General features: G+C 45.0%; 7 protein-coding genes across 10 annotated transcripts; 5 read left to right on the forward strand and 2 right to left on the reverse strand.

The window, feature by feature from the left end:
- Window positions 1–6,755: 6,755 nt before the first annotated feature.
- Window positions 6,756–14,479, reverse strand: ccne1 (cyclin E1). The gene is given in 13 exon segments (XM_030724188.1): window positions 6,756–7,440; window positions 7,443–7,551; window positions 7,914–8,071; window positions 8,159–8,270; window positions 8,481–8,615; window positions 9,578–9,673; window positions 9,762–9,908; window positions 11,121–11,256; window positions 11,479–11,645; window positions 11,789–11,851; window positions 13,343–13,430; window positions 13,610–13,659; window positions 14,098–14,479. Coding segments are annotated over 12 exon segments (1,308 nt in total). The 5' UTR covers window positions 13,624–13,659; window positions 14,098–14,479; the 3' UTR covers window positions 6,756–7,357.
- Window positions 14,237–28,050, forward strand: LOC115776473 (uncharacterized protein F13E9.13, mitochondrial). Of its 2 annotated transcripts, none has more exons than XM_030724191.1 (7): window positions 14,237–14,471; window positions 17,128–17,292; window positions 23,010–23,092; window positions 23,182–23,362; window positions 23,499–23,649; window positions 27,294–27,421; window positions 27,697–28,050. In XM_030724191.1, the coding sequence occupies exons 2-7, from the start codon at window positions 17,220–17,222 to the stop codon at window positions 27,801–27,803; spliced, it is 723 nt and encodes a 240-aa protein (XP_030580051.1). In that variant the 5' UTR covers window positions 14,237–14,471; window positions 17,128–17,219; the 3' UTR covers window positions 27,804–28,050. The 2 variants fall into 2 exon arrangements, with proteins under 2 accessions (XP_030580051.1, XP_030580050.1); XM_030724190.1 differs by having other exon boundaries at window positions 14,238–14,656.
- A 10,903-nt stretch (window positions 28,051–38,953) lies between these two features.
- On the forward strand, window positions 38,954–42,010 carry LOC115776462 (protein C19orf12 homolog). 2 transcript variants are annotated; one of them, XM_030724176.1, is made up of 3 exons: window positions 38,954–39,201; window positions 40,385–40,588; window positions 41,450–42,004. In XM_030724176.1, the coding sequence occupies exons 2-3, from the start codon at window positions 40,429–40,431 to the stop codon at window positions 41,713–41,715; spliced, it is 426 nt and encodes a 141-aa protein (XP_030580036.1). In that variant the 5' UTR covers window positions 38,954–39,201; window positions 40,385–40,428; the 3' UTR covers window positions 41,716–42,004. The 2 variants fall into 2 exon arrangements, with proteins under 2 accessions (XP_030580036.1, XP_030580037.1); XM_030724177.1 differs by lacking the exon at window positions 38,954–39,201 and having other exon boundaries at window positions 40,402–40,588; window positions 41,450–42,010.
- A 3,382-nt stretch (window positions 42,011–45,392) lies between these two features.
- Window positions 45,393–46,514, forward strand: LOC115776418 (protein C19orf12 homolog). The gene is made up of 2 exons (XM_030724084.1): window positions 45,393–45,558; window positions 46,282–46,514. Exons 1-2 carry the CDS (start codon window positions 45,393–45,395, stop codon window positions 46,512–46,514), a joined length of 399 nt encoding a protein of 132 aa, XP_030579944.1.
- A 645-nt stretch (window positions 46,515–47,159) lies between these two features.
- Window positions 47,160–66,847, reverse strand: LOC115776489 (AP-2 complex subunit alpha-2). Of its 2 annotated transcripts, XM_030724212.1 has the most exons (23): window positions 66,583–66,847; window positions 64,469–64,537; window positions 63,563–63,705; window positions 62,708–62,901; window positions 61,692–61,821; window positions 61,201–61,302; window positions 61,011–61,119; window positions 60,720–60,870; window positions 59,879–60,047; window positions 59,276–59,413; window positions 59,010–59,192; window positions 57,969–58,066; window positions 57,116–57,347; window positions 56,843–57,007; window positions 56,552–56,632; window positions 55,622–55,758; window positions 53,392–53,474; window positions 53,117–53,206; window positions 51,267–51,390; window positions 51,028–51,144; window positions 50,665–50,734; window positions 49,902–50,036; window positions 47,160–49,821 (listed from the first exon to the last, which is right to left on the reverse strand). In XM_030724212.1, the coding sequence occupies exons 1-23, from the start codon at window positions 66,647–66,649 to the stop codon at window positions 49,744–49,746; spliced, it is 2,865 nt and encodes a 954-aa protein (XP_030580072.1). In that variant the 5' UTR covers window positions 66,650–66,847; the 3' UTR covers window positions 47,160–49,743. The 2 variants fall into 2 exon arrangements, with proteins under 2 accessions (XP_030580072.1, XP_030580073.1); XM_030724213.1 differs by lacking the exon at window positions 56,552–56,632.
- Window positions 66,848–70,636: 3,789 nt separating this feature from the next.
- LOC115776491 (tryptophan 5-hydroxylase 1-like) lies at window positions 70,637–77,363 on the forward strand. The gene is made up of 11 exons (XM_030724214.1): window positions 70,637–70,652; window positions 71,716–71,877; window positions 72,019–72,202; window positions 72,311–72,411; window positions 72,502–72,569; window positions 72,706–72,902; window positions 74,161–74,296; window positions 74,477–74,603; window positions 75,554–75,649; window positions 76,340–76,473; window positions 77,107–77,363. The coding sequence occupies exons 2-11, from the start codon at window positions 71,722–71,724 to the stop codon at window positions 77,282–77,284; spliced, it is 1,377 nt and encodes a 458-aa protein (XP_030580074.1). The 5' UTR covers window positions 70,637–70,652; window positions 71,716–71,721; the 3' UTR covers window positions 77,285–77,363.
- Window positions 77,364–80,890: 3,527 nt separating this feature from the next.
- Window positions 80,891–121,544, forward strand: LOC115776437 (CD81 antigen-like). The gene is made up of 8 exons (XM_030724138.1): window positions 80,891–81,069; window positions 98,028–98,142; window positions 110,282–110,379; window positions 112,029–112,103; window positions 114,081–114,200; window positions 115,166–115,264; window positions 118,113–118,196; window positions 119,372–121,544. The coding sequence occupies exons 1-8, from the start codon at window positions 81,004–81,006 to the stop codon at window positions 119,432–119,434; spliced, it is 720 nt and encodes a 239-aa protein (XP_030579998.1). The 5' UTR covers window positions 80,891–81,003; the 3' UTR covers window positions 119,435–121,544.
- The last annotated feature ends 352 nt before the right edge of the window (window positions 121,545–121,896 follow it).

Genomic DNA, 121,896 nt, shown 5'->3' on the forward strand with positions numbered 1-121,896 from the left:
ATAATTATTGTATGTGGGTGTTCTGATTTGTAAATGTTTGTATATGCTCAGATATTCATGCAATTGTTTTTGGAAGCATAACACTTAAAATTATATTCAGTGATAGTTATAAAGTGATGCAAACTCTCAGCAGTTTCACTCATATGTCCCTGAATGTTTGCAGCGCCACCTTATGGCAGTCTGCTGTCTGAAACTGGGTCCACATGCACAAAGTCACTGTTTCAGTGAAGAAAACATCTTTAAAAAGTACTTTCTACCATTGAAAGCTGCTTTTTTACCCCCTTATCTTTGTCACCGTGTGACTCTTCATCAGCTGTTTATAAGCACTGGGAGACTGATAGAAACTGTGCAAACAGCACTTTTTTCAGCAAAGCAATCAAACTTTCATAACTGGTAGCGAAACTGATCATCCTACGCATGCGGGGGTCCCAACATGAGATTTCCCGGTCGGGAAATGGTTAAAAATTCTTGCTGCCACAGTGGCGAATTCACGGGTACCTACCTAAACAATAGAAAACTGACGGTCCAAAAAGTGAAAACACTGGGTCATAAACCAAGGACCACAACATTAAGATCCAAGCAAAATGCATATTAACTAGAAACACATTATTGTCAACATAAGGTTATATGTATGTGTATATGGTAAACTTATGTACATGTGGAAATGCAAATATGGATATGGATACACTATTGGGTGTATATAAAGAGATGCTGTTTGAGCCTGGGGGCCCCCTGGTGGTCGCATAGATCGCCTCTGGTCGGCTCCGCCCTCAGAACAACACTTTTGGGAGCAAACCAAGATGGTGGCACGTTGGTAAGTGACATCAGTCACAGAAAGAGGAAGCTGTTCGGTTTGTGTGCGGTGGGTGAGGTTGTCTGACCCTGTAGAAAAATGTGGACCAAAGGAGGCATTTGGATCAGATTTCAGCCCAAACAGGCACAAAATCCGCATTTGTTCACCTTTCGTAGGCCCTCCCTCAGCCCGTGGCTTAAAGTCAAAGAATTATTCAGTTACTATGTATTTTTTTTAAATTCCAGGCTAAAGTAATGCAGCATCATTTGCACCCACAATGCTCGCAGCCTCCCCTGCAGTCCCGGACATTTCCAGACACTCAGCAGTGGCCCAGGCCGTCCCTCTGTCCCAGTCCTGTACCCAACTGATGTGATTTCTAATTTCAGCTGAAAACAGCCTAATCCTGCTATGAGTGAACAGGACCCTCAGTGCTGTAAAATGCATGAGGAGAGGCAGCAGCCAGGCTTTCACAGGATACATCAGTGAGGGAGGGAGAGTGCTGACCTCAGTCAAACACTGCTGCAACAACTTTCTGGAGACCAACGTTTTTCTGTAACCTGTAGTTACATGAATGCTGACTGCTGCTGCATTATTACTGTAAACAAATGTGTTATTTACAACAGTGTTTGTATGATTTTAGCAAGAACATGGCCTCTGACTCACTCTCCACCCTGCTGATGATGCCTCTCCATAGTTATTGCTGAGTTGTGAAAGATTAACATGAAGGTATCTCTGCTGTTTGCCAGCAGCGAGTTATGTTCTTCTTAATATTATAAAATAATTCAACATATACCTGCATTCCATTCATTGCTTTATTTCAGAACATCTGCAGTTTCCCTTGGACAGACAGAAAATCTCCAACACGCTTTGAAAATGAGTACAGTGATTCTCTGGGTATGCTTTAGGCCAGGGGTGGGCAACTCCAGGCCTCGAGGGCCGGTGTCCTGCAGGTTTTAGATGTGTCTCTGCTTCAACACACCTGAGTCCAATATAGAAGTCATTAGCAGGACTCTGGAGAACTTGACTGCATACTGAGGAGGTAATTCAGCCATTTGATTCAGGTGTGTTGGATCAGGGACACGTCTAAAACCTGCAGGACACCGGACCTCGAGGCCTGGAATTGCCCACCCCTGCTTTAGGCTCTGAAAATTTGGACTCATGAAAATAGGCTTCAGAAGAGACACACAAGTCCACTGAGAAAAAATGGCCTCATAGAAAAAAAATGTTAGCGCTACCACTGCAGCCCTAACTATAAGCTTGATCATAAAGGAAAGTTTTAAGCCTAATCTTAAAAATAGAGAGGGTGTCTGTCTCCTGAATCCAAGCTGGGAGCTGGTTCCACAGAAGAGGGGCCTGAAAGCTGAAGGCTCTGCCTCCCATTCTACTCTGAAGTATCCGAGGAACCACAAGTAAGCCAGCAGTCTGAGAGAGAAGTGCTCTGTTGGGGTGATGTGGTACTATGAGCAGTGTTAATTCTGACAGCAAATTTTGATTTAGTTTTAGTCATAATTTAGTCATCTGAATAGTTTTAGTTTTAGTCGACGTATTATGGTAAGAATATATCGACTACAGCTACAGACGATTCAGTCGACTAAAATATAAAGGGTGTAAAATGTAAATGCTTTTTCTTCAGTTCCCTTGAATTAGTCATTATACAAACTTACACAAAATTAAACATTTATTAAAAGTTATGGAATATTGTTAATACTTGAAAGACCAATACACACACAAACATATTGAACAAACAACATCTTTATTTACCTGACCTTGTTTATTGAGCATAACAATAAAATACTGATGAGTAGGCCTGCTCTGCCTGAAAAATTCACAGGCTAGTTTGGCCTTCATGGGTTTAGACCAAATTTGTGCAACTGTGCGTTTGATTGGATGTTTTCCTAACTTGTCCCGCCCTGTCACAAAATTAAATCAGTTCTGATTGGTTGTCGTCCCCGCCAAGCATTTTCGTCTCTTTTTCATTTGTTGACGAAAGTGTCGATTAATTTCATCATCTTTTTTATCCTTTTAGGTAGTTTTTATCTAGTTATTGTCTTGTTTTCCTTATGAAAAAAAGGGTTGTTGAAGAAAACTATGACCAAAATAGTTTGTCAACAAAAATAACACTGACTATGAGGTCTTTGAGATAAGATGGGGCCTGATTATTCAAGACCTTGTATGTGAGGAGAAGGATTTTAAATTCTATTCTAGATTTAACAGGGAGCCAATGAAGAGAAGCCAATATGGGAGAAATCTGCTCTCTCTTTCTAGTCCCTGTCAGTACTCTAGCTGCAGCATTTTGGATCAGCTGAAGGCTTTTCAGGGAGCTTTTAGGACAGCCTGATAATAATGAATTACAATAGTCCAGCCTAGAAGTAATAAATGCATGAATGAGCTTTTCAGCATCACTCTGAGAAAGGATGTTTGAGACACTTGGCCTCAGTCCAGTCACTGAAAGGTTGCTGTGATTAAAACTGAGCTTAACTGAGTTCCAAAGTGATTTCTGTGGGCTGAATAACATTAGCATATTACAGTGCTTTTCCTACATGCAAAAAAAAATTCAGAGGAGAACCTCCAGAACTGTAATAACATTTCTGAGTCTTTGCTGAGTAACCCCCTCACTGCTCTTCCTCTACTTCCTGCTGCTCCCTTTAGGAGGCACCACAGTGGATCATCTGCCTCCAGCTCACCCTATCCCAGCACCCTACTCTGTCACACAGGGTCTCTCACACGGTCTGCTGGGGGGGCAGACTGGACGGGTAGGTGGTTCGGCATGTGGTCACAGCCCCCGTATGTGCTATAAAATGTGCTGCGATTTTATGTCATTGCGGTTGTACTGCGTGAATCTATGTCTAAATGTTTTTATCATAGTCTGATATTTGGGCCTTTTTTCCTTCATTCACACTGATCAGAGGACGGACTGAAGATTTTGCTGGCTTTGCCTCAAAACCAAGGACGTAGGAATGAGTTTACTATTGGGGGGGACACATATCGGAAACCTGACAGATCCATAAATACTCTGACCAAAGTATAAAAAAATGCTATATTGATCACGTGTCTATTGCAATACGTATTGCTATTGATTTATTGCCCAGCCCTAAGATGTATACATTACATCTCATACGCTGTCAACTCTGCTAACATCATCACCTGACCCTTACAGTAAAAGTCTTCATTTATTTTAAAACCTGACCTCGAGCCCTGCACCACCCTCTCTTTTGTGCTGCATTGCTGCTCCTAAACATACAAAATGGTTTCAGAGATGAGGCTCAGCTCCTGAACCTAAAGGTGGCTCATTTTAAACTAAACGAGAATAAAAATCCACTTATTGGTCACCATGGAGCAGCATTTCACCAACTCTAGTGGGGTACTGCACCTGGCAACCTAAACATAAACTAACCCATACTCTTATAAGTACTGTGGAAATAATGATTATTGAAAATTTATCATGGAAAAAAAAAATCAACCTGACATCAGTCCTCACCTGTTCTTTCTGGATCTACTATAATTAATATGGTTTTTAAAGCTGACCTCACACCTGAAGCTCCACCTGGCTCTCCTCTCTGAACCAGTTCTTCTCATGATCAAATTGTTTAGTTTTATATTTAAAAGTAATAACAGGCTAATACATATTTCACTAAACTAATTTAAGACCTCTTCTGAGCTTCTTCAGCCTCTCCACCTTTCATTGCCTCAGCCGAGTCATTACTCTCTGTACTACCATTCTCCTGATATCATTACACATATCTAATATACTGTCGTACATGTTGATAAACTATGCCGTGGTGTTAGGTGACTGTTACTCACACTGACATTACTCTTTTTAAAAAAACAAAGTAAGTCCTGCTGCTGTTTCAGCCTTTTCATTGGTGGTGGCATTGTGCTGAACAGTGTTAATTTTGACAGCAAATTTTGATTTAGTTTTAGTCATAATTTAGTCATCTGAATAATTTTAGTTTTAGTCAACAAAATTATCATAAGAATATAGTCGACTAAATCTACAGTCGATTTAGTCACTAAATTATAAAGGGTGTAAAATGTAAATGCTTTTTCTTCAGTTCCCTTGAATTAGTCATTATACACACTTACACAAAATTTAAAATTTATTCAAAGTTATGGAATATTATTAATAATATTAACATTAGCATTTCACCTGCTTCCCACACACCTGATCATTAACACCACCTTACTGAGATAATCCGAGCGTTTTACAGCAGGACGCTCTGAAAGGTACAGGGCAGTGTTCAGGACTAAGATTATAAAGGCTAATCCACCGCGGTGTGGAGATTTTCTCTAAACACAAACTGGGAAAAACACTTTACCCTGCATGACATTAAAATGCTGACCTTTGCATGGAGATCTGGGTGACTGGTTTGCAGATGTTTAAGATTTGTCGTGTTTTTACCCGAGATAGTCGCCCCACATGGTTTACACATCGTTTTGTTTGTCACAACGTCAAAGGACAAATGTGTCCACACATCGGCTCTTCTCTTTCTCCCTGCTGACATTGTTTACATCACTTAGTTCTATCGGAAGTAACGACCAATCACAGGCTAGTTTGGTCTTCCCGGGTTTAGAGCAAATTTGTGCAACTGTGCGTTTGATTGGATGTTTTCCTAACTTGTCCCGCCCTGTCACAAAATTAAATCATTTCTGATTGGATTTCGTCCCCGCCAAACATTTTCGTCTCGTTTTCATTTGTTGACAAAAGTGTCAGTTAATTTTATTATCGTTTTTATCATTTTAGGTAGTTTTTATTTAGTTATCGTCTCGTTATCGTCATGAAAAAAACGGTTCGTCGACGAAAAAAGGATTAAGATGACTGAATAAGATTTGGTTTCTATATGAAAGTAAACTGACAACAAGGCGTTATAAATGAGCCATATTCACGGCAACGACTCCTGCCACTGTCTCCGCCTCCCAAATACTCCCAAACACACTGTTCAGAGGGGGGGCGGGGGAGCGCAGTGACATGACGATATGTTGTGTATGTTGTGTATTTTTTTTACTCCGTAGTGTAATTTTTGGGTAGGACAGATGCGCCTGTCTCCAATATTGGGGGGGGGGGGGGGGGGGGGCATGCCCCCCCTGCCCCCCCCCCCGGTTCCTACGCCTATGCTCAAAACAAAATATTATTTATTAAAAAGTAGGTAAATTACTATATTTAGAGTTTTGGAAAAAAAGGCACCTCATTATTGCCTGTAAAATGAAATGACTAAAATTTACCATAAGATCCAGATAAATAAAAAAGCTCTTTTAAGTGTGTCCAGGCACATTTAGAGGGGTTTGCATCTGAACTCTTCATACTTCCATATTATTAAAAAAAAAAAACAACAAAAACTTCTGATTGTGCAGAGATAAACTCGTTGCTCTCATATAACATGTTATTGTTTCCTGTGATCATCATATCTATAATGAGAACTGCGCACAGCTCTCCATAACAACCATCAACAGAGAACATTAAGTGCAGGACTTGCACATCCCATCATTAAAAATAGTATCAATTTGAAAGGAAATTTGATATATCAAATGATAATATATTACTTAGGATACAGTATTAATTCTATATTACTTTACGGGAGGGTCTGGCCCTCACACTGTCAGCAGAGAAAAATTCTGGCCCTTGGACAGACGTAGTTGATGAGCCCCGATCTCCACCTGTGTCCATGCAGACACTGAGCTGATATATGCAGTCCTGTGAAATATACTCAACTTCGAGAATTCATCGTTTTGCTTTCAGCTTCAGGATGTTGGTTTTATTAAACGCTGAGCTCCACATCCTTCCGTTTGACAGCATCACAGTGCCACCTAGTGGCTCCCCGAGGTCAACCATCAGGCTGCTCAGAGTCATTAATGAGGACACGAATTAAAAGAGCTTTCAAAACCTTTATTGGAAAACACGTAGCAGCATTTCAAAAATATCATGTAGAGAAATTTTTGGGCCATTTGGGATAAAAATTTTATTAGTTAAATACAATCAACATTTAGCTTCTGAAGCCCAGTTGGTTCACCTGTCCATCAAGGTAGCCAAGCTACTGGTCCCCAAGCAGAACACGGCCACACTCAGCCCATTAAAACACACACACACACACACACACACACACACACACACACGCGCGCACACACACGCACACACACGCATGCACACACACACGCACGCACACACACCTTTATAGCAGCACATAGAGCCAAACACGACCCTAAGAATAGTTTTTGGGCACACGAGGCCACTAATAGAGTTAACCACACTCTCAGGTAGAGACTTTAAACATCCTCTCAGTTTGGCCTCTGCATAGAGAATAAAAACCACTAAAAGGCGTGGCTGGAATTAATGCGAGCTTTCAGGTGCACAGCTATTAAAAAGCATTAAAAAGTCTCCTGCTCATCAAACTGGAGCTTAAATGGGCTCCTGTGGCAGTGAAGTGTCTCCTCCCTGGGTTTCACTGCAGTCAGCACTGAGAAGCTCCCTGAAAGCAGAAAATACTGTTTCCCAAAAATGTTTCCCTCCCTCAGAATCAGTGTCAGCTCGTTTCTTGCAGCTGAAACAGAAAAATCGAACTCGCCGAGCTTTCATCCCATCATTTCAGCGCTCTGCTGCTGCGGGGATGGAGAACCCATGCTGGCTCTGATTTTAACCACCGCTGCCTCCCCCGGTCCAGCTCTTCGGTCTTCTCGCTGCTCAGGGGCGGAGTCAGAACCCCCGAGGGGACGGGGCAGCCGCCATGACGCTGCAGCTCCACTTCCTGGTAGGAGTAGGCCTTTTCCTGTAACACAGCAGGAACACTGCTGATCAGTCAGCACGGTGAAGGACAGGTGAAGAGAGAAAAACATTTTCATCCGTTTGGTCTGCTGAGTGTGTGTTTACTGAGTGATTCTCAGTAAACAGTAAACGTCTCAGGAAGGAGGAGTTTTAAAGTTCTGAATGTGTTTATTCCAGAGGTGATCCTCAGTTCTGTCTGTTTGCATTCAGGTTTGGTGATGACCTCCTGTCCTAACGTTTTGTTTTGGCTCTAACATCCATCCTTCTGTCAGAATTTAAAGGTGCTTTATCAATAAAGTTAGAAAACAACTGCAGTTTGCAGGTCAAACTCTGATTTTAGTTTGGAGATTTCATTCTTCTACCTACCAGCCACGTCATGTAGGGGGCGTGGGTCTGGATGTTGTGCATGTCGTCTGCAGGGATTCCCAGGAACGTTTTCATCGGCGAGCTGCCGACCTCTCGCAGCGCCATCGCGAACGGCACCATCCACCTCACGCACTCCTCCAACTCCGCCCTCTTCAGAGCTGCACAGACAGGAGGAGGAGGGACGAAGCGATGAGGCAGGAGTCACACCAGCAGGGACAGACGGGAAACACGAAAACGGATCTTACCCGACACATTTTCCACCAGCTCCAGGGAGGAGAAGTGAAAGAGCGCCGCAGCTGCAAGAACGCCGTTCGAGAACTCGAGGCAGCGCACGTCCAGCATGCACAGGTCCAACAACTGAAACCACACAGACCGTAATCAGAGCTCCTCAGGAGGAGGACAGAGCCACTACACTCAGACAGCAGAATAATGAGAGGAGCTCAGAAGCACCTCAGACTTCTGTGAGGGATGTTCATCCATCAGCAGAAAGAATAAATAAAGTGTTTATTTTGCAGCGCCTGATGGGCCCATCGGTCAGTAACACACAGAGCGAAGCAGACAGCGTACCTCTGCGATTTGTGTGAAGGTGGGCTGAGGGTATCTGGGGATGAGCAGCTGGGCCGTATCTTCCAGGTAGGCCACCTGCATGTACACATTGAGCCAGGAGACGGGAGTCTGCGGGCTGAGACTCCACTTCAGCTCCTGCATTAAAGAGAGGAGAAAAGTGCAACGTTAGAGAGAGCGACACCCCAAATGCAGCCACACGACCCCCCCCAGCACTTCTATTTAAATCTGTAGGCAACATTTCCCCGGCTCTGACTGAGGCACAGGTTGAGGTTTCTGTATCCAAGGATTCACCATCACAAACCATCTGCATGATGGTGACCCTCCAGCTCTGTTTTTATTTGGTTCCTTCTCAACACACAAGTTTGAAGATATTCAGTGACGGATCCATCAGAGCACGGTCAGCACTGACTGAGCAGACCACAGCAAAGCATCAGCAGAGACGAGCGGACGCCTGAGGGATGCGGGGAAACCGTCGGCAGAAGCGATGGAGAAGCTGCTGCTGGTCTGCTTCAGCCCTCAGTCTGAACGCGATGCCAACACGGTGCCGCGACCTCAGCCGGCTCCGAAGCACAGACACAAAGATGTGGGAGGCCCTGAAAGGAGACCGACCGCCCTGGAAATTCATCTTTCACTGTTTCCTCTTCTGGAAGTCAGGGAATTTTTTTTGATTGGAGGTCTCAAATCAGGTCTGCACTTAACCAGTTCAGACATTTTCACATTTTAGTCTCCAACATAAAATACTTCTCTGGGACCCGTAGAAGCATCAGAGAAGACGCTGAACAACAAGCAGCTAAATGAGCCGACAGAGCACCGTTATGGTGATCATGGGAACTCCTGAGTCAGTTTCAGGAACCAGGGCGCTGCCAGCAGTTTTTTGCTGTGGAGCATAAAAAGGCACAGACGCTGCAGATGTGCCTTCACCTGACAAACCAAAGGAGAACTGATGATGGGTCAGAGAGGTCGTTTCTCACAGATGAGAACACAGGTGTGCTGTGAAATTTGAACTCTTTGTTGCTCCTCTAATGACGTCACATGTGATGCTGCTGCCTGAGTTTGTGTACAGGTGAAGGTTAAGGCTGATGCATCATGTTCTTTACCTTCATGATGATGATTTCCATGGTGAGAATCTGGTCTTCTGTGCAGGCTTCATCTGTGACGTAGGCAAACTGGTGGACTTTAGGAGGATACATCTCCTGGGAGAGAAGCATTTGAAGCAACAGATAAAGAACAGTGCAGAACCACTAAGCTGAAGCACTGACTGAAGAGTCCCGGCCTCCTTACCTCAACTTTAGCAGCGATGAACAGGCAGGTGATGCCGATGAGCTGCAGCATGGATTTGAGGACGTTCTTCTGGGTGGCCATGAAGCGATCAAAGTAGTCCTGGGCGAGGTGGTACGTCTCCCTGTGCAGCTTGTAGACCTCGCTCACCTGCAAGACACACACAGAGCATCACTGCACTCACAGCTGGAGGCGAAGAGGACTCGACTCAGGGATCCTACGGCTGCGAGCTGTGTGGTTTTTTTTTTTCCCCCTAAATATGCAACACAAACGCCTCCTCATGAGGATCTGACCTCAGAGGGGTCGACAAGTCCATCTGGTCAGAAACGAGAGCAAACAAAGACGATTTCAGTGTCTGTTCCAGTGCGGTGATTCCCATCGTGCCATCATTGAAGAGAATTTTCACTGTGTTTTTGCTTCCTGTGTCAAGAAGACGACACATGTGACCTCAAAACATGTTAAATAAACTCGTATTTACACGTCTCATCGCACTCAGACACTTCAGTGGGCACGTCAGGGCAGCAACTTCCCCACAGACCCTCAGACATGCAGACCGGAGAAGCCGAGATCGAACACTTTACCACCTGAGACACGGCCGTTTGGTAAATTATTTAAAAATTTAAACTGCACTGGCTGACAAAGTGATTCATGAAATCCTGCCTCGCCTGGTTTCTGACACAGGATCTGCAGGATCCTGACTGTCTGCTGTCGTCTACAGTAAAACCTGCCAGTCTGAAGCTAAACGGTAACTTAATACTAAGATTACAGGAGCGGGTTTAGCCAACAAGCTCACCGACGTCTAACGTAAGGTCACAGAAAGGTCACGGTGACGCCAAATGAGTCGCTAAATCAGTAACAATAAAACAAATCTTAATTCAAACTTATTTTAAACACCTGTTTCATCATCGGCTAAAAAATCCAATCCTGACAACTTTTTCTTAAATGGAAAAATGCCGATCCATCAGCAGCTGCTAACGGAAAGCAGGAGATCCGAATGAAGCACAGTTCTGGTGGTGCAGTGCTCACTGAGAGTCGGTACGGCGTGTTTTAGGAGACTGATCTGTCCTACAGGTTAAGGTGACCCTTTTTATTCATGAGTCAAATATATGTCAGCTGTTATCAGCTGTTCAAAGAGCTGAAAGATAACAAAAATCAAGTACCCCACAGGTGCAGGTTTAAACTGATCATTTGTCTATAAAATATTATAAAATCTGCTCCCAGCCTAAGGAGATCTATTGGGAGAGCTGCTTTTTTCCCAGTTCACCCTCATATAGAACAAGATCATTAAATGCTGACGTATGACGTGACTGAACCAGCAAACATTTGGAGATTTTGGCGCTGAAGGAGAGAATGAGCACAGACCTCCATGAGCCAGTCTAGGAGGATGGCCCTCATCTTGGGCTCCAGATGTGGATGTTTCTCCATCATGCGGATGTCTCTGGTGTAGGTCTTATCCTTCTCCAGCATGTTGTTCCACACCACATCCTTACTGGCCCAGCTGACAGGCAGACACAGAATAAGTATTAGTAATAGTCTCCACAGGGATTCACGCAGCTGCACAGCTGCTCTGCTTACACTTCCTGATTCAAGTGTAATAATAGGTGCAGGTGGGGGACAAATTAAAGGAAAATTCAGGCGCCGCATCTGTGATTTAACCTGGAGGGCGGAGCAGCTTCCCATGATGGAGGACTGTGCTGTCTAACATCACTGAGTCACTCACCAGAGCGTGGGCAGCGGTGCGCAGTGCACCGGCGTCACGCATGTGCTGTTGACGCTGTAGTGCGGGAGGCCGGCGCTGATCAGGGAGACGGGGGGGCACTCCTCCCGCTCAGGTGTGGGGGTCCACCTGTGCGGACTCACGGGTTCAGCATCGGGACTCCAGCCCAGCTTCACAGGAAAACAGGAAGAGCTCGGTTAAGGTCACGGTCAAGACTGAAGGACCGAGTTTACAGAGCACAGAGGAAATCATCTCAGAAGGAAACGCCTGGAAGATCCCTCAGATTTGACTCACTGCTGATAATTAGACCCACCTCACACTCACACTGCTTCTTCTTTGTCATCTCTGCTACCTCCTCATCCAGGTCCTGTAAAAACTGAGGGACAAAGAGAGAAGATCACTTCACACAGCACAGTTTGATGTGAGGAACCTTTAATGTCTGTATTAAACAAATGTGTAGGACTGCTTTCTTCTATCTGATCAAAATCTGAACCCTCCTGTCTCAGAGTGATGCTGAAAACTGGTTCTTATTTAAAGGCTGGAACTCCTTATTTCAGCTATCAGGCCCCACTCTGTGGAACCAGCTGGAGTTCAGGAGACACTCTCTCTACTTTTAAAATTAGACTTGAAACTTTCTGGTTTGATAAAGCTAACAGTTGGGGCTGGATCAGGTCACCTCGTTATGGTGCTGTCCACCTGCTGAACATGGTGGCATGAACCATTTCCTGGTGGAAACTCTGAGAAGAAGAAACGGTCCCAATTCTTTCTTTGGGGATACGATGATGTGCTAGCTGTTGGACAGCTACAGAGCTAGGCTAATGCCAGCACAGGGAGGATGGAGGATGAGGGTGAAACTGCTCTCAGTAAAGCTGAGGGCCCCTGATGGGCGGAGACAAACGCCATCATGTGGCAGGAAGAAGATGCTGAAAACAGACCAAACTTCAGTCTGAGACAGGGGTCCTCACATCCAGGCCTCGAGGGCCCCTGTCCTGCAGGTTTTAGATGTGTCCCTGATCCAACACACCTGAGTCAAATGGCTGAATTACCTCCTCAGTATGCAGTCAGGTTCTCCAGAGTCCTGCTAATGACTTCTATATTTGACTCAGGTGTGTTGGATCAGGGACACATCTAAAACCTGCAGGACAGGGGCCCTCGAGGCCTGGAGTTGCCCACCCCTGGTCTAAGATGATCCATCTACAGCAGGAGGTTAGTCATTAACACGCTGCTGCTGGTTTGGGTGAAAGTCTTGACCCTCAGCTTCGTGTGAACACAGAGGGCCTCCTCTCTGGGGTGTGTGCGGACACCGTGAGCCCGTGGGCTGTAGTTACACTGTGGGCTTTTCAGGACTGAGCTTACAAACGTGTTTCCGATGAAGGGTGCTGATGAAACACTGGCGAACGACCGCGGATTCATAAAAACAGGCACGTTAAAAAGAAGAGCGCTCCTCCAGCGCAGGCCACACTCAGCAGGAAACAGGAGGACAGACTTCCCATGATGCACTGAGCTCGTGTGTGTGTGTGTGTGTGTGTGTGTGTCCTTGTGTGCTCTCCCCTGTGTTTGTGGTTTCTCAGATGGCTTTCCCTCCCTGAGTCTGGTTCTGTGTGAGGACACTTCCTGTTAATAGGGAGTCCCCCCCCCCAGTGTCGCTGTCAAATATTGTGTTACTGTACGAAGCTGGAGACAGCTGCTGCTGTGTAAATACACTGATGTGGAGGATGACCCCTGACCTGATGCTCTTTATAATAAAGGACATTAATAACAGCCCTGCAGCAGCAGCGTTATCGGCTGTGTGTGCGCCTGCAGTGATGGATGGTGGTGTGTGTTTGGCCCAGTTGGAGCCCTTCTGTCAGCCTTTCAGGACACTCACAATAGCGACATCTGCCTTCCTCTTCCTCGGTCGGACTGTGGTGTGTTTGGGGGCCTCAGGAGTAGCAGACTTCGCTTCTGTCTCTTCCCTAAAACAACCAGATTAAACAGCAGCTGTTAGTCGGTCCCTTCAGCCCGAAACATGCCAGATAAACCCGGGTTAACACGATTAACTGTTCACATAAAGTCCAGAGAGCGCAGGCTAGTTAGCCCGTTAGGCTAAAGCGCCTGAGCGCCTGTTTCTTCGGCTCCGGGGGGTCAAACTCACCTTTTTCCCCTCATTATACTCCGAGGGCTGAAGTGTCTGTGCGAGCAAACCTGACGACGAGAAACAAGTTTAAATGAGACTTACAGAGGTTTAAAAACTCAGATTTAAAGCAGTCCCAACCCCCACTCTGCGCCTCCCTCCTTCTGACAAAGCCCGACAGAGCTTGGCGCGGACAGCGGGGCGGCAGGCCGGGTTTAAAGTCCCCAAAAAGCCCCAAACAGCCACAGACAGCCGGCAAACCGCTCCGAGACCAACATCACACCGGGTTGGACCTGTCTGAGCTGCCTACGGGTCATCTCACAGAGGAACCGCGTTATTTCTGCGGACTTTGGGCAGCAGGCTGCGCATAATGGCCGCCTAATGTGCACACGGAGCGAACAAACAGCGAACAATCAGAAACTTCAAACCCGCAGAAAGTCCGGATTAAAGCCTGCAGCAGGCAAACCGCCTCTGCTTACACTTCCAGACCACTCCGAGGCTGGACTCACCTCAAGGTCCTCGCTTGAAGTTCACTCTCCTCCGGTCCAAACAAAGCTTTAAAGCTGCAGACCTGCCGCTCCAGGTGCTCCTCAGCAGCTTCCAGGTGTCCTTGCTGCTCCTGTCCTCTTCAGGTGCTCTCTCTGCCTCGCTGTCCCGGGTTTCTGCGTTTAGGCCGGGCTAACACCTCCGAGCTGGCGCCTTGCAGAGAACAGATGAACTCCACGTCAGGAGGCGTAGGTTTCACTTGGCGCTAAATCTCCACCCTCTGCGCGTCTTTACTCCCGCGCCTCAGCTCCTCTCAGCTCAGCTGCTCACCTGTGGAGGCCACGCGGCAGATATATCCGTGGAAATATGCTGAGATGGTCCTGGGAGTGAAGAAAAGGTGAGCTTTTAGTTTTGCCGGTAAAAATGGGGGCGTGGCTGGCGCGCTGACAGCTGAAGGGGCGGAGCTTCACAGGCAGGAAGTGCTCGGGCACCGCGTGGCCTGTGTGCCAGATGTAAACAAAGGCAGAAGTGCTGCGGAGAGACGCCAAAAAAACGCAAACCGTGCAGAGTAACCTGCAGAAGGTGAGTGTTCAGGGTCAGTGAACGCCGTGTTTAGCCTCCAGTGTCTGTCACCGGGGATCAGCCCGTTATTCAGCGGGAAAAGGAAGCGCGTCAGCCGGCAGAGCTCCCGCGGAGCCGCCGCTTCCCATATGTCCTCTGCGGGCTACCATATCCGCTCCTGTCCCCGTCCACAGCGACCCGAACGGTCCAGAATCACGTGCTGTCTCCTTTCCTCACCTGTGCTCAGCGTGCTGAGGTGGAGGAAGAATGGGAATCCGCATTTGATGTGGGGAAATCTGACTGTGTGACTGCTGGTCACGTGTTAAAACTTCCTCACCCCAGTTCTGACTGCAGGCTGAAGAAAACATGGCTCGTTAACTCAAAGGGAAAAGCAGCCCGTGAGGGAGTGATTATCCCATCAGTTCCTCTTTGAATCAGGCCCACTGTGGCTGACATTCAAAATCTACAACACAGCAATGGGCTGAACACTCAGCTCATTCTGATCATCTTAACAGAACGTGACATCTTTATTTAGAGAGTTTTATATGTAGACTCTTCAGGTTCAGGGTAACCGCAGGAATCCGATTTTACCAGCAGCAGTTTTCTTTCTTTTCACAGCAGCAGGCGCCTCAAGGCTGCTTCAGTGGAAATCACTCAGTTACTGAACACTTCCACGATGATCCGTGTGTCTCTCTGAGCTGTGGGACGGCATTGTCTCCACTCCATCATAAAGTATGCTCCAGTGTCTGCTGAAGGAGGTAATAAGGGAAGCACTGAAGCAGCTTTCCTTGTTATTTAGAGAGTTCAGCCAGCTCTGATTATAGGACGAGAAATGGAGTAGGGGTAATCCTGAATAAGAGTGTGAACAGGTGAAGAGAGGGTCAGACAGGATCATGAGTCTGAAGGGGGGATGCTGAATGTTTTCAGTGTGTATACCCTGCAGGTTGGATGTCAGTAAGCTGGATGAAGTGGTAGAGTATATCAGAGGAGTGGTGATTGTAGCAGACTTCAGTGGACATGTAGATGAAGGGAACAGAGGTGATGAGCGAGGTGGTGGTGGATTTTGTGAAAAGGATGGAAATGGCTGTGGTGAACACATTCTTTAAGAAGAGGGGGAACATAGGGTGGTATAAAAGAATGGAGGAAGGTATGGACTACATCTTATGCAGAAGGTGCAATCTGAAAGAGAGAAGACTTCAAGGTGGAGTCAGGGGAGGATGCAGCTCGGCAGCATCAGATGGTAGTCTGCAGGATGACTTTGGACATCAAGAAGAAGAAGCAGCTGAAGGCAGATGTGAGGATTGAATGGTGGAAGCTGAAGAAGGAAGAATGTTGCTCAGAGTTCAGGGAGGAGCTGAGACCGGCTCTGGGTGGTAGGGAAGAGTCACCAGATGATTGGGAAAGGACAGCTGAAGGGCTGAGGGAACCTGCCAAGAAGGTGTTTGGGGTGTCCTCTGGACAGAGGAAAGAGGACAAGGAGACTTAGTGATGGAACCAAAGAGGTGAAGAAGAGAGTGCAGGCAGGGTGGAATGGGTGGAGGCGAGTGTCAGGGGTGATCTGTGGCAGAAGGAGAAGGAGGTTTACAGGATGGTAGTGAGACGCAAAGACAGGAGGCCGAGCTGGAGGTGGCAGAGCTGAGGTGAGCAGGATGGACATACATCAGAGGGACAGCTCAGGCTGAGCAGTTTGGAAACAAAGTTAGAGAAGCAAGGACGACTTCAGTGGAGCTTCATGATGTAGTGAAGGAGGACGTGCAGAGGGTTATGTGGCAGAGGAGGATGCTGGGACAGGGCGAGATGTAGGCCGGTGATCTGCTGCGGTGACCCCTAAAGGGAGCAGCTGAGAGAAGAAGAAGCCAGCTGCAGGCTGAAGTTACCAACTCTGTAAGAAAAAAGGACTATTAGAGCCAGTGCCCCTCTGTCAGTGGGACCTCGCCACATGATGAGACAGTGTGCCACATTTTTCCTGGCTCTAGTTTACAGGAGGAACGATGCATTTGATTGAGTGACGTCTGTGAGTTTCCTGCAGTCACCACAAAGCTTCAAGGTTTTGGTGCAATATGATGAAAAGGATGGCAGGAAGCTTCCAATAACTGGGTGAAAGTGGTGGAAGGGGAGTTTTCTTCATGTTTTTGTGACTCTCAGTGGAAACCTGGAGCTCCTGTTGATGCATCAGCACTGAAACCAGGATGAATGGCAGACCAACAGCAGCAGAAGCAAAAGGTAGTAAGAGCTTTAATGGGGTAAAAAGGAGAATCCACTAAGCTTTAGTTTCTTTTCATGGTTCGTGTTTGGAGAGCATAAAAGTTTGGTCCTTTATATAAATGTGCGTCTGTGCGCTGGGGTCGGTCTGCTCGCCCGGATCTCCAACCAGGAAACCTTTTTTGGTCATAAACAAACTTGTTTGACAGCTGAATGTGTTTTATTTTAATCTAATCAGAATGAAATTGTGCGTGGTCTAAAAGTGCATTTTTTTTTTGTTTGGTTAACAGAAACAAGTTGACCTTTGGTCAGTCACATGACCTAACTCCTGAGAAAGACACAGCACACGTTTCGTTCTGTGGTGTGTGGCAGAAACGGGAGGATGAAGTTTCTGGAGCTGTTTGGACGTCTAAAATCTGTCGTTATAGGAATGATTCACGTTAAAGCGTTACCAGGTAAAGCCCGTCTGTGTCCTCCAGGTTCAGGTGTAAAATGTTGCAGATGTTAGTTCAGTATAAGAGCACAAATGTTTGCAAAGAATATGTAAAGTGTCAGAAACAGTTTGATGCATGAGGTAAAGTTGTTGTTGTCAGTGCTGTTGGATGTTCTTTATCTCCTCTGGAGGGAGCGTGGGTCATTCTGCTGCTGCGTCTGAATGAAGTTCACCTGCTTCACTGCGACCGTGCAACATATTTCATTAACAACATGCCATATTTTGTAGGGATGGTGGAAAAAATTGATACAGCATAGTATCGCGATATTTTGAATTGTGATATTGTATCGATAGAGGCACACCAAATATTGATGTTTTATTAAATAAATTAAAATTCTCTGGGAATACTTGAGGGCTCGTGTCATGCACCGCCATCCTGAGGTAACGAGCTGAGCAAACATTAAATCGGCTCAACCGTAAAAACAATCCAAACTGTTCACTTAGTTTGATAAAGCTGCCTCCTAATGGCTCAGTAGGACAGCAACCTCCAAAAAAACTATGGTGATTGTATTGAATTTATTCACAGTGTGTGTGTGTGTGTGTGTGTGTGTGTGTGTGTGTTAGGTAGGTGGAGAAAGTGCTTGTATGAATGTGTGTGAATGAGGCGTGCTGTATGAAGAGCTTTGAGTGCTCATGTAAAGCCCGTTTAGCCTTTATGAATGCAGACAGATTGGTGATGTCCTGCCATCAGTCTGAATGAGTCTTTGACTCGACTGTATTCTGGTTATACTCCTATAGGTGCTGAGCACAGATGTAATAATGTGACAGCAGATATGTGATTTTGGACAGTTTAACTCAGTTAATTGCTGTGATATCAGAAACAGATTGCCAGCTTGAACCCATTCAATCACAAACTGATATCAGACTGATAGAAGATTGATAGCAGACTGATATGGTAAATGGACTGGTTCTTATATAGCTGTTTCTACTCTAGCTGAGCACTCAAAGTGCTTATACAACACGTTTGCATTCACACATTCACACACACGCTCTTCCTTCTACAGCTAAGTGTTTTCTATCTGACATTCATACTCCGACAGTTGTATCGGAGACCAACTTGAGGCCCAAGGATACTTTAGCATGCAGACTGGAGCAGCTAGGAATTGAACTGCCAACTTTCTGATTAGTAGATGACCTGCTCTACCTCCTGAGCCACAGCCACCTTGAATATAGCAGACTGACTCTGTCCTACGCTGACATTTATGGCAGGACAGCATTGGTATGCTTGACAGTCTCATTTCTGCAGCAGTAAAATAAGTGAAGTGAGATCACTTTATCTTGGACAGAGTTTAACTTTGAGGACCAAAAAAGCTGATAAATCACAAATATGTTATTGCAGTACTCAGCGTAATGAAAACTGTTAAAAATAATAATAATATCATATTGTGAGTGAAGTATTGTGAGATTATGATATCATGGGGTGTCTGGTGATTCCCACCTTTATCATTCAGCTGCGCGTGCTGCGCTCAGCAAGAAATAATGAAAAACTGTAAAACTGTTACAGCTCACTTCAGTGTTTTTGCCTTCATTGATTTGTTATGAATTTATAAATTTCACAAACGTCTCTGTGAGCAGCAACAAACGGGCTCAAACCAAGATGTGCTGATCTGTGGATGCATCCCATAAATGAGAGCAAACAGAGCTAACTCACCTGGAGAGGCAGGTGGGAAAGCTGGAGTCAGTGACATTCTCTCTGTTTGTCCTTTACATGCTACAAGTCAAAGTTCAGATCACCTCACACACAAAATTAGACTTTGCCTCATATTTAGTTTGCCTGTGTGTGGTCAGCCTATCACAGGACCCTTATTTAACCAGGACAGCGTGACTCCAGGTTAAAGCTCCCTTTTACACAGTGTCCTGGCTGAGACAGACAGCAGTACAGTCAACACATGCAACACAGCAAAAATACACAAAATAAGTATGCCAGTGTATACTTTATACTTTAATGCCACTGAAGCACTGACGTTGATACATTTTACCCATCAGGAAAAGTCACTGTCTTGGGCCAAAAAACAGAGGTAGTAATATTCAGGAGCAGCCAGGCTGTTTAAAATCAGCTGAACTTCATTCAGCGAGAGGTTGAGTCGATTTTCAGCTGATTTCCAGAGGAAGGAGATTCAAATCAAAGCCCTGGTTTTAAATTCAGAGCTTTTGGAAAACAGTCTTGGGACCAAAGACAGTAACTTCCCACACTTTTCTGATGAGTGTATGTCAGTAAGTGAGATGGGAGCAGACCGAGAATAGCCTTATAAAATGGATGAAACAGTGTTTACGACAGGACAGCTCAGGGAGAGCTTTAAGGTTTGTGATGACTCTCAGTGCTCCACGATGAATCCAGTCTAATGATATTTCAATAAGGAGAGATCACTGGGAGAAATTGAACAAGATTTATTGATAATACAAACAGCTGTTTGGCGATTAGACTCTGATGGCCCAGCGAAGCTGAAGGGAACAGGGATTAGGCAGGACCCCCGGAGTCTAGATGGTGGTGGTGGTGGAGACTAAGATGGAGGCTTGTGTGGTGGAGGGGAGGGGGTTGCATGAATGAATCTGGAAGGGAGAGTGAGAGGTAAGCAGTGATATTTAAAGCACACCGAGCGGAGGCTGATTGGCTCAAGGAAAGCAGGCAGAAAGATGATTGGACTGGAAGCAGTGAGGTCATCATTGAGTTTGACAGTGTGGGAAAGTGGAGGCGATGACAGAGAAATGCAAAACACCAGGGAAAGAGAGCGGCTGAGTGATTTCAGAGCTTCCTAACTTACACCTAAGCTTCAAAATAACCTGATGCTAACAGTACTCAGTTTCACTCGATTAAAAATGCTGAGTATTTGTACTCAGATACTGACTCAGAGTCCGGGACTGTAGTGATTCAGTGTTTTGTTATTTTTCAGTACCAGTAGGAAGAAAGTACAGCCTCTGTCATTTCTCAGGTTATCAGGACATAATAGAAACGATCGAGTCCTTAAAATGATTTAAATACAGCCTCAGTTTCCACCATCTGTTTAACAAAACCTGAGCTAAAAAGCAGAAGCAGTGTGTGAAAGCTGAGTCCACCCCGATTCACCTTCCTCACAGTGTAGCTTCAGGTCAGTGAGGTTTGCAGCATTCGTTCATGCACAGCTCTCTGAAGGCCCCCCCACAGCATTCAGTCAGGCTGAGGTCTGGACTCTGAGCTGCAGCACCTTCATTCTTTTCTCCTTCAGCCATTCTGTTGGAGATTTGCTGCTGTGTTTGGATCATCGTCCTGTTGATGACCCAGTTTGGTCCCAGCTTCAGCTGTGGGACAGACGGCCTCACATGTGACTCTGAATACTTTGGTCCACTCAGTGACTGCAAGGAGCCCAGATCTTCAGCCCTCCTCCACCGTGCTGACAGCTGCTCTGAGGTGTTTGTGCTGATGTGCTGCGTTTGGTTTCCTCCTAACGTGCTGCTGTGCATGATGGACAAACATCTGCACTTTGGTCTGTTTGTTGCAGAGGACTCAGAAGTTTTGTGGTTTGTTCAGGTGCAGCTTCACAAACCCGAGTACTGCTGCCATGTTCTTTTAGAGAAGAGTCTTTCTCCTGCAGCCCTTCCAAACAGCCATACTTGTTCAGACTTTTTCTGATTGTACTGTCATGAACTTTGACCTTTAGACAGATACTTTATTGATCCCGAAGGAAATTAGAGCATCCAGCAGATTAATACGCACAATAAATAGATTACAATCAATGGAGGTATAAATTATAAAAACTATACTAAGCTGTACAGAGGATTAGTGCTCTGAAAACAAAACAAAACAAAGGATACAAGGATATGGATGAGTCCAGTAGTGCAATATCCAAAAGTGCAGTAATAATGATGATTGTATGTTATCGTTAAAGAGTCTGATGCTCTTGGAACAAATGATTTCTTGAGTCTGTTGAGCTGTTGTGTGGGAGCAGCCTTCCACTGAACACTCTCCTCTGGTTCATTATACTGGTGTGTAATGGGTGACTGTCATTGTCCATGATAGAGAGCAGTTTGTCCTTCTCTCTGCCACTGTAGTCAGAGAGTCCAGCTCCACTCCGACCTCTGACCCCGCCTGCGTGACCAACTTATCTAGCCTCAGCACGTCTCTCTTCCTGATGCTGCCTCCCCAGCACTCCACCGCATGTCGATTGGTAGAACATCTGCAGTTGTTTAACATGCTAACTGTGGCCTGTAGACTCTGAGATGGAGCTATTGGGTTTTCTGCAGTTCCTCTGAGCCTTGCATGCTCTGAGCTTGGGATGAATCCCACTCCTGGGGAGATTGTCAGCTGTCTTGAGTGTTTTCCACCTGTGAATGATCTTTCTCACTGTGGAATGATGGACTGCAGATTGTTTGGCCTTCCAGCTCTTCCCAGACTGATGGGAGATAACAGTTGGTTCTCCAAGATCATTGCTGATATTTCCTCTTTGACGCTGTGTTAACGCACACCTGAATGCTCCAGACCTGCAGACTGCATTCATTAGCAGCACCTGGCTTCTACGTACCCTCTGAATAGCAATAGTACTTAATATTTTCAGACACTGCTTCTGGATTTTTTGGTTTAGCTTTTGTTAAATAATTACACGTGTAATATGTTGTTGTTCATCTGAGGTTATAATTACCTGATTTTAAAGACCTGCTGAGGACCAGATGATTTTTGTTGTGTCCTGAGATGTAAAATTGACAGTGTGAACTCGTGACTGTAAACCACAGTACTGTATTAATAGCTGCTTACAGCTGACAGAGAGCCTGAGCAGCAGTAGGTGCAGAGCAGTATATCACTATGTCATCAGCAAAGAATGAAAGTTGCACGTGTAATCATGTACATAAAGAATAATTTAACACTCGTGGAGTGCCTGGATAACATGCAGTTAACATCCAGTTCTCCTAAAAGCAATGGCTGAGCAACTGTAAAGTGATGAAGTATTAATACATGAGGTACTGATAAATCTGCTTTTAGTGCTGGGATTATAGCAGCATGAGAAGATGCACTTTTTGCCCCTCAGTCTAAAAAGGCTGATGAGGTGATGTCGTCACGCCGCCGGGCGTGAACGCGATAACTCGAGAACGATGTGACCTCGGATGCATCTACTAAAAATCTCAGGCAGATTAGTTCTTACCATAATAATACAGATCTCAATTCAATTTTATTTATATTTATGTATATATTTATATATATATTTATTTATATAGCACCAAATCACAACAAACAGTCGCGCTTTATGTTGTAGGTAAGACCCTACAGACAGATCGCAGTGACAGTATTCTCAGTGGTTTATATGATTTTAGCATTTCTCATTCCTGGTTCATACTCAGCCATTTGCTTTTGAATTGATGTGGTGAATAAAGGCACTGATGCTCAGATGCACCCATTAAGATCTACTGAGACCTGTAATTATGGTTTCATGTGCTTCAGGGGATTCGTGCCACCTAAAGGAGTTTTTTTTTATTAAACTCTTTATCCAGTTAAAGGTGTTGCTGATTTAAAAAACCTCATTTTTAAGATGGCAGCAGATGTAAAAATTACAAACTCAGATACAGCTTGGACAGAAAGTTTTGATTTAAATGATAAATAATGATCCATATTAATGCCTACATACTTGAATGTTGAGGTTGCTCTGTGCGTTTGGAGCTCTCATTGGTGCTGCTATTTCAGACTTTATGTAACAAGCTCCTCCTCTTCCTCAGGTAGCCCCCTAGGCTGTTTGAAAATGTCTGAAATCAGTGAGGCGGCGTGCCGGGAGGCAGCGATCTACAGAGATGCGGGGGTTGTACGTTTGTGCACATTGTTTAAATTCCTCACACCTCTGTGGTCTGCACAGGCTTGGGCCTAACCATCACCTCTAAACCCGTCTTTCAGGATGGAGTGATCGTTGAAAACATGCACGACGTGCCTTACTCTCTGAGCGTGGGCCCTGAGGTGTGCGCCTGCATGACCGCAGTCTGCACCGCCGTGAGGAGCGTCTGTCCCTCCCTGCCGGTCGGAGTGCAGATACTGACTGCAGCCAACCAGCAGGCTCTGGCTGTGGCTCTGGCCTCAGGTTCAGTCATTCATTCAGTTCATGTTGATGTGTTTGAAAAGATGCAGGAAACCTGCTGCTGAAGCTTTCAGAGCACGAGTGAGTTTGGTCAGCCACGTGTAGCGGTCAGCACTGTGACGTCGCTGTGTGCTTACAGGTCTGGATTTCATCAGGGCCGAAGGTTTCGTCTTTTCTCACGTGGCGGACGAAGGCCTCCTGAACGCCTGCGCCGGGGACTTGCTGAGGTACCGCAAACAGATTGGAGCTGAGCATGTGCAGATCTTCACCGACATCAAGAAGAAGCACAGGTGAGGTCACCAGCTGTACCGTTAGTAAAGAAGGAGCAACCCAGTGATGCAGGCAGATCTGACTCACTTCCTGGTTCATGTAGAGTTAAAATGCTGACATCTCCCAGCTGTTTACTTCAGCTAATGAACACAGAGAGGCTCAAAAGGACTCTGGCAGGCTCAGCGGGCAGCTTTGAATCCAGCAGGAGAGCATCAGCAGAACCAGGAGAGGCTCATAAACCAGAGAAGCTGCTCTGTGGAAACCTCTAATGTAAGGACGGAGGTGCGGACAAAGCTGCTCTCACTTGAGTGAAAGTGATGAAGGTGAAGCTGGTGATGATCCGCTGTGCTGCTGCTCAGTGGGGCAGAGGAAGTCTGTTACGGGGGCACAGGTGCAGCGCAGCGTCTAACCGCGCACACGTGACCGGATCGTATGTTTTGAGGTTTCTTTTTTTACTGCACACATGCTTCAGAAGGCCGCCGTTTCTTCAAAATCATTTAACCTTTAACCTTTGATTAAACAGGAGCCCATCAGCGAGTCCTTCTGTTAAGAACAAGTTCTTTGGCTGCCTGGGATAGACACTATATTCTTATGATTTTCTTCTGCCTTGAATTTGGTTCTTTTTTTCCTTCTCATGTACATTATTAATTTATGTACTTTGAAATGTTCCTGTATTATAAATACGGATTGCCACAAATGGAGTGAACTTTGAACAAATAAAGCACGTGTCTGTGGAGGTGCAGTCATCAGAGGCTTCTTCACTTCCATAAACTGATGGAGAGTCCCAGGTATTTCACCCCTGGGGGAGTGGTCCTGTAATCACGAGTCCTTGAAGGTCACATGAGCCAAATGGTGTATTCAGATAGTTGAAGAAAAATAAAAACCTCCCAGCTCCTTTCCCTAGCCACCTTTCTTTGACCTTGATGGAAAACCTCATGAGGTGAAGGAGAAAGGAGACTCGGGCAAGGAGAAGCACACCGACTGTCTGCCTAACATCATGCTGAATGAATGCCGTTCTAGAGCATCCACTTCAGCTGGAAGCAGCAAAGTCTGGTAGCTCTGATCTTTACTCCAACTTTATTTTTGTTGTATGTTTATCTTTTTGTTGTTTTTGTCAAGTACTGATGTGAGGAGAAGAGTCTACTCGAGCTTTTTGCATTGAAATGGAGCAAATGTGGAAGATCCCGCCCTATTCCACCTGGAGATAAAGAGGTGTCTTTGTGGTTGCTGTGCTGGTGCAAAGGTGAAGGCTTGGAAGTGGAGGAGATATAAGCTTTCTGCCAACAGGCATCATGGGAAATGTCCACTCTCTGCTCAATGACAGTGATGAGCTGGAGATATGAGTATGAGACCACATTACGTACCAGGGGCATTCAGTCATATCATGAAATTACTTGTGTACATCCCAGAAAAGGCAACAGCTGAAGTTCCATGTGAAGTTCTCAGTGAAACTGTAGCTAGGATACAGACTAAACATCCAGAGATACTCTTCGTAATTTCAGGAGACTTCAGTTTGTGTTTCTCTCCTCCCACCTGACTGGATTCACAGGTAGTTGACTGTCCTAGCAGAGAAAATAAAAGCCGTGATCTGCTGTACGCCAGTGTCAAAGAAGCTTCCAGAGCTGCTGACCTACCACCACAGAAGCCATCCTGAACAGCGCTGATCGCCCACTGTGTACATCTTTATGGAACAAAACACACGAGTGCTGGAAGTCTCCTCTCTACAGGAAATCATTCATACCCACAGCCATCGGGCTTTTCAGCTCTCGTGCAAATAACACGTGAGCTACATCAGACTTGAATTTCCCTCTGGCATCAATCGAGTTATCCTTATTCTTTTATTGAAACGACAGTGTCCAGGAGATGGAATACAAAATATGCATCTTACTTCACCCCAGCACGTTCTTACCCTGCTTTATGCAGGTCAAATAAACGAGAACCACCAATGGAAATGATCACGTCATTATAAAGGTTGGAATTTTCAGGAAGGAGGATCACACACAGTCAGCCTGGATGTGCCGAGCCGACGTAACTCTGCTGCTCGATAACGCAGGTTTCACAGAAGCAGGAGAACTGAAGTGAGCTCTCTTCTCAGCAGCGAACAGCTTTTGTTTTCCTTCTTTCTGATATCAGATCTGTCAGAAACCAAGTGTCTATCAAAATGCAGCTATCAGTGAGACTGTGCTGGTGTGTTAGATTATGTCTGAATGGTACAATATGTGACAGCTGAAAAACCCCACAGTGATGCACCCATTTACCCACAGTAATTAATTTCATTTTATTTATATAGCACCAAATCACAACAACAGTCAGCTTTATATTGTAGATAAAGACCCTATAATGATGCAGAGAAAACCAACAATCAGACGACCCCCTATGAGCAGCACTTGGTGACAGTGGGAAGGAAAAACTCCCTTTTAACAGGAAGAACCCCCCAGCAGCCTAGGCCTTTTGCAGCATAACTGAGGGAGGGTTCAGGGTCACCTGATCCAGCCCTAACTATAAGCTTGATCATAAAGGAAAGTTTTAAGCCTAATCTTAAAAATAGAGAGGGTGTCTGTCTCCTGAATCCAAGCTGGGAGCTGGTTCCACAGAAGAGGCGCCTGAAAGCTGAAGGCTCTGCCTCCCACAGACAGGGACGACTCAGGATCTGACAGTAAATCATGCTGATGGTGCAGGTCAGCTGCTCCACACACAGTTCAGTTTGTAATGACTAGAAAATCCTGAGCTCCACCTGAGTCTCAGTCCTCGGGACCTCACACAGTCCCAGCAGTCTGATCCCCTTTCAGCCTCCTCTCATTGATCTGAACTGCTTCGCTGATTTCAGAGAGAAACGTGAGTCAGAGCTCCTCCTGCTCTGCATCACTTTGGTTCGTACATTACTCGCTCCATCATCATGTCTGCTGGTTCTGGAGCTGAACTGTATTGGCTGTGTCTTTGTGTGTAAGTTAGTGCACTGTTGCAGCAGCACAATAATCTGCCCCATAGGCAATAAAATGGAACGCAGCTGATTTCTTCTATGTTCCTGCTGCAGAGATGATCCAGTGTGACTCCTTTCCTCCTCCTTTCTCAGGATTTCTGTGACTGCAGTAAAATTCCCTCCATCCATCACTTATCCCAGCTAATCCAAAGGAAACATGAATCCACGATAATCCTAAAGGCTGCAATCCAACAACAGACATTACTAATGCAACGTGAATAACAGAGAGCCTCAAACACACTCTGATCAGCTAATATAGCTCATAATCTGAACGTCGAGCGTTCCTGGTCCTGGTGCAGAGGGACAGGAAGCAGATGTTCTTCCAGCAGTGTGACGTTCAGAGTCCAGCTGTGAGTTTGTGTTGCTGAAAGTTTAAAAAAAGTCTGCAAGGTATGGCATCGAATGGAAAACATGGAAAATCAAGACCCAGTTACTCAGAAACATCCACACAGATTGCTGCGAGCAGTTTCATACGAGAACCGTTTCCTGTCATCTGAATCACGTCCGTGGTCACATCGAGCAGCTCCTCACACGGACTCACCAAAACTTTCACAAAGCTCAGAGGACGTTTTTTATTTCTAGTGGAAACCATTTGTCTTCTCCTGTGTAACAGTTTGACTCAGTATGCTTGTGTGTGTGTGTGTGTGTGTGTGTGTGTGTGTGTGTGTGTGTGTGTGTGTACAGCTCTCACGCCCTGACGTCAGACGTGAGCGTTGCAGAGACGGCGCGTGCCGCTGAGTTCTTCCTCTCAGACGGCGTCATCATCACAGGAGCAGCTACAGGACTGCAGGCCGACCCAGAGGAGCTGCGAGGTACCGACACACACACACACACACAGCCAGGAAACGGGCTGCCATCAGCCTGACAGTCATCATTCAATAATCAATACAGGCAGCCGCGCTGCAGGTTTCAGCACTAATCTGAGTATAAAGCTCCTTGACAGAACTGTTGAGATTAATGGTACTATATATAAAAACATGCAATGTTTTCAGCTATAAAATGTAAAGGAAGAATTGAGGTTTAAGTGAATAAAGCATTTTTATTTCAAAATGAAAGTTTAAATGTCACAGTACAGTTACTATCTCAGGTCAGGAGACCCCCGTTAGAGCCTGGCTGCAGAACGTCTCAGTGCTGAACTCAGCAGGCAAAGTTCACGACACCAAACGAGTGGGTCCCCCTTTCTCACATCTCTGATCGCACACCCTCAGCTCCCCAACCCCCCTTACTCCCTCCCACCGAAGACACGAGCAGAGACGGCGACAGGCACCAAAGTAAGACGTCCTTCCTCTGTGGCCTCATTCTAAAGTGATCTCAGTTAAATATGATGATTGATACGCATAATAAACTGCTGCTGTATTTTACAGTCTCTGGATCAGGTGACCTTGAACCGCTCCTTATCCCGTTTCTCATCTCTTGTTAAAGAAAAATGGAAAAAGGTTTTTCCTCTGGAGTTTTTTTCCACCAGCGCAGCCCCCTAACGTTTCCTCCTTCAGCAGCTCTGGTTTGGCTTCCTAGAAGCTTCATCTCTCAGAAAAACAACCTCGGAGGAGGCGTCCCCCTCTCTGCAAACTGAAACAGCTGCAGGGGAGCGCAATTGAAGGGATGTACCTGCATGGACTAAAGAGAGGAAACCGTGAAGAGCTGATCGAGGTGTTTGGTCCTGGAGGTCTGAGAGGCTGCAGTGAAACTGAAACATCAGTGGATTTAGTTGCTGTGCTGTGTGGATGGACATTTGCTTCATATTTCACTTTATTCTAAGAAAAGTATTTCAGCTTTACTCAGCAGACCAAAGTTTTAATCTGTGTTTCTGGCACGAGTTTGCCTCCTTACAGAGAAATAATAACTCCACCTCCCCCAGTTTGTCATATTCAGTTGCTTTTGCCCCGTGTGTCCAGCAGAGGTCCCCCTCTCCTCAGCGTCTGTGACTGCCTTCAGTCTGAGCTGGATCATTTTTACTCACTCGTTAAAGGAAAGTGTTTGTTCAGCAGCTCAGGTTAAAGTCTTCATAACTGATGCATGTCCACAGCTGAGGTTCAGGACAGTGAGACAGGAAATGGGGAAAGATACAGGGGAAGACATGCGGGCAAATTGGCGACAGGCCAGGACTCGAACCCGCGCTGCCCGCGCCACAATGCAGCATATATATGTGGTCGCCAGCTTCACCACTAAGCCACCCGGGCGCCCCGTCATGACTGCTTTTCTAATATATGGGGAATTAGCATGGTGGTGATGGCAGAGCCAGAAGTGCTGATGGTGTACGCACATGGAGGCTCAAAGCACTTCGGACATCAAATCATGTTTGAAATCAGGAAAAAAAATGAAAGAAATCACTGAAATATTAAACAGACAAATAATCATCCAAGAAAATATGAAGAATGTAAAAATGCTAAAACTCTGCAGAAGACATGGAGAAAGATGGAGAACGAGACAAACATGGAAATTCTAGAAAGAGAAGAAGTGTGAGTCTGCTGTTTCATACTGAGGCTCATCAGGGAAACAAAGACTTCAGACACGATTACAAAACGTCACTTCGTCTCCCCAGCTGCACACAGAGCTCGAGGGATCTTCGGGAATGGTGACACTATTTTCTGGAGATGTGATTGGTCAGTATGTGCTGACTTCATACCTGCTGATCTCTGATCTGGAACCCAAGCTGCTCCGGAGCAGGCTCGGTTAGCTGCAGTGTAGACGTGAACCACCTCGTAGTACAGAAAACCCGGGGTTACCCTGAGGTTACCCGGATGAGATGAACTCCTGCCTTTTGGAGGTCAGGTGTCTCTGCAGCTGTATGCAGACAGACACCAGCACAGGGCCACAAATCCTGCAGTAATCAGCTCCAAGAAAGCTGTCAATAAAGATTGCAGGGTTTGTATCAGCTCAGGTTACTGAGTCTGAACTCTGCACCGCGTCCTCAGTGCAGCTCCAGGGTCCAGGCTATTCATAGCAGCCGGACACACAGCCCTGTAAACACTGCAGGGTAAAGAGTGTCTGAGTGCCATACATGCTGCTGCTGCACGCACACACACACACACACATGCTCTGTAAGGAGCAGGTGCTGGTCAGACTCATACAGGAGCTCACATGTCTGAGCAGAGGTTCACTGAGTGCAGATTTACAGGTCCTGCCGTGATGAAGGCTGCTGATGTTTATGTTTTTGTAATATTGTAAACATTTTGTCCCCATTCTGATAACTTTTTAATCAAAGAAAGCTGTCTTACAACTACCCTCTGCACACAGCAGGCAAGAACAGACACCCAACACTGAGCTGGTCCATTCAACCAACAGAAACATAGCAGATCACACTTATTTAACAGCACATATACACAGCAGACGCACACACAGGTGAGCGATTCATTATAAACGCTGAAAAGAACCCATCCAGCAGAGCACAGTCAGATACCCTCTCACAGCAAAGGAGCTAGTGTGAAATTCCTGCTCAGTGATAATGTTAAACATAACACACGGAGCTGTGATGTCACAGGAACGGTTCAGAGCCTTCAGCGTCTGTGACAGGGGCTGAGACCCTGTTAAAGGCTTTTAAACAGGCAGCGTGTGCTGCAGTCACTGCACGTCGCAGAGCCACATACTAACACATGGCTGCTGTACTTGCACAAAGATCCAAAACACACCAATAGTCCAAGAATTAAACAGCTGCCAATAAACAAGGCAAAGGTCAGCGGCAGAAATCAACCAAGAGTCCAAACACGGACCCCCGGAATCAGGAAGAAGACCCCGACTAGGAAGTTGTGAAGTCAAGAGTACCGGGATAATCTGTGAGGGAACAGCGTGGCTGTCAGAGTGGGAACAGGTGTGGAGTAACACGGGTGAGATTAATCAGGGTGGGTCAGAGTGGAGGAAGGAAAACCAATATTTTAAACAGCAATCCAAAACTACAACCCCCACCCCCCGTCTGAGCCTCAGCCCCTCCCTGAGCCTCTGCTGGAGCTTTCTTCCTGTTAAGAGGGCGTTCTTCCTTTTCACTGTTGCCAAGTGCTGCTCATTAGGGGATCATCTGGATGTCAGAGTTTAATGTTTTAGGGTCTTTATCTTTAATCACCATGAGACTGATGTGACTGAAGCCTTATAAAGAAAGTTTCAACCAAAGCAAAGGTTAAGCTGGGTGAGGGGCTTTTGGTGCAAAGGAAACAGGAAATAGAAGAATCCCCCTCTGAAGTAAAAGTAGGGGGTCATGGCAGATACTTATGTGCTTATTGTGGAAACACATTTTTTTGTGCATTTACTCCAGCCTGCAGTGTGTCTGTGTATCTGTTATTTTTACTTATGTGATTTTATTTTTTTAGCTTTTATTGTTCTAGATTCCTTTCAAAAATGTGGGATTTTTAAATGAACTATATTAACTATATTTAATTCAAATTTTGAAACCTTGTGGGTCATGGTTGGCCCCTCAGATAAGGCTGGGGTCTGAGATGCATTCATGTGCTGCAGAATGGGTGGGAAATGAGGCTTTTCACTTTCGGTTAACTTCCATGCGTTAAGTGTAATTTCATTAAAGCTCCAGGTTTTCTCTGTTTTCCAGAGGTTCCCGGTCTGTGAGAATCCCGTGCTGATTGCTCAGGAGTGACCTATGAAAACGCTGACACTACCTGGATGCAAGCGCAATGATTGTGGGCTCCCACTTTAAGCTGGGCGGACACTGGGCCAATGAGGTGGACCCGCAGCAGTGAAGAGATTCATGGGGAAAATCCGTGCACTCCGATAGTGAGAGAGACGCCGTGTAGCAGCTTTACAAAATCTCAGAAACTTTATTTACTTTTTTTTTTTTTAAACATTTTATAAATACACACATAGAAAAACATTAAAAATCTCACATTTGTGTAACATGAAAAGTACTAACGCAGCAGGAACGCTGCAAAGGTCAAGAGGTCAACTCATCATACACTTTAACAAGAGCGAAGCCACCTGCTGATTCCAGTCAGGAGCAGAAATAATCCCAGTCTACAGATTCAAACATTTCACACACACAGTGACGGAGTGCGAGCACCTTCAGATTATTTACATCACCAGCATTAATCTGAGGAACACCTGTTCCAGCCGCGAGGAGCGCTGGTTGCCGTTCTGTTGATAATAAAGTCTACAGAAAAAATAAAACACGTCTGTGGTTCTTTCAACTGCTGCTTGATGGATTTACTGCACAGGAAGTGGCGAATGTCACATGTTAACTGATGTGAAGCCTGAGGGACTCTGGGCCACAGCGCCGCGCTGCCCCTGCTTTCATCGCCCTGTTCAGTAGTTGTAGAGAGGACGCTGGCAGGGCTGCTTGAAGTGTCCGTTGCGCCTCTCTCCAGGGCAGAAGTGCATCTTAGTGAGGGTTCTGCCTGTGGAGGGCGCTGTGGCTCAGCTTCCTGCGCTCGGCCCGGCTCCTGGCCCGCTTGCACAGCCGCCAGCTGAACGTTGTATGGCAGCGGGAACCCCCAGGCGGCGAGACGCCAGGGACACGTGTCGCCTCACCGCCACAGGCCTGCAGAGACACAGGAAGTAGATGTTAATGTAACCGCCCACCTGCTGCGGCTGCTTTACCCCACCCACAGAGGGGAATGCAATGTTTTTGGTATGTTTGTTCGTTATCAATATTCGAGCAAAACTATGTCAGACGAATATGCACAAAAGATGGCCGCACACTAGCCAGGTGTGTCAGCAATAACCCCACAGGTGTATCAGCAATACCCCACAGGTGTGTCACCAATAACCCCACAGGTGTGTCAGCAATAACCCCAACAGGTGTTGTCACCAATAACCCCACAGGTGTGTCAGCATAACCCCACAGGTGTGTCACCAATAACTCCAGTTCTCTGATTCACATAACCTTTAAAAGCCTGGTCTGTCTGGAAGGTGACACCAGCTAATGAACTCCTCTGATTGGTCTGCTGTGAGACAGAACGTTACCTGGAGGTATCCTCTTCATCAGAGCCCGGCTCCTCCTCCTCCTCCTCCCTCCTCCTCCTCCTCCCCTGCGTCTCATCTGGTAGACGGACATGCTCGGATGTTCAATCAGCAGGTTCTCGAGGGGGTCCATATCTGGAGCTGACACAGGCCCCTCCTCTGCGTGAGGATCAAACACAACTTCATTAGAACCATCAGAACCACGGTCGGAACACCTGGAGCAGATTTTGTGTCTCACCTGGGAGGTTAACGATGACCCATCCCTCATCCTCTTGCTCCAGGAACTTCTCATAAGTGCTGCCTTCTGACTTCAGGTCCCCGCCAGGGTTCCCGAGCAGCTGAGAAAGAAGCTTTGTGATCATCCTGATGCCTCTGATGGAACCTGTGGATAGAGGGCAGCACACAAGTGAATTCACTGCAGGAAGGAAAGCGTCCCTCCCGAGGCTGACCCATACAGAGACCTCTGAGCGAGCCTCAGAAACCTGAACAGCCTGAACCATCAGTGCGGCGTCTGTGGGAGGGAACACAGTGGAACCGGAGATGATGTGTCACCTCCTCCTGTCCACGGCTTGCAGTTTTTTTATTTAACTTTTATTGTTTCTGTTTAACTGCTCAGCTTTCCTCTGCTCAGATGTTTCTTCTGTCTTTACTTTGCTGACATCTGGCCTCTGATTCCTCTGCTTCATGAGGATTTTATTCACAGCACTGAGGTCCACGTCACACTCATTTTCATCGTTTCTAAAGAGCAGAGGAAGCCAAAGGTGCAGAAACGTGTCCCTGGATCAGAAACGCGGTGAACACACCAACATGTTAGGATGATTCAGAAGGTCTCAGCGACACACGCTGCTGCTGACAGCTGTGCAGCATGAACAGCTGATAGTCAACACAACAACACAAACGTGTGTGTGTGTGTGCGCGCGCGCGCGTCGGGCCTCAGCAGGACACCGTGTTCCTCCTCTGCTGGAACAAACACGCTGCCTCAGCTCAGGTACGGAGCGACCAAAACCCACCGCGGGCAGGTGAGAGGTCACAGGTGAGTATAAATCCGCGTTCAGACTTACCTGCTTCGATGAAACGATGGTTTTCCTGTGACACGTCCTCCTCACACTCTTACTCTGCTTGTTTTCATCCACAGGTTGTTTACCACACACAGGCTCCTCCCCCGAGTCCTGAAACGTCATCAAATTCCACCCAATCAGTCGGAGTGTTCTTACTGCATCACATGTAAACAAACAAAGCCCCGCCCCTGACGTAAGAAGAAGAACTTTATTTTTTCCAGACTCCTCCTCAGACTCCTCCCCTCCTGCTGGACCGATTCATTTCCTCCTTCATAAAGTGGCTGTCAGAGCAGCGAATTCATCTGTTTGTGTTTCTACGATCACTGAAATCCCGGTTAGACGTTAGTTTGTTACTTTTGTAACATGAAGCTTTTACAGTCGTTCACTCGTCAACAGGCTGTAAGGACGGAGACAGCGATGATGTCACGGATTTATAATGAGGCAGCTGTCAGACTGTCAGTCAGTTCCTCTGAAACATTTACTGTAGTTACTGTAGCATCACTGTTACATCACACTGATCTGGATGAAGCTGCTGACACAGAACACACTGATCAGTGATCAATGAGTGTGTTCTGCGTCTAAACTAACAACATCTAACAACTAATATGTATACAGTAAAGTAAAATGATAACACTATAAGAAATAACTGTAGTGTTTTGCACTGAGGACTGTAATTACTGTACGATCTGTTACAGTATTTTATTACAAAAAATTCCGTTGAATTATGGTAAATAAATCAGTGTTTCTCAAAGTGTGGGGCACCAACAAACTGGGAGAAAACAAGTGCTTTCTCACAGGGGGTCGTTTTGGCTGTTAGGATTTCTCTGTAATTATTGCAGGGTCCTTACCTTATAATATAAAGCACCTTGGGGTGACTATTTTTGTGATTCAATGCTATATAAATAACACTGAACTGAACTGAGGTAAAATCCCTGCATATTTTTGGCATATACACAAAACACTCACACCCACCCTGAACACTCCCACTCTAGGTCCAAACACAAGATTGACCTCTAGCAGAGATCCAGTCTGTGTAACTATACATAGGAATGCTACATGAACTCGCACATCCATACATCCACATACATTACACTAAAATAAATAAATAGATAAACAAGAAAAGAGCCTAGTTTTCCTCTGTATCAGGGAGCAGAATGATGGTGCTTACTAAAGACTGGAAGGCCCCCCCAAGTCTTCATAATTTGCTGGTACAACCCTTAGAGAAAATCTTAGTTTTTCCAGCTTGAGGTTATAGAGAACCTCCCTCACCCAGTGGTCATAGGAGGGAGGAATGCATAATTCCCACTTCAGTAAAATAAGTCTGCGGGCCAAAAGGGTGGTGAAAGCTAAAGCGTGTTTCAAAGAGGTCCGGGTCTGGAGGGATGCCAAATATAGCTGACAGAGGATTGGGGAAGATTGTCTGATCATATGCTTGACTAAGTTTTTAAAAATGTTACCCCAAAACCCACTTACTTAGGACAAGCCCAAAAGATATGGGTTTGATTAGCCGGCGACTGTCCACACCTATTACAAGCATCTCTAACAGCTGAATAAATTTTAGCTAACTTTGCGTTTGTGTAATGCACTTTATAGAATATTTTGCACTGAATCAAAGCATGTCGGGCACAGATTGAGGACTTGTGAATTAACTCATGGCCGCATCCCATTGTTCCTCTAACACCTTTGCACCAAGTTCCTCCTCCATGCATTTTAACTAAGTCAGCAAACTTTGAAGTCTTCTTATCAAAGGACTTATATGACAATGAAATACATTTTTTCCGTTGTGGGTCTATTTCTAGTTGAGTACCTAAAAGTGTTTCAGGAGGTCAATTCAGGAAGTATGGAAACACCTTCTTAACATAATCTCTGTCCTGAAAAAAGCCAAACAGATGAGAATTGGGCAATTGGAATTTAAATCAAAGTTCAGCAAAGGATGAAAAGATATTGTTGATATAGAGTTCTTTTACACTCCTGATCCCCTTATTATGCCACAAACTGAAAACTAAATCAGTAACCGAGGGTTTAAAATTGCAATTTTTGGCTATGGGTATTTGTATTGAAGGACCTTGAAGGCCAAGCTGGTTCCTAAATTGGCTCTAAATAGCTAATGTCCCCTTAACTATGGGATTATCTTCTACTAGTGAGAGAGGAAGAGGAAGCTGAGAACAAAGTAGTGAGGACAGAGAATAACGGCTAGATGCTTTTTCAATTTGCACCCAAGCAGGAGAAGCATTGCCATCACACCTCCAGTATAAGAGTTTCTGTATATTAGCTGCCCAGTAGTATTGCCTAAGTTGGGAAGGGCAAGACCACCCTCAGATTTTGGGGACTGTAGCACAGATTTACAAGTCAGGTTTTTTGAGCCATAAGAACTGAGATATCTTTTTGTCCAGTTCATCAAAAAATGTCTTTGTGATCAGTATAGGAATATGTTGGAAAAGGTACAAAAATTTGGGAAAAACAACCATTTTGACCAGATTCACCTGCCCTAATAAAGACAGTGGTAATAAAGACCTGCTGCTATAATTTCAAAAAGAAGCCACAGGTACACATCTGTTTTCTTATTGAAAAAATATCATGTGACTGTTTGTTTAATAAATCAGTTTTCATACTATTCCAGTGTTTGACCGTTCTTCCAGAAGCACATCTGTGAGGTCAAACACTGATGTTGGAGAGAAGGTCTGGCTCACAGTCTCCGCTCTAATCCATCCCAAAGGTGTTCCATCAGGCTGAGGTCAGGACTCTGTGCAGGCCAGTCAAGTTCTTCCACACCAAACTGGCTCATCCATGTCTTTATGGAGCTGCTCTGTGCACTGGTGTGCAGTCATGTTGGAGCAGGAAGGGGCCATCCCCAAACTGTTCCCACACAGTTGGAGCATCAAATTGGCCCAAATGTTTAACAAAACATGTTCATGTGGAACCCAATGCTGCCATCTAGTGGTGTTAAACAGCACGGCAGAAACACAGGTGACAGTCCAACAGGAATAGTCACCTCATCAAATATAAATAACACTATAAAAAAAGCATAATAATATAATTTGCTGTGAATATAATATAATATAATATATAATATAATATAATATAATATAATATAATATAATATAATATAATATAATATAATATAATATAATATAATATCTGTCACTCCGTGTTGGCCCTGCAACAGGCTGGCGACCTGTTCAGGGTGTACCCTGCCTCTCGCCCTATGACAGCTGGGATAGGCTCCAGCCCCCCCGCAACCCTTAACAGGATGTGCGGAAGCGAATGGATGGATGGATGGATAATACTATAATATATATAATATAATATAATATAATATAATATAATATAATATAATATAATATAATATAATATAATATAATATAATATAATATCCATTCTCTTCTGCTTATCCTGTTCAGGGTTGCGGGGGGGGCTGGAGGCAGGGTACACCTGTACAGGTCACCAGCCTGTTGCAGGTCTAATCCATCCATAATGTAGCACATTTAAAACCAAAGTGATTTACATGACAATTAAAAGGAAGGTCTGTTTGTCCTGTACTCTTGTCCTCCTTCTGGCTGTGCACATTTGGTAAATCGGTCTGGTTCAAATTGTCTGATGGCTACTGCTGGTTTCCAGTGGTCATGCTCTTGGAGACGAATGCTCTTGGCCTTGCTGGTAACTTCTCCCAGCATGAACATCTCTGTGACTGGCCACGTTTGGCTCAAGCTGCTGGTGAGTGTTTGAGTGCAGATGATGACTCATGAATGGCTGAGCCGGTGATTTGAAGCTGGCAACAGGAGACATGGTTATGGTTCCCTCTGATTAAAAGCTCCCTGATCAGCTGATCCAAAATGCTGCAGCTAGAGTACTGACAGGGACTAGAAAGAGAGAGCAGATTTCTCCCATATTGGCTTCTCTTCATTGGCTCCCTGTTAAATCTAGAATAGAATTTAAAATCCTTCTCCTCACATACAAGGTCTTGAATAATCAGGCCCCATCTTATCTCAAAGACCTCATAGTACCATATCACCCCAACAGAGCACTTCGCTCTCAGACTGCTGGCTTACTTGTGGTTCCTAGGATACTTAAGAGTAGAATGGGAGGCAGAGCCTTCAGCTTTCAGGCCCCTCTTCTGTGGAACCAGCTCCCAGCTTGGATTCAGGAGACAGACACCCTCTCTATTTCTAAGATTAGGCTTAAAACTTTCCTTTATGATCAAGCTTATAGTTAGGGCTGGATCAGGTGACCCTGAACCCTCCCTCAGTTATGCTGCTATAGGCCTAGTCTGCTGCTGGCAGTCTGCACAGATTGAAGTGCTGGTTATGTGAAATGTAAAAGAATGAAGAGGACAAACACATTTCAGCTGTGACACTGGCACAGGGTAAATGGACTAGTTCTTTTCTACTCGAGCACTCAGAGGGCTTTACACAACATGCCTCATTCACCCATTCACATATTTTTCTAAGTGCTTTCTATCTAACATTCACACTCCAATAAAGGGTGCAGCACACTTTGGCAAACAGGCTGGAGCTGCCAGGGATCGAACCACCAACTTCTTTTGGTCTTCTTGGTTCACCTCCTTTCCTCTCTGTATCCTGCTATTTTTAATTTTACTGCTTTCTTTACTTTCCTTATTTCTCTCTTCAAAATGATCTTGTGCTCATTTTTAATGAGTCTCTTTCACTGACTGACCTCTGACCTTTAACAGTAACTCAGTGAAACAATCTCTGCTGTGGCTGTCAGAGAGCCATCATCTATCAGTGAAGCTGATCTTAGATCAGATTAGAAACAGTTAAACTGGAAACATTAAAGTAGCTATTCTATAAATTCATTACTCATTTTTATCCAGTAATGGCAGAAATGGTGAAATTTTACTTTAAAAATGAATAAAGTGAGGTTTTTATTCCATCAATAAATTAAATTGTTACTGAATAATTATATAATCAATTACATGGTCAAAATTATAAACTGACCTGAGGTCAGCTCCGCCTCTAACACGGAGGTCGGTCAGTAAACTCAGTCTGAGCTGTTTCTCCACATTTCTATCTTCACTTTCTGTCTCCTGCAGTTTGTCCGTCAGGCTGCAGCTGAATAACTATTTTATATATTTTATAACAAACTTTTATTCTGTCGATGATGATGACAGAGTGGGCCAAGCTTAAAATTGAGGCTCTGCTCTTTATTTGCCATCATCATCGTGATCTCAGTAATCTGCGGCACTGGGACCAAATCAGCAGGAAATTCTGAGTTACGATGATTTTTGACCTATGCCTCCGCACACCTGTCGCACGTGGGTGCCACGGTGACGCAGCGATCAGCAGCGACCAATGAGAACCCTCCGTGTTTAACCGGCTAGTTCTCATTGGAGCTTTTAGTTCCGCAACTCCCATCAAGAGAGTCCTGTATAGTGCGCATGTGCCCAGGCAAGGTTTCTGACTTTGTGCGCATGCTCCTGGTCAATGAAAGTAAAACTCGAAATAAAGCAGAAAGTAGAAACATCTTTGGTGTAACTTCTTCCGCCGATGCTCGAACTGTACCGGACGGGCCAATCTCAGGGGGAGCTGAGCGGAAATCATCCCGGAGCCTCTCTCACAGTTGGGGGCAGGAAGTTCTCGGGCTTCGGTCCGCCGGGTCCCAGAGACCGCCTGAAGGTGAGGAAATGGGTCTTAATCAGCGTGTGACCTTTAACCCCCAGCTGAGACACAGACGTAAACAAGTTCGTGAGGAAGCTTCTGAGTCTCGTTTCAATCCCGTCAGATTAGATTTTCTGTTTTTATGAGTCTGTTTTAATCTGAAAGAACTTCAGAGACAGAAAGCAGCTCGTTTAGTTCAGAGATTATAACTTTTACGAGCTGTTTCTCGGTGTTCCGGTGGTGTTGACGTTAAAAGTAAAAGTGAAACCAAACTGTGTCATTTCCACGCTTCTGTGTGCTGGTTTCTGAACATAGATTAGATTATAAAGAAGATTTCAGCCTGCACACTTACAGAAGCTGTAAGTAATCTGAGTACAGACACTCAGCGTCTGTAATCACCGTCTCACAGACACTCCTGTTTTTCCCTCTGAGGTCAGAAAGAGACGGGTTACTTCCACTTTTTTGTCTGTTCTGTTTTTTTGTTGTTGTTATTTATATGTTTGCACCTTCATACTGCACCTACATGTGACAGAGGAGGATGCTGGGATAGGATCGGATGGAAGCAGATGATTTGCTGTGGCGACCCTTAAAGGGAGCGCTTGAAAGAAGAAGAAGAAGAACTCCATACTGCTGCATACTGTCTGTCAGGGAGACGTGAGATCCTGGACCTATTTAAACCTATTACCCACCACTGTACGCTTTACACCCGGGCTGGGTGGTCTGTTTGGTCCGCATATGGACTCAGACGTATATTCTTATTTTAAATGCTGTCTTACCCGCTGACCTCCATCCATCTGAAACGTATGTGAGGTTACTGTCTTCTCTGAAGGTCACATGAATTTAGAATAAAGGTGTTCAAATGTGCAGCTCCTGGACTGGGCTAAAACTCGGGGAGCTGGTCTGATACTTCAGGATGAAAAGTTAACCCTGAACATTACTGCTCCAGTTTGGCCCTATGCAAAGATTTACCTGTAAAACTGACTCTGTAACAGCTCACCTGTCACAGGTGTGGTTTACTGTGAGGTCCTGACTGAGTGAGAGAGTTGTTAAAGCTGCCAGATTCATCACAGATATCAGCTTCATCCTCATCCTCAGCCTGAGCTGCCCTCAGCTGCAGAGAAGATGTTAAACAGGAACTTTCATAAATCCGTCATGTTCTAGTCTGAACTGTAGGACCTGTTTTTTTAAACTTGTTTTTCAGGAAAGGCGCCACTTTAGAGTCCAGCAGGTATCTCAGCAGCAAAGATGCCCGCCCGGATGGATGACGTCATGCGTTTGTGCTGTGAAATATCAGCTCACGAACAGATCAAGGTCGCTGTGAAAAACTCCACCAAAGGGGCGATGGTGGCAGGAGGAACTGCGTTTGTGGGCGGGCTGCTCGGTGGACCTCCGGGGATTGCTGTTGGTAAGTAAAAGAAGAAGAAGACATTAAACCTGCAGCAAAAGAGGCTACAGAGACGTGAGAGTGTGAGACCTGCAGTGTTCAATACCTCAGATGACACTACAGAAACAGTAGAGTCCAGCTTTCTCACTTTAACTATTATAAATCCAAAATGAGGTTCAAATTTTAAGACTAAACAAGTTTTTCTGAGTGAGTTGCTCAGGTGCGTTAAAGGCTCAGCCGACACCTGCTTATTCTCTGCCTCCGGTTTCGATCCTCTCACAGAGGGCAAAGAGTCTCTGAGGGGCACTTTGGTTTCCATGTTAGCTTTAGCTAACTCGTCCTAGCAGACGATGAACTCACTAACATCTCCAAACCGGCCCTTTATTCATTACTACTTACTGATTGGTGGATTAACAATAATGGTAAATGGTTCTTATATAGTGCTTTTCTACTCCAGCTGAGCACTCAAAGAGCTTCATACAACACGTTTGAATTCACTCATTCACACACATTCATACTCTGATGGTTGCATCGGAGAGCAACTTGGGGCCCAAGGATACTTTGGCACGCAGACTGGAGCAGCCAGGAATCAAACCACCAACCTTCCGATTGGTAGGTGGCCTGCTCTACCTCCTGAGCCACAGCCACCCCTGATAATTTAAACCTACCCTCTGAGCACACCAGTTGAAACCACTGATCTTAACTAACAGCAGTGGCCCCAGCATGAACACAGTCACATCTGACTGAAGAAGCTTTTTCTCCTGGAAGTTAAACTTCTTCCTGTGCTGTTGCTGAACTCTCCCAGATTTTATTTCAAGCTTGTTTCAGTCTGTGTGTGGAAAGCTCTGACATTCTTACCTTCATCCTCTGCGTCTCTGCCAGGCGGTGCCGTCGGCGGTCTCCTGGGTAGCTGGTTGACCAGCGGTCAGTTCAGACCTCTGCCTCAGATCCTGATGGAGTTGCCTCCTACGCAGCAGAAGCAGCTCTACGAGTCCATCGTGGCCGTCTTAGGGAACCTGGACTGGACAGACGCGGCCCAGCTCATCTCTCTTGTGATGGGGAACACCACACTCCAGCAGCAGGTCGCTGCCGCCTTAATTAGCTACGTCACAAAGGAGCTCAGAGCTGAGGTGCGGTATCAGGACTGAAGGACGGGTCCACGTGGACTTCACAGCACAACCAGAGACCTTCACAGGCCAACTGAATAATGGACGTTTCACTTCATAACTGATCTGATACAACAACAAAAAATTCTCAATAATGTTTGAACTCAGATAATGTTTGTATAGCACTGATGTGTTGGTCACTTTTTAATCCCATTTGTCATTGTTTCTGGATTAGAAAAGCTCAGGTCCACACTCTGTATCAGGGTGTTTTTATGTACACCTGCTCACAGATTTCAAATAAAAGGAACCGCGAGTTTCACTGATACTTGTTCACCAGCTGTGATGAAGGACAGCTCTTTCACAACCTCAGTCCCAAAAAACTCCTGTTTCTGTGTAAAATGTAAAGAAAAACAATGCAATGATTTGCAAATCTCATAAACCCGTATTTAATCACAACATGTTTAAAGTGAGAAAATGAACCATTTTAAGATCAATCTGAGCTCATGTCGAATTTAAAAAGCTTGTGGAAAGAGTTGAAGCTGCAAACTGTGGGCCTACATCATATTAACTCATATGTGTGTGAAGGCAGATGAGTGAATACTTTTCAATTCAATTCAGTTTTATTTATATAGCACCAAATCACTACAAATAGTCACCTAAAGGCGCTTTATATTGTAGGTAAAGACCCTACAATAATACAGAGAAACCCAACAGTCAGAACGACCCCCTATGAGCAGCACTTGGTGACAGTGGGAAGGAAAAACTCCCTTTAACAGGAAGAAACCTCCATCAGAACCAGGCTCAGGGAGGGGGGGTCATCTGCTGAGGGGGGAGAGACAGAGATTAATAATAACTAATGATTAAATGCAGAGTACGGTAAAAAGAGGTGAATGAAAAGAAACACTCAGTGCATCATAGGACCCTCCCAGCAGCCTAGGCCTATAGCAGCATAACTAAGGGAGGGTTCAGGGTCACCTGATCCAGCCCTAACTATAAGCTTGATCATAAAGGAAAGTTTTAAGCCTAATCTTAAAAATAGAGAGGGTGTCTGTCTCCTGAATCCAAGCTGGGAGCTGGTTCCACAGAAGAGGGGCCTGAAAGCTGAAGGCTCTGCCTCCCATTCTACTCTTAAGTATCCTAGGAACCACAAGTAAGCCAGCAGTCTGAGAGAGAAGTGCTCTGTTGGGGTGATATGGTACTATGAGGTCTTTGAGATAAGATGGGGCCTGATTATTCAAGACCTTGTAGGTGAGGAGAAGGATTTTAAATTCTATTGTAGATTTAACAGGGAGCCAATGAAGAGAAGCCAATATGGGAGAAATCTGCTCTCTCTTTCTAGTCCCTGTCAGTACTCATTTGCATTTTGGATCAGCTGATCAGGGAGCTTTTAGGACAGCCTGATAATAATGAATTACAATAGTCCAGCCTAGAAGTAATAAATGCATGAATGAGCTTTTCAGCATCACTCTGAGAAAGGATGTTTCTAATTTTAGAAATATTGCACAAATGCAAAAAAGCGGTCCTACATATTTGTTTAATATGTGCATTGAAGGACATATCCTGGTCAAAAATGACTCCAAGATTTCTCACAGTGTTACTGGAGGCCAAAGTAATGCCATCCAGAGTAAGTATCTGGTTTGACACCATGTTTCTAAGATTTGTGGGGCCGAGTACAAGAACTTCAGTTTGATCTGAATTTAGAAGCTCGAAACTAGAGGTCATCCAGGCCTTAATGTCTTTAAGACATTCCTGCAGTTTAACTCATTGATGTGTGTCATCTGGCTTCATGGATAGGTAATACAGTTTTGGTATTACAGTTTAGATGGACTGCTCAAAAAACTAAGTAACCCTAAATATCAGAGTTGAGCATCAGTCGGTAAACCTCTGTGATATTGATGAGGTCAGTAAGTATCAGAGGGGGTGTTCACTAGAGGGGCAACAATGAGACACCCCCCAAACAGGAATGTTTCACAGGTGGAGGACGCTCACATTTTTCCCTCCTCATCTTTTCTGACTGCCTTTCTCTAGTTGTGCATTTGGCTAGGGTCAGAGTCACTGCTGGTAGCATGAGGTCATACCTGGACCCTACAGAGGCTGCACAGGTAGTCCAGCTCCTCCAGGATGGCACATCAATACGTGCCATTGGCAGAAGGTTTGCTGTGTCTCCCAGCACAGCTGGACTACATTTCTGCTGGGTTTAGGAGGATTTAAGTCCAGCAGAACACCTCTGGGACGTTTCTGTCCATCCAACACCTCCAGGGGCACCTCAGACGGTCCAGGAGCTCAGTGATGCCCTGCTCCAGATCATTTTTTTCACTTTGAGGTTCAGGGTGTCTTTGAATTCAGCCTCTGTAGGCTAATCATTTTCATTCTCAGTCCATATCAGTGTAGATATCCAGCAGGACTTTTTCCCATTGAGATCTGATGTGTTTTCAAAGTGTTGCTTTAATTTCATACACGGTGGTTGAGAATGACAGAGCTCAGATCCTGTGGGACTTCCAGATACAGACAGACAAAGTGGTGATGGCTAACCAACCGGACATCGTAGTGGAAGTGGAAACAGAGGAAGAAGGCCGTAGTGATGGACGCAGCAGTACCAAACAACAATAACACAAGAAGCTCAATAAATACCAAGGGCTCAGAGGAGAGCTAGAGAGGATGAGGAAGGTAAGGTAACAGTGGTCTCTGTGGTAATCGGAACAGTCTGAACAGTGACCCCCAAACTGGGAGAGTGGCTCCAGCAGATTCCAGGAACGACATCCGAGTGAATTTAAGGTGTGAAAGGTGATTAAATGAACTACGTCCTGAAAGTGTGAACAGAAAGTTAAAGAAGGTGTTGGCTGAAGAAAACAATGATGTTCTCACATTCCTGTTTTTCTGAAGGTGAAAATTCCCAGCATGTTCCAGTTGTTCCAGTTTTCCCATGATGGAGTTAGGGTTGGGGTTAGAGATGACGTGTTTTGCAGGAGTGAGACGGGACAAACCAGTCCAGTAATGCTCTGAAGAAATGAAACCAAGGTGCTAATATTGTAATACTGACTCAAAGATGATCAGGGTGGACCGTCCATTCTGAGGAGTTACACCAAACCTGAAATTAGGCTGTGATAAACAATGTAAAGGTCTGTTTGTCTGCCTGAATATCAGACGTGTTTTGTAGCTTGTCCTGGCACAAATGAACAGCTACAGGAGGACTGAAACCCCACAGTTACAAACAGCTGATGTGAGTGTGTTGGTGTGTAAAATATGTTTTATTTGTACACGTGCAGAGAAGGGATGCCCATTAGAAGCACATTAAATATCTACAGTTTAGTTCAGGAGACGCGCCGAGCAGCTGCAGACGAGCTGCCTCACAGCGGAACCTGCGAGGTCCACCACCCTGACCCCCAACAGCTTCGAGAACCGGAGGAGACATTCCAGGTAATAATGAAACTTGGGAAGAACTGAAAGTGAGAACAGCAAATACCAGCCCCCCCCCCCCCCCCCCCCCACCTGCTGCACCTCTCACACGCACACCTTGGTATAAAGAGGCAGCAGGATGCTCAGGTGAGCGTTGTGGTGTACAGTTATCGGTTCACACAGTCAGGACAGCGAGGTAAGAACTGAGTCTCCGTCACTTTAATCCAATCATTGTTTGTTGTATTATTATTGCTTCAGTTCATATGAAACTCTCTGATCAGTTATCATCATATTTCCTCTCTTACAGAAGCCTCATCAGGAAGATGGAAGCCAAAAAAGACGATGTCACAAAGCTGATCGGTGATTTGTCACCCGATGTAGAGAAGCAGCTGAGGATGACCTGGAAAAACGTCTGCAGAGGAGCACTTGTGACTGGAGGGTTATCAGGTGTATGTGCGCTGCTGGGTGGACCTGTAGGTCTTGCTTTTGGTAAGTCATCTGCATGTAATCTGCATCCCGCAGACGTCACCCGCTGCTGTTAACTCAGCATCTTTGTAATGGATGCTTCGAGTTCTTTGCCCTCTCTTCTTATCACCCAGAGCTGAGCTGCTTTAAAGAGCTTCATGCTTAAGACTTACAAACACATTTGACAGACAGCTGCAGGGGGAAGTGTTAGTTAAGTCCTGTTAACCTGCCCCTGAGGTCAGAGGTCACAGGACTGCTGCTGTTTGCCATCCAGCAGGACACCGCAGGCAGAAGCAGGTTCATAAATCAGATAGACTCAAGCAACTCCCCTGATATCTCCTTGAGCTCGAAGCTGCTTGTTAAGGAGACGGGCAGCTAGTGACATCAGTGAGATGTAAATTATACGCAACTCCCACAGAAGCCCCGCCCTCTGTCCTGAAAGCCACGTTTCTTTCTTTCTTTCATGAGGTCTTCAGCTGCTCCTTTGTGCTCCTCTTGGTTTACATGCTGAGTATCTCGGTTTCTGTTTCTCCTGAACCATCTAGCAGTCTCACGTCTGTGGGAGACTGCACCAGCAGGATCTTGTGCTTCATCTTTCTCCTTTGAGTTTAGGAACTGAAGCGAGTGAGCCTGCAGCTCATTGCGCTTTTTAACATTTAACAACACTTGAGATGTTTTGGAAACAGGATTGTAAACCAAACCTGTCTCTGACTTTCTATCCTTCCATCCATCCTCTGCCTCTCCCAGGTGGGATCATTGGTGGGATCTACAGCTGGATGACCAGTGAAGAGTTCAAGCCTCTGCCTCAGATCCTGATGGAGATGACCCCTGCCCAGAGGGATGAGCTCTTCAAGGGAATCATGGCAGTTTTAGGAGGCCAGGTGTGGGAAACTGCATCCCAGCTCATTTATATAGTGAGAGGAACTCCCTCTTTGAAGAAGGCAGTCATCAATGTGATAATCCAGAAAATGTTTCACTGAGAATCGTTTCTCCTTCATGGTCTGTTGTAACTAGAAAATAATATACATGCTGTAACACACATTTCTCAGCTAGAAAGGTGTCTGTGTGTGTTTGATGATGATGTCTGAACGGTGACCTGAGCACAGATCATGTCAGGATAACACTCAGGAAATTCTCTCATTTCCCCACTCTGAGTGAAATAAAAGAAACTGCTGAAACTTTTTGTGCCCTTACAAATGATTGTGTATTTTAATTTGTTCATGTTTGATAAATCTAAGAAAGCATCCTGAAGCACGCCTACATTGTTACACAGGAAGAGCAAGTTTTAAATTCTTTAAAATGTCCCAAAGTCACAAGAAGGGGAATCAAAAGTAAAACCTCTGACACGGAGCCAGTACATCAACCACAGAGAGACGATTTATAGAAATGTCAAATTTAAAAAGAGGAGCTCAGTAATCGCAGTCTGCATGTGGCTGTTTCACAACCAAAGCTGTCAATCAGATGAAATTATTGTAATAATCTGACATTTTTGCTTTATAAGAGACCGTCTGCGGTCAGCATGGCTCTGTCCGTGGTCCTGTTCTTGTTTGGACTGAGAGCAGATCCACCTTAAATCCACTGTGGGAGGTTTTTCATTTAAAATAAAAACAGCACATCTGAGGTTATTAGCTTGTAAAACATGTTTTATTTGTAAAAACATTTGGATATTGAAATGACATCACAGTTAACATCTGCGGCCGTTTCTTCTGCCTCAGTGCAGCGTGATCCTTTGAGGCACACGAGAGCGAGAAGCACCGAGACACATCGGACACGTACGTTTATCTGAGGAAACCCGGCGTGCAGCCGCTACGCAGGGCCTTAACAGGTCAGCCATACACTGAGGAAATCCAGCTAATGATAATGTGAGAGCATCAAACCAGAGAGCTCAAATTGGGCACAAAGATCTCATTTAAATAAAGTTGGTTTCATCACTGTGAGGTGAAACCATGTTGGAGGAAGAACCCTGAAAGCTTCCTGTCCTCACTTCCTGCTCGGTGCACTAAAGCTGGGTGATTCTTTGGAGTCACTTTCACTAAAAGCTTCATGCCCAAAGCAAGCGCGCAGCCTTCCCATCGCGGTTTCGTCTCCTCCCTAAAAGCTCAAACTCACCGTTTAGTTCAGTCATGATTTATGTGTGAATATGCTGTGTATATGCCACAATCCAGCCTCCAAACCACCACCATGTCCAAAAAGAAAAAAAAAACACTCCAAAATCCACTGAGAGGCGACTTTATGCTGAGGGTGAATCACCGAGATGATCCTGTGAAGGGTTCTGACCCGGCTCACAGGCTGCAGCATGAAATGTTCTCACACACAAAAGTTCAGATTTCCTGATCCAGTGTGTAACTGCAGTGAGGAGAGCAGGAGCAGGAGGCCGAGCCAGGCTGCGTTCATCCTCACCTCCTCAGCCGAGCTGCTGTTTAGGATGTGGGAGGATCATTAATAGTTATGTGCAGCAGTCTCAGGGTCACAGAGGGTCACCCGGTGTCACAGGTGTTTCTACCACGCGACTGCATCGACCACCATCGCCCCCCCGTTTCAGTTTAAAGTTCAGAAACCACCTGCACAAAGTTCAGTGATGTTTTCCAGCGGAGGAGTAATTAGATTCTAACTACTGGTTCCTACCACAGACTCAAACACAGACAGGACTGTTCCTCCAACATTTCCTGTTTGAAGAGAAGCTGGCATGTGGTGACAAACACACTGGAGTTTCTGTCAGCTGAAGTAATCAGAGTAAATGCTCCCTCTCAGCTCCGATCAGGTGTTGAAGGTAACTTCAGGCTGAATCAGCTGCTGTGTTATCGGGGCGTGCTGTGAGGTTAGCAGAGCATTTATCTGATGACAGCTTTAACGGTGACGGCACGGGAGTAAAGGAAAAGAAGACTTAAGAGATGCTACAAAAGCCTCTGCCAGTCTTCACACACACAGCTTTGCTTTCTTTAAATGTGGTTGGAAAATCTGAAACTGAAGGCACTCAGCGGTTTGGCTCAGTTTGTCTCCTGGAGCCAGCTGGGACCCACAGGTGAGGTGTTAACCTGCAGCTCAGGAACAGTGGAAGGCAGCGAGTGCAGCTCAGGGTATGAAGGATAAAAACTGTGTTTCATGTCACGCTGTCACACCCCTGCAAAACGGAAGACTGTTGGGCTCAAACTTCTTTGCAGGAGGTGGAAGATTATTTTTACCTGCGGACAGGCAGTCTGTACTCTACTCATCACGTGTGCCATCAAGGATTAGGATCAGGACACGCCACACAAAGACAGAAGATACAGCAAACATCAGTGAGCAGTCCAGCAGTGCTCTGAACTCATGAAGCTTTAAGGCAAAGGTAGTGTGTATGGCAGTGATTTAGACCACTGAAGGCTAATTTTAAGGCCATTTATGCTCTCAGTTACATAGACACGCCCATCTGGAGGTAAGAAGAAGGTGCAATCACAAAGTCCAGCCCATAGAAATAAAATATAATTGGCCAATCAAAGCTGTCATTTTGATAAGTCCTGTTCTAAGAGCGGAGAGGAAACAGACAGGAAGAGTAACAGGAGGAGCAGCTCCTGGGCATGCTCCTCACCACATGCGCCTCCTTCCAGCGCTGCTAGCTCAGACAGACACAGGGCTGAGGAGAAATCGTGCCAGTGGTCAGAGAGCCTCAGAGAGCGATCACTCAGCACTGAAAGCAGCTCAGAGGCACACAAGAAGAAAAATTATATTTTCATAGGCAGAACTTTATGATCACACTCTTTGGATTTTCTGAACTCCATCACAATAAGAAAATCCCAGCTAGTGTTCTATGACGACTTTTTGCCATTGTGTGTAAAAAACAGAAGCATCCAAAGCATCCCAAGTCTGTTTTTATACCAAAGACACAAAACGTGAAGCTTTTCCTCCTGAGAAAAACAACATTAAAGTCCTCCTGTCGACTTCAGACCAGACCAAAGGCCAAACATGTGACCTAAAATGCTGAGCTCATTGGTGAGATTGTCAGAAAGTGTGAATAAAGACTCGAGCAGCAGAGTTATAAACGTGGAGCTGCAGCAAAGCGTCTGCAACACTAAGTGTTCACAGTGAGAGTACAGGGCACGTTCAAAGCAGTGACGTGTGATTAATAAAGCAGTGTGCAAAAATACATTTCAATTCATTCAGATGGAAAGCATGAAAAATAAAAAAAGACTTTACACTGTACAGGAGCTGAGGTGTAACAGGCGCAGCGAGAGGCTAAAACTGGTCAGAGAGCAGCTCACAGAGTCTCTGAGACACCGAATCCCTGCTGGTCCGCAGCGTGAGGCGGTACATCTGAACAGGAAACACTCAGAGTTACACACACGTAAAGGTTAGACAAAGCCATCTGTGTGTGTGTGTGTGTGTGTGTATACCTGTGCCTGCATGTTGGGCTCCAGTCTCAGCAGGCAGCCCACCTGAGTGGTCTTCGTGTGAATCACTCCCGCTCCGACAAAGTTCGCAGGATTGGGATCGACGCCGTCCAGCAGAGCGACACCAAAGCCTAAAATCTGGAGCAATTTACACAAAAATCCAAATTATTATATTCATGCAGAAAATAAAATAAGGCTTAGGCAGCCACTTTAAATGCAAACAATCGGTATTCCCGTTTGCTCCGACAGCCCTGTGAGTGTCTGCTTGTGTTACAACTCCAGATTTGGCTGCTTGGTCAGGTCAGCATACACCTGAGCCGCAGGTTTGTGCTGCTGTTGTACAAATCTGATATCATATCGCACTCGGAGCAGTTTGATCTTTGTGCAGTAACCTCCAACAATCATCACTCTGAGCCCCACAGGCCTCATGCAGACACCTGAAGAACATGTAACTGTAATCTGATTACTGAGTATAACACAGTGATATTATTGTGTAACATATATATGACTGCACACCATCCAATCGTTCGTGTGGATGTCCATTATGAATCATATTTGCATGTTTTATTATGTATGCTGTGTGCCCTGCTGTGCTGCGGTTTCTCGGCTCAAACACTAGTTGGCGAAGGAGTTTCTATGTGGAAACTGCAGCAGAAGAAGAAATAGCTGCCCTAGCATCAGCTTTTATTCTGTGGGAATGTGGAAACAGGAAGAAGAGTCTGAACTTTCAAACACCTTCACAGCTGAAGTGATTTTATTTTTTTACCTTGGCCTTGGTGACCTCGGTGTCCATCGGGTGTTTGGCTTTGAAGATTTTCTGAACCTCCTGCTGTGGACTGAGGACAAGCAGAAGAAAATAACAGCAATGTGTCACTTCAGGAAACAGGTCATCGATTACTACACGACCCGATTTAACCCTGATCTGCTGGTCATCACACACACCCTAACAGCCCAAAGCTCACACAGTAACACTCACGAGCTCCTGAGGATCTTTCAGCCACAAAACAGACAAAATGTTCGGCGACAATCGCTCGAATTCAGAGGCTGAAACGAACCCGTCTCTGTTTTCAGTCACTGCTGACAGCAGTGATCCATCATCGGTGTATTGATCAGTGAAAGCAGGTCTTACGCTCCGAGCTGCTTCCAGCGCTGGAAGAAGTCCTGCGACATCATCTCTGTGGGCTGAAAAAACTTGTTGAGCATCACGGGGAGTTTCACGGCGATGTTCTGCAAGGTTCCTCCGTACCTGTTCTCACACACAGAGTCAAGGGTGAACACACACACACACACACACACACACACACACACACACACACACACACACACACACACACACACACACACACACACACACACACACACACTGACCTGAACTGGATGTTGAGAACAGGAGCGTCTCTGAAGTCTGACACACATTCAATGTTCAGGATCTGCTGCATCTGAGCTCCGCCTTCTATCATGGGGTCGGCCGCCTTCGAGTGGACATTCAGCTGTGGAGGCGACTGTCAAGGACTCTGCAGAGGCTACAGTAACGAGCTCTGTAACAGTTTAAGAGAGCTGAACGTGGTCCTCTGGAAGCAGACCGGCAGAAACAGGACTCGGCTCGCTCCTCAGTCCACTTCAGCTCTGATGGGACTTAACCAAAAACTCCAGGTTTGCTCTCATGTTTCACTTTTTATAAACCAAATAATCAGTTAAAGGAGAAGATCAGCAGCAGCTGAGTCCTTACTGAAAACAATCATAAAGTGTTCACTCCATCAACTCCAGTTTATCCATGACTGATCCAACCTTATAATGATCTCCGTAAGAGCGGGATGAGTGTTTCTGTGAGTGTTCATTTGGACCACACACACTTGTAACACAAGCAGACTCCATGTGGACTAAGAATAATTGTAACAATCACACCTGCTCATCCCAGGTGTCTGCTGTGCTGCTCGCCAACATGCACCAGTATAACCCTTCCTGACACTCAGGGTTTGGGATAAAACTCACCTTCTTTTACTTGAGTAACATTTTAAATGCAGGATTTTACAGATTAAGGCCCTGATGCAAGAAGTGGTTTCAAACTTTTTGCAGCACACCAAGCGAAAAGCCCACATTTTAAAGCATACCTGCATTCATATCTGCAGACAATAACTACAGAGTCATCAGTTCCTCTTTTGATGGTATTTTAGTATTTTTTCCCTTTTATTTGAATGCCGTCACTCTTCTAGCACAAAACTCGCCACCATAACCTGCTGTTGAAATGCAGTCCGGCCAACAACAGAAGACACTTTCACTTTTGTGGGTCGTCTGCGTGGAGCAAACTGAAACGAAGCACCAGAGCAAAGAGGTCAGGTTGAGCCTTTTTGTTCCTCAGGGACTCGTTTATGTACCGCTCTCCTTTCAGTGCGCAGGCTCCGGTTTGAAAGTGTTGTTTCTGACAGGATTTGAGTACAAACAAAGTACTGCTGTAGTAAATACACTACTTGTTTGTGCAGCTGTATACTGTAGTAATAACATACTCTGGGACAAACATCCTTTCTCAGAGTGATGCTGAAAAGCTAATTCATGCATTTATTACTTCTAGGCTGGACTATTGTAATTCATTATTATCAGGCTGTCCTAAAAGCTCCCTGAAAAGCCTTCAGCTGATCCAAAATGCTGCAGCTAGAGTACTGACAGGGACTAGAAAGAGAGAGCAGATTTCTCCCATATTGGCTTCTCTTCATTGGCTCCCTGTTAAATCTACAATAGAATTTAAAATCCTTCTCCTCACCTACAAGGTCTTGAATAATCAGGCCCCATCTTATCTCAAAGAACTCATAGTACCATATCACCCCAACAGAGCACTTCTCTCTCAGACTGCTGGCTTACTTGTGGTTCCTAGGATACTTAAGAGTAGAATGGGAGGCAGAGCCTTCAGCTTTCAGGCCCCTCTTCTGTGGAACCAGCTCCCAGCTTGGATTCAGGAGACAGACACCCTCTCTATTTTTAAGATTAGGCTTAAAACTTTCCTTTATGATCAAGCTTATAGTTAGGGCTGGATCAGGTGGGGCCTTTACAATATAAAGCACCTTGAGGTGACTGTTGTGATTTGGAGCTATATAAATAAAATTGAATTGAAGGATTTTAATGATAATCACTCAAAGTGCCCTCCGAGTCAGAACAGAAGTGGAAATACTGGGTGCTTCCTCCTGTGTTGAAACTGAATTGTTGGGTTTGCAATGAAAGGATATGAGACTTCAGCATTTCACTGCTGCTCACTGATGAGGAGAAGCTGAGGAACTGGGTGGACGTCTTGTTGCCGTAGAACACGTACATGCGACCTGCGAGTGCAACGATCCAAGTTATTCTGTGTGACTGTAACCCGACTTATTTTCACATTTAACAGATAAGAATAATAACTAGGCTTCAGAGAAAAGACTGAATTCACTTTGAATGTGTCCTTTTTCCTCTAAGTGCATTTAAAACCACACCATAAGTAATCTAAAGGTGTTTCTCAGCTGCTCACCGAGGTTCTGCCGGTACTCGGACTTCAGGCCGATCTGTAGGAGCTGGTTCTCGTAGATGACGCCGTTGTTCTTACAAACAAACCTGGAGGAGAAAAACAAAAACACAAAGACGTCTGAGGAGCAGTCAGGACTGTGAGCTCTGTTTGTGAAGCCGGGACATCATCCTGTGTCTGCGCTGAAGATGCCTCCTGACTGAGCGCAGCGGTAAAGCTCCGCCAACACCTCAGCGCTCGTTTACAGCTTACCGATCGGATCTGATTTGGTCACTGAAATGACCCGCGTGTGCAAACAGTTAGCAACAAAGAGGTCGAACAGGTACGGTGCTGTGCAGAGGTACACGTGGGTCTGCGGACCTCCACAGTGACATTGGTGTTGTCCAAAAACTCTCCACAGCAGCATCGGAGAATAATCTGGATCAGAAACTCTGATTGCTTTGACTGTGGGGCTCTCTCATTGTTGTGCAGTAGGTAACATTAACACATGGCATCATTGATATCCCAGTATAACACTTTTTACATGTATACTGGTATTATCATGGACCATGTGATATGAAAGTCCAGTTCAGAGCTCAGTAGCAGCCGGCGCTGCTGATGAGATGTACTTGATTAACTGATCATCAGCACGTGTGAGACCACCTTTATAAAAGTTTGGGCGGTTTGCCGTTCCAGAGCATTCAGGTGTGTTAACACGATGCCACAATCTTCCCAGGAGTGGACGTCCCAGCAAATTTATCCCACGGTCAGAGCGAGCAACGCTCAGAGAAACTGCAGAAAACCCACGAGCTCCATCTCAGATTCTGCGGGCCTCAGTTAGCATGTTAAAGGTCAAAGTTCATGACAGCACAATCAGAAACCGACTGAACAAATCTGGCTGTTCGGAAATGTTACCAGAAGAAAGCTTCTGCTCTTTTAGAGAGCACTTCTGGATCAATGTCCTCTGAACAAACAGACCAAAGTGCAGATGTTTGTCCATGACGCACAGCAGAGGAAACCAAACGCAGCACATCAGCACAAACACCTCAGAGCAGCACGGTGGAGGAGGGCTGAAGATCCGGGCTCCTTGCAGTCACTGAGTGGACCGTGAACTCCTCTGTGTACCAAATAGGGCTGCAACAATTAGTCGACATCGTCGACAATAAAAATAGTTGATGACGAATTTAATAATCAATAATCGTTTTTTATTACTGATGATTTTTTTTTTTAACAGAGTGAGATGTGTTCCTGTCCGTCCATCTCTGGTGAGCTTCACACGTGCAATCCGGTTGTTAAGTGATGACGCAGAATTCCATTTCCGGGTCCAAACTGTCACGTGATCAATATGCCGCAATGCTGCGTCCCTGGTTGTTTTAACCAATCCGACTCGGGGGGGGGGGGGGGTGAGAGACAGAAGCGGAAATGGCTGCAGTTGATAAAGTACGTTACAATCATCTTTAATAGTGAACAGTCATTGGTTCTGCCATTGCTGTTTATTTAGGAGCATTTGGACCCGGAAATGACGTCAGAATTAAAGACCGGATAGCATTCAGCGGCATGTTTAGTGATGTGGGGGGTGCTCCTGAAACTGTGCCTTCCCTGGAAAACAAAGTTTTCCAGGGAAGAAAAAGTACTATATATTTTTTATGGTTGGACAAACGGACCATTAAATGTCTATCAGCAGCAAACCTGATTAAAATTTTTGAATGAAGTATCCATCTTACACATTTTAAATAACCTTATGCTAAATGTAAAAGCTGATAGCTAAATAAGTGCCATTTCATAATTATGTGATTCATAATCCGATTAGTCAACTAATCGTTTCAATAGTCGATAACTAACTATCAAAATAGTCATTAGTTGCAGCCCTATTGGCAAAGTATTCAGAGTCACATGTGAGCCCGTCTGTCCCACAGCTGAAGCTGGGACCAAACTGGGTCACCAACAGGACGATGATCCAAACACAGCAGCAAATCTCCAACAGAACGGCTGAAGAAGAAAAGGATGAAGGTGCTGCAGCTCAGAGTCCAGACCTCAGCCTGACTGAATGCTGTGGGGGGGCCTTCAGAGTGCTGTGCATGAACGAATGCTGCAAACCTCACTGAGCTGAAGCTACACTGTGAAGAAGCGTGGACCAGAACTCCTCCACAGTGATGTGAGAGACTGATAAAGTCACACAGGAAACCATCACTGAACCTTTCTGCTGCTGGAGGAGGTCCTGCAAGCTGCTCAATCAGTTTTCACAGTATGGGCCCACCTGGGGAAGTTTTCCTCCGATACGTCGATGGCTGCGGGGGGGGCGGAGCTTTCTGAAAACACGTCAATGAGCAGACTGGCTCCTGATGAGGGGGTGGAGTTTAGATTCAGGACATCCGTAAAAGAGTGGGTGGAGCCCTGCGAGACAAATACCAGAAAACATCACGTCAAAATCTGAACAGAGGTCTTTATCTCATGTTTTGGCTTTGCCCAAAACTAACAAGTTTCTGGGCATCGATCTTCAAATTTGTGTCTGACGTATTAACTGTAGAACCTCGTGTTTGGAGTGGCCAGAACTCAATCTCATATGATTTTCCACCCTCTTAGAAAGGAAGCTTATCCTCCTTAAATGGAAAGATCAATCTTATCTCATGCATCGCGTCAAATGATTTTATATTACCTGGCAACCGAAACTGAATCAGGTGAAAGAGATGGCCCCTCTACACATTTGTGACTTCCTTCCTCTAAGTGTGTCTTTGTTATAAAACCAGATCAAAGATGGTATTTGTGAATGTATTTGCATGGTTATCTGATTATTTGCTCCTCGTAGGTTTTTTTTAAAGATCCATTCATTACCTGTCTGCACTGTTTGAATGCTGTTTCTTACCATCGTGGTGTAACAGGGCAGGGGCATGTTTGGGTTGGGATCTGGAGAAAATTTGTCATTTGCATTTTAAAATCATTTTGTATGCATTCAAAAAATGAACAAAGAAACTTTGAACAAACAAATCTGAACAGAGCTGTGAGCTATACACTCCCTGCACACTTACTCCAGCATTTATCCACGACTTTCTCTAATTAACCAAGTTAACGATTCGTTAACAAGACGTTCACCAAACTTCCAGCTAATCATTTAGAACCGTCTTCATCAGTTCGGCTCGTTCTGCTGGTGCAGCTCACAACACTGTTTACTATGTTCGGCTCGCAATACCATGTTCCTAGCAGAGACGAGACTACAGCGGGATGGGCGGGGCCTGTCAGTAGGGAGAAGGTCATCCAACAGTGAAGAAGACTGATGGAGAAATGAGAAGAAGATGGACAGAAGGAAAAGTGAGGATAAAGGAAAGTACAGGTAGAGGAAGGCCGAGCACACAGAGAACGACTAATAAAGGTTCTGTGAAGAGGACTGCTTTAACAAAGCCTGCAGCAGCTTTATAAACAGGTGATGAGCAGTGCTCAGCAGATTTCACAGCAGCCAATCACAGCCCTGCATGCGAGCTACCTTGTTTGTGGTGTCCGTGTTCTCGCTGTGCTCCGTGCTGCCGTTGACGCTCCGGCGGCTATCATCCATGTCAGGCAGTTTTCCGGGACCTTTCTTCTTCTTCAGCTTGGCCAGAATCGAAGACTCTCTCTCTGGGAACGGAGGCATTTCCTCCAAGACTGTGGCCTGTGCAGAGACACAGAGAGTAACAGTCAAACAGGACGTCAGCATTAGTTCACAGTAGATCTTAGTGGGCCTGATAAAAGGAGTAAACTCCCTGCAGAGGTTACGCACCAGTATGTCGGTGCTGGCGATGCAGCTGAGCCTCAGGTACTCGACGGCTCTCTGCTGAAGCTCCACGTCAGCGTTGCGAAGCTGGCTGTCGGAGCGCAGCACATCCTGGATGGTGGCTTTCACTTCTGGAAACAAGTTGATGAACTTGATGTACGCCGACAGCAGCAGCGCTCGAGTTGGCACAGAACACAGGTGGAACTTGGAGTGGAGAAGATTGAACTGGACCAGAGGGCTGAGGAAGAGGAGGAACAGTCGCAGTGAAACCTCGGAGCAGTGCGATCAGCTTCGGTCACACACAGAAAAACCCGCTTTCACTGCTGCTTATTGTAATCATTTCTTATTTGAAACTGTACTATCATCAACTTGATATTTTCCCACTTGAGTTGGTCACATCCACTCATGCCGACAGGCCAGCTGATCTACTGTGGCTCCTGCCTGCATCTCTACTGCAGCTATTAAAGCAAAAGACCAAAAAATATCAAAAGGGAAAATCAGCCACAGAAGATTTGGTCCGGTTTAAAGAGTGTTTGTGTTGTTAGTGCAGAGTTGGTGCTCAGTCGAGCCGTGGGGCACGTGCTGCAGAGATGTTTTAAAAACCCAGCATCAGGCTGTAAATCCTGTAGTGCATCAGGGTTCATCCAACAGCGTCTGAGGTATGTGACAGATAGACAGGGGTGCCCTCATCATATATCTGCCTCGTAGACAAATGACATGTTTCCTGATGTCAGCGGCTAACTTTTTTTTTTTTCCGGGTGTGTCACAAAATTTTCCAGAGCCGGTGTGATGAAGAGCTCAAAGAATGATTTTTTATAATGAAGATCCCAAACAAAGGTTAGGGCTTATCTGTTTGTACCTGGAGCGGGAGTCACCAGCAATCAGGTTACCGAACTCTCCCAGGATATACCCGCCCACCTTCACCAGGTTCTCGTGGCAGGCGGGAGCTTGTAGCGCCTGCAGGTGTTCACCGGCAAGGACGGGTCAGAAACAACATGAAAGAAAGGAAGGTATTTTATGAGTCAGCTGGAAACCACAAAGCACACACATCCATGTGGACCTCACACAGTCCAGCAACACCATAAATAAAGATCTGCGTTTAGAAAGGGTTCTTTAGTCCTACTGACCACTCACAGTGCTGTAAAACCACTCGTTTCCTCTTTGAGGATTTCTTCGGGATAAAATTCACTGCTCAAAAAACTTAAGGGAACACTTGATAATCACAAAGTCAGGTAAAGTTCAGGGACATCAGTCTGTCCACTTAGGAGGCACAAATTCTCTTTAAATGATGTGTATCATACCACCGTTTGGAGCGATGCAAGAAGCTCAAACGTTCAGACAACAGAAATAAAATGAAAGCCTGATAACCGCTCACACGACCATGACACTGAAGCCTACTCTGATTCCTTGCACTGTGTATCCCACCTGAACATGTTTGCTGGGAAACGGAGCCTGAGAATGGGAACAAAGGTTACTGCAGGGAACTACCAGGATTTATGGTTGTGTGTTAAATCTACGCTGCAGATACATCATAACTGCAAACCTCCTGAAACCCAATAACATAACCTACGCCATAATCTGACGAGCTCCTCCCTGGAAATACAAATACATGGCACCTCAGTGGAGTCTGCAGTGATTGGACTGTGAAGTTCCAGGACTTTATTTGTTTCTACTGTGACTGGCTCTGCATATAAAATGCTGGCACATGACCACGAGGTAATTAAAACCACGCACGAGCGTGGATGCTGCAGCAGCGTAGGCTGATACCACAGGATCTACAAAGATTCACCGCAGCCTAAATCAGCATTTAAACCTGAAACTAGGTGTGAAAAACATTTTAGTTACTGAAATGAAACTAAACTCTGGAAACGGGGCGTTAACAGTCAGCTGTGATGCTCACCTCAAAGACGGTCTTGGCGGCGTAACCTTGGACGTCGTCTCTGTTTATGACGATCTGGATGACACGGTACCACACCTCCTCACTGACGTAGTCCCCGGCGATGCGAATCAGGTTCAGGATGGTGTCCACGTACCAGGTGTAGTCCACGGCGTACTTCTCTGCCAGGATGGCCACTTTGAGCACCTGAGAAAGAGAAGCCAGAGGCTGAAGACGAGCACTCACGCTGATTATACCGAACAGTGAAATGCGGCGAGATCACGACCCACTATCTCCTCTCTGATGGAGTAGTCGGCGGTCTCCAGGTAGCTCAGCATCTCGGCCACGATCTGCTTGGCGTTGCTGCGGTCGCACATGGCGTAGAGCAGATCCACGGCACGTTGGCGAACACTCACATCTCTCTCCGTCTGCACAGGATACCCACGGGGAAGCACAGGAAATCAAGTGTGAATTTCAGAATAAAGGCCAAGCTGTTGAAAATTAGCAGTAATTTTCATTCTTCAAAGATTCATCTGAACCAAATCTTGGATTTTTGTCCAAAATCAGAGGAAACTGATGAATTCCACTGAGAGATCCAACCATTAATAATCCAAGTGTCCAGGTGACTTAATCAATTCTGTCTTAAATATAAGATTCCTTTATTTTTACAGCTTGTGTAACATGGGTTCATTTGTGTCACAGAATCACACTGTGGATAATTTTTAATCACAATTAATTTGAGCAACAATGAAGAACATGAAAGATTAAGATATGACAAAATTTTAGCAACAGAGTAAACACCAGCGTCTGTAACACTGCAACAGTCAAAGGTAACTGTATACAAGAAAATGTCTACATTACCCTGCAGGCATTCACACAGCTGACAGACTCACCTTCAGAGCATTGATCACAGTTTCCATGTGCGTCTTCACGGCCTCGTGGGAAAACTCGGAGCTGGCCAGCGTGCACATGCTCTCCAAAGCCAGGTACCGGAGGTTGGTTTCTCTGTGCTGCAGGAACTGGCCCAGCTGGTTACAGGCTCGCACCAACAGGGTGGGCTCGCTGGGAGACAGCAGGCAACAACCGTCAGCCGTACGGCACAAATACCAACATCCGATAACATCCGATGGCAACCGACCGACCGAGCTACACATCCCAGGAATGTGGACCAGTTACAGCTGGATCTGTTTATCTGTCTAAAACACGATGGAGTCGGAGCTCGGTCCGACTCAGCTTTATAACCACTTTTTTTACATGCTGTTAGTACTTTACTATATTTTATTTATTACACTGAATTTCTTATTTTTTTAAATTAAATTAAATTTTGACTTTTCATTTTATATAAATTAGTACTTTACTGAGCTCTGTGTTTTGTATTCTGCTGCTTTTTAAACAGCATTTCACTGGATTTTATTTACATTTTTACACATTAAGCTCATTTACATTAATGTACTTTATTTTTTTCTATTTAACTGATCTCTGTTCTCTTATGTAATTTTTCCCGGCTGGATTTTATTATAGGTCTGTCTCTCTGCGTTCGCCCTGTGACTGCCTGGCGACCTGTCCAGGTGCACCCCGCCTCTCACCCTGGGCTCTAGCCCCACCCCTGCGACCATGGACTGGAGAAGAAGAAAACGGACGAATGGACGTTTTGTTTAATGTTCTGGCTGCTGAGTCAGAAATTCCCAAAGTTTCAGGATAAATAAAGCCCATGTCATGTCAAATATGACCAACCTGTCATGGTGGATGATGAGGGCAATGGCTTCAAACAGAACGGCGTTCTTGGCGTTGGAGTGCTGGACCTTCTTGGACTTTGGAGGCTCCTGGGCTTTATTGAGGATGGTCTCTAAGCACTCAGTCAGACGACTGCGCAGCGCTGCATCCTCTGCAAAGACAAAGAGTTTAACTACCGTCAACATGGTTATATTTTCAAGCTCGTTCAATTTTAATCTTTATTTATTCATGTTGGACTAATATCCGCTGAGCAAACTGACCCACAGGAACATATGTGAACACCGTGCATACCTGGTGGAGGGTAGCTCTGGAGCAGGCGCAGAAGTTTGACAGACAGCCACGGTGCAGCTACAAAGTAGTACGTGTAGTCCTGAAGGTCAATGGACGCCGACGTCACGATCTGCACAAACAGGACGGAGGTTAATGCACCGGAGGGTTTATGTTTGAGCTGAGTGACGTGGAGGTTCAGACAGACACCCACCCTGCTGAGCCGGGCCACAGCCAGAGAGACGGAGGTCTTAAAGTCATCTGGATTCTTCTGGGCCAGAGTGGTAATGAGGCTGGTGGCTGCCGTCACCACTCCCTGAAAACAGACAGAAATAAATAAAGAGTGCAGTTCACCGTCTGAGGGAAGTGGGTTTCAGGGCGAGCAGACATAAGAGACAGGAAGTGGCTGTGGTTTAAACACAAACACGCACACGCACACACACACACACACACACACACACACACACACACACACACACACACACTTGCTGGGTCACAAATCCTACGATGGAGAAAAATTTCCACAATTTTTCACAGTTTTTTCCTTGTACATTTTCATTTTTTTTCCTCAAAGTCGCCAGCTTTTTCTTTTCTTGTCTGGACTGTGAGAAAGTGATTTAATAAATATGCTTGTTCTCTGCAGCCTAAAAAAACAGGATATTCAGCATGCAGCCTGGACACGTGACAGCTGGGGTGCAGTCTCACCAGGTGTTGGTCATTCAGCAGATGGACGACCCGCGCGGTCCATTCGCCCATGGGCACGAGGTCGGGAGACGTCCTGTTGAGTCGTAACAGACACAGAGCCGCACTCTGCTTCACGCTGTCCATCGTATCCCTGAGAGAAGCAGCAGCAGCACGACTTCACCAAAACTGAACGAAAACTGCTGAAACGGTTTAATAGTCGCAGACCAGCTGCTTCAGTGTGAACACGCCATTCTAAACTGAGGAAGCACCTGCTGTTCGGACAGAGTGGAGCACACTCTGGTTTCTGATTAATCATTTTAGCAAGACTGACCTTCTTTCCTGGGAATATTCAGTATAAAACAAAATCAGAATACACAGCCTACATCACACATCCATGTTAACAACTAAGACCCCCCCCACCCCTCACTATTCTTATTTTAATTCACACATAAAGCTTCACTCTTTTTATCTCAGTAAAAAGTAAAACTATTTCCACATCAGTGCAGATTTCATAAATACTTTGTAACCAGTTTGTGTTGCATCACACTGCAGCCACTTCCCTGTCAGAGTGTTTTTCCTCTAACTGGTTCCGTCACTAATCAATGTCCTGCGCTGAGGCCCAAATACAAAGCATCAGCGCTCCTAAATACACATCTTCACATTTGTATCACGGACTGATGTCAGTACAGGTCTATTTATACACCCTTTCCTCCTGGTCTATAGTCCCTGTAATTCTGTGCAGTAACTAACACTGCTGTGTTTTAGCTCAGAAGAGCATAATATCAGATATAATATTAGGTTGGATTTGGTGCCTTACAGTTGCATATTTGTAATAAGCTCCTGGTGCTGAAAATAATAGCAATAATAAAACAGCAAAAACTGAGCTATTAATGGACTTTAAGCCACTTGAAGCCAAACAGAAACTCAGTAAGAGTCCAGGAATAAAAATCATGGAGAGGACCAGTGTTGGTCACCTTTAATGACCAATAGTAAACATTCACAACCTGGTGGAAGGTAAAATATGTTAAAGTACAAACCCGGCCACTAAGATTCTGGGAATTTCCGAGGCAAACGCCTCCGCCATCTCTCTGCTGCCCACATTAGCGATACAGTGCAGGGCCAGGTTCATGAAGGTGGGGTTGCGGCTGGTGAGGTCGTTTTTGATGGCGTTGTTGATGAGGCGGATCAAGTCGCTGTTGGAGTTCACCAGCACAGAAATGAACAGGTAACCCTGAAAGGAGGCGACACAGTGAAGGTCACGTTATGGGAATAAGAGATCCTTTATTTCTCCCACAAACATACACGGAAGAGCCGGAGCGCTGTTACCAAAACATCAGCCGCTGAGCCTTTAGGCTCAGAGGATCACGCGTGTTCGAGCACATCCTGCAGCTCAGTGACTTAGAAACACTTCACTGCTGCATTACTCTGCTGAAAGAGCCTTCCTCTGTCCGGGAAACTCACTCATATGATGGGATGTCTCATTTTCCTGCCCTCTGTGTGTGAGGAGGTGCCCTCACAGCGAGCAGAGAAAGGAGGAACTAACGAGAGCAGCAAAGACTCTCACCGAGCTCCACATTAATTTATCAGGTGCTGAAGCTTCAGCTTGTAAAGACGTTGTTACACGATCGTTACAGATGAAAAAACACCTAAAGGGCCTGAAAGCAAAATGAACCAGACTGCAAAGAATATTTGAACCCAGTGAGGTCAGGCATGGTTTCACTCACTCAAACATAGAGTTTATCAAAAGAGCAGAAACCACAGAGACGTGCGGTGAGTAACACAGACCCTCGCCCTCACTCTGAGGCAGGAAACATTAACAGGTGGTCCCGGCGTTCTGTCTCGCCTGTGACCCTAACCCTGAAACCCGCGGCACGAGCACAGCTCACACTCACAATCTGCTTCTCTGTGTACTTGTTGGAGCTCAGAAGGTTGACGGCCTCCATGTGTCCAAAGTCGATGTCGTGGCCCAGAAGGAAGATGAAGAGCAGCTTGCAGACATACTTCTTTTTACTGTAGCCATCTAATGCTTTGTCTCCTGTACACACACACACACACACACACACACACACACACACACACACACACACACACACACACACACACACACACAGATTTTAATTTCTAGGTAAAGTGATAAATGGCAGGATGTTATTCCAAACAGGTGAGGCATGGAGGAAAGAGCAGGGTGGAAGTTATCTGATTCAAATTTAGTCAAATCATCAAAAAACATTGCGTGAAATGTTCACAATCTACTCAGAGCCAACAGTTCAGTGTCACATTAAACACTGACGATTAGTATTTTGCATGACTGGGCATTAATTAGGTGTCACTCTACTGTAAAGGAAGCCGTCGTGATAAAATAAATTCACAGCAATAATAAACTGAATAAAGAACTAAAACTGCAGTGAAATACATATTCCACATGTGACAGTCGGCTCTGGTTCAGTATTACAAAGCTAGAATTAGATGGATAAAGAGTACTGTTACATGTAGACAGACAGTGTCGATTATTCATGCCCACAGTGAAAGGCCTGACTACCGGGCAGAGAGGAGGAGATATGTGGATACTCCCTGCCCACATATCTCCACCCACTCTGCCCGGCACTCGAGTGGAGGCGCATTCTGCAGCAGACTAATTATAGGCAGCGAGCAACAGGTGGCAGGAGGAGAAACACCAACAACAAGCTCCCAGAGAGAGTCAGTGTGAGGTTTCACAGGGCAGCACACACTTCAACCATCAAAGCAGTCAGGACAGGAGGCAGAAGCACATCAGGCACCTTTGTTTCTTCATCACCTACCTTTAAATTTGGAGCGGATGTTTGCCAGTTCCTTGTTTATCCTCTTTACCTCTGCCTCTTTACTTTTACCTGCAGAAACAGCAACATTGTTCAGCACATCACAGCTGTGATCGCTCATACTTAAAACCACACAATGAGGTGAATGACGGCTCTCTCTGCAGTTTATCACACGCTAAATTATAAGAACTTGTTAATAAAGCAAAGAAAATACTCTTTGTAACAGGTCTTTATGAAATGAAACCTCTCATACCTATGAGATGGTAATCTCATGATCTCCTAACAGGAACCAGTCTGCACACATCCTGTTTTTGAAGCCTAGGCCTGATGACAGTGGAGGATCATACAGAGCTAATTCCTGCTCCTTTGTGACTCTAACCATAATTCCCAAAACAAACATCACGCTTTATTCGGTAAGCCCCGAAATCAGCAACCGAGGCCATAAACTCATTATTAAAGAGTTTACTGAGCTCAGAGATCAGCTGAGCAGGAGGCTCATTTTCTCAGACTTCGATCCAATCAGGCTTCTTTTTTACAACCAGAGGAGTCGCCCCCTGCTGGACGCCAGAATGCAGGTTAAAGACATTTCAGCTACATCCATCTTTATGTACAGTCTATGACTGACAGTAGGGATGGTTTTTAGGAAAATCTTCACCATTGTTTGCTGCTGAAGAAAGTGAAAGTGATTTATAACCTGAATGATGTGCATTCACTCACATTTCACATCAAGATTATCCAGATATAACAGGGGAAGATATAATAAGGGAGCAAGTGTAGTCTGAAACAGACCCATTAGATGTGGACTGAGAAATCAGCGTGAGGTGAGCCTTAGCCTGTATGTGGCTGTGACTGAACCATCAAGACCAACAGACACGTGTCATCGTGATAAATGTGAAAACAGCGTTTCTTCAGGTTTTAAGCCCCACTGCCACTCAAACCTTCTGCTGGCCAGGAGAGGAGCTAAAGCGGCTGCATCAAGCCCCAGTATCAGACACAGAAGGCTTGTTTCGAACTGTGAACCATGCAAAGCCGCTCTGGTAGACACAGAAAAGGTCACTGTCCAACACAATCAGTAACAAAAACAGAAAAGCTGCAGCAGCAGCAGAAATAAAATCAGAGTCAGGACGGTTTCTGTCAGGGTGGGGGCAACAAAAGGAAACGCGAGACTCTGAGTTCCTGTTTTTAAGGCTCGTCAGAGTTTAATGCCTGTGTCAGGGATCACCTAAAAAAGTCTCAGAGACGGCAGCACCTGAAGGACCTGCAGGGAACTGGTGCCAATAGGTTTCTGATGGTTTCAAGAGTCTTTAGGACTGTGTTACTGTACCTACACTATAATCACTCCAGTCCTTTTACCCACTTATCTTTAACTGTCATGTTATATTGGTTGTAATTTCTGCAGCCCCCTTGGCCAGATCCCTGTAGAAAAACACATTTTCACTTCTGAGGCACGTTGAACACAAGAAATAAAGTGACCTGTGACAGGACTGTTTTTCTCCTTTCTGTCTCAAAACGAGTCCTCATGTTTGATGTATACAGGCCGTCTACAGCAGTGATCTCTGGCAGCGGTCACCTGTCTCTGTCTCACCTGAGTTTCCCACCTTGTATCCGTACCTGCCCACAGCAACAGAGCAGCCAGCCCTGGCGCTCACAAACATGAATGCTCTCATTTGAGACCATCTGATAACTAAAAGTGTACTCCACACGCGGCTGCTCTGACCTCCCTGGATGAGTACTCAGATTACTGTGTCGTTACTCTGCGTTAGCGCTGACCGGGATTCGGACCCAAACTTTAGAAACGCTCTTTTTGGGCCGTGTCTTCTGTCTAACCGCTACCGCCAAAGGTCCCGGCAGCGGAGCAGCGACGGTTTGTTTATCTCTCCGCGGCGGCCCACGCCCTTTGACACGGTGACGTTAGCAGCTCCGAGCTAGCAGCTAACGTTAATTAGCCCGGTAGGAAAGTGCTGAGCTAATAACTTTAACGGTGAAATGTACCCAGACCGAGAGCAGAGGGGTGGAAAACAGAGCCCGTACACGAAGAGGAGCCCCCGGGTCTGTTCCCCGGGGCGTGTATAGCGGCTAGCTGAGCTCAGCCGGAGCGCGGAGGGACACAAACTTACAGTTCCTGATGTCAGAGATGAACACGGCCAGGCCGCGCATCCCGTCCCCTTTGGACACCGCCGGCATCCTGTCCTGTCCCGCTGCTCAAGGGGTCAAAGTCACCCGGGATTTACCGCTCCTCGAACTTTGCCTGAAGTTGCCGTGAACGGACCGGAGCGCCGACATATGACCGAGGAAGGAACACCCTGCTCAGCCACAGGCGGGGCCGCGTCCCATACAGAGTCACCTTACCCTGCAGTTCTACTTCAGGCCGCCGGGGGGCGCAGTGGGACATCCAGTCAAAGACATATCTCTCTCTCTCTCACACACACGCACACACACACGCACACACTGAGGCATGAGTATACTGAGTCAAACTGTCTGAGGATTTTAGACAGAACGCAAATGGTTTCCACTGGAAATAAAAAATCAAACATCCTCTGAGCTTTGTGAAAGTTTTGGTGAGTCCGTGTGAGGAGCTGCTCACTGTGACCAAACCAACCAACACGACCATCCCGAGTGCTCGGACGTGATTCCCGTGATTGTTTAACAATTCAGTGTGAGCAGGTTGTTGTGCCATTAAATTGTCTGGATGGTAGCAAAAAGCATCAACCTGAATCTGCAGCTCCTCCAGCCTCCGGGAGGCTCCAGCACTGAGTCAGTCTCCCCTTCATAACTCACCTTTTATAACTCACCTGTTTAAGGCTCAGTGCTTGCATTATTAGGGGCATGACAGGTGGATGGTGACACAGGCAGCCGTAGCTGCTAGCTGTCTGCTAGGCTCCACCTCAGCTAACTGGAGTCCCTGAACTGGACCTCTGGACCGTGTTTGTGCTGTTGGAGCCTTTTGGAGCATTGACCAAGAAAAAATTAAAGCATCTACAAGCTGTGGAAGAATTTCAGAATAATGTTCCTGACTGTGAACATCTCATCATCCACAGTAATAATATCATTAGAAGACTCAGAGAATCTGGAGAAATCTCTGTGTGCAGGGACGAGGCTGGAAACCCGTGATCTGCAGGCCCTCAGGCAGCACCGCAGTAAAAACAGGCCTGATTCTGTCCTGGAAATCACTGCATGGGCTCAGGAACACTGACAGAACAGCTAATTAGCTGGACAGCTAATTTTAGGGTATTTTTAGAGGTTCAGGTAAACATTTGGATGGCCGTTGGAAATTATATTTGTATTTCATGTGCATTATTTCATCTCTGTTATGGACAGTTTTTGGGGAGCCCCATTTCACATGTGACTACATTTGAGATGATTTGTGAAAAAACAAACTGGAATTATAGAAATTTTGTTGATAAATACATAATAAAATAATAATAATTGACAAACTGACCAAGGTTCAGTATTATGTGAATTCACGGTCCTGGGCCTTTTGCCCAGTGTTCATGTGCTTTTGAGGTTTTGTCTCTTCATTATTTTGTGATCCCTAGTTTTTGGCTTCTTGTCCTTTGTTTCCTTGTAAATCGATTTTATCGTTTTCAGTTCTGTTGCTTAGTTCAGTTTAGTTCCTCCCTCTGTGTTGGCGCGTGTGTCTTGGTTCTTTTGTGTTTATCTTCCTGTGTCCTGTCTCAAGTCTGCCGTCTTGTCTCCGGGTTCCGTTTTAGTTCCTCTGCTCGTTTCTGTGATTATGTTCAGCTGTGCTCCCCACCTGTTGTCTGTTCCTTCATTATCCCTCTGTGGACTTATTGTCTCAGTCTTCCCATTGTCGTTGGCTTCTTCCTGCCCATTTATGTTCTTGTTCATGTGAGTTTAGTATTTTATGTTGCAGGCGCCTGACCTGCTCTGTATACGGTCTAGCTAAGAAAAGCTGAAGTTTAAGTTTAGCTCTCGTCTCTTGACTCCTGCTTTGGGGTCCTCTCTGCCTGTCACTTAATGCTGAACTGATAAAACTTCATGTCCTCTAGTCCTCTAGCACGAGGCTTCAAAAATGAGCACGCTGTCAGAAGATGGAATCGTTAAGCTTTGCTGAATGAGAGAGAAAAGATACATGATGCAAGATTTTTAACATGTATTTTGTGGGGTCTCTGTCTCAGTTTCCTGTGGAGAGGGGCTTTATTCAGAGACATGATCTCCTGCTGCATCTCTTATCCATGTGAATGGAGATTAGAGCGTAATAAGGTAAAGCACTAAAAAATGACCCTGCACAGAAAAACAGTGGGCAGTGCTGTGCAAAGGCCTGGGCTCTCTAATTGTATAAGCAGACCGTAGATGGATCGCACTCTTAGTCTGGCTCTCATTAAGCTTCTCAAAGAAGCTGCATCAGGCTCAGAGTTGCATCCCAGAAAATCATGGCTGCAGTTCCCAGCGAACCTGCATCCATGACGTTCGTCTCAGAGGGCTGCTGAAGGTCACATCCGGCAGTAAATGTGTTTAAATATGCCAGGCCTCATGCGGAGCCTCCTGGAGTCAGGCTACAGTTTTAGACAAAATTACAGGAGCAGATAGACTTCCTGTCTCTCACTATAACTTCAATTACTCATTATAGATGGACTGCATGGCCACTGTGAGTGTGTACCTACACCCCCACCCTCTCCATATGAGGTTGCTGTCATGGTCCTGGGTCTGCGACCCCTTGTTTCTTAGTTTAAGGTCTTTTGTAGTTTTGTTACCTTTATTGTTACTGTGTTTTGTTATATTGTTTCATGTTCCTCTTGTGCATTCTTAGTTAGTTCCCATTGCTTTACGCCTTAGTTCTCCCTGTGCTCCGTCCTGAAGTGTTTCCCCTCTGTGTGGAGTTTCTTTAGTTTATTTTCTCAGTGTCTGTCTCCCTGTGGTGTCTAGCTGCATTCTCTTTATGTGGTGTCAAGTTTGCATTTGTGTATTAGTCTTTTCACTTCCTGTTTTTATTTTGCCATCCCCTGTCTCTTGTTTGTTTTACTTCCTGTTAGTGTCATTCTGTTCACCTGTTTGCCCCAGCTGTTTCCACTCACCCTTCATTCCCTCTCTGTATTTATTCTCTCAGCTTTCCCCTTGTCTGATGTCAGTCTTGTCTTCATGGCAGTGTTTTTGTCCCTGCATTCACTCAGATCCTGGTGTTCCTTAGTTTCCTTCCAGTTTAGGTTTTTCTTTAGTTTTATCTTTTAGTTCTTGTATTTGCTTGCGTTTAGCCACAGTAAAGTCTCATCTTGGTTCATCTTTAACCACCTACTCCTGCGTCCTGCTTTTAGGTCCACCTTCACACGCCACACGGCCTGTGGCCACACACTGTGACAGTTTCTTATTTCGAAAAATTATGATCACATGTAACATGTGGCAGAAGGACTTCATAAAACAACTTCTGACTCCTGGTGTGACATTTATCATATAAGCTCTTCACCATGTAAAAATACTTATCTGTAACGAGGACCTCTATAATATTTTAAAAGAAAGCTAACAGGTCATTAGTGACATCGACTGTGTCATAAAGTATCACTTGTTCCTCCCAGCTGTTTCCACTCTCCTCGTTCCCTCTGTGTATATATTGTCTCAGTCGTTCCCTTATATCTCGTCTCGTTCTTGTTGTAGTGGCTGTGTTTTGTCCTGTGTTCCCCTCGTTCCTAGCATTCCTCAGATCCTTTTCCCACATTAGGTTTTCCTTAGTTTAGTTCTCATTCTTGGTCCGTGTATTTGCTTGAGTCTATGCCACAATAAAGGCTTGTTTTAATTCACCCCTGCCTGCTCCTGAGTCGTGCATTTGGGTCTTCACACGTGGTCTGTTCCCACATAAAGAGACAAAAGAAGAAAATTACCTGTTAAAATTTGGGAGATGACCTATAAGTTGCAGACTGTGTGTGTTTAACTCTGAGCTGTACTTCAGTGGAGACACACTGATTGAATTATAAGATCGTGTGCGTCACACAAAGGCTAATTCTGTGTTTTGATGACCTCGCTCTCCTTTGGTTGTGTTGTTCTGCAGGTTGTCCCGATGTGGTGTTTGTCTGTGAACAACTCACTGATTGTCTAATGAAGTTCCAGGTGGTTTGTTTTGGTTCTTCCAACAACTCTGCAGTCACGAAGGGGGTGAGACGGAGGAACCTGACTGAACATGACAAACTGTCTCCATGTGGCATCTGTAACTGACTGATTGCTTAACTACATTCAAGTGGGTAAAAGAACTCAGGAAACCACCAATTTCCTGTGTTGTTTCCTGTACTTGTGTAATTACATGTTAATTACACATTAATATCAAGGTCCTTGTCTGTATTATGGCGTATCTCCTTCTTACGTCCCCTTTCTATGTTTTAAAATTGTCTTGAAATTTTTGCAGTCTGCAATTGTTTTAGTCCAGGGCCTGACTCACAGGCCTCACCTTCAGAAAGCATCTGCACATATGAAGCTATAACTGAAGCTCGCAACCCCCCAAGTACTGTGGACACAATAAAATATTTAGTGTGTGTCTTCTTTCTTTTGAATTATTCTTTTATGCTGTCCTGTGGTTAATCACTGTGTAAGAATAGAGCCTGTCACCACTGAAGTACAGTTCAAAGGTGAACAGACAAATAGGAAGCACTCTGTAACACAGGCCGTAACTCATGGTGTAATTCCCCAAATTTCCTGAATTTAGAGAATAATTTCCTTCTTCTTTATCTAATATTACTGTGTAATAGAGTAGAGTTAAACAATGATGTGTGACTTCAGTAAAAGAAAGGGCAGTCTGGTACTATCAGTAACCTAACCCATACAACCTATTAAATGAAGCATTTGAGTGCAGAAAAGAGGATGCTGGATGCTCATTAATTAAAAATGCAACAGAATTAGTTTCTTCTCTCCTCTAAAGCTGTTCTCCTGCATCAGGTAAGTATGAAAAATGCACCCTAAATTCACAAAACATACATGGTAATAATAGCTGGGAAATTACATGAAAAATCGCAGGTTATATCAGGGCATTATACTGACAAATAACTGAGCAGGTACTTAGGTTTTAAAGCGGTGCCCTGCTGTGGTGAGTATATCATGTTAAACATCATGCGTGCTGATCTCCTCCTGCTGAATATTCGCTCTCCAGCACCCTCCCTCTGCTGCAGCTCCATAAATACAGCAGCTGTTTGTTCAGTGTGACACAACAGCTGGAAACTCATCCTGTAGCTGATCTTCAAGTCCGGTGCAGAACCAACAAGTTACTGAGCCGTAATTATACAGTTCATATTTCTATTATTGAACTACAGAGAGGCATGCATGCCAGGACGTCAGAAGGAAAGGAGCTGCGCAGGGGAAGGTCTCTGGATACCAGGAGTGTCTCCACCAGCTTTGGGAGAGGGTCTACAACCATCATATTCACTCTGAAAAATGAAGTCAGTGGTCTGATAAAGGCACTCAAGCTTTTCCAGGTTGGTGTTTGAAAGTGTTGCTGCTTCATCTTCTTTATATCAACAGTGAAACCGTCTCTGCTGAGGATTTCTGTGTTTGGAAGCTTTTACACACAGACTCTGTGTTTGTGTGTGTGTGTGTGTGTGTGTGTGTGTGTGCAGGATAAACATGTCAGCCTCATTCACATTGAGTCCCGTAAGTCCAAACGAAGGAATTCAGACTTTGAGATCTTTGTGGACTGCAACACGGACCACGAGCAGTTCAAGGAGCTGACGGAGCTGCTCAGGAAGCACACGGACATCGTGGAGATCGCTCCGTGTGACAGCTCCACGCTACCTGAGGATGGTACGCCTCACTGTGCTTTGACTAGATAGCTAGATACTTTATTGATCCCACAGGGGAAATGATCTATGATTGAAATGATATCTCGTAGTTCATTGCTGTGTATTTCAGATGTGTGCGGTGTGCCGTGGTTCCCCAAGAAGATCTCGGATTTGGATCTGTGTTCAAACAGGGTTTTGATGTACGGCTCTGAGCTAGATGCAGATCATCCGGTGTGTAGGCCAGAGTGCAGTCACTGTAGCAGAAGGTAATTATGATTTCTGAGAAAATGTCAACTCATTGAAGTTTTGCTCTTTCTGCAGGGATTTAAAGACAAAGTATACAGAAAAAGAAGAAAATACTTTGCTGATTTAGCCATGAACTACAAACAGTGAGTTCCTCTTGTGCATTTTAAATTACTTAATTGATTAAATTATTGATAAAAACCTGGAGAAGTCACAGTTAAGATACATCTTTGTCAGTCTTTTCATTTTTCTGCACCGTTTCTGTATTTCGTCCTCTCACAGCGGTGATCCCATCCCTCGTGTGGACTACACTGCAGAGGAGGTGCGTACCTGGGGCGTGGTGTTCAGGGAGCTCAACAAGCTGTACCCGAGCCACGCCTGCAGGGAGTATCTGAAGAACCTCCCTCTGCTGACCCAGTGCTGTAAATACAGTGAGGACAACATCCCGCAGCTGGAAGACGTCTCACACTTCCTTAAAGGTAGCTGTCAAACACAGGCAGATGCTTCAAAGATGTTACACATCTGTGCCAAAGACAAAGTAAAAAGGAGTCCATCATTTGATTATTGATTCAATCTTAAATCAGGAGACTTACTGACAGAAGACAGAGACAAAGTTTCCCACTGCAGGTTTCACACACTGAAAGGACGGCCATGGCCACTTTGATCTCACTTATTGTTGTGTGAACTCTGGTTTTGCACATTATTGTTTTTATTGATTTATTTTGGAGCTAGAAGTGACCATACTGAAGTGTTCATTTATCAGCTAATGCTGCAAACTGCATCCACAGCCTGTACAGGAGCATCTCACACACACAGATACCTGCTGATCAGCAACATCCAAATAACATCCCACAATCTCACTCAGCAAACTGGAGCTCCGCCTTCTTGGCTGGTCTGTTAGTCCAATGAAGCCACAGCAGCCATATTATTGGTCAGATAATTGCATTAAAAATGCTCCAAAAGGCTCCAACAGCACAAACACGGTTCAGAGGTCCAGTTCAGGGACTCCAGATAGCTGAGATGAAGCCTAGCAGACAGCTAGCAGCTACAGCCGCCTGTGTCACCATCCACCTGTCAGTCAAAGAGGCCACGCCCCTAATAATGTAGACTTTATTTAAGCAGGTGAGTTATAGAAACATCCTCCCCCTACAGCTGTTATGAAGGAGGAAATGATCCACAGAGACCAAAGCAGTTTCTGTATCAGCTGTAAACATGTTTATTTCTGCTGGAGAGCTTTAACATGGGAGTCTGTGGGGACTGACTCACTGTGGCGCCTCTGCTGGACTGCAGAGGAACTGCAGCTTGCTTTTAGCCCTGAGGTATCTGCTATGATCCATGTTTGTTGCAATTCTTGGCTTTTTTCTTTTTTTTTTGGAGCTGTCTGTGTGTCTCGGATTGTCTTTCTGGTGTGTGTGAATTATTCTTTATGCCTCTTTGAGTTTACTTCCTGTTTGGCTTTGACCTTTAGGTCCTTGTTTTTATTTCCATTTTTTTTTTGTTGTTCTGTCTTCCTGGTTGAGTTCACCCTAACCCTTTTATGTCTCATCCTGGTATGAAATCCGTCTCTCTCAGGTTTGTTTTGTCAGATTTTCCTCCTGTTCAGTTGTGGTTTTCTTATTTTTGGTTATATGGTCATGTTTTGGATGCTGCTCCCAGAGACTGAAGAATACGGTGTGTGTGTGTGTGTGTGTGTGTGTGTGTGTGTGTGTGTGTGTGTGTGTGTGTGTGTCCGCACAGAACGCTCAGGCTTCATCATTCGGCCCGTCGCCGGTTACCTGTCCCCCCGGGACTTCCTCGCAGGTCTGGCCTTCAGAGTCTTCCACTGCACTCAGTATGTGCGCCACGGTTCAGAGCCTCTGTACACACCTGAGCCGTGAGTACACACACACACACATACTTCCTCTGACTTTTCAGTCTGTTTATCTGTCTTTCTTTACTGTGTTCATATTTTTAAAGTTCTCTCTCTCTCTGTGTGTGTGTGTGTGTGTGTGTGTGTGTGTGTGTGTGTGTGTGTGTGTGTGTGTGTGTGTGTGTGTGTGTGTGTGTGTTGCAGGGACACGTGCCACGAGCTGCTGGGTCACGTCCCCCTGCTCGCTGAGCCCAGCTTCGCTCAGTTCTCTCAGGAGCTCGGGTTGGCGTCGCTCGGCGCTTCGGATGATGATGTAAACAAACTTGCCACGGTGAGTGCCGCGTCATCAGCTCTGACTCGGGCACACCTGGATGGCCCCGCTGAGTAAAGGAGGGACCCAGACAGGAAGGAAATCACTGAACGTCAGTGAAAATATGAAAATGCCATTGCTTACATTATCGTAATGTCCTGTTTACATACAAAGTGCTGCAGCCAGACTATGTGAGCAAGCCAGAGACAATGTGGGTGGGCCAGAGCCTTTCAGTCTGTGACCCCCACCTACACTTACAGGTAGCCAACTCTGTGGACTCCTTGAAAACCAGTTAAAAGATTTTTGCTGAAGCAGGCTCTTTGTTGATACTTTGATTTGTAGAGTTTTTCTAATTAATTTTACTCTGTTTTGCACGTGAACGGCGCTTTATAGATGACCCTTATTTCCTCACAGCAGCGCTGCATTCCTGCATCTCTGCCACCAGGTGTCCCTGCCAGGCTTTTCAGCCAATCACAGCTGTTCTTACTTCTACATTCAGTTCTTATCCGAGCACAGCGCTCCTCACTGTTTAGCTGCTGACTGTCACAGTGACAAAGCTTCAGATTCAAAGATCACCGACACTTCCTGTGTGCGGTTTGTGCGGCTCTGAATATGAGCTGACCGCGCGGGATGGACCTTCGTGTTCATAAAAAAGGTATCCGGTTAGCTTCAACCCACCACCGTGGTCATCATCAGGCCACAAAGAAAATCGCAAATCAGAAACTATTCACATTGTTTTCCAAACAGTCTGTTCCCCCTTCTCCAGATTAAAGGGTGGGGGCAGGCAGGGTGAGCCCTGGGAGGCCCCCAGAGGGTTGATGCCCGGCAGACTCCAGCTGAGAATCCAAGAAAAGTTCATGCCCGAGTTTTTTAAATCGGTGACAATGAAAATGATGAATTTTAGTGAAATAAAGCGAGTCGGTGAACCTGTTTGTTTAATCTCACCTGTGATCTTCCGTCCTCTGTTTCAGTGTTATTTCTTCACGGTGGAGTTCGGACTGTGTAAGCAGAGCGGCGGGCTGAGGGCCTACGGAGCCGGACTCCTCTCCTCCGTCAGTGAGCTCCAGGTGACCTACGACCTCCATCTGCTGCTCTCGTTGCTTTTTATGATGTATTTTCATTTTCCCGGCTGAAATTTTAACGTTTGGGGAAAACATGACACAGATTATCAAGCTGGATTCTTTTTTTCAGAGTACCTTCGTTATCCTAAACCCTCTTAATGCCGTGCAATGTAAGAAAAAGCTCCAGGTGGTGTAAAAACACCGTCTTACTACTCTGAACTTTCTCCTCGCCAATGGTTGATGCTTGATTGGGTCACCTGGAGGTTCAGAGGTTAGAAGCCAGCTGAAACGCTTCTGCTCTGCATGCATAGATTACACTATGGCACACATAAAGCACGTTTTGTCCTCCTCCACTCGCTGCGGCCTGCACTGCAATAATAGTTTCTGACTGATTCTGCTCACAGTGTAAAGTCCACCCACCAAAACACCAGCTGACTCCCATTCTTCTGTATTTGTATTTACTCAGTACTTCCAGGTTTCAACATTTCAGAGGCAAATTTTGTGCGTTTTATTTCACTGGCTCACCTTCAGTCAGTCATCCCTCCAGCTGATCCAGCCTGACCCCAACCACTGCTAATGTGGTTACCTGACACAGCACTCACCTGCACTCTGCTAAAACTAGCTGACGTAGGTGCTCAGGTTCAGTGTTTCTTGGACTAATGTAGCATATCGGTCCTGTCTCTTTGTCCTGTTTAGCACGCTTTGTCCAGCAGTGCCAGCATCCTTCCATTTGACCCCACAGTGACCTGCAACCAGGAGTGCATGATTACCACGTTTCAGCACGTGTACTATGTGGCCGAAAGTTTTGAGGAAGCCAAGAACAAAATGAGGTGAGTCGTAACAATGGAAGCTATATCAGAGATATATCAGAGACACCGTGAACCCCGAACCTTCAGACTCAAAAATAAGCTCTGAAGGTGCTTATTGGCAAAGGCCTTCAACCTTCAACCTTCCTGCTCTCCACCTGGTTTCAGCTTCTCATCACTGTCCTGAACAGAAAATGAACAGGTGCTGTTACTGAAGAGCCCGGCAGCATCTACTGAATCTCAGCAAAGGTCGACACCATTGGTTTTAAATGTCTTAGCTACATTAAAATGAATAATCTCAAAGGTGAATAAGACTTTAATTGGTCTCACATCTTTGAGAAATCCTAAAAATGCGAAGACATAGAAAACATGGTTTTATTCATCGTTTTTCTGACATCACAGCTTAAAATCTTGAATGTTCATATGAATAGCAGAGATATGGAGGAGTGTTAATTAAATCAAACTGGCTCTTCATCCAGACAGCACCGTAAATTCGTGCCAGGCGGGGTGTGTTTTCTGCAGAAAGGTTTTTTAAACTTGGCACAATGGGCCTCAGCTGTGAAATCCAAAATGACTGCGGCAACTCTGAAGAGTTGTCGTCCTGAGCTGACATAAGAGGTTCAGCTGTGGATATAAATGAGTGTGCTGTCTCTCCAGGGAGTTTGCTAAGACCCTTCGACGTCCCTTCACGATACGCTACGACCCGTACACTCAGAGCGTGGAGGTTCTGGAGGACACCGGCAACATCAACAGCATGGTGAAGGACATCCGGCACGAGCTGGACATCGTCGAAGACGCTCTGAACCGGCTCAGCAGAAAACTGCAGAGTGCATAAAGAGGCGCTGCTGAACTCTATGGAAAAGCAGCACACAGCCGCCAAAGAAACTCACTAACAGCAAAATACTATTTATATTTAAACCTGTGTGGCCTGAAATTACTGCCAACGCCTCCTCCTGAGGGGGAGATCCTGACTTGCTTCTGAGGCAGGAACAAACATTATGACCTCCTGAAACATGTTAGGACTGACTTATCGTTGGTAGGCTGAGCTGAACAGAGCTGTACAAATGCAGGACATATGGAGTGATAACCTCTTGTCTGTAATCATGTTAATTTGTGTGATGGAACTGTAAAACCTGTATCATCAAATTCAGCTTTTAAAAATATGTGTAAAGTTAATGTCTAAGCCTGCTGGTTAATGTTCCTGATCCCAGACCAGAACAGAGCCTGTGTTCATTAGATCTGCTGCAGGCTTTAAATTATGGACACTAATCCAGTTAGAACACACCTACAGACGGTGCCCGCACACGTTTTTATGCATCAAACAACTTTTGGAGTCAACTGTGCACCATCCACACCAGCAGAGGGCACTGCTCAGCCATCCAGCCAATCTCTATAGTACAATATTGGCAGCACCATAAATGTACATCACTGGTTAAAAATAACTCACACAGATATAGTCTCATTGGACAGGAACCTTTCATTTGTGATTAGGATCATATTTGATCATAGACCACTCCCGCTCATCCCAAGCTAACTTCTGCTCATCTCCAGCTCCACCTTTTTACTCCCGTAGTCTCGCAGAGCAGCTTTGCATGAGTCAGAGTTCAAAATAAGCCTTCTTTATCTCCTGCTGGGCCTTGAAACAAATGGTTTTAGTTCCTCCCTCTTTAATACAACTTTCTGATTGGCTGCCCCTTGCAACCAAAAGGTTTGAATAGCAGGTGGGTGAGGCTCATCCCCCCGTCTTTAGGACATCATCCAGATCCAAGAGTAGAAAAAACTGATAAATGAGAGTCTGAGCTTTGGGCTCACAGGGACTGCTGCACATACACTGAGCTCATTTTTAGTTATTTCATAACTTTTAAAGGGTGACCTGAACACAGCCTGCATACATCACTTTCACAAATAAAATAATGCATAACCAAACCTGCCATTAGGTTTCCTCTCAGTACAAACTGGGAGGGTGCCTATACAGACACACACCAACAGCAAACACTAACCGACAGGAAGCAGTCCGAGAGCGCGAGCCTCCGCAGAGGCGGCGCCCTCCCTGCGCGGGACTTCCTATGAAGGGAATAAAACTGCTTTGGTGTAAATGCATTTTATTTTCTTTGTTCTCTTTAAATGTACTTTAAGAAGTTTTTAGTGCCGGAAAAACAAGTGCAGGCTTTTGTTATTTGCTCTGTTGAAAGCCATTTTAATATTCTCGACATCATTTTGAGTAGAATTATTTTTATTCTTTATGTGGATGTGGTACGTGTGCAGCATTCATTTCACTGTTTAGTAAAATTCATTTAAATGTTAATAATAAATAAAAAGTGAACAAAGTTTTTGATCACAAGTTTGTTTTGTTTTCCAAAGAAACTTTCAAACAGCTCCATACAGCATTATTCTCACTTTGACCTTCAGTCTGTCAATGAGGGAGGGGTCAGAGGTCAAATGTGACATATTTGAAATCTTTATACAGTACTTTCTATATGAAGCTTTGCAGTGGCGGTTTGTGTGACTCTTAGTTTTGAGTTCATGCAGATAAAGTTTCCATCCAGCTTCCATCCCGACAGCCCAAAGCTGCCATGAGACAGCAGAGCTAACGAGAGGACATCAGGAGCTGAAGCTCTTCAGAGTTTACTGGAACCTCTCAGTTTGCTGACCTTGAAATGAAACTCTGGGTTTTCTGTTTCATTAAGACAGATAACTTAAACTCTGGGTTAGTTACCATGGTAACAGACTCTCTGAGCCTCACCTGGCAGGTGGCTGACTCCTCCCCTCCTGAAGCAGCTGTCTGACTCATTTATACAGTGGAAATAACAGCTCGTAACAGTTTGCATGTTTCGAAACATGAAAAGTGGTTAATGAGAGGACAGAGAAAGCGATCATGGTGGATTTATTCTGAGCTCAGAATAAAATCTGTAGTCTTCATGTTTCCTGTTTCCTGGAGTCGAGCTGCCGGTCGCTTCCTCTGAAACCGTTACTGTACATCACTGCACTCTTTAAATCACTGACACTCATTACATGGCAAATATTACATTCACATTACACAGGAAATATTACATTCCTGTAAAATTGAGACTACACCTGAACTGACTGCAGTTTTTAACCTGTGGACAGTGAATGTTTCTGACAGCATTTCACCTTTTAACACACACACACACACACACACACACACACCATTGAGAGTACAGGCCAAAACTCAAGCTGCTCCCAAACCAAAGGTCAGAGGTCATCTCTGAGTCTGACACCAGCAGGAAAAAAAAAGACAAACCAGTGACGTGCTGAGCCGAGGTGTAACAACACTCTGTTCATTTCAGCACATTTCCGGACAAAGTCCACCCAGCCTGGCTGTAAACAGCTGACCGGAAGTGCAGCTCCTTGCGATGGTGCGATGTGATTGGCTGCAGGATTCCTCATCCAACCAAAGCTCTAAGGACTGTGGGAGAGCAACTCGCTGCATGTGTGAATACACTGCTGCATCACATGGAAGAGCCAAACATGCTGACAGGTTCAGTTCAGCAGAGGCTCTGCTTGTTTTAATACTACATGAGTTTGAACATCTTCAGGTGTTGTAGGAAAAACCTGAAATCCACCAGACACACCTTCACCTTCAATTTAACTTCAGGGCTGGTGTGGCATCTGTCACTAAGTCTGCTTTTTATCAGCTGAGAAACAGCACTAAGAGGAACTGATGCATGGCTGTAGCTCCAGCTGGCTGGACTCCTGCAAAGCACCTCAGAATGAAGATGCTTTAAATCTGTGGATTCGGGACCGAGGCACACCTCATGCTGCCACGTCAATGATTTTAAATGCTTTTACTTGTTTTAAAGCACTCATGGTCTCAGCGTATGTGCCAGGAATGGTGGTGAGGAGAGGACACTAATGCAGGACACAAGCCAGACAAAGAGAGCAAAAATTCAGCAGGATGAACAGAGTCCAGAGGTGACCCAAGAATCACAGGCAGACAAACAGAGGCGGGGACAGGACACAGGTGAAGGCAGGGCACAGGTGAGGGCAGGGCACAGGTGACTGCATGGGATAAGGCACAAAGAAAAGAAAGGATGAGAATGAATGAGGAATCTGGGGCACAGACAGACTGAGGAGAGTTAAATTATGAATAAAATATTTTCAGTGTAAGTTAATTTCTTTGGTGTTTGATCTTTTAAACATTTGATTTGGTTTTGTTTTATTACCGTTTGTTCTGTTTTGATCAGCTTCAGCCCCCCGGAATTGGGAAACAGAAAGAGAAAGAGTCGCTGCTGAGAGCTCCTTTTTGTTTTTGTTTGCTGGTAAATCAGGTGCGATAAAAAAAATTACCCATTAATCCAAACAGCTCGCTCTCCGCATCCTGCGCTCTGATTGGCTGCGTCGTGCCTCCGCGCCGTTACTCGGCTCTGACTGGATGTCGTGGTGCGGCTGAGGCGGTGAAGGAGGGAGGAGTTGGGTGTTGTCTCCGTCTGCGAGCTTCAGTCCAGATTTCAGCCCTGCCTGAGAAGCTGCTCCGTCCTCGTGCTGCTGCTGTTGTACCTGCTCTGCGCCGAATACACCGAATTACGGACCAACATGGGAGTGGAAGGCTGCACCAAATGTATCAAATACATGCTCTTCTTCCTCAACTTCATCTTCTGGGTGAGCAGAAGCGCGTTCTCTGCGGCTTTGTGTGTCCGCCTGCAGCGTGTCGGTTCGTAACGGTCAAATGAGCTGGTAAACATTCACGTCACGTCCCACAGCTTTAACGAAGTCAACGCGAGGCCTGCTCCGCGACGCGCGCGCATGTTTGGAGCGACGGGGCCCGTGGTGAGGACGCAGGGGCGTGCGTGCGCCTCATTTACGTAACCACACTTCACACTGACGGAAAGTGCAGTTTGTGTGATCCAAAACGCGCGGGTGGGCAGAACTCAGGTGTTTCTGACTGCGGGTAATTGATGAGGTGATAATGATGAGTTCAGTGGTCAGTTTGTGTGACAGTAAAACTCAGCGCTCACCAGTTCCTGCTGGAAGTTTGTTGAGTTTATTGTGAAGGACTGCAGGTTCTGAATGGTTTTGTTTGGATTACATCCTCCACCCAAGTGTGTGTTTGTGTGTGTGTGTGTGTGTGCGTGCGTGCGTGCGCGCGCGCGCATGCGTGCGGAGGGGTTTCCACTGGATGAGCCTGTGTTGGGTAATGGATGATGGAAACATTTGTGGGTAGTTATTCATCCTCCTCCTCCTCAGCTCGGCTTTTTCTCTCTTTGGTTTGTTTAAAGTTCACTTTAACAGACGGAGGTAAAACAGGCTGAAGGTCTGCAGTGTGCTGCAGTCACAGTAACGCGTGGAATGGCCTGCTGACGCCATGAGCTGAGACACTTTGACAGCAGTTTATTAAAAGTGAAAGTGAAGCAAAAGCAGCCTTTGAGTTATGGGTTAGGAATGCGGGCTTCCCATAACCCTGGTATCAGACAGAGGCGCTGCACCATTACTGTCAGCATAGGCGGGGTCCAGACGCCACCATTAAGAAGTCTGAGCCGTCCCACCCCACACATCCATTCACTGGCACGACCGGGGGTGTTTCAGGATTGTTTCAGAGGGGGGCAAAAGAACAAGAAATGAGAATATTTTAATCAGAAATGAATGCAGTGTTTTTTGGGTTTTTTTTTAATCCCAGTGTGGAAAACTTTCTGGGTTATGAGCAGCCGTCCTCCCAAAAGTTGCCAAAGATCCTGTTTGATTTGTTCATCCAATAAAAGGAAAATGGCGTGATCCTCGGCTTCAGTTGGTGCTGTCTGTCTGAGCTCCTGTCAGTCCTTTCCCCTGAGACGCCCCCACCTCGCTGTCTGTCGGGGTTACTGCTGTAAGGAGGCATGTCTGAGCCCAAACAGCTTTTCCTAAAACAGACTGATGATGTTTTTAGTGCCAAAATTGAACAGGTAGAAGCCAGGGTTTCCAGGTAGATGGGCCTACACCACCTCTCCAACCTCCTCTGATGCAGGATCAGCTCCGTCAGGGACGTCACCATGAAGGTTATCAGCTTTGTTTTCTCAGGTTATCATTTGACAATTCTGTGCAAACCAGATCAGTCGAGCACTGAAGGCTCTCAACTCTGTCTGATGGGCATGTAGAGGTACCTCTGCTTTCAGATCCAAGTGAAATTAGTTTTACTGATAAATATCCAACAGATGGACCGGTCGCCTTTCTAATCTGTCGGCTGGAATTCCACACAGAAGAATTTTCTCCATCGCCAGCATCTAAATTGCTTCTGTAGCTTTGCTGCACGGCTTCATCCTGTGGTGGCCGTCAGATACGACGCAGCAGGTTGCATCTAAACAGACCGTAAAAATAATGAACCAGCAGGAACGTGGAGCTTCCAGCCCGTTTGAAACTGAAGCTCTGAAGATGCCCTGCAACAGACCAGGGCCCTGTTCACGAAGCGAGTTCAACACACCTGGGGTTTCTTTGTTACCTGGATCCTCTTAGCCTAACATTGGTATCAGCTCGCTAAGCTAACCCTCTGCACGTTCGCATGATTGGTTAGCTGCTGCCAGCCCCGCCCCTATCTAAAAGAGGCATTTCACATGACTTCCTCACAAAATGATCCACATGAGTGCCCCCTGCACCTGATGTTATCAAATAAAAATTATATCAATAAAAGGACACACGATTAATTCCAGAGCACATCGTTAATCTGGTGATTTGTGGCACAGAGTGTGAAAACGAGCACTGAATGATTTTGTGGCTGAGTGCGCTCTCAGAGCTGCTGTTTATTTCCCGCTGATGGGTGGAGGAGGTGATGTTTTCGGTCGCATTTGTCTGTCAGCTGGATAACTGAACATTATGAACGGATCAAAACTTGAGTTGTTGGGATGTACAAGGAACAGTTGATTGAGTTTTGGTGGTGATCTGGATCCAGGATTTTGTGAAAGGATTCTTTACTGTTGTGTGAGGGACAGTATTCACATGCTTGTCTTATGAGGAAAAGTCAGAACCCTGTGAACAGAATTAGGATCCAGCATGACCATCGCTTCTGTCATAGCAAAGTTGGTTCATGATCGAAGAATGAGTCCTGCTGAAAATGGTTTGTGAATGACATTGGATGGTTGGATGGTATCTATTGGTACATAGAAAATTTGGGGTGGGGGAGGTATGCGCTGTACTGAGGGGCCTTCTGGTTTCTGAGGTGACGGCTGCACATCGGAGCTCTGAAACTTTAAACTGGATCCATTAAAGCTTCCTGTCCCGCAGCCTGATAAAGGAGTTGGCTGAGAACTTCAGCTGTTAGCTGTCAGAGCGGATCGCTGTTTGCAAGCGGCTGTTACCCTGTTAGTCCATTAGCACTAGCAAGGTCACGCTTTCTGAGCTGATTTTAACCCGACGCTCTGAACATGACCTGCTCCCAACAGCTTTAGGTTTTATGCTCTCAGCTCCTCCAGAGCAGGTGAGGTTTGCAGCACAAGTTACCATGGCGATTTTCCCCAGTGGGAGGTGAACAGAGAACCCAGGGTTGATCCTGAAGTTACCCGGATAAGCCCAAATCCTAATTCAAGGTACCGAAATAAGTGACTGAGCCAACAAAGTCATCAGTAAAGTGTTGACGGAGGTCAGGGCAGAAAGCCGTTTCCCCACAGACTTCTATACGACAGGAAGTCTTTTTTCTGTCGCCCCCTGGTGGCTGTTAGAATGAAAGCTGGCTTCAGAGCTGGCAGCTATGTCCATCCTTCACTCTGGCTGTGACCGTATCAACCACTGTTAAAAATCTGGCAAAATGTATATTTAAGACAAAAGGTGGTTCCATAAACTAATCCTTTAATGACGTAATGACTGACTGTCCAGCCCTTCAGTTTAGTTCATCTCGAGCTAACATCACTGAATAACTCCCTGGTCAACCATGGGCGAACCTTTGAAGGCTCATTACCGGCTGCATACAGCAGCCTTTGTTTGTGAGTCACTGGGGGTCTTTCATCCAGTCTGCTTTGGGCGGTGTGCGACAGTTAGCTGTTGGCATGTTGCAGCTGCTCTGCAGGTTTCCTGCAATTTGTTGTTTCCATTTGCACTCTTCGACTTCCCACGCCAGTTGCTCTTCAGGGTTAGGTATTGAACTTAGTACTTTTTAGGGTACCGACTGCATTACGCCAGTACTACTGAGTACCCAGTGTGTACCCAAACTCCTCTGGGCTAGAGGAAGAAAGAGCCAGACCATGTGACAATGCGTGTGATGAGAAGAGGTGAGCCAAAAGCAGTCTCAGGTCTGGTTACACTTTTCAAAACTTGATGCAGACAATGCTGCTACATCTGTAGTGCCAAATGCACAGCTGGCCACGGCAGCACAGTAACAGAGGAAACTTGGCCGGCAGCTGAGGTTAGCATGTCTGTCGCCAACATGTAAGAACCTGAACCCATGGATGATGATGATGATGATGCACTTCAAGTCATCCATGGTTTCATCAGCATCTTCAGGGTATTTGGTGGATATGTTGTCACAGAACAGTCATTTTCACACTGGCTGCACTGAAACTTCTTATCAGCTGTTTACAGTAAACACAGTTGTGAGTGGTGGGTCTGAAACTGAGGACGTAACCATACACAGTAAGAGTCCAACATTACTATTTAACAGTGTAGTACGCGGACACTGTGACAGCGACCACGGCAGCTTGTGTGACGTGTAAAAAATTGGGGCAAAAAAAAAGTTTACTAATTTAAAAAAATTGTTTTTTTTAAGAGAAAATGTTGAAGCACTGAGCTCAGCTCCTCACATCTGTCTCAGCTGCTGGAATAATTCATGTTTAGCTCAGGTCTGGCCTACGTGCTCGACTTCAGCTGCATCTGATAAACTTTGACACAGGAAATGTTGCACATCAACACTTTTCTCAGTTAAAGATGTGTAAATTTTTCCACATCACCTTATTTGTTGATGAAGCTGCTTCTAAACTGGGGAAGTGTCTGCAGCGCAGCAGCCTGTGGGGTTTCCAGCAGTGACACACACATTTGGCCTGTCCACACTCCAGCAGTAACAGGAAGTCGGTGCCCCATTACATGAAACTCCTCGTAAGGGGACCGTCTGAAACGAATACAGATGATCGGCTTCCCACCCCTGCTGCAGAGCTGTGTGGACGCAGTCATCACCTTAAACCGTGCTTACTGAATTATTTTAAACAGCATCACTTGCTCACAGACAGAAAATCCTCGGTTTGAGTCTCAGAGGGCTTCTGTAAACAGTGTTTCCCAAAGGAAAATGTTGGAAAATGGTGATCATTTCATATTTTCTGTTTTCTCCGATAAAGAGTTCAGATGTGGATGAGAAGAAAATGTTTGACTTAATGTGAGGCTGCTTGGTTATTTTGATTCTTTAATGCGATTGATAAATTAACGGGCATCACGCAGTGACTGAACTCTAAAAAAAGGCTTTTAATGGCTTTCCTTAAACTTGAGATATATTTCTCATTAAATCGGTACAGAGCCTGGAGGATGCAGGCTCCTCCTGCACGGCGCTCGGCCCACACTAACCCCCATCACGGACCGAAAAGCCCGTCTCGTAGGGCAGTGAGAGGAACAGCAGCAGCGGGTTCATGTGCATCTGCAGAAACTGCAGGGAGAGCGATGGAGAGCCAGAAGCAATGCAGCCGACCAAACGGCTGTTTGCAGGCACACCGTTTCAGATAACGATCCTTCCATCAGCCCACCTGCAAAATCCTTTTACTGCCTTTTCTTTTAGACCCATTTTGTTGGGTGAAGTCTCTCTGATCTAAAGTTTGAGTGAGTTTGGCTGAAAGCGTTGCTATAAAGAAAAGAGCAAGAGCTTCGTAGATAAAATGAATGCAAACCCACAAGTTTTTCTAATCAGAATAAGCCCAACCCCACGGCGTGCTAACGATCAGAAGCTAAAGCAGATGATTTCAGTTTATTTGTGCACACAAATTTTTATGAAAGTTGAAATGTCATTTTGCAGACGACTGCACAGTGAGTCATTTGTTTGTGATCAGCAGCTCTGTGCTGTCCTCTTTTCTCAGTCAAATTCTGTTTGAACTTTCAAATGTGTCTGAAACGCTCACTGAAAACAAAGATGATGATGGCCGAGCTCAGGGATGTGTAATAATTACCACACGTGCATATTCTTTGTTAAATATGTTTATATTTATTAAAGCTTTCCTGCTCCAAAGGTGGAGGTTCATATGAACCCTGTTTCTAAAGATGAGCAGAGTGTATGTGCAGTAATCCTTGAGCTCTAAGCATTGACCTGAGGAGCTGCACTGAGACCAGTGTAGGATTATTCTGGACTGTGAATCATGCAAAGCTGCTCTGGTGGAGTCCAGGAATAATAAAAAGCAGACTAGGTCATCTCTTAGTGTTCTGGCAGTTCTTTCCTGCATTGATTTCATTCCTCACGTTTTATCTTCTTTTCCGCAGGTGTAAACGAGCACCAACCCCTCTAACGATTCTCAGCTTATTTATTTCCAGCACACGCTGCATGTTGTTGTTGTTAAAGTTGTTTCTGTTTATGGCTGAATGAGTCATTTATCTGTTTTTGTCTTAGAGCCATAGCAACTTTCCTTGTAAACAGATTTTTGGTCAGTTTTTTTTTTCTTATGCGGTTATTGTGGAAATACCAATGAGACTCCAGTACAATAACCATTTTTTAATATAAGCCTCAGTTGATTTAAAAAAAAAAAAAAAAAAAAGAAGTCTATTTTTGATAACTTTGAGAAGATAACTCAATAAATGGGTGGTTGCATTTTGACAATGTCTCAGATGCAGCAGCCACGCTCTGAGCATGTGCGTAGCCTCCTGTCCTGTCCTGTCCTGCACGTTCTGACGGCTCCTAAATTCGTCCTGCAGCAGGAAGCATGACGTTCACGCTCCCAGCCGGAGGCATCGGCTCTAAGAAGAGTGAGGAGTCTGACCCACCACAGGCCTGACCGCTGCTTTTACAGACACACACAGATGTTTGGTACTTCTTCTTTCACTGCTGACTGCAGCTGCTCTTACAAAGTGTGTGTGCAGGCTGCAGAACTGGGACATACCACTCTGACATAACAGCATACCTTGAACTTTGACCTTCTGGGTAAAGGTGCAGCTGGAGCAGAGGAATGTGGGTCAGACTGATTAGAAAAACAGGCTGGAAAATGCTCGACTGCATGAAGTCAGACATTCAAAAAGAAAACAACCAAAATGTGTAGTTTTTTTTTTTTTTTTTGGAAAGTAGCCAGACTGAAGATGATGACAGACGTCACCTGCTGGTTTCTGGATCTCAGCTTCAGTGCTCTGGTTGATGCTGTGTTGATCCTATGTGGATCAGAGGTTGTCACAGATGCTCAGTAACATCCAAATGAAATCCTAGAGTTTCCCTCAGCTTCTCTGACAGTCTAACTGTGCAGACGCCTTATTATTGGTCAGATAATGGCATTGAGGCCAAGCTGGAAATGAGCACGATGGGTATTTTGGTTAAACAGTCTTAAATCTTACAGAAATGAAATCTGACTTTCACTTTTCTCCCTTTTTGTTAGCACTGAAAATTTATTAAAAATTGATGTAATAAAACTTTGGTCCTTAAATGTCTTAAAGCCACTAGCTTGGTTTAATCAGGACCGCGACTCATCAATTTTCTCCTTTTTAATCATCAGTTATTTGTTTCAATGAGTGAGAAAAGCAGAGGAAGAAACCTGTGTGAAATAATCTGAACCCGGGCTCAAAATATGAGGTTCTTCTATTTGCTGAAAACAAAAAAACAGTAAAACTAAAGTCTGTTGGTGTGAGTCGCTGTGTAAAACAGGATGTGGGGTGGGGGTAGTTTGGAGGGGAGCTGCTGACACCACCCCACCCCCACCCCCAGCATGCCCGACATTCTGCCTCCCACTTGTGCAGCGGGCAGAAATAGACGCTGGTGGGAGAGAAACTCGAGCCGGCCGGCGTCTGAAATGTGCCTGAATTGCGAGGACTCGGTTGGAGTTGCTGGAGTCATGTTTTTCTGTTTTACGGCACTTTTAAACCCGTGTTGGTGTGGGGCCGGCAGCAGGCCCGTCAGTAGCTGTGGGTGAGACTAAGACGGATCACGTCGACCCCCCCCTTCCCCCGTGGGTGACCTCGTATGTAGTGACTGAGCGAGCAGCAGATTATTTGCTAAAAATATTTTCGGTTGGTGGAAAAGTTGCAGCCTCAGTATGTCAGCGGTTTCCTGAAGAGCGGCTGTGATGGGCCTGCAGGTTTCCAGTGATCCTGAATCCAGACTTCCTTAAACATACCTGCTCCGCTCAGGCCTCACGTCTGCTGTTACACACAAACTAGTACGTGCCCGTGTAAATGGACCAGTTCTTATATAATGCTTTTCTACTCTGAGCACTCACCCATTCATACATGAGTATCTAAGCTAAGTGCTTCTACTGTCTAACATTCACACACATTCATACTGCAACGCTCGTGTTGGAGAGCAACTTGGTGTTCAGTATCTTGCCCAAGGATACTTTGGCATGCAGCCCAGAGCAGCCAGGAATCGAACCACCAACCTTCCGATTAGTAGGTGACCTGCTCTACCGCCTGAGCCACAGGAGGTAGTAGGTTATATGGTCATATATGTATATCAGTGACGTGCAGTCAGGGGAGGCAGGTGAGGCACGGCCTCACCTGTCATCGTGGAAATATAAAATTAAAAAATAAATTAAATGGTTATATTCATTCAGTGATTTGTATTTTAAAGTTCTTTTCCATTTAACTACACCATTTTTAGATTAGTTTTTTCAAAATCGCTGAATTTTTGCATTTGCCGGTCAAATACTAAGAGACGAACGGTGAGGCACCAGCCCGGCGAGCCGCACCACGGATTGCGCAATCCGTGGTGCGGCTCAGTATAGTCATTGCCAATGACTACTAACTGTGCTGGCATGCTATGCAGTGAGACCGGATTACTTTCCCTTTGCATGTGGCTATTAAAATGTTCTAACACTTTTACTATATGAACTAAATTTCTATATTTTAGCTGGTGTATATAATGCACAGTTTTTTTTTTGTTTTTTTCATTAACAACTGTATGTGTGTGTAATGCATTCTTGTGTTGAGCGATCATGAAACTGCTGCGAAGAGACACTAGGTGAGGCACGCAGTTCTCGTGCCTCATGGTAGGGGGCGCTGGTGATCCCAGGGACTCTACGACTCCTCGGCGGCAAGCTACCATAAACAGTTAGCAAGGCCAGTTAGTTTTTCCTGTTGCTTGGCCTTATGTTCAACATGGAAGATTACATAACTCAACTGAAAGAATTTTCTAAACTGGACTTTCAATCGAAGCAGAAGATAATAATTAAAGGAAGACCAACACCGGAGCTAAAAGGTTTGCTTCAGACTATGTTAATGTTAAACAAAACAACTGTTGCCAATCAAATGGTGAATAAGCTATATGTTTGTAAATCTGATGTGATGACGTCAGTGCCTCACCAGTCACGACCCTCACCGCACGTCACTGATGTATATATTATAATATTATAATAATGAAGGTTTGTGGCTATAAATTAAATGCGTTTGGCATGAAATTAAAATGGTAAAACCCTTTTTATAAAGTGGTATCGTGCACAAAAACTAAAAATGGATCATTCTAGCCCATTGGCAGGTGGTTGCTAGCTAACATAATATCTGAGATTGAGCCTAAGATGGACCTTTGTGCCGAGTTTTGTTGCTCAACTCCTGATTGTGTGTGAGGAGCTGGTGGATGGACGGATTGTGAAGTATCCAGCAGCGACATGGTGTCCAGACAACACAGAAAGTCGATGACACTGGGCGACTGCAGGTGGGGGGGGGGGGACGAAAACTGATGACGCGCGGTGGCCGTGTCCTGAGATAGACGTTTCTCTACTCCGAGGCGAGTGTTTTGAAGCGTTGACCAGTGAACATGCTGGATACCGGTGATTGACATGTGACCTGGTGATAAAGAGATTAGAGGGTTACCTAGACAACCAGAGCGTGGAACATCTGCTGGTGACCAGCGGGGAGCTCGAAAGTGCCGCCCGCCGAGTGAGTCACTTCCTGTGTGGACGCAGCTGATGGAGTTGAACTCTTTGGTTCTAAGGGGTAAAAACTCAGAATTGCTCCTAAACGGTGGAGAACGGGAGACTCGTTAATGTGTTTTAATTCTGTTTGGACAAAGAGGATCAGGATGCTCGGTCAGCTGGACTGAGTCACTTACTGCTGGCTTTAATTAAACTTTAAAGGGATTAATTGATCATGTGGAAAGCACTTTCCTTAAACAGTCTCATGAGGTTTAAAACAGTTTATCATAATTCCAGCAGAGCACCTGGAATTTGGAAAAACCTCCAAACTCTACAGTGATTCTGTTAGTCTGTGCATTTTATTGGCATTCAGCACCGTTAGTGTTTCACACACAAAAACAGCTTTGGAGTCCTACAGTGTTTAAAAAACAACCAATATCAGCCCTTTTTAGGGCACTTTTTTTTTTTTTTTTTTTAACCTGTTTAGCTACTTTATTACTCACAAAGGCTCGCCACAGTGTTGGCAGATTTTTATTTTTTTGTCTCCTCCTGAGATTGAAGCAGGAATCTTTCACTTGTTAGCTAAATATGTAAACCCCCACACTGTGGGGCTGCTTACCTGTGCAGCTGATGTCCGGCCACTAACTGCAGTTTACTGACTGTGACGCGGCGCTGTGGTAAATACAGTCTGTCCCAGGAGACGCACTTAGGCCAGACGTCATCAAACTTTACTAACAGAAGAGACATTAATGAGCAAAACAACAATCTGAGCCTCATGATAAAAGTGACACAGCCTGCTGAGTGTATCTCGGTCTGTCGGCATTAATATGGGTGCAAAACTGGACTGTGATTATTCAGCTGGGTGCTATTTATGATTATTTGGTACCAGGACTTTGCATTTTCATTATACTAAAACAATGTTTTTGTTATGAAATTTATTTTTTTTAATTACAGACAAAACGCACAGAAAAAAAGTTAGCATGTTAATTATTTATATAACACCAAATCAGAACAACAGTCGCCTCAAGGCACTGTATACTGTAAGACAAAGACAATAATACAGAGAAAACCAACAGTCAGTCGACCCCCTATGAGCAGCACTTGGTGACAGTGGGAAGGAAAAACTCCCTTTAACAGGAAGAAACCTCCAGCAGAACCAGGCTCAGGGAGGGGGGGTCATCTGCTGAGGGGAGAGAGACAGAGATTAATAATAACTAATGATTAAATGACCTAATTTGGGCGCTGTAAAGCTCTGCAGCTGCTGAGAGTCTGACCTGTTTGTGCAGTCAAATTAAAAAGACTTTGATAAGAAATAAAATATAAAGCATTAAAAGTAGCAGTTTCTATTTAATTTTGACTAATGTTGAAAGAAATCCAGGTCTCTCTTCTTTCAGCTACAACCAGCACTTTAACCCTCAGACCTATAAATGGTGGTAACAAATATATCAGCTCATAAATACAAAACTTAAATAATGAAAGTTTGTTTCCTTATTCATCTAGTCAGTGACAGGGAGTTGGTGCAGATGTGCATAAGCGCTGAGAGTTTGGGGGTCATGACGTAAACTAGCCGCCTTTTATGGTCATGCAGGTATCATCTGTTAAACCTCAGTCCAGCTTTATGAACAGGAAGTGTCTTATTGTTTGTGTAAAACAGCTTGGGCTTTCAGTTCAGGTAAACAGCGCTGATACTGAGATGGCCATGATCTGTGTCTTTATCTGCTGTAACTGAAACATTAAAGCTTGAATCATCAGACTAAACAAGTGCAGACAAGCAGCCCTCTGAATGCTCCCAGTTCATCTGTGATCGGCACCAGTGGTGCAGAAAGGAGGTATGCACTATATGCAATGCATAGGGGTGCCACACAAGAGGGGGGGGGGGCCCCAAAACAATGTGGGAAAATATTTCTCTAGTTGCATTTTCTGTATTTAACAGCCGTGCATATGACATGATCAATAACAAAGGCGTGGTGCTGATTAGGCACCCCTGCGCTCCTTCACCTCCCTTCCTCCTGTCCCCAAGACAGTCGTAAGTTATGTCAGAGAAGTCTTGTATTTTATAAGTCCATGAATAAGTGATCTGCACACATGAACACAGTAAATGTTGAGAGGATGCAGATGGTGCATTTTGTGTGTGTGTGTGTGTGTGTGTGTGTGTGTGTGTGTGTGTGTGTGTGTGTGTGTGTGTGTGTGTGTGCGCGCGTGCAGTGTAGCTAGCGGTTGATCGCAAGGCGCCGGGCTGGGCTGAGGATTTCACCGCTTCACTTTCGGAGCTCTGCTGTCTCTGCATTTAGCAAACAGGAGCCCCGCGGACTCCGCACCGGCTAGATCACTGCTTTTATCGCTGCTTGCTCCTGTATTATTTCACTGCAATTTACAATCTACCACAGCAGGGAAAGTTCACAATATGCACGTTTGATGTCCCTAAGGTCATGCGCGCACTTGATTTCGCGGCTACAGAAATCGAAATGACAACCAGCACGAATGAGAAGTAAGAAGAAAAATGAAGATCAAATGAAAATTTCAGGCATGATTTAACACGAGTGGATCATCGCTGACAAGTTTCTTTCCACGCCTCCATTGTCTGTGTGGTTTTACTCTCTGTGCAGCGAATGTCAGCTGTTACTGTTTTCCTTACATCAGCTGTAGCTACCAGAACGATCACTATAATCACAATCTGGTGGTAATCACACTATTGTGGTTTGGTTTGTGCAATTGTTTGGTGCTGTTTCCTTCACTTTCTATGAACTGACAGATTTCCTCAGACAGTTCAAAATTTCTGGCTAGAACCCTGGTGTGTGTATGCACGTGGGTTGGGTTGGGTTGGGGGTGCCTAAAAATGTGTCTGCATACACCTCAGAAAGTATATAGCTGCGCCCCTGATCGGCACACTAAGATTTTACTGCTCAGGGTTTTCTGATGAAAGTAGAGGACGTGAAGGTGAGTGGTTCCCTATCTGAGCAACAACCAGCATATTCAAATCCTCCCTTGCTGGAAGCTTCAGTGCATCTGGGCATTATGGTGGAGCCTACCACCTGTTATCTGCTCAGAGAATCAAAACGCTGCATATTTCAGGGCTAGCGAGGCCAGGCTCAAACAGGAAAAATCATTTAAGCAAACAGTGGTCTTTGGAAGGAAGTCTGCAGCTATTTCATAATAAATGCAATCTGAGTCAGAGTATTGTAACAGCAGTAACCTTTCATTTTCACCATCACTGAGGTGGGTAGTGATCCGCCTGTTTGGCTCAGACTGTTCAGTTCTGGTTCGGACTTTATCGGCTCCTAGGAAGTGATTTTCCTGGCGGAGTTCCAGCCAGTTTCTGCACAGTGGCATCAACAGTAAATGGAATGGCTCTGCTGGACTGCCTCACATTATTATCTAAAAGCCTCCAATCCACTACTATTATAACAGTTTTTTTCCTCTAAAGAATTTGGCTGTATCCAAGTGTGGCACAGCAAAGGAAAGGGTGGTGTTACTCTGGTTTATTAAAGCTGAAAATATCTACTGGCTTTAATGCTCAGTGAAATGTGAGGGTCGGAACTGTTACAGGCTGATCAAGTTTATTTTTGAAGTGTCTTTGAAAATGAATGTGACAGGGAAAAGTTTCTTCTGCTGATGGAGACTCCAAAACTCAGACATACTGAACTGTGAATTTTGTGTACCTTCATGCCCCTGCTAAACCCACAAGACATAAATGACCTGCTATAGTATTATACACGAACCATCAGGGAGGAACTGGAAAGCAGTTATAAGTCTCGTGGTTGTTTCAGTGCTCCATGAGTCTCCAGCTGTAAATTTCTTTTCAATAAATCTAACCTAAACCTGTCCTGAAATGGTTCGGAAGGCGTTCTGTGATTAACTCGTTTATTTCTTCCTTGTACAAACCAGCGTCTGGTCGATGTGTTCTAGCTAAACTCTGTTGTTTCTGAGAGGATGACTCCTCCAGGCTGTGCTGACCTTCATCACATTAAAGCAGTGTGAACAACATGACGCTGAGACATTAAAGGTTTGAGGTCAACTGCCAGGACACTTTTGAGCATCAGATGCTTAATTTGATTAACTTCTGGTGATTTTTGTTGACAAAAATGTCTAAATCAGATATTAAAGTGACAGTTCATCAACTACTGGCAGTTTTCCAAAGCAAGTCCTCCTAGTTAATGAGGGGAAAAGTGCATATATTCTAAATATTGGTTGCGAGTGCACCAGTAAAAGATGCAGGTATGGTGGTAACACTGTCAGAGAAAATGTCCAGTAAGTGGTGCGGAATCCATTAATTATCCACATCCAGTCACCTTAGCCACAGTCAGCGGCTGAGCTCTGTGTCAGCTGATGGAGGAATCCACACAGGGTGTTGATTCAAACTGCAGCAATGAGGAATGAGGACACTAAAACCTTTAAAAACAAACAAAAAACATGGTCAGCATGCTTCTACTACTATCTGTGTATAGAAGCATGTTTGGACATACTGTGTTTTAACATATTTATATCAACTCTTAGCAATAAATCAGCCTATCAGCGTGTTTACCTCAGCTGTCAACATGCTTGGTTAACTCTGGAGGAGGCTGTAAAACTTTGTGAAAGGAGTCCGTTATTGGTGGGCGAGTCAGTGAAGCTCACTTCTGTCTGATGACAGCGATGCTGAGGTCAGTTGTTGAGGATAAGCTGAACTTGTGTGTCAGTAAGCGCTGCTGTTTTTGCTGTTAGCTGTGTTACTGAAACTTCAGACTTGGGTCAGTGAATAAACTTTCATATGATGTGAGAATGTAATCAAACTGTTTGAGAGTGAATGGTGGAGAGGAGGGAAAAATCTTACAAATCTTACATGGTCATAGTTTTCAGAGCTATTTTTGATGTTTCCATTAAAACTAAACTATAATCACCACTTTGGTAGTTTATTAGCTAAATTTAGGTGTTTAGTGTCCATCAGATTTCCCCTTTCTTGCTGAATTCTTTCTGCAAAGACTTCAGACTTCTGTCCGGCTGTAGAGGGTAAACAGTTAAATTCTGAAAATGTTCCCCTTCCCAGAGTGAGAATTTAAGGAGCTGAAACCATACGCTCTGCTGAGAGATGTCCTCGGTGCTCTCAGTGCTCCTGGTTGGTTCCATATCCTCTCTCTCAGTGAAGGAGAAACTAATCGGTGACAACTTGATCATTTATGACCTGATTGCAGTCATGTTTGTGTGGACACAAGTAACTCGCCAATCAGAAGATTCTGACCCGGTCACACCCCTTCAGATCAAAACTTCCTTCCTGTTGGGACAGGTGGGATATAACGATCACTAATCGGATCGGCGTGCATGTACACACTTCTTCCAATGTTTGGGGGGGAGATGGTCCTTACTGAGCATGTCTGTTACATCAACACAACATCAACACAACACATTGTGGGTCCATTTGAAACAGAAAAATGACACAAGGCAGCAATGTGACAGAAGCTGAAATCTGTGGCATGCAGCAGACTGACGATTAAGGAGTTCAGACAGCTGCGTCTGCTATTCTGTGCATGAAAAATGGTTTATTCTGTTTAAACACTTAATGCATTTAAACACGCATCATTTTAACCAGATGCACACAAACATGGTGCCATGAATTCTGCTTTTCTTTTGTGCTGTCAGAGCCAGTTTAGGTCTGCAGGGCTGGTTTCTGGATCCCGTTTGTCTAAAATAAGCCTGTTTTTTTTTTTTTTTTTGGTTTTTTGGCTTATCTTCTTGCACCTGCCTCTGCCAGGAAGTCACGACTTTGTAGCATCACTCATAATAATATGCGTCACTTTTTCCACTCACTGAGTCTGCTGTCCTTAAGGGTCACAGGGAGAGTTTCCATTAAACAACAAAAGTTTTGAATGATTCGAACATCTAAAAATATTTGAACTTTCCACACATTTTCACTCCTCTGTCATGAAAAATGAGAAACAGCTCATCACCATTAAAGGCACAGCAGCACATTTTATTGAAAAATTAAAGTGATGAATGATTTTACATTTTTCAAATCTGATCAGGAGGGCGGCTCGTACCCACGTTTGACACGAAGGATTTTAAATGACCAATAAAAAGCTTCTTTAAGGTGTTTAACTCTGAAACAAATCTGAGCGCTTTAAAAGCAACTTCTCAAAAAGTGCTTCTTAGGAAACCGCTCTGAGAGGCTGTTTGGCCCAACCTTGAGTCATCGTGTGTGTGTGTGTGTGTGTTTATGGTGTTGATCTGGTTGCCAGGCAGCAGCATGCTGTGGAGCTGGAATGGACCTCAATAATGGAGGAGGAAGATCGGGGGGGGTTATTTTTGTTTCAGTGAAACTCGCGTCAGTGAGTTTAAAATGAAGATAATCGCCATCATTTTTCAGCTTCACAGTTTTCCTCTGGTACTCGATCAGATTGTTTTCCATGACTGCAGGACCTCTCTCAGATCACAGGTCTGGGTTTAAAATTCCATCATATCCAATAGGATTTGAAACATGATTTTACAGCTTATTAAACGCTCATCCAAAGCATCAACACAATCGCCGTCTCACACGCTGGTTTTTGTTAGATACAGGAAGTGAGTTTTCCTCCATCTTTGCTCCTGGTAGAGCCGTCTGCCCCAAACAGGGCTCAGCGCAGCTTCTTCCTGCAGACTTCTTAAAGCTTCTCTGACCTGATATTTGTACCTTCTGTTCACATTAACAGCTGTATAATATAGAAATATAAGCTTTAAGTCTCTGTCAAAGCAGAGATTAAAGTGCCGCTTTCTTGATAAGCAGTTATATAATAATTAAAAAGAAAAAATGAATCTTCTTGTAAATCCAAAGAGAAAATGTCCAAATCTGTGAACTGGTTACTGAAACATGCTGTTATGATCTGAATTAATGTTTTTCTGGCCGTCTCTGTTTGACTGCTTTAAAACTCAGCGTGTACATTCAGACTCTGCACACTCTGGGACTTTTAATTTGAAAGGGAAACTTGTTTGTTTTTTCCTCTCATTTGCAAAGTGTTCAGAGCTGTGATGCAGCCTGTGTGGCAGCTGTTGGCTCACCGTCGTACTCTCTGCTAACGACTTCTTGTCGTTAGCAGATATTTCCTCTGACTGGCTGAACGGTTCGGATCGGTTGCAGATGTGGCTGATGTTTGGACTTGTTTCAGACCAAAGGGTGCCGTGTACATAAGAATTAGAGCAGGGCAGCATGGAGTAAAAATCATATCAGCTTTCATGAATGAAGACGGCTGATTTATATCGATTCTTTCTACAAAGTCAGCTGACCGCTCAGTTTGAGGTCTGAGCAGGATGTGATATGTTAAACTTTCCTCTGTTTGGGATGCTTCAGCTTTTTTTACTGATCCACAGTCAGTGTGTTACCTGCAGCAGGTGGCAGTAGGCCACGCCCCCAAGCAGACAAACTAAAGCTGTGTACTGCTGTGTATTTTACACACCTGAGAAAAATCAGCTGGGGTTTAAGTGGACGCTATATTGGGAGCATTTTGGCTGCTTTACCTGGGAAGCCTGTCCTCCAGACTCCATTCACAAAAACAGGAACTGACCTCACAGAACCTGCCAGCTCTTCGTCGTCAGCTACCTTGATTTGTGACTTTGGTGTTTTAGTTTGGATGCAAAAGTCACAAAGCTTTAAAAACGAGATGCACTGAACAGTGACTGCATGTGCTGTGCTCTGCGTTACAGCTCGCCGGAGGTGTAATCCTGGGAGTGGCTCTGTGGTTGCGACACGACACCAAGATCAGCAGCCTGCTGGAGCTTGAATACGATGGGACCCATGCCCCCAGCACCTTCTACATCAGTACGTACACCTCTGTGTCTCTGTTATCTGCTTCTGATTCACTCTGTCTTCATCTGAAGGGAAACCACAAGCCCCCACTAATGGAGAGCTTTGCAGCATCATCAAAAATATAGTACTGGTGTTTGTGGCTGTTTGCATTATGACCCAGTGGCAGTCTCCTGAGTCTGTTTGGTGAAATGTTTTTATTGAAATGCTTACCACATTATGCTTCTTTCTTTGTGTAGGCTCACTTCTCTGCTCTGACTCATTATCACGAATTGTTGCTCGATTAATCGGGTAGTGTAGGCCTGAATATCACGGCCTGTATATAATAGATGGCCATAACTACCACTGTGTTGCATTGGTTTCTCTACTCGACATTTTAGTTTTGGTGTTTTGGCCACCGGTGTCTTAAGTTTTGGTTTCCAGAAGGGACCACATTTGAATGAGAGAGCGGAGTGCTAAGTGTTCAGCTAATGCTAGCTAGTGTGGTTATCAGTCTGCATCCACGGACTGTATGGGAACATCTCACACACACAGATATCTGCTAATCAGTGCTCAGTGACATAAATCCCAGAATCTCACTCAGCAACCTGGAGCTCCGCCTTCTTGGACAGTCTGTTAGTCCAATGAAACCACAGCAGCCATATTATTGGTCAGATAATTCCATTAAAAATGCTCCAACAGCACCGACACCGTCCAGAGGTCCAGTTCAGGGACTCCAGTTAGCTGAGGTGAAGCCTCGCAGACAGCTAGCAGCTACAGCCGCCTGTGTCACCATCCACCTGTTAAAGCGGCCACTAATAATCCTATTTAAATGAGTTATAATAAGGCTGTGAGCATGTTTTATATTAGCTGTAAAGGTGTTTAAACATGGGAGTCTACAGGGACTGACTCACTGTGGTGCCTCTGCTGGACTGCAGAGGAACTGCAGTGTTGGTGCTTGTGTTTGTGTATTATACGTGAGACTCACTTGATTGTTGTTGAGAAGCTGCACAGAGTTGGTTTCTTTTATTTACTGTGTTTGACTTCTTCACGCTTCAGCAAACACTCCAAAGTCCTCCTGGTGACATCATGCTTTCTGTTTCTCTGCCTCTGTCAGGACATCTGATGCATGCAGAGTGAAACGAATGGATTTGTTTATTGATCTCACGATTAATTTTAAGTTGTCAGTGAAGCATAAACAGACATTTAGTGTGTTGTTGGGTTAAAGCTGGGTGGAGCTGTGAGCCGTACTTCAGTCAGTCTGATGAACAGTTCCTGGCTGTGAAAGCCTCCATTCGGTCCAGTTTGGTGTCAGGCAGGCTGCCTGCAGGCCGGCTGACGTTAGGACAGATCCTCCTGACTGCGTCTTGTTTTTCCACCTTTGCTCACTGGATGTGAGATCTGATGCTTTTGGCCGCTGGAGTCAGAGCCACGTCTGTCCCACGGGTGCAGCATTGCTTAATTGTGCTGCAAAGTTTCTATAGCTTGGATTTCGTCTTATGTTGTCTTCTTCTTTTCTTAAGGATGAGGGTGTTTGGACAGGTGTAACAGAAAACAGGATAATCAAATTATTTATTATCCCTAAAATTAAATCTACCCATCAGTTTAAGAACACATAGGCAGTTTATAACTATTCATTAGGCCCCATAAAATTTTAAAAATGTTATTTTTAACATCAATAATGAATAAATTGCTCATCTAGCTTCACTGATCCTCATAGACTAAAGTAGTTCCACTTATTCAGGGCATAAATACTTTATGTGGATCTATCAGAGGATGCACAGCACACACCTCACTGTTACTCACTGCAGCCTTCGTCGTCCTCTTCAGTTTTGTTAAAGAGTGATACAAAGTCAACTGGTTTAAATCGAGAGCAATCTGAACCCGCACGCCTCCACCGTGCCACGAACAAACCCCGGCTCAGGAGCACTCTTTCTGAGGAGCATCGAGACGAGGTGGCAGGATGGTAAGAAGGTCCTGGGTGTGAGCCCCAGGCCCGTCTGTGTGGGGTTTGGATTTTCTCCCAGAGCTCCACTTTCTGCCATCGTGCTGCCCTCGCTTCCTGGTCAAAGTTTTGTCATTAATAGAAATGTTTCAGCGTTGTGCTATCACACTGGCTTGGCAAAGAATCATTCCAAAAATTCCTAGATCCACATCTGGATCAACTCCCAACAGTTGTAGTTGGACCGAAACCCAACAAGGGAACACGTTCATCTGGATCTGAGCAGAACTTTAGGTCCTTCAAACAGACAGACCCTCCGTAGTTGAGCTGATCCGTCACAGTTTTATTTAATAAAAGCTCAGAACTTGGTGTCCCTGCACTGGAACAATACTGCGCACTTCTTTCTCCTCCACTGTAATCTGAATGTTGGGGACATCGTAGTTCTGGCACTCACACGTAAGGGGGTGAGAATATTAGAGTGGTAAATGCTCTTTGTTAGGAACACACAGGCACCTCCTTATTTCTGTGCAGAGGACGTCAGAAGCTTCATTTAGTGGTCACATCAGTCAGAATAATGAAGGCGACAGCTGTGAGGAGTTTACTCAGTCACACCAGAATAAAAATGCATCCAGTGAGCAGCGGCTCTGTGGACGGCCGCCACGCCTTGTTGAGGAGAGCCGTTAGACAGAAAGGCGGCGGCAGTAACTCAGACAGCTGCTCTGTACTGTGCAGAGCAGCAAGCTGAAGCTCGAGGATGATGAGGTTGTGTCGGGCGTCAGCTGGAAACGGGCTCAGGAAACACTGGACAGTTTAAGGATGGAAAGACTTGATAGGATGAATGTTATTTCCTGCTGAGTCACATGGATTCAGAGTTTGGTGTTTGCGAGGCCGTGACGCCAGCGCGCGTCTGCAGCTGCTGCTGCTGTGGTGTGATGGAGTGATGGTGTGATGGAGTGGGGAATGTTTTCCTGGCCCACTTCAGGCCTCTTTGTACCAATCAATCATGGTTTGAATACCACAGGGAAAGACTGAGTGTTGCTGCTCACCATGATGTGCATCACTTTATGGACACAGTTTTCCATCTTCTAATGGCTGCTTCCGCAGGAAAATGCTCACAAAGCAAAAGTCAAACAGGGTTTTTTTTTTTTTTTTTAAACCTGGCAGTGAGTCCAGGGCAGAGATTCTGACATGAGGCAGGTCCATGCGTGCGGTGGGGTTTAGTCATAAGCATCATTATTACTGCAGTGTACAGCTGAACCTGGATCTGCTCTAAATCCTAACGTGGTGCGTTTTTTGTAGTTGCTGGATGACTGAACGTGACACGTCAAAGGTTCTGATCATTTGGGATGAGGTTAATGGTGATGGTTCAAGCAGGAAGTCCAGTCCCAACAGATCAGCTGATACTTATCTACACATCCTATTGGTGACTCTTACTCGGTGTGCTTTTTACACTGCTTTACCTTCGTGTGTTTGCTGCTTCCTCTGCAAGCTGCTTTGCAGCCCACCCCCATGCCAGTGCATCCTTTTTTTTTTTTTTTTTTTAACACTGTTTCTAACTTAATCAGTGTCATCATATGGAGAAGAAGGCGAGGCAAGTGCTGTGGGGGTGTCAGCTTTCATATGAAACAGCTGCAGGTGTCATGCTGCGTCCTGATGGTGCTGTGCTGTCATCTGACAGTACAACCAAAAGATGACACAAAGATACTAGACATTAATAGTTTTTGTAACACCACCACGTTGCTGCTTGGGTGGAGCAGGGGACTCGGCACGAATTCAGAAATCGTGACACAATCAAGTCGATATGAAGCCAAATCTGTGGGGAATGTTCTCAACTTCTTGTGGTATTCATGACATGAAGGTCAGAGGCTGTTTTGAGAGCTGAGGGAGGGCCTGCCCTGCATTAGTCTGCTTTCTTCCAGAGAACTCAGTGAGTGTGTGGGGGCGGCGCTGCCTCGCCCAAATTACCAGCTACTTGTAACCAGGGCTAATGGAGAACCCACAGGTCATCATGTGACTGTTGAAAACTCTTGTGACATGATCCGAGTCATTTCCTCGAGTCTGAGTCATCTGCTGGGAGAGCGAAGTAAAAGAAGAAGTAGTGTGATTTTTTTTTTTTTTTTTTTTTTTTTTTAAGTCAAACTGAGGAAGAGTCTCCTGAAATGCAGAAAAAAGGAGTGGCTGTTTTGTCGTCCTCTCAGGCAGCATAGCTGTGGTTGTTAAAGGGAAAGAGCTTTGCTCATTAGAGAGGAGCCACTCAGGGGCTTTCTCTGCAGCAGCCTCCATGATTGCACCCTCACATTACATAAAGCCTCCTTCTCATTCCGAGGAGGGGAGGAAAAAACACTGTCGGTATAGGAAAAAATTCCTCACTGGCCTTCCCTCCCTCCTCCTCAGAGGGCCCACCCCTCCTCCTCCCTCCTCTGAGAGAGTTTCTTCTCCTTCACTTGCTTTCTTTCCACTCTCGCTCCTCCTTTCCTTCCCCATCTGGTTGTGTTTAGTGTTCGACTCGACTTATTTTTCCCCTGCTCCGTCGCCATCTTTTTTCCTACATCTGTTCCTCTCCTTTCTCCCACCCCGGCGCTCACAGACACAACGACCCGCCTCTCGCCTTTCTATACGATTGCACACATGCACAAACTTTAAACCGTTTCTGAAGCATCTCAGCAGAAATCCACTGACAGACGGCTGAAAAATAATTTGAAATGTGCTCATGATTCTAAAAATGAGCTTCAGTTGAATTCTGGAGAAATAAAGATTACTCAAACCTGATTTCTCACTTCCTCCTCGGTCACACTGGGTTTTAGTTACAGCAGATTTCTCAGTGTTGAAGGAGTCGTTTGGTTTCCTGTGGGTTACATAATCTTTAGAGAGAATTTTACTTTTAGTTAGAAACACCTTTTTAATCAGACTTAATGAAAACAATCATCTTTTAATCAGTCAGATTTTAGGGCTGATTTATAGGAACCCTGGTTGGACAACAGCAAAGTTACTGAAATGTTTGAATGGATCCACGCAGCAAATGAAGAAGCCTAACTTGATGCGTCAGGCGTTGAAAGCGAGCCTGGGCTTATTTACTCGGGTTTATTTGAAAGTAAAAACAAAGACAAAACTCTAACATCTCATCCGACCCCATCGCGCCGTTCCAGAAGTGGTGTTTTTAGCCTTTTACTCTGAAAATCGGCTGGATTGTCTATTGTCCATTCCTGTGTGGCTTCCTGCCCTCGTCACCTGCCCGGCGCTGCTCGATGGGTGTCCTGGATTCAGTGGCTCTGGTGGTTGTCGGCGCCTGAATGTGCTCAGACGTGCAGCCGTGTTCCCACAGATAAAATATTTGATCTTTGATCATTTATTCAAACTTCTGCTCAGAGTAAACAAAGCTTGTGTGTATGTAGGAGGGAGAGAACTCAGCTGCTACTGATGGAAATAAAAGTGGGGATGTACTCTGTAAAAATCAGATGTGTATAGAGCAGAAATCTGGAGGAGATGTTAGCATATGTCGCTCGGGGCTCTGGATCGAGCCTTCAATGAAGCTGTAAACTTGTCTAACTTTGACCAAACCTTTTGAAGCCTTTTTTTAAAGTCATGGTTTCCTGCTCATTCAGGAAGGAGCATTAATAAATGTGCTGTTACCACTGTGGCTGCTGAGTCTTCTAGAAGGACTTGGTTAAACTGCACATACCGGACCATTAAAGCAAGCATCGGAGAAAATGGAAGAAAAGAGTTTTTTAATATAGATTTAGAAAAATTTTAATGTGTTCCAAGCTACTATGTAACATCTGTTTATGATTACTAGTCATGAATCCTACAGGGAAATGTCCAGAATAATTCAAATGTATCGAAGACCTGAACAACACTGTAACCAGTTTACAGATCGATGCGTGATGTAACAAACAGCTGAGGGATCTTCTGAGCAGTTTGAGGCTGAAAGGGTTTCCCACGGCTGAAATGATGCAGATGTGGCCTGTGCAGTAAATGTTGATGTCCTGGTGGTCGACAGGTGATGTGCTCTCATCACAGCTAATAGAAACAAATGTCTGACAGGTTCAAACACTGGTTTGATATAAGAAATTTAACATTTTAATTCTAGCTTGGAACCAAATACTCAAATGCTGTTGAGAGGTACAACCATTCACACACTTCCTGTTGGTATGTGTGTGTAGACTGTTTCCTGTGATTGGGAGGAGATTTTAAAGGATCAGACCATCTGCTGTCAGTTTGACATTTCCACAACGTGTCCCTACAAATGTAAAAGCCTCAAAAAACAGACAGTAAAAGATATCACAAGTCCATAAAATGTGTTTTAAGAAGTGATTGCTATGAGGGTTTTAATTTGAAATGGACACAGGAAGTGTTGAGTTTGTTTATAATGCAGTGCTGTAACTTTAATGTGAGCACATCAGGTGGAAGCTTCATACATCTTCATACATCAAAGCATCAGCTAGTTTTGGGGGGGGGGGGGGAATTGAACCTGCGGCACATGAGTGATGTGACGTGATGGATTGTCATTTACAATCTCAGGCAGCCTCTCCATTTCTTTCACCTTTTATTGCGAGTTATTTTTAACCTTCAGTAAATGCCTGAGGACAGTGGGGCTATCAGGAAGTTCTCCCTCTCAGATCACTTAACACCACTTGACTCAGTTTCCTATTCAGCACTAAGTCATTCACCTACTGACAGCCTCCAACACTGAGAGGAGTAAAGTGAGCCTCCAGGTTTGATGTTAACTCCCAGAAGAGTCAAAGGGACACCAACGTGATGCTGAACTGTTTGTTGGGAAGTCCCAAAGGTTCCCACGGCCCACAGGGACCTCAGATGAAACCACCTCAGCAGTGTTTGGAATTTCCCAGACTTTTACAGAAAGGATGAAGGTGTGTTCTCTGACAGCAAAAATGAAATATTAGGCACATTGTTCACTTATTCGAGGCAGAGTCGGTGCTTTGTGTGTTGCAGCTGCAGGTCAAGCTCCAGGGAGCACATCGGTCTGACGCAGAAGTCTTTCACCAAAGCTCCAGATAAGGGCTGCAACTATAGATTATTTTATCAATCGAGTATTCTATCGATTATGCCATCGAATAATCAATTAATCTGATAAGAAATACTTGGGTGGAGCAGCTACAAAGTTCTCTTTTCTTCATGTTGATGATCACTTGGTTGATAAAGGACCTCCAGCTGTTTCCCAGTAAAGGTTTTAAGGTGGTTACAGGAGCAAACGCTGCTGCTTTGGATGCTAGGAAAAAACGCCTCCTTTGGCTCCACCTGAGCTCACCGTCTCAGTAAGGCTCCGCCTCTCTGCGTTTGCCGTGCGTATGACAGACAGACTGCACGTAAAACAGCTGTTGCTGTTTTTGTTGGAAAACTGGGTGCTGCATGAGCTTAATGCTGTAATGCTTTGTATTCACAGCCATCCTCCTAAACACATTTCTACTTCAGGTCTATATTTAGGCGCTAATCAGGGATTAAAGCATGAAAATATTTTGACGGAGTCCCCCGGTACTGAAGAGTGGTGGGGGGTGTGGGGGCATGTCAAGTTACTCGAGGAATCGTTGCAGCCCAACCCCATTTATTAAAACGCCGTAGAACCGGCACCATTTTTATCTTGTCTAAAATTTAAATATTCAATTCAGTTTTATTTATATAGCGCCAAATCACAATAGTCGCTTCAAGGTGCTTTGTATTGCAGGTAAAGACCCTACAATAATACAGAGAAAACCCAACAGTCAAAACGACCCCCTATGATCAGCACTTGGTGACAGTGGGAAGGAAAATCTCCCTTTAACAGGAAGAAACCTCCAGCAGAACCAGGCTCAGGGAGGGGGGGTCATCTGCTGTGAGGGGGGAGAGAGACAGGTTGCTAATAACTAATGATTAAATACAGAGTGGAGTATAAACAAAGTAAATAAGGTGAATGAAAAGAAACACTCATCATGGAAATCCCCCAGCAGCCTAGTCCTATAGCAGCATAACTAAGGGAAGGTTCAGGGTCACCTGATCCAGCCCTAACTATAAGCTTGATCAAAAGAAAGTTTTAAGCCTAATCTTAAAAATAGAGAGGGTGTCTGTCTCCTGAATCCAAGCTAGGAGCTGGTTCCACAGAAGAGGGGCCTGAAAGCTGAAGGCTCTGCCTCCCATTCTACTCTTAAGAATCACATCACAAATTCTCCTGTTTTTTTTTTTTCTTTTTTCTACATCCTCGATTTTACAGTGAGAACTCTGATGTAATGTATGCTTTTTCCAGCCAAAGAAACCATCTAATCAGGGTCTTGTGTATCTTCCTGTCATGCTACTGATGCCTCCTTAAGCTGGTCTCTGATGCAGTATTTAGTTTTCCACACCCTGTCCCATTGTGTATCATTAAAACACCGTCGTGTCTCAGAGTGATGCTGACTGACCTAACCAAGACGAATAGTTGGGTCTGTGGGCAAGAAAAAACCTTCAAGGTCTTTTCCACTCACTGCATTGTGGAGTGTTTCCTCTCACAGCTGGGTTGCTGTCTTAACAAAACTAATAATAAAAAAAAAAAGGAAGCAGCAGACGGGAAGGCATGTACTGTACAATCAACAATACTCAGATGACTTCAGGATAAAATATCTGGACGTCAAGTTAGAGGCTTCATTGTCAGAGGGAAATTCCAGGTTTATTTTCAGCAGCGAGTGGAAGCAGTGACTGTGCTCATTAGAAAAGACATGATGACAAATCTAACCCACAGAGAGGCTGGTGGAGGCAGATGCTTCTGGATCTGCTGGAGATCTCCTCCCCACCTTCATCAAGCACTGCTCATACTGCTGATTTGTTGTTATGAACTGGTGCTATATGAATAAAACTGAAAGAAGCCTGTATTACCCCAAAATAGCTTGCATCTGCATCTCATTGGCCAGCAGACGTGACGATACCTCACATTAAGGCGTTTCTCCTCTTCCTTCTCCAAGTGGGAGAGAGCATGAGATAAATACTGCATCAGTAACATGCTTAGGGGAGTGTCTTTAACATATTACAGTGAATTTATGCATCCACACTTACAACGGGAAGACACAGAACAGATACTGATTGTACGGGTGACCTCTGGACTAGAAAATGCATGTATTTTCCATCTATTTTCTGGATGGATGAATCAAAGGCAGAGTTGTTTGGCTGCATGTTTGGTGGCCTGTGGGGTGGAAATGTGGGGTCACTGAATGAACTTTGAGTTCATACCAAAGGCTTCTTAAAGATGATTGCAGGCTGTTGGTCTTAAAGTTCAAAGTTGAACCGGAGTTTGACTTTTCAGCACAATAAAGGTGTTTGGGAACATACTTAGTAGATGCACATGTGGCACCAAACCAAAGTCCTGGAGCTCCAAAGGCAGAGCAGATGTTTCTAGGACTGCACCTTCCTCCACTGTGCACAAAGAGCATAAAGTCTGAAGAGTCCAGTGGACTCATAGTTTTTAGAACCAAACTTAACTTTCTGACCTGGATTAAGGCCACAAACCAGAACATTTTGGCCACATTGTTGTGTGTACTACAAATGTGCTGTAGCTTTAAAGTCTTCAGAACACCCAAAGGCAGAAAGATATCACGAACACAGTTGTCGGGAATTGCTCCGAATTTTCCTGAGGTTTTTGGGTGTTGGACCCTCAGAGGAGCAACAGCAGAGGAAGAAATGGAGAGTTATGGAAAGCCTGGATTTGAAAGGCTAGTGCATCCAAGAAAAGCCTCAGGCATCTAAAACTGAAGGTTGTTTGGATGGAAGATGGATCAGAGGTTTCATTAACTTGATGTTTGTAGGCAGCTCGTCTAATTCTGACCTCAGATCAGTGTTGGCATGTCGTTCATACTCTGACCGACGGTTCTGCTGCTGGTCGTCCTGGTTCTGCTCAACGTAATTCAGTTCAGTTTTATTTAAGTTACAACAACAGCCGCCTCAAAGCGCTTAAATGGTTCATGAACCGGTTCTCCACCTGCTGCAGCTCACAAGTCTACCATCACCAACCGTAGTCCAACACAGAGGAGGTGGAGTCTGTCCGTCTGCTCAATGAGAGATTCGAGACCGCTGAATGACATCAAGGACCTCCCCAACAGCGATCCGGCCGGCAGACCTGCAGGGAAGCACTGCAAAGGAAGGAGCGTGGCCAGTTAGAAGCAGCAACGTAAAATGAGAGTGAGCGGACTCTCCATACGTGGTTTGAGCCCGCTGTTGTCTCCAAATAGACCACAGCACCCCACCCAAGTATAGATCATGTGATATCTAAGTGTTATTATAATTCTTACTGCCATTATTACATGATGGCCTACAGGCCTCATCGCTAACCTTAATGTCTGAGAAGATTGCAACACGTTTCATGGAAAGCTGAGAATCGGCTCCTCTTCCTACTGAACAGAGGGCTGAGGAATGGAAGCAGAGAGGCTGTAATGGAAGCAAAACCATAAGAAGATTAAATAAAGAGAGGCAGGAAGAGACATTTAAGTAAATGGAATGGTTGAGAGCATAATTTTGAATGAGAGAATGCATTATACAGGGAGGACAAATGGATGGCCGAGCGCCAGGAGAGCGAGCTGAGGAGCGCCGAACAGCCAGGAGGAGTTTGACACCGGAGAGCCGTAATGCAAGAGATGGAGGGAGCACTGGCCAAGATATCGATTTATAAATTACCCGCAGTTTTGTGACTGAGGGGAGGGGGAGGGCATATACAAGGTACAGCACCAGTTAATGGTCCACAATCAAATTATGTGTGAGCTGACAAGCCAGAGTAATGATGCAGGGAGAGCTGCACTGCCGGCCTGGAACGAGCACAGAGATGCAGGGAGCGCGCCTGGAAAGGCAGACGCCTCCGAAAACAAAGAGATGTTTATATGTGGGTGAAATGAAGGTGGACACGTGCTCTGTTCATTTACTAAAAAAGGAGATGGTAATGAACCTACATAAAAGAGAAATATGTTTTTGACACTCGGATCATTATTCAGAAGTGTTATGTGTGTTAAATTTTTAGTTACTTTTATTGTTGGGTCGCTGACCCCCTCCCAATGAGCTGCTTTTTTTTTTTTTTTTTTTTTGTACAAAATGTTTAGTATAATGAAACCATGAAACTTTATCTTCATATGATTATTTTCAGTTACAGCGTCTCAGCACACATGGTTGGGTCCAAAATTGGTGCTTTCTATTGTGAAAAACAGCCTTTATGTTCATCATTGTAACACTGCATTTCCAGCATCACTTCAGCTGTGCGTCATCCGTAACTCCCCTCCTTTTGACGGTGACCCGGTCTGGGTGGATGACGCGTACCTCAGACGGCAGCGTTTACAGAGCAGGAGAGACATTTTCTCAGGTGCGCGGCTGGTTTCATGAAGGCACGGCATGCTGAGCCGAACGCGCTCCACACAGATTTGCAGTCTGCGTCCTCCTCGGTCACAGGAGTCGCCTCCATCTCGCTGAGCTGCCGCTGCCTCCGTCGTCATCTTGAACCTGTTGTTACTGCGGGGACTTGTTGGTCTTTCATTATTTTGCTCTGGGACGTTGCTGCTGTGTCAGTGTGGCTCGATGTTTGATTACATTCAAGCAGGCAGCAAGTTGAAATGTTTGGTTTCTACTTTCCTGTTTAGGCCAAAAGCTGCAGCTTCACTGTCACTGTGCAGGGAAGAGACGGCATGTGGTCAGTGTGTCTGCTCATCTCTTTCCTCCAGATTTCCATCAATGATTCCTCCTTTTTCTTGGTTAGGTTTTATTCTCAAACAAAATGATATTATCATTAAAACATTAAAATAAAAGCTGTCAAAATGATAATGGCATAAACTGTGTTTCAGGTGAACCGTCCCGTTAAGCTCAGATCGTATCGATCAGTTCTTTAATGATAGAAAAAGCTTCAGACAGCAGCTGTAACATGTAATCTGAGGTTTCAGGCGCAGACTTCCTGTTTTTAGAAGCCGTTTGTTATGAGTTAAAGTGTTATTGGTGGGACTCGGTCTGCACGAGGTTCACATTTTTACTGAAGGCCTTTCTGAGGAGCACATTCACACTCTTTCATGTCCTGATGATGAATAATGTGTTTAAAGAGCTGCATTTTGTGTCAGAAACTGAGAAAAGTGTGAACATAACAGGAACATGACTCACTTTACTGGCATGAAAACAAAAGTGTGCCATCTGCTGTCCATCATGCCTCACCGCAGGTGTTAAAATGAGAGGACGGGACTCTGAGCTTAGCTTAACAAACTCTCTCTTATCTCTGATGGTGTCCGTCTGTCTGTGTTTCTGTCTGTTTAGGTGTGCACATTCTGATCGCTGTGGGCGCGGTGATGATGGTGGTCGGCTTCCTCGGCTGTTATGGTGCCATCCAGGAGTCCCAGTGTCTGCTGGGAACTGTGAGTCACATTGAAAGCTTCCCTGTGGACTGTCAGACCTATTTCTAGTTTAGTTTTAGTCTTTATTTGACAGACTGCACAAAAAAAATGAAGAGAAAAGATACCTTGCATCAGCTTTAGCTCCCGGCTAATTTCCATCTGCAGTCCCTGAGCAGGTACATGCACATCACCAAATAAACTAGTGGAAATTTCTTATCAATCAGGGATGAGACAGGATTCTTGTGATGCATAAGTTTATTCTCTTGGAAGAGGAGAGAAGCTCACAGCAGAGGGTGACTCTGAGTGGTATTCTCCCAGGCATCTCTGCTCACATACAGCTTATATACACTTAACTCAGCCCCACCCTGGGTGTAAAACATCAGTCAGTTGACCCTTGATCTTAGAACGTGCAGGATGGGTGACATTTAGTTATTCTCCATCAGCTCCATCCTCAAAAAGGCCCAACAGAGGACGTACTTTCTGCGCCGACTGAGGAATTGTGGTCTACCACAGGAGCTGTTGAGGCAGTTCTACTCCGTGATCACTGAACCTGTCCTGTGCTCTTCTATCACAATCTGGTTTGGAGCAGCAACAAAACAAGACCGGAACAGAGTGCAGAGAACTATTAGAACTGCTGAGAAACTCATTGGTGCTCCTCTGCCCAGCCTTCAGGACCTGTACACTTTTAGAACCAGGAAACGGGCAAAGATCATCTCAGACTCCTCACACCCTGAACACAGTTTATTTCAGCTCCTTCCCTCAGACAGGAGATACAGATCACTGTACACAAACCTGGAGCTCTCTCCCTCTCTGTGAGACTGCACGCTCCCTCTGCTGTTTCAGAAGTCTCCCAGCAAACACAGGCAGGCTTCAGAGATGTGAAACATGGACTGCTGGCCACAAATCTACAGCAGCCGATGAGGAGCGGCTCAGAACAAACATGTGATGGCAGCGTGAATCCTCAGGACCCTCAGACGTGTAATTCTGATGTAAAGGTGCAGCAGCAGCAGTCAAGAGTTTCAGCCTGGCAGTATCCAGTAGTGTCCTCTCCAAAGGGGACAAATCCCCCTGTGGGAACCTTTCAGAGACAAAGTCCGCCCATTTTTAATGTTTATCAACAGGAAATATTAATGTTCAGTCAGCTCAGTGTTTCCAGTCAGACTGATGCAGAGGACCTCCTCATGGTGGCTAGTCTGTGAAATTCTTCTCATAAAATGATCCTCAAACAGCTGATGACAGGAAGTGGAGCTCTTCCCAGTGGACTGTCTCCTCCTCGGTCGGCGCGCGGTTGGCGCTCTCGCCTCTGTGGTGAGGTACAGTTTGAGTAATGGCGGCCGTGTTTTCCTCCTTGGCTGCATTATGAAAAGGCTGAACAGAACACAGTGGATCATCACCGGTCCCGCCATCAGACCTCGCTGCTCAGACTGCACGGAGACACAACCCAACTGCAGATCTGATTAAAAACTCCTTAAAGACCTCAACAGTGCTTCTTTTGTTCATCTGAGTTAAGGTCCTCACAGCTGAGGAAACGCGTCTGTTTAAATCGTTCTGATACAATAAGTGCAGCATGTGTGCGAGTGTCGGTCTCTTTACCTTCATGCAACATGTGTTCAGAGCTCGGCTAGCTGGGTGCTTCCACTGACCTCCTGTGTTTCTGGCCTGTCCCGCAGTTCTTCGCCTGCCTCGTCATCCTGTTCGCCTGTGAAGTTGCAGCTGGAATTTGGGGCTACATGCACAGAGACACGGTGAGTCTGCAGACTTACACCTCAGGTTAAAGCAGGCATCTAACACCTCTCCACACACTGAGGGGGAAGGTTGGAAAGGTTTCGTTCCTGGTTAACGCCTGGAATTTAAAGTGGTTTATACAAACCACAGCACCAAATCAGACTGAAATCTCAGAGCTGAGTTTTAATAAGCTTTGTGTGTTTGGCAGTTTTGTAGAAACCGTAAAGAAGCTTGTCAAAGCAGCCACAGGCTGAAACACCTGACCTGTGTGCTGATAATTCACTGGAGGAAAGGTCAGAGTGAGTCTGGTAAACTTTCAGGCAGCATGTGGGACAAAGGTAAAACCTGCTGAAGTGTCAAAGTACAAAATCCCGCAGACTCTGAGGGGGTCGGGTGGAATGACATTCATTCATTTAAGATGAAAATACACATTTTTTAAAATAAGTAACATTACACCTCATTGGTCTCCTGTTTCACTGCAGAGCCTGTGAATGTGTGTCCCCACTAGGGTTTAATATTTTTCCCGAAAATGACATGAATCAAATCCCGGGAAATGACGAGCCATTTCCCGGGAATCCCGGGAAAAAGTTTATTTATTTTTTTATTTTAATTAGGCCTTCTGTAGCCTGTGTCGGCCTTAACCTATTGTGATATTGTAGAGGTAGCTTTCCAGCTATGTCCTGTTATGCCCAGTAGGGGGTAACGTCGGCTTGATTAACGCAATAAAACCTACATCTCGACATTGGAGTGCTCGAGCTATGCGGTGTTGTATCGTTCCTCAACACTCCCTTAACAAATATAATTCGAATATTCCTCCATTGTACATGGAATTATACCAAGATATTTTACAACTGCTGGTGCAAAACAATACGGTTCATCTCCACAGCATTGATAAAGGCTCAGCCACGCTGTCGTGGCGACATCTGTTGCGCTATATCTCCACCAGTGGAACGCTGTAATAGTCATTGAAAAGTTAACTACCGTACTACACTATAATATGACATAACACAGGGCCTTGAGTAATGCACTACGACTTGGTCATTGCCATTCTGGCAACAACAAATTTATAACACCGTGTCTGAGGGTTAAAGTAGGTTCGCTGTGAATCGTCTATTGAAAAACTGGCCGATCCTTATAGCCTAAAAAATATACATTTTACTCAACTCCATTTTAAAAGCGAAATATGTTAAAGCAATCTATTTCATGATACTTTCTTCACACATTAGGCCCGTATCCTAATTCATGATTGTTAGTAAGCGGCTGCAAACGAGGAAAAGAAACACTCGAAGTTAAACAGATATTTCTTTATTGTTCAGGGCAGGCATATTTTATAGGCTATATAATGCAATATAACAATATATAATAATATAAAATTATATAATACAAAATACCTTAGGGTAAACACATTGCCTACGATTTCAACAAATTAAAGAGGAAAAAAGTACAACTGTGTAATACCTCTATTAAAACGCTTGAGATGAAGGCTGAAGCCTTAAACGGAGGCTGAACGTGCCTGAAATGAAGAGTAATGCTTTTCGCATTAAACGAACCCTTCTCTCAATATTTCCTTAAATTTAACATTCTGAAGCTTTCTTTTCTTTCTGAAAGTCAAATCGACGCGCGCGACTTTTTTCCCGGTTTCCCGTCTAACGTTTCCCGGGAAACGGGAAATGGTTCTGATCGCATTTCCCGGGAATCCCGGATCCCGGGATTAAACCCTAGTCCCCACGCTGCGGTACTGTCCTCGACCACCTGCTAACTTCAGGGTTCCCTTATTGAATGTCTTTATTTGCATTTAAACGTGTGTTAAATAAAGTTTTCAGGTATTGAGTTTGTCGTCTGTGTGTGACTGGATTGTAACGTAACTGAAGAAGTGAGACCTTCTGGTCATTGAAGGTTTTCTGAGGCTGCGTGGAGCTGCTTTAATGAGCCTCAGCAACTCACCCACATAAATGTCCTCAGACTGATTGTGAGGAAACGTTTTGCTTCTCTTGCAGGTTACAAAGGAGATGATAACTTTCTACGACTCTGCCTATGACAAAGCCATGGAGAACACCCTCACTGATCCAGACAAGAAGAAGGCCGCCTCCCTTGTTCTCAGGGGCTTCCATGAGACGGTATAAACATATATAATTTGTATTCATAGAAATGAAACCTAATTGGATGAATATTTTCTGATAAAGTAAATGTGATGCACCTGCTTATGTGGGAGAAAAGAAAAGGCGTTAAGAAGGGTTTCAGAAACCTCGTCACTGCTGAGCTGTGCACATCAACCTGCAATCAAACAGCAAAGAACCGTGTGACACCAGAAGCTCATAGCAGATGCCACGAACATGGTGTAATGCACAAGTTTCACCCCAAGGTGGCGCTGTGATAATTACAGGCACACTGAAGTTCAGGAGTTTGGGAATCAAACTTAATACCAGCGGAAATATGAGCTTAAACAAAAACTCAGCAGCGGTCCCCCGTCCATTTCAGCCGAATGAGTGTTCAGCTAATGCTAGCTAGCTTTGTTATCAGACTGTACAAGACACACACACACACCCGCTGATCAGTAACATCCAAATAACATCCCAGAATCTCACTCAGCAAACTGGAGCTCCGCCTTCTTGGATGGTCTGTTAGTCCAATGAAACCACAGCAGCCATATTATTGGTCAGATAATTGCATTAAAAAGGCTCCAACAGCAAAAACACGTTATATAGGTCCAGTTCAGGGACTCCAGTTAGCTGAGGTGAAGCCTAGCAGAAAACTAGCAGCCACAGTCGCCTGTGTCGCCATCCACCTGTCAGTCAGAGAGGCCACGCCCCTAATAATGCAAACTTTATTTAAACAGGTGAGTTATAGAAACATCCTCCCCCATGTGGCTGTTATGAAGGGGGAAATGATCTACAGAGACCAAAGCAGTTTCTGTATTAGCTGTAAACATGTTTATTTCAGCTGGACAGTTTTAACATGGGAGTCTATGGGGACTGACTCACTGCTGCCTCTGCTGGACGGCAGAGGAACTGCAGCTTTGGGCCTGCTCTGTAATTCATCAGGACAGACTTCCAGGGTGATCACTGTTGTTTTTGGGTTTCAGCTGAACTGCTGTGGGAAAGGCGTGGGCACCAACATCTTCACGCAGATGACAGACAAACTGGGCGTGACCAACATATGTCCCAGCCAAGGATCCATGGTTGTAAGTCCAATCATTCATTTCAACAGTTTAATCACTGCTTTCATGCTTCAGTCTCACTGTGTTCACTCTGTAAGCGGAGACCAAGCAGGACAATCATTGGATCATGTTTGAGAACAAATATTATTTTAATCCTGCGAACGTTTCTTATACAAGGTTGCACAAACAGCATCATCACAGTGATGTTCAGCCAAAGCTTTCCTTCAGGTTGATGTGCTGGAAGAATTAAATGTCTGACACATTTTAATAGAAGGCAAACACATAATTGGTATATTGCATTCGTTGAGCCAGCGCTGTGCTCTGAAAGGAGCAGTTCACATCAAAATTCAGTTCATATGTTTTCAGCCTTTAGTGTTCATCCATCTGAACTGCTTTGCTATGAGTTGCCCAGTTTTGGATTAATGTCATCCTTCTCTCTGAATATAATAAAACATAATGGGGAAAAAAACCAAAAATGGCTCAGAAAATCATGAAGTTACTCAAAAACAGCTCACAAACCTTCCTGTCATCCATGCACCAAGCAAAAGAGGTGTGCTGCCAGATTACATCTCTGCTTGGGGGGGGGGGGTTCCCGTCCCGCCCCGCCCCGCCCCGCCCCGTCTCACTGTAAGGAACACGAGCCGATTCATGCCTTCTGCAAGTTGATACCGTTTGGTGGGTGGAGGTCTCATGGAGAGCCGTCCCACTTCCTGTTAGTCCCATTGTACAGAAAGTAGCTGCAGTTTGGCCAGGGGCACAGCAGGGGGGGCTGTAAGTCCACTGAACAGGAGAGAATGGCGCTAAATGGTTAAAATAATGATTTCCAGCTGCATAAATCCAGCATGGATAATGTGTCTGAGCTGAAGTTAAACAGCTCTTCTGTACTTCAGTTTCTCTCACAGTGAAGCTGATTTTTGCCCATAAAACACGAGCATCCTGCTACTGCGTGCTGATCAAAATGGAGGATGCCGTAAAGTGACTCGTGGTGCTGTGATGTTCCTGAGACTCTCAGGAAGGTGTTATGCTACAATAGAAACAGTTCTGCAGGTCCATAGAGCTTCATTCACTCTGGACAAACTTTGAGAGCGCCCCCTATGGAACAGGAAGTGCAGAGACAAGGAGTTCATTAGAAGTTTGTAGTGTGTTTTAATTCAGTTGCTTGGTGCTTGGCCCCGTGAAAACAATGGTGCACATTTCTGACACGACTCAGACATGGTGATGCAGAGTGCGCTTCAGTGAGAGAGAGATTACAGAAACTCCAGAACATGAAACAAATCTGCCAAGAACAATGAACAGATTCAGAAAAGCGAGAGGGTTTTCGGTATTCAGACTGGAGCTTCACAGGAGTCTTAACTCGGCTTCTTGGCAGCACAGTTGCATTACTGAGGTGACCCGGGGTCAGCGCGCAGCTCCCAGGCTGCCAGCAGGGTCTTTGTGCAGGTTTCTGTGGTTCTGACATCCAGCCAAAAGTCTTTAAAGAAGCCTTTATTTTTTTCTGTCACTTTATTTCTGTGGGAGCAAACTCATTAGGAGGAGGAGAAGGAATGTATTTTTGAACTGGAGGTGAATCATAACAAGCGGAAGATAGACGAAGCAGGAGACTGAAGTGACAGCATAAATAAATGAGAGAATGAAGGCCATGAAATATTAATGACTGATGAATAAAAGAAACAGGCCCACAGAGACAGTGTCACTGCCTCGTGTCTTTGTGCTGTTTGTAAAACTGTATTCCACCTTTTTATTTGACCAGGAGGTGAAATTCATACATGTTCTGGGGGGTTTCCGCTTAAAAAAAAAAAAAAAAAAAACTTCAAAAGTTTATAATTGTTAATACACACAGAAATAATTTTTTAAATTTAATCTCTCCAAAACGTGAAGAACCGTGGTTGATAATGAGCACGAGCTTTCAGTGCATCATTAAACTTTATACAATTATAATACTTAGAGTGATGCATTGTTTTTACCCAAAAAGAGGATCAGAAACTGCTCTGAAATTTACATCAGAGTGATGACTCTGTGTTCTGGGGTGTGGTGTGATTTTATGGGGGTGTGGCTTTTAAAGGGCAGTTAGCCACGCCCCTTAGTGAAGCCAATGTTGGAAGCTGCTGCAAACACACTGGAGCAGCATGTAAAGCGTTGTGACCGGAGGCGCTGGACTCATTTTAATTCATAGATTTGATCTCAAGTGGGCTGAAAGTAAAATGTGTTTTTTTTTTTTTGTTTGTTTGTTTTTTTTAGCCAATTTCTTTAGGCCTGGATAAAATGTCGCCTCCTTGGCCAACACATCTTGTATGGTGTTTGTAAAAGTGAAAGTCCAAAAATTTCCCCTCTTCTGCAGTTTGAACAAAGCTTAGCCGTCCAGAGGGCCGGATTCTGGCCCACTGGCCATATGTTTGACACCTGTGATTGAGACTGATGGAGCTTTAAGAGCTGACATCTCAAATACACAGGCCTCAAACATGACTTCATACAGGATGACAGAAATTCAGATCATGATGCTTGTAACCTTATCAGAGAGAATCACAAAGGAAGACACACAAGCAACTTTTTCAATGATGCAGCGTTTAGGTGACATGGATACAACACAAACAGGCTAAAAGTGAGGTCGACGGTCAAAGTCAGGCCATCTAAAAATGTTCTGGTTTATATAAAAAAATAAAAAAATAAATAAAAATGTTCTGGTACCAGCGATTACTGAGTCTGTCAGACACTGTGAATCCAAAAAGCCTAAGGATCGGTTCGAGAAGCTTTCCGTACTTCACTGTAGGCCATTATTGATAACCTGTGATGGGGAACAAGAAAAGCTGAGTTTATTCTTGCTGTTCTCCAGCAGATGGCGGTGTTTCAATGTTGTGTGATGTTTCCTTTGCAGAACTGCCACGATAGGATCAAGGACCTCTTCAACGATAAGATTTACCTGATCGGCATCGCCGCTCTGGTGGTTGCAGTTATTATGGTGAGAACATGAACAGCACACAGTTCTATTAAACTCTATTTTTGTTGTTTTGTTGCTTCATCTCAAAGTCCTGGATACATTTGATTTAACTTTGACTCCAAGATATGGAAATTCTTGCTGATGGCATCTGTAAATAAATTCAGCAGTTAAAACCCATGTTTGAAATAAAATGCTGCTGCAGCCGTCACATAAAGATAAACTGGCAGGTTTTTGGGTGGACCTGTTCTGCTTTATTTCCTGACAGAGCTCCTGTTCCAGTGGTCGATGTTCATATTCAAGTTTCTAATAAGCTCAGTGTATCTACAAGTAATGTCGTAGAGATGATATATCCTCATACGGTCATCTCAGGCACACAGAAGCCCCACCCACTTTCTGTTTAAACCTCCTGTTTGTGAGGGGCAGCCAATCCGGTCAGCTGAAAGGGGTGGAGCTAAAAAGCTCATTTCAGACGGAGGATGAACTGAGCGGCCTGGTGTAAAATGAGAGGATTATTATGAGCTGTGAATCATGCAGCGCTACTCTGTCAGTCCAGGAATAAAAATATGAAGCTGGAAATGAGAATAGATCCATTTTAAGGATGAAGGTGACCCCTGACCTTTCTTTTAGCACCATTGGCTGGACACTTTTTTCCTTGTGCAAACCCTAAATATTTATTGTGTAGTCTTTCCACTTCCACGGTTTTATGTAGAGAAATGTGGAGGAAGTGTTCAGGCTGCACTCAGAATCCCTGCTTGTTTTTTCTCATTAAAATCTGGTGCAATAATAAACTTGATGCAGTGCTGCCCCCTTCTGTTTAATGAGGACCATCACCTGTGAAAAACGGGGTCAGGAGGCTTTAAGGTGAAAGGTGGCGCGTGCACAGACCGTAGGTTTGCATTGGCTACATTAAGGAAAGAGCCAGTGACACATAAAACTGCATATTGTCTGCATAAAAATGTAGTTTTGGATGTAGGCATGATATTTTTATGTAAAGGGTGAATAGATGAGGTGCAAGAATGAATCTCTTTTTGAACTGTTGGTGGTGGTTTAAACGTTTCTGGGTGAACAGCATCGGGTCTCGCTGTCTGCTACGGTGTGTAGGCTTCCTGCCTGTGAGCAGCTTCTCTCAGAGATCGTGTAAATATGAAGCTTTAGCTCTGTGGGGAAAACCTGACTGTCCCTTCCTTGTGTCGCAGATCTTTGAGATGATCTTCAGCATGGTGTTGTGCTGCGGGATCCGCAACAGCCCAGTGTACTAAAGTGACGGGGCTCCAGCCAACAGCCAATGAACGAAGGGAGGACGAGCTCGCCGTCTCTTTGTTTTTTGTTTTTTTTTATAACCAGGAAATGCCACATGTATTGCTTGCTGGATTTTAGTCAGCTCTTAAAGACAATATCCCATTTTTATTACACTGTCAATGATTTATTTTTTTTGTTTTTGTTTTTATTAGTCACCGATGCTGTTATGCATATTAGAGCAGTGTTATATGTAGATATGCTATCACACTGTCACACCTTTCACCAGTCGAGGTGCTGTAATCCTTTAGTGACCGATTAGTTGTTTACTCCTTTCCTGCCTACAACCATGCTCTTATATTGGGGTTTTATGGCTGTTATCCCACTGTTTTCTGTACAAACTGTATATAAATATATGTGGACAGTGCTTTATGTCTGCCTGAGCATGGATGTTGTATATCATGAGATCCTCCTCCAGGATTTTTCCTGCACACTCTGCTTGTTTGTGTCACTCTAGATTGAACCAGACAGAAGGTGTACACGACCGGCACTCGTGAAGTGCTGGGGGTCAGGCACGCACGCGCGCACACACACACACACACATACACACACACACACACACTCTTTTTCTGGTCATACTGTGGGATGTTTGCAGGAACTGAAATGCTGAATCTGAAGCTGGAACCAAAGTCGGTGACCTCTGATATCCGGCTTCGTTTGCTTTGTTTGTTGTTCCAAACTTTCTGTGCTCTTATTGGTGGAGGCGACTGTCTTAAACACTATGATCATCGTCCAAAAATCAGATGGGACGTTTATCAAAATACGGCTTTTGGTGTTGATGTATGGGTCATTTTTGCTTCCATGTCCTGGTCACGTGCATTTCCCAGCACTCTTTGTGGCAGCTGGTTGGCCTTGTAGGGAGTTGATTGTCTTTAGTTTGCTCGCAGTCTCAGTCAAAATCCAAAAGATAAAGAGTAAATATTAGATTTGAAATATAAAAATATAAAATAATCCAGATTCAATAAAGGCCTTTACTAATGAAATGTGCTAATTAATAATTGTGAGCTTATTTTGAAGCATCCGTTTTGTCAGTGGATGCAGCCGCTGTTCTGAGATCTGTTGAACAAAAACCAGAAACTGGCACATTTTTGGCAAATGAAATTGAGGTATGGGTTGGAGAGGATGCAGATGGAAATAAATCAATTTTTAAAAAATGGCTAAATGAATACAATCAGAAATGAAAAGTAAATTAAATTGAAACATCAATTAATGCATGTTAGATTTATTCAGTGTTTATCCTGATTTTTCTTATTTTGATGAATTTATTGTCACTGCGGTCATTTTGTTTTTTCCTTTATTTGTAAATGTGGCAGCTCTGGCCCTCCATACATTATGGCCTTTAGAAAGTCTAGCAGCAGACAGAGCCTCAGTTTGGAGTTTGAATCCTGTTGCCTTGTCTGGTTGAGTCTAGTCTCATCTAATCTGATGTGGTCATGTCGTCGTCATCCTTCTGGCTTCGTGGCCTGGGAGCAGTCTTCCTCACCGCTCACGTTAGCAGTGCAGGAGCAGCTCATCTGTTCTGAATCGTCCTCTTCATAACGCGCGTGGCCTCTAACAGAACCGTCCGAGCTGAGCTGCAGTGCGTTGGTGCACGAGCAGCTCCGGGGCGTTTTTATTCCACTAACTTCCTGCTTCACCTGGCCGACACCTCACTACACCGCAGCCCTCTAACTCCTCCTGAACACTCACCTTCAATCATATCTTGTGTATCCCTCCATATAATCGTAGCTTTTCTCAACCAATTAAAACTTTGCCTTGTTAACTAAGTCACACTCGAGCTGAGAACCTGCGAGAGTGTGACGTGCAGCTCTGATGTATTGTACTAATGAAAATAATGAAGGCTGTAGAAACAATGTATGCCTTTTTTCTCTTTGTATTGTGATATGTGTGTGTCTGGTACGTCATCAAAGGAGTCTGGATGGAGGGGGGGTGGTTTGTGGCAGCATGGATGGAGAAAGAAGTCAAACCCAGTGCTGATGCTGCCTTCTCAATAACTGCCACATGAATCTCCTCTCTGCTCTGTAGACTGTGGTTTGCCCAAATATAAAGGGATTAAATGTATTTTACAAATAACTTCTCAGCGCTTCTTGTCTTTTGTTTAGTCAAATGTAAAAATCTGTTAAAGCTGACAGTTGGAGGACAGCTGGGGGGTGTCACTGTTTTACCAGTATGATTCCAGTAAGTGCAACAGAAAAAGAAATGAAACAGCAGCGTCCTCGACGCCGACCCCCGATTGAAGACGGTCAGCTAAAAAGCTGCATTTATGTCTGAAACCATTATGCTTGGCCTGCATTACCTGCTGCCAGCTTTCATTTTTAAGTCCTATCTATTTATTGTTGTTTTCTTCCACTTGGCTAAAATGTTACTGCCACGCTGACGCAGACGTACCTTCTGATGAGACCCGGTCAAAGACTAGCTGCTGCTG

Source organism: Archocentrus centrarchus, unplaced genomic scaffold (assembly GCF_007364275.1).
Source record: "Archocentrus centrarchus isolate MPI-CPG fArcCen1 unplaced genomic scaffold, fArcCen1 scaffold_32_ctg1, whole genome shotgun sequence".
Classification (NCBI taxonomy): Eukaryota; Metazoa; Chordata; class Actinopteri; order Cichliformes; family Cichlidae; genus Archocentrus; species Archocentrus centrarchus.

Excerpts from the sequence above, each read along its gene's own strand:
- LOC115776462 (XM_030724176.1), top strand. The coding sequence starts at position 40,429 with ATGCCCGCCCGGATGGATGACGTCATGCGTTTGTGCTGTGAAATATCA. Across the intron at positions 40,589-41,449 it reads ACCTCCGGGGATTGCTGTTG|GCGGTGCCGTCGGCGGTCTC; the intron begins GTAAGTAAAAGA and ends CGTCTCTGCCAG.
- LOC115776491 (XM_030724214.1), top strand. The coding sequence starts at position 71,722 with ATGCATGCCAGGACGTCAGAAGGAAAGGAGCTGCGCAGGGGAAGGTCT. Across the intron at positions 74,604-75,553 it reads ATGTAAACAAACTTGCCACG|TGTTATTTCTTCACGGTGGA; the intron begins GTGAGTGCCGCG and ends CCTCTGTTTCAG. Across the intron at positions 76,474-77,106 it reads GAAGCCAAGAACAAAATGAG|GGAGTTTGCTAAGACCCTTC; the intron begins GTGAGTCGTAAC and ends CTGTCTCTCCAG.
- LOC115776437 (XM_030724138.1), top strand. The coding sequence starts at position 81,004 with ATGGGAGTGGAAGGCTGCACCAAATGTATCAAATACATGCTCTTCTTC. Across the intron at positions 110,380-112,028 it reads CCCAGTGTCTGCTGGGAACT|TTCTTCGCCTGCCTCGTCAT; the intron begins GTGAGTCACATT and ends CCTGTCCCGCAG. Across the intron at positions 118,197-119,371 it reads TGGTGGTTGCAGTTATTATG|ATCTTTGAGATGATCTTCAG; the intron begins GTGAGAACATGA and ends CTTGTGTCGCAG.
- LOC115776418 (XM_030724084.1), top strand. The coding sequence starts at position 45,393 with ATGGAAGCCAAAAAAGACGATGTCACAAAGCTGATCGGTGATTTGTCA. Across the intron at positions 45,559-46,281 it reads ACCTGTAGGTCTTGCTTTTG|GTGGGATCATTGGTGGGATC; the intron begins GTAAGTCATCTG and ends TGCCTCTCCCAG.
- LOC115776489 (XM_030724212.1), bottom strand. The coding sequence starts at position 66,649 with ATGCCGGCGGTGTCCAAAGGGGACGGGATGCGCGGCCTGGCCGTGTTC. Across the intron at positions 62,902-63,562 it reads AGTACACAGAGAAGCAGATT|GGTTACCTGTTCATTTCTGT; the intron begins GTGAGTGTGAGC and ends GCCTCCTTTCAG. Across the intron at positions 57,008-57,115 it reads TCGCCAGCACCGACATACTG|GCCACAGTCTTGGAGGAAAT; the intron begins GTGCGTAACCTC and ends GTCTCTGCACAG.
- LOC115776473 (XM_030724191.1), top strand. The coding sequence starts at position 17,220 with ATGAAGTTTCTGGAGCTGTTTGGACGTCTAAAATCTGTCGTTATAGGA. Across the intron at positions 23,093-23,181 it reads TCTACAGAGATGCGGGGGTT|GATGGAGTGATCGTTGAAAA; the intron begins GTACGTTTGTGC and ends CCCGTCTTTCAG. Across the intron at positions 23,363-23,498 it reads GGCTGTGGCTCTGGCCTCAG|GTCTGGATTTCATCAGGGCC; the intron begins GTTCAGTCATTC and ends GTGTGCTTACAG.